Source organism: Uloborus diversus, chromosome 4, assembly GCF_026930045.1.
Source record: "Uloborus diversus isolate 005 chromosome 4, Udiv.v.3.1, whole genome shotgun sequence".
In the NCBI taxonomy this organism is placed as follows: domain Eukaryota; kingdom Metazoa; phylum Arthropoda; class Arachnida; order Araneae; family Uloboridae; genus Uloborus; species Uloborus diversus.
In genome coordinates this window covers 168,553,918-168,698,096 of record NC_072734.1, presented here as the reverse complement: position 1 = coordinate 168,698,096, position 144,179 = coordinate 168,553,918, and the positions used below count along the sequence as shown (strand labels likewise).

At 34.0% G+C, this 144,179-nt stretch overlaps 3 protein-coding genes across 3 annotated transcripts; 1 reads left to right on the top strand and 2 right to left on the bottom strand.

Moving 5' to 3' along the window:
* Positions 1 to 3,096: 3,096 nt before the first annotated feature.
* On the bottom strand, positions 3,097 to 5,991 carry LOC129220977 (histone deacetylase 6-like). The gene has a single exon (XM_054855413.1). The coding sequence runs from the start codon at positions 5,989 to 5,991 to the stop codon at positions 3,097 to 3,099; it is 2,895 nt and encodes a 964-aa protein (XP_054711388.1).
* A 10,742-nt stretch (positions 5,992 to 16,733) lies between these two features.
* Positions 16,734 to 27,767, bottom strand: LOC129221420 (zinc finger protein 430-like). Its single transcript, XM_054855906.1, has 2 exons — positions 27,668 to 27,767; positions 16,734 to 17,815 (listed from the first exon to the last, which is right to left on the bottom strand). Exon 2 carries the CDS (start codon positions 17,783 to 17,785, stop codon positions 17,150 to 17,152), a length of 636 nt encoding a protein of 211 aa, XP_054711881.1. The 5' UTR covers positions 17,786 to 17,815; positions 27,668 to 27,767; the 3' UTR covers positions 16,734 to 17,149.
* Positions 27,768 to 60,267: 32,500 nt separating this feature from the next.
* LOC129220529 (rab GTPase-binding effector protein 1-like) lies at positions 60,268 to 97,726 on the top strand. Its single transcript, XM_054854956.1, is given in 20 exon segments — positions 60,268 to 60,354; positions 60,934 to 61,134; positions 65,360 to 65,477; positions 69,851 to 69,986; positions 70,389 to 70,601; positions 71,529 to 71,664; positions 72,964 to 73,145; positions 73,147 to 73,216; positions 77,363 to 77,499; positions 78,158 to 78,380; positions 79,753 to 79,877; positions 81,737 to 81,958; positions 82,543 to 82,641; positions 85,394 to 85,432; positions 85,538 to 85,639; positions 87,691 to 87,880; positions 89,032 to 89,186; positions 90,336 to 90,452; positions 94,509 to 94,619; positions 97,559 to 97,726. Coding segments are annotated over 20 exon segments (2,793 nt in total). The 5' UTR covers positions 60,268 to 60,305.
* Positions 97,727 to 144,179: the final 46,453 nt, after the last annotated feature.

The window sequence follows — 144,179 nt, the reverse complement described above, 5'->3', positions numbered from 1 at the left end:
GTATAGAACTAATGGTCATTTTTAAGCTGAACATATATTTTTTACGTTATTAATTTTTTTTCCTAACCTCGATATTTCCGGCATGCCAGAAAGGACCAGGCAAGTGTTATTGAAAATCTGGTGACCCCTGAATTTTGTGGCATGTCGGATAATGCGGGATAATATGATATATTGAACTCAAAATCCAGGTTTCTCCAGCTTTTCAGAGCAGCAAGAATCAACATTTTATGACAGAATAGTAAGTGTGACACAATCCTGACTCCAAAATTGCTTCAAGAGAGCTAGATTGATAGGCAGAAGGGATTGTGACTCGTAAATAAAGAGAAATTTCCAATCACTGTCAGATTACAACAAAAGAACATTGAGAATTTTCAAGATGCTTTAAACATCTAAGGATTCAGTGGCGGATTTACCACATCACAAATGTTGCAAATGCCCCATAGCATTGGGGTCCCGAAGGGGATCCAAAAAGGCACATGAACAACATTTTCAGGACTTTTCCGTTAAAGGTACATCACTTAGTGCATTTTTAATTTTTGGCGATTTCAATTTATTTATTGCTATTGCAAACTTCGATTTCTAAATGCTGGTTGCTATATACTTGTAGACCCAGTAGCAAAAGTTCTTTCAGCACTCTGTGAAACCAGATTAAAAAAACCAAAAACAATCTACATGAAAGCCGACTTCGTTAAGAAATAAAGTAAAATATAAAGCAGTACTGAAAAATGCTTAAAAATAAGATGCTAAACTTTGAGACAGATAGCACATGTGGATTAGTATCCCATCAAATACGGTACAAATCCTCGCTCACTAAAATTCAAGATTTTTTTCCTTTCAAAATTTTAGGTTCTTTTCTGTCCCCTACTAAGAAATAATCTGAAGACATTTTCAAGAATCCGTGACATATGTCAGGCTGTCTCTGCTACCAAACTTGTAGATACAGTAGAGTCTCAATGATCCTAGGTTATTGGGGGTCACCTCAGATTACTGTAAACTCGGACTATCCGGAAAATTCTTTCAGATTAAAAATGTACACTATTCGAATGACATAAGGAGGAGCACCTTCTACTGCCTTGTAAAAAGCAAAGGAACTATTGTCTTCAAAAAAATTTATCACTCAAATCTCAACATTAATTTCCTCTTAATTGTGTCTAAACGAATTTTAACTTAAGTTTTTCTCGATATTCGTATAAGTGCAAGGCAACCAAAATGTGCATTTTGGCTGTGATCAAATCCATTTTGACGAGTTTTGTCATGATGACTGTATCAATGTGCGTGCATGGATTTGTATGTAACACAAAAATGGTTAGCTGAAGTAAGGTTTAAATACCGTATATGCAACTCACGTAGAGTCAAGTTGTGCACCTCCTTTTTTGATTGCAATCGGATATTCCAAAAGGAATGTTAAAATGTTCTTTGTCGCAAATCAAATTCAATTTTATGTATCTAGATCTTATGTCCGAGGCATCTCTTCTTGCAGTCTATGAATATTTCGTGCCACCTACGGAGTGTTGTTGAAACCAACCTCTTAATGTATTTTTATTATTTACTATGCGTATTAAATAAGTTTTACAGTAGCAAGCTATTTCTGTTTTCAGATTTTAATAAAAATCAAATTCTTAGCTACTAAAAAAATTTATTTAAAATATAAATAAAGCACCGCGGATTAAGCGGAATCTTAAACTTTCAAGACTTGGATTTTCGAGACTCTACTGTATTAAGATAAATAAATACCTTTGTGCTGAATAGTAAAGTCAGAACAAACAACGTAAGTAGAAGCACAAATTTGTAAATTACAGCAGACACGTGTTTCGGCGTTACAGGGAACGCCTATTTCAATGCAAAAAATAATGAGCTTATGGATGAAAAGACATCCGACGCTTTTGTCGGATGTCTTATCATCCATAAGCTCATTATTTTTTGCATTGAAATAGGCGTTCCCTGTAACGCCGAAACACGTGTCTGCTGTAATTTACAAATTTGTGCTTCTACTTACGTTGTTTGTTCTGACTTTTCTACTGTATTACTTTAAGCAATTTTTCCATTGTCAAGGTATAAAGTAAACAAGTCCCCAAACCAATTGACATACCTTTAATGGAAAAGTACTCCTTTTTCCATAGTTTGGGTTCATCGCTAGAGGGCCCATTAAAATGCATTGCGAGGAGCCTGTAAATGAACCACTGTATGGATGCAGTGATATTGGATAACTGTTGGGCACACTCTACTGAGAATATCCAATAGAAGGTAAGTAGTAAAAGCAAGTGATTGCAGTGACTTGGAAGAAAAAACGTCATAAAACACTGACACTTGTTCTGAAGAATCTTCAATAATATTTTGAACCAATGGGAAACAGTAATGATGAAACAGTCAAGTATTTAAGTGTTTTACAAAGACATTTAAATGAAGCAATGCTTTGTGATGTTTAACTTTAGATTTGTTACTTTCCACCAAAGATCACCAAGAGCAATTTACACCTACATTACTTGAATTTACCATTTTAAAGTTTTGGCACTAAACTTGATTTTGAATTTAACGAGCATTTTTTTGCATCCAAAGCTTCCTGTTTAATGCAGGCCCTACAGTAATTTCATAAATATTAAATGAACAATATTGAATGTAAAATTGAATGATATTCTGTTAGGAAGTAAAAAAGAAAAATTAAATAAATAAATAAATAAATTTCAAATTTTAAATGTAACAATCAATACAAAATTAAACTGAAAAATATATACAAACAGAAAAACTTAAAAATGTATACCACATTATTTTTAAAATGAGCAAACAACGTTGCTAGTGTCATATAATAATACACTAAAAATATCTTCTGAAAGAAATTACATATTTAAATTTCTGATGCAAATAAATAATTTTAATGAGCTTGAGAACAACTTCTTAAACAGCATTTAACTCAATATGAAATGAAACTATTAAAAGCAATCTTCAACCATATCTGCAGCATAACATTTAATAAATTACGTCCCTAAACTCATGATTGACACAAAAAATAGTTTACAAATAATTCATTCCTATAAATATTTCTTATATCAGTTTTTTCCATCACAATTAATGAAAGTACAATAAGTGAACCAGAGTAATTTATGCAAATTTTTTGTGGCAAGCATGTTCTTTGATAGGCACAAGAACGTTGTTATGAATGTACGCATCACAGGCATAGCACCAAACAGACAAATCTGAATAGCTCAGGGTAAGATAATGTTGCATGTCCATGCCATGCTGAAGCATGTGCTGATTTATAAATCTCCCACAATATACCTGATAACAATGTAGACACACCCAATTTTCGGTAGGATCGTTGCAAGCTTGGCATGGCGAATAAGGGTTTAATCCCTCAGCAGGTATTTGCTGCAGCAGTTCCAAGTGAGGGCAATATTCAAGTGGTGTGACACAATAGAATGTTTCTCCGCCAGATATTCCTACAGCTCCATCACAATCATTCATGCTAAAGCTGCCAGATTCTTCTCGTCTAGGGATGGCTACTGGGTCACTGGTTCTCAAGGGCTTATTACGATTGAAATCGTTAAAATTAATATCCTCCGACATGCTCATGCTAGTCACATCAGGCACTTCCACATCAAATTTCAAACTCTTCCAGTACTTCTTGTGAGTTTTCACTACGCTTTGTATTGTTTTCATTGCATTCAGTGTGGGTTTCATTGGTTTGTGAGGCATAGGGAATTCATTCAGCAAGGAGCCGATACAATAAATAGCCGCATCAGATGTGTTTGGTATGTTGTAACCGCCTTCTAAGGCCAAAACAATTTTGCCGTTGCATAACCCACTCAGCAATTTTGTCATGATGCCAAAACATGGCGGAGTGACGAAACAGCCTCCCAAAGGATCGTCGTGAATGGCGTCGAAACCTGCCGAAACCAGGACAAAATCAGGACTGAATTCGTAAGCAACAGGAAGGACTATGTGAAAGAAAGCTGCTAGATAATCCCCGTCACCGGCAACGTAGCTGAAAGGTATATTTATATTGTATCCTTCTCCTTGGCCATGTCCGACAGCGGTATGATCCGCTTCTGGAGATCCGGGGAAAAAATCCCCATCGTACAAATGCAAAGATACGTATAAAACATTACCGTCTTCATAAAAAATACGCTGTGTGCCATTCCCGTGATGTATATCCCAATCCAATATGAGAATTTTCTGCATATTATGATGAGTTTGAAGATATCTGGCAGCAACGGCAACATTGTTGAAAATACAGAAGCCGCATGCTGTTTTGGCATCGGCATGATGACCTGGGGGTCTAATTAATGCAAATCCATTCACACATGCCCTCTGCGCAACAGCATCAACAGCTTGCAGCAAGCTTCCACAAGCAGATGTTGCCGACTCGTACGTTTCGTGACAGATATAGACCGAATCTAGCTCAGTTTCTACTTTTGCAATGTCTCTGTACGACATAGTTGATGTAGACTTGATATAATTAATATAATTAATGTCATGGACTAATGCAAGCTCGGCTTCGGAAGCTACACGAGATTCAAGTAACAGGCACTTAGATAAAAGCCCACTGGCATGCAACTTTTCATAAATTTTTATAACGCGGTCGGCTTTCTCTGGATGGTTCTTTTCCCTCTTGTTAACATGCTGATTGATCTTAGGGTCGAATATCAAGCAAGTTCGGTGAGAAGGAACGGACAGGTCAGTCTTCATAATCAAATTCTGAATTTCGGAGGTGAACATGTTTACGACGTTAGGATCCTGAACAGGATAATATCCCTGGGTGGGAAAAGTGACCAAGCCAGCAAGTGGATTTCCAGCATATTTAGGGCAGACGACATGTTTGACGCTGTCATCATCATCGTAAGAGCTATCGTAAACATTTTGGATTCTGATGCTCTCCCAGAAAGGTCTGTGCACCGATATCACATTTAAAATAGTTTCTAGGCAGCTTTCAGAAATGTCGGAGCATTTGGGGATGGGAGGACATGGATACCCCAACAAGCCTCTCAAAGTCAATGCGACGCTTTCTGAGAGCGACGGTAAACAATATCCACCTTCTAAAATAACACAGATCCGCCCATTAGCCAGACTAGATACTGAATTCAAAAAGTGAGGATATGTCTGAGGAGTCACTGTCATTTCTCCTTCTGGACAACCAATGGCTGCATCAAAACCAGCTGATATGATAACCAACTCTGGACAAAATTCATATGCAATAGGTAATAGGACATTGTTGAATATTGATAAATATTCTGCGCTGCCTTGTTTAGTAGCATTTAATGGTACATTAATATTGAAGCCAGGAGCTATATTGCTGCCAGTAAAATCAAAGTTGGATTCTCGTAAATGTGGCCAAAATTCCCCATGTTCATATCTATGTATGGAAAAGTAAAGAACTCTAGGATCATCATAGAAACTTTGCTGTGTGGCTTGACCATGGTGTACATCCCAGTCAATAATCAATATTTTCTTTACATCAAATTCCTTCAGAGCATATTTTGCTGCAATAGCGACATTATTAAAAAAGCAGAACCCACACGCTTGCTGCTCCATGGCATGATGTCCCGGTGGCCTCACAACTGCTAAGCCGTTCCTTACAGTGCCTTTCAACACGTTTGAAACCAATTCAATTGCTGAACCAGCGGCCAACAAAGCAGCATCGTATGTTTTGGGGTGAAAGTAGACAGAATCGTATTTAGATGATAGTTTTTCTAGCTCAGACACACTATTTAAGGTTTTGGAATTCTTAATTTCATCGATGTAGTTCTTTGAGTGGTTCAAACACAACTCGTCTTCAGTTGCACATCGAGAAGGTAATATGTGGCAATTTTCTATTAGATTATATTCTTTACATCTTTGCAACGATAGCATGTAACGTTCCGGCCTCTCAATATGCGCCGGATCCCACAAACATGAATGTTCGATCATTCGGTCATCGTATACGAGGCCGGTTTTCCGGCTCGAGTCAATTAACCCCTGAACTGACAGCTTTGATAAAGCATCAGAAATATCCGACATATTTTTTTGTTATGAATTTTCAAGTTTGATCGCTTCGAAATAATTAAAAACTCAATTCAGATCTAAGTGACATAAGAAGAGAACTCGTGATAAAAACACTGCACGTGTTTTGCACGAAATTTAAGCGGTGTTGAGGTTTCTTAATTTTACGAATATTAATGGAAAATATCATATGTATCAATCTCTCAAACTATATTTGCTTGCAACTCCCTCCATACACAGCCGATAAGAAAGCAGAAAGAGAAAGTAAACAACAATAACAGAACTTTGTGAAACGGTTACAGTCTTTTTGTTAAGCTGCGTTCGGAAACAGTTCACCGGTTACACGAGTAGGATGTGAATCAGTAGGAGGTGAGGTTCAGTAGACTTAACATTTTGAAAATTTCCAAACCGGCGAGGGGGGGCAAAGGGTATATACTCAATACAAAGTACATCGAAATTAATCATAAACCACTCCCACTTACATGCATATGCATTAGTTTCTCAGTACCGAGTTCTGACATCATGACTTAACTTACAACGTAGAAATAAAACCGTATTCGCAACTCCAGAGCTCGAATACGTTACCTTGTGGTGATTAACATTACTGAAGAAAAAGGAAAAACATTCCATTCCACGTGTTTTTTTTTTTTTTTTAATTTCAGAAGAATAGGAAAGAAAGTTTCCCACAAACACGATGAAAAATTACTGTCATTCACTAAGCGTCAAAGCAAGTTATAAGTTACAACATTTGTTTATTTTACCTTTTTCATCCGCCATTAGACAGTGACTGCAGCGCCCCCCTATAGTTTATTGGAGTACAATATCCTTCCCTTTTCACCAGCCCCTGTCTGGCAGCCATGCATGCCGGCTGCTCAAACAACTGTTTGCCCCATTTCTTCATCTCAAAAGTGGAGATGTTGCGCCTGCGCTGCTAGATAGTAAAAATAGTCAACGATTTTGCAGCTCAATGCCAGAGTAGACATTTTTCAGTGGGGGGGGGGGGGGGAGTTGAGAGACCTTTTCATCTCATTTGTTGAGCATCGGGGTATTTGCGAGGCGAGAGCCGACATCCTTTTGGGCGAGGGTAGCCATCCCCCCAAGAGCAGGAAAGCACCCCCTAGAAATTGGGAGCCCCCCTCATCAGTAAAGAATTCCCCTTAAAACCTTCCCCCCTTAAAAATTTCAATTGTGCAGCCTGAGGGAGGCAGGCTCGTCATCACAGACGGATTTCAACTATCAAAGGGACCTCTGCCCCTCAAACTATGAAGGACTGCGTGACAGGCGCCTTACCTTCAGAAGACAACACAATAGATGGTGGTTCCATCTATGGACAGTTCGAGAATTTAGAACCAGACCAGGAGCCGGATAACTTTCTGGTCTGGCACCCACAGAGGTATCGTTTCACTTGGAGGACATTGTGACCACGAGATATTTAACGTCGCCCAGTCACCATTAATGACGACGGTGGATCTTCGACCAGCGAGGATCGAACCCGAGATTCTCCGGCCCCAAGTGCCTTACCGATCAGAAGGTAGGAGCCAATTACCACCACGGCCCCACAGACGGATTTAGGCCGATAATTTTGAGGGTGCAACAATAACAGCGATCTGGGGGGGGGGGATTCCCGGAATAACAAGGCAGTGGCGAAATCAGAAAATAATTTTAGGGCGGGGCGAACTTTTAAGTCTAAAAAACGCGATATAAACCATATTTAGTAACATTAAGGGATCGGCAATTCGTAACATTTCAAACTGCAGAAAAAGTCTTAAACGAAAGTCGATGTTGTTAGAAGCAAAAAGTGAATCCAGCTTCTGGTTTGGAAGGGGATTCCCGCCCCAGATAAAATGTGCAATCAGGTCCGTGTCCAGGATTTCATAAAGGGAGGGGTTGAAACATTTTGCCTTTTACGTTGCCAAAGGAAAACTAACTACGCGTGTTGAATAGTTCATTTTAGTTCGATAACTAGGCTTTTTTTTTAATACGTTTTGAGTTTTTTTTAATGAAATCTAATTTGTACAGTTGAACATTTTGTAAAAGCACACATATTTCTTTTATGCCACTTAATGCTAGTTTCTTTCTTTCTTTTTTTTTCTTTTGTTTTTCCATCAAATAACATTGAACAGGAATTTAATGAAAATAAAAATTTTATTTAAAAGAAACTGCTGTTTCGCATAGAAACACTTTTCTAATGTGTGAAACGACTAATTAATCCAACACTAAAGGCGTACCATAAAAAAAAAACTAACAGTAAGCAAAGTAACCATTTTCCCTGCCCCTAAGTTTTTTTTTTTTTTTTTGGGGGGGGGGGGGGGGGGAATGCTACGTCATTGTCTAATATTCTTTTAAATAATTTTCCCCTGCATGCTTACAGCATTGCCGGACTCTTCAGCCATTCCTACGTCGTTAATTTTTTCAAGTACTTAGAAGCGAAGGGGCTTGGGAATCCTACAATTGAGGAAAATGCTAATTTTTAAACATGGGGAAATATTAAAGAGGGTAAATACTGTATCAGAGTTTAACTCTAAAATTAATTAAAACTTAAAATACATTTTGGAAAATCGTTTAATGATTCATTGATTTTTTTTCTTTCAATGGGAGGGGTTAAACCCCTAAAACCCTCCCCTTAGACACGGCTCTGTGTGCAATAGTAGTTTTGAAAACGCAGTTTTACAGTTCTTGGTGATATTTCAGGGAAAAGAAAGGTACGTGGGGCTCCAAAGCTATTTTTAGAAATTTAAGTCTTATAAATGTGATTATAGTCCATATTTACAGTTTGGGTTAAAAATGAGACTCATGGGACTGTCTCCAATCGATTTTTTGAAAAAAAAAAAAGAAAAAAATACGCGTACCCAACTAAACACTCCCCAAACACTACCTCTGTAATTTTTCATAATTGAAGTTCCAAAAACGCTATGTTGGACAATTTTTGATACTGTTACCGGACGGGATGTTCCGGAGCCCTCCCATTGGAAAATTTCGAAATTGAAGTCCTAAAAATGAAGTTCTTATACAATACTCCATGGTATTAAAAAAAGGATTTCAAAGGCTACTATCCCAAAAGATTCTCCCACTCAAGCACTACAAACTATAGTTTTCAAAACCAAATTATTGACAATCTTTAATGATATTAGAGAAAGGGGGTCGGAGGCCCTTGTTCGAATATTTTCCAAAATTAAAGTCTTAAACACATGAGTATAAGACCATATTTGGTAACGTTAGGAACACTGCAGTTTCTCAAAATTGAAGCTCCAAAAACGCAATTTTAAACGATTTTCGATGTTTTTTTTAGGAGATTGGATGAATTTTCTTGGAAACTTGGCGAAAGTGAAGCAGAAGAAACGAAATTTGAGATACTCTGTAAGAACTTTAGCTAGAGAGAGGGCTTCGGAGAAGAAAAAATTTTGAGAACTAATAGAAAAAATTAAAACGAAATAGAAAAAAAATGAAAAAAAAGAAGGGGGGGGGGAGGGGGAGATATGAAAGAAAAGAGGGACTGTGTGATGAAGGGAGGGGGAGGCACATAATTCACCGCTAATAATCTGAAGCTGTTGAAAAATTTAAATGTCAATATTCCTCTTTTTGAAAGAGAAATTAAGGTTTTTTTCCCCCAACATTCTTTTTTTTTTCCCTTAAAATAACTGCGTTTTCTCAAAATGAGATCTTTTCTTCTCTTCAATAATAAAGAGTATTTTTTTCAAAACATCAACTCAGCATTTTGTGGGGAAGGTCACCAGTATTGTGCCCCCCCCCCCCCGAATGCACCACTGCAGCAAAATGTCCGGGAGTCCTCCTTCAAAACGTTTTGAAAATTTACCTTAAAAATGTTAGTTTTTAGTTGATTTCGGAGTAGACTTTATTGATTTTTTTTTTTTTGGACTTAATCAACCCATAGCTGTTTCAAAATAGAAGAATTGGCATTGATATACGAATAAATACCCAATTACAGAACATGCAATTATTCTATACCAATAACACAGCACTGAGCAATAAATTGTTTGAGAAATTTCTTTATTTGAATGAAATTATGACTTTTTTTTTTTTCAATCGGATAAAATTCCTTTAATTGTTAGTATGAGCACAGTTACATTTTATCGCACTAGCAACGTGTGATACACTGGATTCATTAAATTTACTAGTTAGCAGCTTTGACTGTCTCCCCCCCCCCCCAACTGCGTTTCTGGGTGAAATATACTAAATTATTTTCAAAACCCAACCAAAAATTTTGGGGGGTGCGACGCACCCCGTAAATCCGCTTATGCCCGTCATATTAACCCACACTGAGTTTCAAAAAAAAAAAAAAATGTAAATGCATTTTGGTGTTTTTTCTCTTTAAGGGCACTATAAGTATTATACTCTCCTTCTCCGGAAAACTTTGAAATGACGGCCTGATGCTGGGGGTGGAGGGCTACCCTGTAGCATGCATTTTTAGTTTTTTTTTTTTGAAAATTCCAATTTGAAATCCAAATGTGACGAAAGTTGTGGTCCCATGGGACCACAACTTTCGTCACATTTCAAATTTTCATTCAATTTGAAAGCTAGTGGCAGGAAATAAAGGCCACTTTTTTTGCAATTGTTGTTTTAAAATGTAGAATCTCCAGTTTTATGACGGAAGCTACAGAAATGCATATGTACAACAGAATAAACATGCCAAAAAAAAGGGGTCCCAAATATCTTCCGAAGGAGATAGGCGCCATCTAAGTTTAGGGTCTGAAGTTTCAAATGATCATAAAAATCGGTTGGTCGATTCGTTTGCGGTTCTTACTAAAAGTATTATTTTTATCAATATTTTCTTGAAAATAAATTTTGAAAATATAGTTTAAAGAATGCCGATAAAGGGCGCCTTAGACTTTGGAGTAGCGAACAACTATTTTTTACCGCTATTTTTGAATCTCATTAAATATTTTCGAATGCTTGGACTTGAACTTAAATTTTCAGCCCAAAATCAGAATTATGGGGAGTGATTAAGTTGCGCAAATTGAACTGTGTTCGGAAGTTGAAATACACTGTCACAAAAAAAAAAAAAAAAAACACATTCACCCAGAAGGAAACGAGCGATCTTCATGAAACTTAAAATGCTTACGGCTTATGAGAAGATAAGGAAATGATTACAAATTCAGAAATAAAGATTGTTTTATTAAGAAGCTATGACGCAATTTCGGTTACTAAACCGTTAGTAGTTTTGTCTCATCTTGCAGCTATACAAGACGAAACACGGCGTGCTATGGAGTGAAATAGGTTACCTATGACCAATGGGACTAAATCCGGATTCATCGTTGAAGATAATACACCTTCTTTCTTTCACAATCCAGCTAATCAAGTACAGCGAAAATCCAATCTATCACAATGGGCGCCGGTTCGAGATGCTAGCGTCTTCCAGTCTACTCCGCATTATTTTTCTTGATACCATCAGTGTCTTGGAAGGTGTTAAACGGCATGGAACTAATATTAACGATTTTGTTAATACGGTAGAGGGCGCTCTTATGCTGTGCGATCTTCACACTCACTTCTGTTTTTAGAATGCCTTAACCGACCGCAATGGAGTAATTAATTTTCGCCTATACTAAGCTACTACCATATCGCTCCGACCGAAGTGGCTTAAGATACTCCCGTACAAACAACCTGCTTTTCTGAGATCTACTGGAGCTGTGTGATGAGGATAAGTTTTAAACCAGAAGATAATTAAGTCAAACCATCGAACCGTTTATAAAAATCGCAGAAACAAAACCAGAACCATTTTGTCGAGATCCAGAAACATGAAGATCGCTCATTTCCGATTGTAACCATGTTGCTTGCAATTCATTTTCCTTCTTTTTAAAACGCTTAACGTTCTTGATCTTTTTATTTTTTTTCTTTAAGGAAAGTAGAGAGTTTACTCAACTGAATGCTTTTTTACTTCAAGTAGGAGGTCAACTTGAGCTCTAGAATAGAAACTTAAATAAAACTGAATCGCATTGTCAACTGTTTGTAGAATGTCACAATACAGAAAGTGACACAACAGATAAATCTTGAAAACATCTCAAATAATGCAGCTATGTTGAACATTTAGCAACTAACTGAAAGCATGGGTGTAGACACAAGGAGACAGGAAGGGGCAACTGCTCCTCCCTAGAATAACCTCCGGTTTCCACGGTCTTTCCAAATGTCACCAAGATAATTTAAAATTGCAATTTTAGGTCGAAAAATTTCTGGAGAGCCACATAATCCCTTTTTCTGCCCTCATCTGACCAGAAAATGTTTCTTTAGGGAAGGAGGAAGACTATAACTTCATAAAATTTCGAGGACCGCACTGGGGGGCAGGGCAATTAAAATTCCCTATCTGGTTGCGTCTATGCTTGCCTCCCCCTAATGGCAATCCTAGCTATGCCCATGCTGGCAAAGTTTGGTGAATTTTGCGACTACTAGTAATCTAAATTGCCTCAAAAAAGTAGAAAATTAAAGTAGGGAACATTCTCCAAACATCCCCTTTAAAAAACTATGTTCATAATTTTAAAAGATATTACGAAACCAAATTCATAACCTCCACATGATGCCCAATGGCTTCTATCTAATATTACAACATTAAAAAGTAATATGCATGAAACTATACTGCTGTGTGAAATAACTAGAAAGTTTTCATTTTTGTCATGTATTGTCCTTTAGCTTTATTGTAGAAGCTTATTTCTTTGTTTTCCTGTAAAAAATAAAGCAAAAAAAAAAAAAAAAAAAAATTGCTTCCCTATTGTTAGTATGGAATGAAAAAATGAATTCTTTTCAAACATCTCAATAACTCTGCAGATACTGCATTTAACCTTCCCACAGAAGCACAAAGGTTACAAGGAATCCTTTTTCAATGCAAAATCAGTGAGCTTACAGAGATAAATAAGACATCTGAGAAAAGAAACAAGGCAGAATAAAAAAGAAAAATTAATTTGAATTTTGTCATCTTGAAATCAAATTATGTTTTTCGCAATCATGAGTGTGTGTGTGTGTGTGTATGTATGTAGGCGTGTGGGGGGGGGGTATGTGTGTTTGTGTGTAGGGGTATGTGTGCCTAAGCATGTGTGTTTGTGTCTGTGTGCAGGCATGAATGTGTGGGTAGTTGTGTGTGTGTAGGTGTTTGTCTGTGTGTGTGTGCATGCGTGTAGTTGTGTATGTATGCGCATAGGCGGATTTAGGACTGAGTTCCTGGGGCGGGGGGGGGGGGCAGGAATTTTTTCAGCAACATTTTTATTGCCCCCCTCTCCCTCACTCTCATGTTTTTGTCTTTTTCCTGTGATGCATAAGTCCATACTTTACTTTTTTGTGTGTCGTTTTCATTAATGTGTGTTTTCATGCTGTCCTTTTTGAATTGACCTTAACATAGGGAGCCGGTATCAAGAGAGTGATGCAGGGCTCCCTTTTAAGTGGGAAATAGAATATCTCCAATTTTAGGGGGCCGGGGGTTTCTCCTCCGCAGGAAATTTTGTAAAATGGATATAAAATTCTTCATTTTGAAGCCTTTTAGAGGTTAATTAGATAGACATAGAAATTGATAACTAGATTATACAGTTGTACAGTTTAGTTCAAACTTTGTAAGAAACAGCCATTTTAAGTTTGAAAGAAAAAATAAACTATAGATTTCTCATTACAACAACCTTTTTTTAATTATAAGTAGAGTGCAGAAAACGAAAAGGAATAGAGGCAGTGTATCATTTTTTTTTCCTGGCTAAAAAGATTAACAATCTGCAGTAGAAGTAATTGGAACCCATTTTACTTCGAAATTTTCAAAGTCTTATCTAATTATTTTCAAGGACTCTAGAATAAGTAAAATAAATAAAATTATTTAACGCACTTCATTTGTACTTTCCAGTCTCTGATATTTTAGTACTTGATTTTAAATTTTTTACCGTCCTGTTCTAACTTTGAAAAATAGCTATTTTAAATTTAAAAGAGAAAAGTAACCATAGATTTCTCATGACAGCAACTTTTCTTCATTTGCAAGTGGGGCAGAAAACGAAAAGAAATAGAAGTAGTGTATTGTGTGTTTTTTTTCCGTGCTAAACAGATAGACAATATGCAGAAGAAGTAAGATAAAAGCAATCAATACAAAAAAATTTCCAAATTACTGCATTCGGGATTGAATAACTAGCAAGATATGAAACATATGAGTCACAAAAATTTATTTCAAATAATGTTACAAATGTGAGAACCATGATTTTTACATTTTTAATATAGGATGTGGCAAGGAGCTGAATTTGACATATTTTGGCATTCCTCCCCCTCTACCTTTTGTTAGACATTTTAAAATTTAAGGTTTGTAGTCACACCTTTTGAAATATTCAAGGTTTTCAGGCACTTAAAAATGAAATTAGTTTTTTCAAGCAATTTCTATTTTTTAAGGAACGAATCATGAATTTTTTTTTGGAAGTTAGGGACCCACTTCAAAGCAGGGGCCCTAAGCAATAGCTTGTTCATCTTATAGGCAAATTTGGCCCTGTTTGTAATTCACTCTTACTTGCAAATTTTTGCTTGATTTTTTGTAATTTTTACGAAAATTCATCAGTTTTTACGGTTAAAGGATTTTTACGATTTTACCAATCGTTGTTAGGTTTTCATAGACTTTTATAAAATTTCAGCAAAATTTTCGAAAACTTTTGATGACTCAATTATTTAGATTTTAATAAGGGCAAGGACTAACTCACTTAGACTTAGATGATTATGACTAACCTTACTTTTTAAACAGTATTTATAAAGTAAGTAAAACTGTACTCTCCTTTCAAGTAAAAAGATTCATTTAATCAGAACACTCAGATAACTGAAATTTATTCAGTTTGCGATACTATTTATTCTCTCTCTCTCTCTTAAAAAAGAGAGAGACATGGAAAAAAAAAACTATGCTTTTTAGAATTTCTTAAAGGGCCAATTAATCTACTAAGAACATAAATATTATGCACAAATATACTTGAAATGTGGTCACAAATCATAACGAGTAGATCGTTCTGTTAGCGAGAATGGGGACGGGGAGAGTTTCCCCCCCTTTGCTTTGGGTTCTAATTTGTCAAAATAATCGTCAATTATTATAAGTGTTGCAGATTAATGTAAAGCTCGTTTAGCCTATATTTTCATTCATATACTTGCCCAAATGGTTTTCAGTCCAAAATAGTGAATTTAGACACGTTTTTAGCACCCCAGTGACAGCTGTTTTATTTGTATTGAATGTTCGTTTTTTTTTTCCTTTTCTTTTCTCCCATCAGAAAAGGACATTCGCTTTTCTCTTCATTTTCATTAAACTATTCAAAAAAGAAAAAGTCATGATTTTTTTTGTTTTAAGATTTTGGAAGATATGTTGTTACTATATAAAGTCCTTCCAAAACTGGGGGGCATTGCCCCCTATGCCCCCCCCCCTTATAAATCCACCCATACCCTTCCGAAATATTCAAAAAGAAAAAAAATATTTTTAAATTTTTGGAAGATGTGTTGCTACTATATAAAGTCCTCCCAAAACTAGGAGGGGCATTGCCCCCCTCTGCGCCCCCCATAAATCCGCCCATGCACATGTGTGTAGGATATGGATGCAACATGGAGGCGGTTTTCGCTGTAGGAGCAGCTTCGTGAGGAGCAGGTCGACGGTGATGCTGCAGAGGGTGGCGGGGGGAAAATAAAATCATAGGAATTCAAAACAGTCAAATGTAAACAATAAGCAATCGTGATTGCTCAATAAACAGTTTAAAAGGTAAAAATAGCAGATTCACCAAACAACCAATGGGAAAATAACAAACCATTAAAAAACAAATAGGTTCATGTTTCGCATTGAAAAGTGGATTCTTTGAAACCTCAATACAAACAAGTGTCTGCTGTCCTCCAAATTTGCATTTTAACGTTGCAATATAATCTTTTACTAAATCTCATATCCAGCTATTCACATAACAATTGGTAAAGAGTTTCAAAGTATCACTTATATAGAAAAGTTTCATGTAGATTCAAAATAATTTACTTGAAATGTACATATTCTGCTAACACAATAAAAAGGGCATTTTGAAAATAAATTTATAGTACTTACATACATTTTTTATATTTACACACTAAGAAATAATATAAATTCATAACTACATTTCATTTAGGAACAGAAGTACAACAGACTTTCTTTTGTCTTATCCAAAGAAAAACTTTTCACAGCAACAGATAAAGAAAAAAACAATAAGTAAAATAATAACAGTGAGTATATGGCAGTACATAATAAAAAAAATAATAATAACAATTCATCTCGACCCTCTTGCATGCTATTCTTGGTCTGGGCAAATGCATTATCCATGCATTTTGAGTTGAAAATCATGAATACATATAAATTATCTCAATTACAGTATTTCTAATACAGTAAAACCTGTGAAGTTGACTGTTCTTTCTCAAGAGCCAAATTACTTAATATTTTACAACGAAGGAAAATTTTTAAAACATGACCACCTAGCTTGATAACCTGTCGATGTTAACCACTAATATACACCCAATTTGTGTATGAGTATTGTAAAATCCCTATGTGAGCTGATCACTTGATTATTTTTTTGGAAATTCATTATATTTTTAGGAATTATTTATACAGAATAAGAAACTTTTCAGAACTAATAAGATATGCATAATTTGTATGGTACTGGTAAATAATCTCTAACTATATCTTAGATAATTATTAAACAATATATTTAATTACTTTTAAAGTAATGTTTAAAACTAAAATAAATAAAAAATTTTAATTGTCAAAAAAAAAAAAAAAAAAGCATGGTGTAAAAAAGACTGCAATACTGAAAAAAAAAAAGAAAACTCTACCTACTAAAAGCTAACCACCTGTCTAATTTGAACTTTCAAGTTGCACTGTAAGAAGTTGACTTCACAGGTTTCATTATATATGCATTCTTTAGTGAAACTAATCTTGCTTGATGTCAAATGAAAACTGTACTTGGAACTAATTATGCTGGCTTAAACAAAATAATCGATTTAATGCATTTTTCTGTAACAAAATAATTATCTTATTAAAAAGCTGTTGATTATTAATGGCTTTCTTTGTACACTTATAATAATAAAACACTATAAATAAATAAAAATATGAATCTGATTTAATAATGTGTAATTTGCCAAAGTAGAAAAGTAATGATTTAGACATAATTATAACTAATTTCAAAATACAAAGTATTTTTTATCAAAGGAATTAAATAGTAATCATTCTGAGCTACGTATCTGCGGGTCTCAAATGTGTCACAACTGGACGACTGACATTTTTTTCCATTCCAATAGGAATGACAGAATGTTCAGGCTTACCACTGCTGTCCGAGACAACTGTATGTTCTTTATGAACTACCATGTGCTTCTTCAGATTACTGAGCTGATTAAATCCTTTCCCACAAACATTACAAAAAAATGGGCAATTATTGTTATGTATCACTAAATGTTTTCTCAAATTACTAATTTGGTTGAATTTTCTTTTACAAGTGCTGCATTCATAGGGGCATTCGCCGGTGTGTATGATGTTATGCCGTTTCAAAGCAGCCTTAGTCTTAAAAGCTTTATCGCAGTTATTACAAGCATAAGGCCGCACACTGGAATGAACGTACATGTGTCTCCTCATGGTCCCACTTTGCTCGAACTGCTTATTGCATATACTGCAGGAAAATGGCTTAGATGGCGACTTTTCTCCAGTTGTGGTTTCATCGGAAATAGCAACATCAATGTAGCTGTATCTATACCCACATGCTGTGCAATCATACTGGAGATCTTCAATATGGACAAAAGTCCTGCTTTCAAAATTTTGAACAGGTTGTAACTCACTTCCACAAGTAGGACATAGAATTTCAACTGCAATGGACATTACTGGACCACAAAGCTCTCACAATAATACCTGTAAAACAAAATATTCAATGTTTAGCAATGTGGTAAACTGCATTTAGCATAAAAATTTAAATCCAGTACAATTTCAATAAATCTATTTTATAATTAATCCTAGAATTCTCCTTTGCACGATATGAGAGGAGTTCAAATCTTAAATTATCTTAAAGCATATGATAACAAAACAACAGTTTTGTAGCTTTTTGTACACAGAGTTAATTTCTAAGTCTGGAAAGTTTCAATCCAAAACTGGATGAAATGTTCTCAATTGATGCTGAAACACATGAGCTATATTAGTTTTTCTAAAAACTTTTCCACCAAACGTTTGTTGAGACATCTTGAACTAAGATACAACTTCAAGGATATGGTTCAGATTTATCTTCACAAACTATTAGGGTCATTCTCAGAAAAATCAGGACTTAGTGTTTCTGGTTTTTACTATAAAGAATAAAAGTTTAGAAAATAATTCAAGTGAATTAAACACTCCAATACAACTGATGGAATATATTGAAGTTGCTAAATGAGAAAAAAATATTTTATTTATTGTATAAATTTTGGTTACAGAATGTGATTTATCACATTCGTGGCCTGTAACCACTTATCTTTTTTTTTTTCTTCCATATTTTATATTTCATGCACCAAACAAGAAATTAGCCATTTAAGCTACATTTTTATATTTTCGGTCAACAGGGTTCATATTCAATTTCAGAAATAAAATGGAGGAGTTTTGAAGGAGTAAAATGAGGTTTTGAAGGAGTACTAATAGGCTATCATTAAATAATGCCACAATTTTTTTAAACATATTTGACCCCCTCCTCCCTTTATCACAAAGTGTCACACTTTACCTAACTCGTCCTCTTGTTACATGTCATTTTGTTTAACATACTGTTACAATAACTGTGTGATGTCACTTTTTGTCACCCTCTCTCTTCCCCTTGTCTCAACTTCATGAGCCCGTCTTCCCCTCAAGGCATGACATCACTTGTGGATGACCTTTTTTACAATATCAAACTGCAATTTACTAAACAATTGTTTTTTAATACAATCACTGAACATTGTACATCTACTTACGTAGTTTTAAGTATTTAAATAATAATTAGACAACCTGACTCTAGCTGCTGAAAGTGTGATGGAGGGAAAAACAATAATCATAAAACTTGAAAAAATACACAAGCACCATTTAAGCTTGTTTTACTTCACTTATGAAATGTTTGAGTCTTCTAATAAAATGTTCACCTTCAACTTTTAGGACTTAACTACGATCAATTTGTAAATCACATCTTTATGAAAAAAACATAAATGCACAAAATCACTACATTAAAATGGCCCTTGTGACGAAGTTAGTTGTCAATCAGAGTATTGTAAGTTACTTCATAGAGGAAGATTATGTAGTCTTGAACTAAAAAAGAAGGAGTTTTGAAGGAGTTAAAACCAAAATGAAGGAGTTTGAAGGGCCCTTCAAAAAAATTTCCTAAATGAAGGAGTATTGGAGGAGTTTTGAAGGAGCGTACAAACCCTGATCAAGTACACATTTAGTGCACACTTCTCAAAAATTTAGTTAAACTTAATTTTCATATTTATTTAATTGCAAGCTTAATGCTTGTAACCAGAGAAATAGTCACATCTGTGGGCAGAAAAGAAAATGCCAATAAATTCTTCCATGTTGCGGCACCAAACTGTATTGGTTGAAGGATCAACTCTCAAGAAGCCATTTTGTTTAGTGGGACAGAAACAGAAGCTTGCTTTGAGATTTCTGTGACTTTATTCAATGTTTGCGTACTTGATTTAGAAAAAGTAAAGATCAACTCATCACATCTGTGGCTCATAAAGATTTAAAATAACCAGGTAAGATATTACAATAATTCAGCAAATTGATAATAATAAATGTAAAATATTTTTTTCCAAGTTTCAAGTCAAAACTTCAAAAGCACATGTTCTTAAATGTAGAAAATGGTTATTTTTATCACATCCGTAAACATCATATCTGTGGACACAGTTTGTCAATGGATGTGGCACTAACAATGTAATTTTAAAAACAAATATTTTAAAAATTAAAATATTTGCTCGCATGGGCACCCATATTCAAAACTTTAAGGGGGAGGGGGAGGGGGCTCAGATATTTTCCCCGTGGTTTAGCAGGAAAAAATTCCCCATGGAAACCAATTTCAATACAGATTAAATTTATTAAAACTTGAAAATTTTAATTTATTCATTAATGACGGATGAGATGAATAAATGTTTTTACATTTTTGCAAAGAAAAAGTACTAACAGCAAAGAAGTTTTAATTTCTAGGGGGGAGGAAAGGCTTGAGCCAAACTTGCCCCCCCTCCCCTTATGGGCACCCTTGTTTGCTCGCTTGATCTGAATCACTACAATAGCATTATTATTTTAGGATAGATCTAACTCAATCTTAAATACTTTACATATTAGGAGAAATTTTATTTTTTTTTAAATCTGCAGCAAATTTCCTTCTTTTTCTGAAAATGACCCTGAAGATGACTGATGAAACTTAAATGAATTAGGTCGGTTCAGGCTGGCTTATTTAGAAACGAAGAATAATATTAGTTTAACGGAAAGGTTAATTATAAAAGGGAAAAAAAAGTGACATCAAATACAATTAGATAATTCATAAGTACCTAAACAATGAAAACTCAATGTAGTAAAAAAAAGGCACATAAATCCTGCCTGCCATAAAGTATTTTTAGATTGATAAAATGCTTAAAGATTATTGTTTTAGTTATTTTTGGAAACTGGATTGAACAGTTTTTATATCCATTTCTATTTACACACAGTACCTATTAGTTGAAAGGAAAATTTATAAATTTATTTTAATTAAATTTATTAATTTAATTTTTAATTAACTTGATTAGTATGATGTGCCAATTATGGTTAAAGTATTTTATCAGCATGAGGAAATCTTATGAGTTTATATACTCACTGTATTTGATAATAATGTCAGTACATGAAATACACCGCCAGCTCAGTCAATTCCAGCCGAAGATTGCAGTTTTGTTTTTGGCAGAGGCGTAACTTGGCCTCCTGAAGTGGGGGGGGGGGGGGGGACTTTTTTTTCCCAAGAGAAATTTGATTCATATTCTGCCATCCAACTAAAATAATGCAAAATAGTTGTGCTTAGGTTTTGTAATCCTAAAGTACAGATTCCTTTTTCTAAGTTGCGTTGGCTTTAATTCACGAATAACTTCATGAATTAGAAAGTTCAAGGAATTCTAAGTACTTTGGAAATGATTTTTTTTTTTCTTCAGAAGTTGTTTTCCATGATCCTCAGAATGAAGAATCTGTACAGTGTACACACCCTGTAATAAGTGACCTATTCCCTGAACCAAACTGATATTCTATTTCAGAGGCGCAACCAGAAAAAAAGTTTTTAGGGAAGAGGGCACATTGAAAATGAGAAGAAAAATGTAGATCTGATAAGATATGCTTGATTCAGGCAAAAATTTTGCAGTATTTGAGCTTTAAAAACCCAATTTTAGACTTCTTCACTGATGCTAATGGGACAAAAGGTACAGGGGTCTCAGTGGAATTTCTAGAAATTGAAGCCTTAAAAGCGTGATTATAGGCCATATTTGTCGATGTCATGATAACGGATGGAGCTCAAGGTCTGTTCCCGATTGATTTTTTTTATAGGTCGAAATTAATCCCTCCTCCCCCCTGCGTTCGACATAGGTTCTGAAGCTCTTACCTGGTAAAATTTTTTAAATTATGGTGTTAAAAACTAAAGCAATGTTTTATATTCTGCGGCTATCACTTAAAATTTTTGAAAATGTAGTTTAAAAAACCTAATTACTTATGATATTGGAGGAGGACGGTATAGGGACCCTTGGTCGAATATTTTCTGAAATTCAAATTTTAAAACCGAGATTGTAAGGTCATATTTTTTAATATTATGGCCAGTAATTATTTGAAATTAAAGCTTCAAAATGAAATTTTAAGCGATTTTCGATGTTGTTCAGTAACTTTGGGCTTTCCCCTGGAAAATTCGCAAAATTGAAGATCTGAAACATAAAATTCAGATGCTACATAATGCTTCCGGTGTGTCTGTGTGTGTAGGGGGGGGGGGGGACTTCGGAGGAGCAGCATTTTGACCGTGTTTTATTTTTAGATTGAAAAAAAAAAAAAGACGAAATGCTGTGGTGCAGTTTAAAAACATATAAACTATAGGTTGAAATTACTGATTGGTGGTTGAAGACAAGGATACAACTTTTGCATATAATTCATAACAACTGCATTGGTAATATACAAATTACACTTTATTACAGGGGCGTAGCTAAGGGGGGGGTTTTGGGGACAAAACCCCCCCCCCCCCGAAAAGTTAGTCTCAAAAAAAAAAGAGAAAAAGAAGAGAGAAGAAAAAGAAAAAAAAAGAAGAAAAGGAAAAAATTCCAAGCGATTATACATATATATATATATATATATATATATATATATATATATATATATATATATATATATATATATATATATATATATATATATAAAAGAAGTAACCCCCCCCGAAAGTCGGGTCTAGCTACGCCACTGCTTTATTATCGTTTGAAAATAAAATATAGATCATTTGACAAACAATTTAAAACAATCATTTGCTTAAAAATTAGGGAGGAAAAATAATAACTCTGCTCATGGCTCAAAAAACTTAGGGGAGCACTTGCCCCATATAACGCCCCCCCCCCCTCTTAGTTTACGCCAATGGTCCTCGGCTAGAATCGACTGAGTGGGCATCGGTATTTTTGCTTTAGCCCTGGCTATAGGCAGGGGCGGACTGGGGAGGAAATTCGGCCCTGGCTGTTGTCAAATCAACCGGCCCTTGACGGGGGGGGGGGGGGGGGGGGGGTACTGCAGGGAATCTGAAAAACTTGCATTCTTATGCGAGTAAATACCGTAAATAAGCTTTGCAATAGCAATTTTGCAATTTTACGATTATAATTTACAAAATTTTATTAATTATATCATTATATGCCTAACATTAACTGCTGGATCAAAAGAAAATTTATTCTTTTCATGTTGTGTTCCTTTAAATTGATTAAACATGAGAAGGATAACATATTTTAAGAAAAGAAAGGCTTCTCTTCCTCTTCTTTTTTTTTTTTTTTTGGTTTTTTTTTTGAACCATTTTAAAGTATGCAATTAAATTTAAAACAAATGATTAAAAAGCATTATGAACAAAATAAAGAAATATTAAATGCATAGTTATCAAAGAGAATAACATTATTTTTTTTTTCTCAGTTATTACATAAAGTCCACCTCTGTGAAGATTTTTTGCCATTTAGACTTTCCAGATGTACTTTGCAAGAATTATTAGCTGTTTAAGAATATTTATTTATTCTCTCCTTTTGCTTACTCAATGCAAATTTTATCAGAAAACAACAAAAACCACGTTCACTTATATATAAAAGCATTTGTTTTTAAAACCAAGGAGGGCGGGGGGGGGGGGGGGGGGTAATTGCTCTCTCCCCGACCCCCCTAAATGACGGACCTAGTTGCAGTGATATCCACGTTATTTCAACTCTGCACGCCCCTGGAGAAGGGTCCTAGATACATGTTATTATTATTTATGTAGTATCTAAAATAAATCAATGTTACATGAAAAAAAAATGTTGAAGTAGCATGCTTTTTAAGTTTCAATTAACAATAACCAGTGGTAAAAGCAGTAGAGAACAATGATGTACATGCTTTTGATGTATCAACTATAACTCATATCAGTGTGCAATATTTTCAAAGAGTTTTTACATCACATATTTTCCCGAAAAAAATATTTAATCTTCTAACGGAAGTAAAATATAACAAACTAAAGATTAAACTTGTTTTTTAAAATTTACACTATAACACTCTCAAATTTGAATAACCCTGCAAACGACGTGTATTTAAATAGTACGAACATATATTAATAATTTCTGCTGATCTGTAAGAGAATATTTACAGTATATTGTATTGGCTCGAATATGAAATGACTTTGACTTTTTAATTAGAAACTTAAGTAGAAAGACTTTTTTATAAGCCTTCAGCTCTCTATCTTGATTGCTGCTTTTTATAATAATGAGAAAAAAAGTTTTTGTGTTAAGTATACGAGGACTACAAGCTACAAGGCGGCTTTTTCAGTACAAAAGAGTAAGCTTAATCTCATCAAAAACAACCCTGCTGTAAAAATTTCCCCGCCAAGAAAACCTTTAACTTTTCCGCACAAAAAAGAAAGCCTGCATCCTAAACCCAAAAACCCTCAGCCATAAAAAGTTATGATATCTAGTTTGCCCGCCAAGTATCTGCCAAACTATCATCCTCCCTCTTCTCCTTTTTCATCACAGCTACTTCCATTAGAACCTCCTCCCACATTCAACTCCTCAGAAATATGGATAGATCTTTTAAATTGTTTATCTTGTTTGGCGGGAAACTTTTTGCTCACCAAGCAACCACTTAACTTAAGCTTTGAAAGAATTAAGAACCAGAAGCAAACCGCAGGGAGAACGTGAACTGAAAAATAGACTTTAAAAATAACTGATTTCTAACTTTATTGACGTTGATGTTTTAAGCATAGTTAAAATATTGTATGGGAGAAAAAAATATTTTGAAACTTAGTTGAAAACTTCTTATTTGATTTTAACTCACTTTGTCTTTAAATAAAAAACTCTTACATTTTCTAAAGAAAAATTCGGTAGCCTTCGGACCTACAAATTGAATCTGCTTTATTTTTCTTTTTCTTCAAGAATGAGAAAAATTGAAATATTCAACAAATTTGTATTACATCGTTAAAATTGTAAAAACAAATGCCTTACCTGCTAAATTGTTGGGATTCGTTTTCGCAGTCTTCGGCACTCTTTCGAAATACAGCTCGAAATGTTTCTTTTTTTTTTTTTGCATATCTTAAAATTCATTTAAAGTCATACATGATGAAGTAAAAAATATCCTGAGAATGAAATAAAAAAAAGCAAAACTAGCAGAAAAAAGTAAGTAGTATGAGCTAAAAGTTATTTAGATCAGAGAATGATTCTGAGACCTAACCTCTCTCTTCACAACACGCAAAAAAGACCGCCAAATTTATCGGCAGTTGATGAATTCCATTGGAACAGTAACGATTTTCCCCTAGGCTAGAGGGAAAAAAATCAGGGCCTGGGAAAAGACACATTGTCGACAGCTTTATGACGTTTAATTGTAGAAAAAGGATAGTTTGGCATTTCCGCTGTTTTGTATTGGTGTGTACTTCCCACAGTTCTGCTCCTAAGGCCCTGTGCTATATTCCCCTTCTGAGAGTGAGATTCTTAGATAAGATTAACTAGTACTGGTCGCTTTAAAATGAGTATTTTGACAAAAAACCATCGTAAAAAGAAGATATCTTGTACTTCAGATGAATCGAAGGGAATTGGAAAAAGGGGATTTTTATTGCTTTTATTGATTCAAGTGAACGTCAAGTTAAATAAGAAAAAGTAAGTTACGCGACGACCTCACTCCATTCCTGTTGTTTCTTATTTATTACCGTTTTCTTTCTTGTCAAGAGGAACGTCTCTTCGATTAACACCATGTCCCCGCAAGAAAGTGAAAGTTTTAAGTGCTCGATTGTACAAACGACTACCCGTGAAAAGCGGCTGTGAAAATGCCCTGAAGCGAAGCAGTAGAGGTCTCACACAGATGTGAAAGAAATTTTTTTCTTTGAAAGAAAGAGATTTTTTTTTTTTGATTTCCAACACTAAAAAGAGGTTCTAGTTTTATTTAAATTGTAAGTTGCATTTACTTTTTAAAAATAAAACAAATGCTAAATCAACCCCCAGAGTAAATGACATGAAATATCCCCCCCCCCCACACACACAACCTTTACTCAAATAGCAGCAAAAAAAATAAAATAAACGCAAAGGTTGTCATAAAACTCATTAAAAAAATATAAAACTATACATCGTACAAACACACACATAATACACATATATGTATGAAGATGTGTTTATAAGGAGACCCCGGCCACGGCCGCGGGAGTCGAGGCGGACCCCTCCCTTCATGAAACTTGTAAAATTTCTACTGCTTGAACTCCAAACTAGGTCCCTTTGTTTCCGCAGGATCGGCAAGAGGCTATGTCAGCCTAGTCGTAAATCAGAGATCCGGCCCTAGAAAGGGTCCGGATCGGAATGGAAGTAGTATAAGTTTGATAAGTTTTCTGGGGTCCCAGTGGTCAAACTGACAAAGAGCGCGCTTTGGCTCTCGGCGGCCCTGTGTTTCCGACTTGGCCGACATGGTCTCTAGTCGACCCCTACCTCGGCCCCACGAAAAGTTTTTAGGTCCACAGACTTAGATAAAATGAAAAACTTTCTGCAAACACAAATCCTATTTGGAAAATTTTCTGCAAATAATTATTTTGCCTGACTCACCTTGAATAAAAAATTTAATTTGTATTCAAATATGAAAGAGACAAAAAAAAAAAAAAGCTTTAAATCATTTATTTTTTTCTACAATAACATATATAGTTAGTTCTTACTTTTCACCAACTGAAGAAAACTGCCAAAACCATTATTTTTTTTTACACATGTGCTTCAAAAGGCTTTTGGAGAAAGACTTTAACAGAAATAAACTCTGGGATTTTCTTAAAAATTCCATTAAAAAAAATTAAATCAACGTTAGCAGTTTGAAAAGTTTTTTTCTGCAGAGCCAAAAATTTTCTGCGAACGCAGTTCGCGCGTTCGTCTATATTATGCAAGATTGTAGGTCCACCACAATGCTCTAAAACCTTTCTCCGAGTTACCACCGGTAGCCCTTTGGGGCCGTAGCCCGAAAGTTTCGCACCTGTTCGGCGGCCCTCGGAGGGACCGGCCCTTCTGGCATTTGCCCAGATGCCCACATAGCCAGTCCGCCCCTGGCTATAGGGCAATAACTTACTGAATAATGTCAGTATTTGACAGGTGATTACCATTTTCCTCACGTTTTTGATGTTTTCATCCGATTTTTCAGTATTCACTATGTCATGTCAAAAATCTAACAATGGGCCAAATATATAGCTTCTTGGCACGCGCTTTTTGCCCTAATCGAATATTCGATGATAGCACGGAATGCCTCCAAAAATTCCTTACATTTCAAATTTGTTACACAATCATAATCAATGACAAAAGAAATCTCTTTATCAATGCTTCAGCTGTGAGCTATAAATTCCTAGAAAGTTGTAAGCTCATAAAATTAGGAGAAATTGGAATTAATTTCAAAGTTGGAGTTTTGTTTTCATGTGCGAAAAATTCTAGTTGGAGAAATTTGATGAATGAAAATGAATTTCGCAGAGATTCCAGCGAATATTGACTCAAAATAGTTTAACTTCCTGTTGCAACAAAATTATGAACTTACAACACACGAACGAAATTTAACAAGCAAATCTTACAACACATTTTTTTTTTTTTTTTCAAATTCGCTGATGATTAAAAAACAATTTGAATTCGATCGAAGAAAATAGGTAAAAAATATTTTCAGGTGTCTAAATATCAATCTATTTAGTTTTTTTCCTAGCTCCCCTAGAATTCAAAAATTATCACAATTTTCGAGCTTTGTGAACTTTAAATTATTGGCTACCGAACTTACGATTTTTAAAAAAAAAATTTTTAAGCAACTTTTTTAACACTACTTATGACCATGCAAAAGCATCAAGATAAGTTTATATACTTACCATGCTTAAAACTGAAAAGATATTTTATCATTCCAGTTATTTAAACTTCTTTCATACTTGTCAAAAATTCAACACACATGGATAAGATAGGAGGAGTAACAATTTGGCGCATCTTAGACATCTTTTGGAAATAATATGCTAAATTATATCGCTTGAAATACCGTACATGCAAATAGACAGCAATTTTGTAAACTATTTTTTAAAACATAAACAAACATTACCATAAAGTTAGATTTCCCACCAGCCTTTAAAAGATTTCTTCTTCTAGCTTCTCAAGCTGTTAATATAACTTTCTCTTCTTCTCGGAACAAACATGGACGCAGAAGGAAACAAACGTAAACGAAGCAAAAGCCAAGATAGCTGTAGGCATGTTATGCATGACATCGTTGGTGCATGGGGCTTGACGCTAGTCGATTATATTCCGAAGTTAAAATTCAAATCACAAAAAAGGGCACAATAAAAACATTTTTAACCGACTATGAATATTTAGTGTTGAATTCAGAAAAAATGAGCAAGTTTTTGCATCTGATTTTTGTGTATCTTTTCGCTAAGCAGAAGGGCTCCCTAAAGTGGAATATTTAAACAGTAAACCTAAATAATAGTCGGATCTCGATAACTCGAAGCGTATAACTCGACTATTCCTTTATCACAAAGTTTTCCTTGGATCCCAAACTCTTGAAACAGTTGTGAAAACTTCCCATAACTCGAACTACCAATAACTCTAAACGTTTTAGGCGGTCCCTTGGGACTTCGAGTTATCGAAAGTTGCCTTGCCTTATAAGGTTATTTTGCTTGTTAGTTTTATTATATTAAAAGGATTGGGTACTTGCAGTGATTATCAGTAGTTTAAAAGTCGAAAGTAAGAAGATGTAGACCAGACTTTTTAAAAATACTGAATGATGCAGCATAACATTTGTGGCGTACGTCAGACGTCAGAGAGCACAAATCCTAACTTTCTTCCCGAACCTTGAGGTCCTTTTGATTCAGTGGTTAAAGCACTCAGTTAGCAACACAAAGGTCCGTGGTTCAAATTCCGACCCGGACAATCCTCCACATCGTCCACCGTCCACGTAATGATGACCCGTACGCCACACATTTAACGAAATGTGAATAAATTTAGGTTTATTAATTGAAGATAACAGGGCTAAAAGTCTGCCTTCTTCATCTTTTTTGAGTTGGCTTACATCTGCCTCTTGTGACATGCTGGGTATATTCGAAAAAAAAAAAAAAAAAAAAAAAAAAAAAAAAAAAAAAGCTGCCGGTTTACTTGGAATCGCACAACTCCGTAGGCGGTTGGTGCACCAAAAAAAAAAAAAAAAAAAGAAAAGAACAATCACGAGTGTGTGTGTGCATTGGCGGCTGGTGCACCAAAAAAGTGGGTTCTCAAAAGTAATGCGGGTGGGGAGGAGGGGGAATTAGGTGGGCAGTTCCTTAAAAACTAACTTTTTCATATGGAAATTGAGTATACTGTAGGATTTCAACGTCATTAAGGATTAAATGTCTCAAAAAATTGGAGACAGAGCCTCAAAATAGGAATGGATGGTCGTCACAGTACTCACACTCTCTTTCTTCCAACTCAAAGTTCCACTTGAATTTTTATGAAATAAAATCATGAGAAAAATATTTAAAGCGCGCTTATTTCGTATATTCTTCCTTCTTTAAACACGTGAACCGATCAACACTCATTTTCCAATCGATCGTTAAATTCGAACTTAGAAAAGTAGGAACCCTTTACTTTCGAACGTGAGGTGACGGCGGTTACCCCCTCCCCCCCTCACGTACGAATCACCTATGCGCGTATGTGTATTATGAACACAATCATCCAGGAGGATCGGATTCTGATGGAGTGGTGGACAGTACCGCTGTCAAGGGAAAACAATAAGCAATTTGTGATTCCTCAAAAGAAAAGGGAGGAGGGGTCAAATAAACTGCAGAGAGGGAAGGGAGATTAGGTGGACGGTGTCCCTAAAGCCAATTCTTTTTTTAAAGACTGGAAAGCTGAATATTAATTTCTTCTTTCTCTGGTTTTTACTGGGAAAGTAGGCTAAAAAAGCTTGAAAGAAAGCTTAATGCATCTTGAAAATATTGCGAGAAAAAAAAAATAAAATAATACATATATATGTGTGTATATATATCTAATTTGAATTCTGACACTTTGAATTCGAATTATGTTTTTCGCAGTCACGAGTTGCGACAGGATCCTACTCATTGGAGGCAATTGTTTCTAGAAACGGCTCATGTCCTCCCAAGCCTGCCCCTCCTCCTGGGTGGTTACGTGTGTGCATGTGTGTAAGGACTTGTTTGTGTGTAGACGTGTGTGTATGTAGGAGTGTGTGTATGCAGGACATGGACGCCACCGCCTAGGAGGAAGGGATTCCGGTGGGCAGTGCTGCTAGTGGAGGATAGGATCAGAGGAGCAGCTCCGTCCTCCGGTAGATGGCGGTGCTGCAGAGGCCCCTGGTCCATTCTGAAAAAGGAACCGGACATCAAGGACGATCAAATAAAAGCAATAAGCAATCGTGATTGCTCAAAAAAAATAAAATAATAAAAAAGGAACCGGATATCAAGGACGGTCAAATAAAAGCAATAAGCAATCGTGATTGTTCAAAAAATAAATAAATGAATAAATAAAAATAATAATAATAATAATAATGATAATTAAATAAATATCGAAAAATTAAAAATTAGAAAGTAGGGTATTGAGATTGGGAAAATTGTCTGTCGATCTGTCTGTCTGTCCCCCCCCCCCCCCTTGAGTGAGTAGTCCGATTCGAACAAATTTTTTTTGGTCGAAAGATCTCGGCGAAAATACCTGATTCCTATATTTCACTTTTTGATCTGAACTATTTTTCGTTCAATTTTGAACAGTTCAAGGAAACTTAACATTAGCGCCTACGAGGAAATTCAAGGCAATCCCGAACTGGAGGCAAATTTGCTTCAAACAAACTTTGTGGGAAAAAGCTTTTGATGGAAAACATGTACATAAAATATCTTTTTGAGTTGAACAATTTTCCGCTCAATTTTGAACAGTTCAAATGCCTTAACATTATAGCGCCTACGGGAAAACTGAAAGTCAATGCCAATTCCGCACTTGAAGGCGGATTTACTTCAAACAAATTTTGTTAGAAATAGCTCCAGACGACAAACTTCCGACTCCGAGTATTTTGGGGCACCTGACTCCGGCCCCTGTGCCCGAAAATTTGTCGGACTCCGACTCTGAATTCGTAGCTTTGGCAAAAATTTATACACGGAAGAAAATGACTGACTCCGACTGTTGGATATTCGACTCCGACTCTGACTCCTTTATCCCGAAATAAGTCCAACTCCGACTCCGCAAATATTGGCAGAGTTGCGGACTCTAAGGGAAATGGCCGATTCCAACTCCGAGTCTTTGAATTTATTACTTTCGACCCCCCGAATCTGACTCTTTTATCCCAAAATGAGATTGCCTCCGACACTGACTCCACAGCTATGGTATTTACTGTGGAATAATTATTGTTAATATGATTTGTTTTTATTTTCACTCTAAAGTTTTAATTTATGTATTCAGTTTTTGGCGGAGAAAATCGGAGTCCTTTATGTTTCTACTTAAAAATATGCGCAGTACGATTTTTTTTTCGACAATGAAAATTATTTCTTTAGTTGACATTTTGTTGTTTATATTTCTTTTTGAAATTTTATTAATTCATTTTTAAAATTACTTCTTGGCAACGGGGGAAAAACAAACGATTTTTTTTTTTTTTGATATGATGTATTTATTTTTTTGAGTTTATTACACTCCTGTTTGTGAAAATTGCAACACCACGAAGGACTTATGCGAGTGAGCTGAAAATTGCAGGAAATGTAAAGTAGGGCATGATATGCAAATAATTAGAATTGCAGACGGGTAGCGCATGCGTATGCTGAGCAGCGCCCTCTGAACGGCGGATCGAACCAAATATAAATAGACGGCTGTAGCGAGGCGTGTATGATTATCGGTGGTTATATGCTAGAGTAAACGTTAACTAAATCTTTACTCTTCCTCTTCGACGAAACAAAGCGAAATTTAAGTAAATTGTGCAGTTTAAACGAGGCAGAATCGTCAGTCTTCGTGAAGCTGGATTGTCTTACCGTGCGGTAGCCGCTCGTGTGCAGCGTAACAGCAGCACAATCATGCGTGTTTGGAAGCAGTGGACGGACGAGGGTCGGACAGCTCGCGGAAATCCGGGAGTGGACCCGAAAATGTGACGTCAGCTCGCGATGACAGACACCTGGTGCGTATGGCGCTGACGGACCGTACAGCTTCTTCCAGACGATTGACAGCACAGTGGTCAACAGCTACAGGTGTTTCATTGTGTGCTTCATCAATTCGAAGACGTCTGCTGCAGCGTGGGCTGCGCGCAAGGATTCCTTTATACGGGATTCCTCTCACGCAAAACCATCGCTGCCTGCGGCTACAAAGGGCCAATGTGCATAGGAGCTGGCGTGCTGATGGGCAGCAGGTCGTCTTTTCTGACGAATCCCGCTTCAATTTGTGACACCATGATGGCCGAATTCGTGTCAGGCGATATGCCGGTGAACGGCACATTCCGGAGTGCATTATCGAAAGCCACAGTGGACGAACACCATGAGTTATGGTTTGGGGTGCCATCGCATATCATGGACGATCACAATTGCTACGAATTATGGGCAATTTGAACAGTATCCGATACATAAACGAAATTTTACAGCCCCAAGCTATTCCTTTCCTGCAAGCATTTCCAGCGGCTGTATTCCAGCAGGATAATGCCCGTTCACATGTCGCCAGGACTGTCAATCCTACCTTGATTCGCAGCAGGTACAACTTCTTCCTTAGCCTGCATATTTCCGGATATGTCACCGATTGAACATGTGTGGGATTTCGTTGAGAGGCGTCTCGCTCGTGATCCTCGTCCTGTTGCTTCGACAGACGACCTTTTATTGCGCACCACGAACAGTATGGAATACTCTTCCGCAGGCAGATATTCAAACTTTGTTTCACTCCATGCCGAGTCGTGTAGCAGCTCTTATTGCGGCGCGTGGTGGCCACACAAAATACTAATTTCTATCTCTTTTAATTGTTTGTTTGGTATGAAAATGTAATCATTTAGTACCATTACCCCTCAACTGTATATTAAATTTTCAACTATAATGCTTCCTTCATTGGTGTTGCAATTTTCACAAACAGGAGTGTAATTTTAACTCTTTTTTTTTTTTTTTTTGAAAGCGGCTAAAGATTTTTTATTTTTTTTTAAATGGAATATAATGTATTTGCTGCTTTGTTTAAAAGGTACTGCTACTTTATTTGTTCGTTTATTTATTTTTACGCATCTAATTCTTTAGATGAGCAAGGCATATTTCATTTCTAGAAATCGACTTTAAATATTTTTAAAAATATGGTATAAATAGTTTGCAGTTTTAGCTAATTTTGAGAATTTTGATCAGATACTAGAGAGTCGATATTGGTATACGGGAAAGTAGGCTCGTTTAATTCTGGACACAGCTTCTTGTTTCTAATTTATATGGTCTTAAAAATGTATTCTAGACAATCTTTGCTAATGCTAGGGTGGAAAAACGACCTGGAGGGCGCTTTCCTCGACCATTTTTCGAAATTGAAACTTGAAAACCACAATTTTTATGTTTTCTCCAATACGTTAATTGTTCGGGTTTTGGGGTTTTTCCTCGAAATTTTTTCAAAATTGTTGTTTAAAAACGCAGTTTTAGACGATATTCGGTGATGTTAAGGAGAAAAGAAATCCAGAGGCCTCCTCCCGGAATTTTTTCGAAATTGGAGTACCAAAAACAATTTCATTCGACATTTAATGATGTTAGGGGTGAGTTTTCGGGAACTTTACCCCAGTACTTCTTCGAAGTTTAAGGCCTTGAACGAAATTTAAGACTATTCTAAATTATATTGGCGAGGGGGAGGGGGGGGGGGTGGAAGCTCATTCATAAAATTTTCGAAGTTAATTGTTAAAACGGAAATTTAGACGCTCTTTGGTGATGTTACTGGGACGAGAGATTCGGACGAGAGGTCTTCAGCAATTTTCCGATATTAAAATTCCAGAATCGCAATTTTAGATAACTAGTTAACCCACGCGAAGCATTTGCTCTCAAATGGGGAATTTTCTGATTCCAATGTAACCTCGAGATGCTATAGACTGAAACAATGCGTAGTGAAGCAGCAAAATAAATTGAAACTTACGCTTCTACAAAGTTAAACTGCGATTTATCCTGTTAAAATCAATGTTTTTTCTCCTGATTTTAACAACAACAGATACTGCCCGCCTCTGGTTGGTTGAGCTCTGTTGGCCGGCGGATTAAACAATTCCATTTGCTGAAATAGGGGTGAGGAAAAATGGCTGAAGGTCGAAAGGCTTGATGGTAGCCCAACACTGAGCGGAAAATTCCTCTTACTGTTTGCTCTCCCTTGAAAGAAATGAACTTGCTCAAGGTCACAGCTCAACTTCTCTGAGGCAAACAGTATACATCTTAGGATTCTATACCTCAGAGACAGAGGAACGTAAGTCACATTATGATAATATTACAGTAGAGAGGAAAAACTTTTTTCTCTGCAAATTGATGGGACACGCGCTCTTTTCACTGATAAAAAATTGAAAGATATTTATGTGTAAGAAAATACATTCATGGCTCAATGCGAATAGGCTTTTACATAAGATGCACTAATAAACAGAAAATCGCAATTTTCGGACTTACGTCCTTCTGGTTCTGAGGTACAGAAATCTGCTATGAGTATAATTTTGCATATTAATGGAAAATTCTGCTGAAGAAAAACATACTGAAACGATATTTTGCGACCAAGATTTGAACATCCTTTCCCTCATTAGCACAGTGCTTTATCCAATCGAGACAGTGTGTCTTCCTCTCGGTTGCTATTCATTGAAGTAATGACTGATTTAGAAAAAAAAGAAAAAAAAGAAAATGAAAAAGAAAGAAAGAAAGAAAAAAAGCAGTTTTTTTGACAAAAATAACCAAGCAGTTTTTACACCATGGATTTTTTTTTCGTCATTAGCAGATATGATAAGCTTCAAAACGATGGGGTAAATCATGGAATTTGATAAATGAATAAATTAAATCTCCTGTAGCGACAGAACAACAGGCTAGAGAAATATTATATAAGATGTTCAATGATGTTATCAGGGTGTTTGGAGACTCTTCCCGGAAATATTATCAGAATTTATGTTCTAAACGGGAAGTCTTTGGAGATATTAGAGGTACGAAAAATTTGGGACCTTCAGAATTTTCCCAAAGTCCTAAAAACGGAATTTTAGACGATCTTTAATGATGGGGCAGGCTGTTTTTCGAGGGTTTGGGCTGGGGCGCACTCCTAGAAGTTTTTTGAAATCGAAGTTCTTAAGTAATTGTAAGCCGTTTTTGATGGCGATCAGAGAGAGGTAAGGAGACTTTTTCAAAATCAAAGTTTCAAAATCGTTCTTCAATAGGCTCAGTTTGATGGCGTAAAATAAGGAGATAGAGTTTGGGATCTCTCTCCCTTCCCCCTTTTCTTTGGCAATGTCACTATCGTTTTTACTTGATTAAATTATTGATTAAAATGTTCTAAAAAAACTCTCCGCTAGTTTTTCTTTTCCAAAATTATTTGAGTGCTTTGGTTTTTCCATAATGAAATTTTCAATTTCCAGTCTTATATTTTTTATTTGTTTGACATACAAGCGTTTGCGGCCCCCGTCAAAAAAAAAAAAAAAAAAAAAACTGTCAACATTTTGAACTTATATGGTACTGTTCAGACTTATCTTAGTTTTTACACTTTCTTTTGTTTTAAATGTCATGTCTCCTGAATATCGATATAAAAATTTTGTTTATTTCGCCTTTTATATTTAAACACTTAAAACTAGTGGTGTGACTATAGTCGTGACATTTTTTAAATATTGCCTTATTCTGTTTCAACTTTTCCTCTATTGAAAACGTATTTCGGCGGCACATATATTTTTCTCTGTTTAACCGCGGTTTTCATAATGTTATTTCTTCACAAAAAAAAAAAAAGAAAAAAAAGAAAGGAAAAAAAAAACATTGAAATTTAAAAATGCCGGTAGCTCCTATGAAGTTATGTTTGTTTACCTATTCATTTTTTATTTGACTGACGCTTGTGATTTAAGTTTGTACTTAATATACACTAAACACATTCTTTTCGTTAAAAAATGTTCGAAAAGTTTGTTTCAGCGTCCCTCAGTTAGGTAAATCATAATGCAGAACCTTGGATGTTCCTAAATAGTACTGATTAAGATTGCATTTACTTTCACAATTTCGCAGAAAAAAAACCCTTTTTGACACCCTTATTCAATTTGTTCATTTATTATTTCTATTCAATGTTCTTAAAATATCGAAGGTTTCCTTTCTACTTTTTTTTTCATCACTAAAATGAAACGGGGGGGGGGGGGGGAGTAGCAAAACCCTTTTTTGCGACGGCCCGGGTGCTCCCCCCCCCCAAAAAAAAAATGTTTGGTCACTCTCCGGCTCCGCCAATGGTTGCTTCCGACGTTCTTAAAATATTTTTAATGAAAAAGTCATATCTAAAAAAATAACACATTTATAAGCGGTGAATGAGAGCAAATCCTATACTATTTCTGCACTGTTGATAAGAAGAAACTTGTTTTTCATAGGCAATCTGCAGTTGCATTTTTTGAGAATTTGATGCCAAAAAAATTGCAGAAAGTGAAACTGAATCCTCTTCATTTCCTTAATGTATTTAAAGATAGCCTAAAACGTTTTTTTTTAGACTTCAATGTCGAAATTTTTCCTGAGAAACCTCTTCAAATCTTCTCTATTTCCTTGAAGTCACGAAAAATGTTCGGAAATTGCACTTTTAAGTGTTCAATTTTGAAAAATTGAGGCGAGAGGCCGCCACGACCATCAGGGTCTCGAATGGTGTACGAAAATGTTTATGATAAATGTTATACAAAGTTCTGTAATAGACAAAGCCGCACCCAAAAATACATTTCGACGGGTTCTCAAGCATGTAAATCCACCGCTGCCAAACCCTCCAATATCCTCAGAGATAGTTTAAATTTGACTTCTATTTTGGAAAAAACTCGGGGGGTGACACTTGCTTTTCTTAAATGCAAATTTGAAATGAAATGAAAACATAAAAAACTAAGCATAATTTCACACACAAAAAGAATTACCGCATCCAAAGGTGCCCAGCAAGAGGGAGTCACGGGGGGCGGGTAGGGGGGGTATTTTCCTCTTTTTCTGGGGAGAGGCTCTTGCTTGATGGGAGGGTCTTCGCGATATTTAAGGCGGTACACCCTTGCTGTTAGGAGGGCACCCCTGACCGCATCAATAACGATCATTTCAGGAGGGGCCCGGGCCCAGTGGGCCCCCCTTGGCTGTGCACTGACCTTCCCCCTCAGATAAATTGTGGATGCGCCAGTGTTTATTAACCTTCTCTCTTTTTAGTTATTAATAATTTCTTTTATTTCTCTCCAAAAATTAGGTTAACCTATTTCGAGTTAGGGTCAGTGAAGCCATTTTAAAAGGAAACGAAAATGCGCTTAATGTGTCACTTAAAGGTGAATTTTGTTCACTAAATAGATTGTCATACATTTTAACTCAGGATTGTTAATTGAGGGAAAAGAAAAGTGAAAATAGTTAAAAAACGAGTCTTATTTTTATACAACGCTCTGCTGAATAGTAAAATTACAGCCATCATCAGGTCAATGGCTGGAAAGTGACGTCACAGGAAAATGTGCTTTCCCTTCAGTTCGCTTTCAGCCTTACGGTCAGTGTGTTCAGCCGAGTTTTGTTGAATTCTGAAGAGAATTTGTTATTTTTCCTTCGAAAATGAGTAATTGCTGCTACTCAGATCTTAATAGTAATGATAAGGCTATAGATTGACGTGCAGCTAATCAGTTTGTAACTTATCACTCGCAGATTAGATGAACTATTTTGATGAGAATAAATGAGAAATACTATTTTCATTATTTTTGCTGAATACACCTTGCAGGATATTGCAGGAGTTGCGCACCAAATTCTTTAGCAAGCCGGTGAGTAATCCAATTCAAATTTAATTAATACTTTCACGACAATGTTTTAATCGAGCACTATAATAAGATTTTTCTTATGAAATCATTTTTTGAGCATTTTTATTATACTTGGGGCCTGTTTGTCACGGAGTAATCTGAGGCCTGGTTTTCCTTATATCTCTGCAACTAGATCACTTAAAGACTTTCACTAAATGATTTGCTTCATCTTAAGGTACAACTTAGAGCTGAAAAATTAAAGTTCTAAAATAAAATAGTTATTTCGGTTAGGATGAAAAACAGCAAATTTCAAGTACTTTCTCCAATAAAAGTTTAAATATAAAACCTATTGTTACAAATTTTGCTGCCTTGCAACAGTAATGTTAAAAGCAATCATAATGAAAATTTTGAATCAAGGTTTCTCTGAAGCAAGTCTGAAATTAGCAAGCATAAATGCTAGAGAGGAACAAGGATTAAATTTTAGTGCCAATTGCTTAAAGTTTAGACACGTATATAGGTTTTTTTCCCCTTTTAGTACCGAGCATTTATGTATGGAAAAATAAGGTGAAGTTTCGTGAGGGTAAAGTTATTCTATTTCTGAAATACATTTACACTAAAAAGAATAAAATAACAGATTTTTTTAAAAAATACTAAGATCTTTTCATAATGCACTCAAAAGGACAAAATAACTTTTCTGGGTCAGAAAGGACAATTTAAGTATTCCTGTAGTTTACGAAAATTCCAAAAAAATGACACCACAAACGAAGAAAAGTGCGGTTCTAGTTATTACAAACCAAACTTTCCCAATAAAAAAAATATACATGTTTCAACACTCAAAGTTATGATTGAAAGTTTGACAATGATAAGAAATTCTCTTCATGACTATAGAGCCGCCGCACTTTTCTTCGTTTGTGGTGTCATTTTCTTAGAATTTTCGAAAACTACAGGAATACTTAAATTGTCCTTTCTGACCCAGAAAAGTTATTTTGGCTTTTTGAGTGCATTATGAAAAGTGCTTAGTATTTTTTAAAAAATTCTGGTATTTATTTTCCATTTCTAATTTTAATAAACGGCAGTTGTAACATTTTAATGTATTTATTCTATTTCATTGTCCGTCAGATAAAATGTGTTTGCTGATAGAATGATATGTGTAATGATTTAAACGTTCTCAGATAGTGGAATCTAGAAGTTAGAGCAATTTTTGTCGCTTTTGGTTTATCTACAACGAAAAGAGAAAGTTCAGCGTTATTTTTTAGTTTTTTTCATGCCTTTCTTTTATTTTCAACTTCAACCTATAACATGGATCAGTTACAGTGGCGGATCCAGACGAGGCTGCTAGGAGGGGCGAATGACTAATGGGGGGGGGGGGGGGGGAGTGACTAACTAAAATATTTTTTTAAGTTTGAAAACTGAAGCACACATTTTTTTTTTCATTATTTTTATCTTTACAATATTTGCAATTAAAAGAGTTTCATTGAATGTATGAGTGCTTTGAGTACAAAGAATGAAAAGTTAAAACATTATAAAAAAGGGGTGGGGGGGGGGGAGAGGAGGGGGATAAGTGCGGCAGGCTTCAACAGTGCAATTGTTGGTCATCTTTGGTGACATGAAGGGAAGAGTTGGGATTCAGTTACATTTCGATTTTGAAACTCCGAAATACTTTTTTAGAGGACCTTTAATAAAGCTTGGGAAAGGGCGGTTCGGCGGCTTTTCCCTATAAAAAAATTCGGAAATAAAGTCTTAAAGTGCAGTTGTGACACTAAGCGAAAGCATGGAGTTCAGAACTCTCCCCTTGAAATGCGTTGATATTGAAGTTCCAGAAACGCTATTTTAGATTTTTTTTTGTGATGTTAGGCAGAGAGAGAATATGTGGACCTCCTTCGGAGTTTTTTCGGAACTGGAGTCTTAAAAAACGTGATTATATAATCCGACTTTGCTAATGTTATGGGAAGAGATAGGTTCAAGGAATCTTCCTAGGCGATTTTTTGAAAATGAAGCTCCAAGAGCGGAAAATTTTAGATGATCTAACGATGACAAGAGGGAGATGGGATTCTTCCTTGGAAAATTTTTGGACTTCAAGTCCAAAACTCAACTGGAGGCGATTTTTTGATGATGGGGTGGTAGTGGGGGATCGGTGGTCTTCTCCCGGAAAAGGTTTGAATTTTCATACCTTCTAAGGTTTTCATACTTACTTACGTACCGTGTTTTCATACCTTACGATAACTGATCAGTGGCGGATCCATAGCCCCCCCCCCCCCCCGTGGATCCGCCACTGATCAGTTATCGTTGATAAAGGTTGAGCCTCGCAATAAGTATTCCCTCCCACTTCCCACACATGGAATTAAACACAGGAACGCTGAATGTAAAGAAAATACAGTATGGCTCTGGTAAGATGACTTTCGATGTGCGAAGGAGTAAAAGATTCCATTCTGAAAATAAATTGCTCATCGTTTACAAGCCCGTATTAGTAGTACAGTGGACTCTCTCTATCAGAATACACCCTAATGTGAACATTCCGACATTCTGAATACATTTTGATCGTACCGGCGAATACATATATCCATTACCAGGGGCGGACTGGCTGACTTTGGCCCAGTCGGCAAAAGAATATTTTGGCCCACTTCTGTAAATTAGTCGAGCAAAGACATTAAACTACTACTAGTTCCTATTTTTCTTTAAGTTCCTAAATCAAGATTTAAAGTTCTAAAATAGAAATTTGCGAAACGTAAAATATAGCTAACACTAACACATTTTTTATATGCCTAGAAAGGATACTTATGGTTATAAGCCTGAAAAGGCACATCTTTAGGCTTCTATACATAGGAAGGACACGAGGAAAGAGATGAGGAACCAGGTAAATCCCCTCGGATTTTTTTTTGAAATTGGTTGATCTATATAGCCCTAAGAAAAGAATCGGGGCACGGGGTTCTAGTTCTTTTCTAAGCGATATTTTCAAAGTTGATGTAAAAAAAGGCAATTTTACAATTTTCGGTAGCGTTAAAAGAGAAAGTAAACAAGGGGTTCCCCCACAATTTTGTTTTCTAAACTTTTTTTTTTTCAAAATTGAAATCTATTTTAGTCTATCTTTGTTTACACTAGAATGTCGGGGACTCTTCCCAGAAATTCTCCGAAATGGGATGTTTTAGAAATGCAATTTTAGGCTACCCTTAGTAAAATTAATGGAACAGCATAGGGGCTACAATAGCTCTACAAAAACGTTTAGAGTTTGAACTATTAAAAAACGCAAAACAAACTTTGGTCACGTTTGAGAGAAAAAGAGAGTTAGTGATCTCATTTGGAAGTATTTAAAAACTGAAGTATACTTGACCCAATTTTAAACTACATTTCGTTACTATAGGGAATCTGGAGACTCTCCTTCGAAATTTTCCGACGTTGAAATTTTAAAAATATAATCTTATAATATGTTTGGAAACATTGAAATGAAAAGAGAAAGGTTTCCCCCAAGATTTTTTAGAAGGGCACCGTGCCCTTCCGCTTTTAATCTAACCTTTGACCCCTGTCCTTGAAACGTCATTCTTTCGTTTCAATCATTTATCTACAAGAATCTGATTAGAATGTATCTGAATGTTTTTTGCAATATCTTTAAAACTAAACATCAAAAAGCTTTTTAATATTTTAAAAATAATTACTATCGAAAACACTTGGAACTTTGTATGTACCTAGTATACCAAAAAGTAAAAGAAGCACCTTTTTTATTCAACAAAACTTCTCTATCCTTTTATCCCTTTTATCTGAAAGCGCACTGCCCCTTTTCTGGTTTGAACACTAGCTCTCTCTGAGCATTTTTTTCTGAAACTGAAATCAATTTTTGGCTATAGTGCAAATAAAAGGGTTTACGAAGCTCTCCCATGAAATTTTCTATAAGTGAAATTCTAAGCTATCTTTAGTGACTTTAAGGGAATGCCTAGGGTTCGAAGACTTTGGCAATTTTTCGATATTTAAAGGGGTCCGGGAAACAAAATGTGTCAAATTTTGCATTTTTTTCCTATCATTTAAAAAACTTCTCCGTCTTTTTCTGCTTAAAAGGGCGTTTGATTCTTGTTTCTATCTTAATTAGAACGAAAGATATAATTGTTTTTGCTGCATTCTTTCATTATATTTAACTTTAAAACTTCAAACGCGTTTCTCTCCATGATGCAATTTCTCCCGATTTTTCGCATTCAAACTCATATGTCAAGAACTGATAAAGATAAAGTAATGAAATTTGGAGCATATCTTTTTCAAACAGTTTACTTTGATTTTTACACTGTGAATTAAAAAAAAATCATTACTTCAAAAAATATGATTTTTTTAAAAGTATCTTTGAATTTTTCGAAATTTTTCTTCAAATATTTTCTATTTTTATTGAATTAATATTCTTTAAATCGTCGAATAAAAATTAAAACTTAGATATTTGTGCATAGTTTTTTGAAAAAAATTTGAAAATTGATATAGAATATTTTGAGTTTTAGCAATTTAAAGCATTTTTTTTAGAAAACAATAACTACATTTAAATATATTTTTTTAATATTTATTTTATGATTTTGCGAATCAAATTGATGGTGAATCAGTGCAAAAAAATTTCAAAACTCTAAATAGTTTAATACTTTTTTTTTTTTTCAAAATGTGTCCCGGACCATTTTAAATCTGTAATACACAATTTCCTCCTTGGGCCTTGATGCAAAAACCGAGAACCAGGTAAGTACAGACTCACTCATTTTTGGTAAGACCAATAAATAACATTAGTGTCCGATCGAAAGGCTAATGTCTTTCCTACATTATTTACTACAAAGCAGAGGTCTAATCTTATATTTGTGAAACATTGTTGCACCAGTCGGAACAACCAATTTTCCGCACGTAAAAATGAATTTTTAAAAATGGAAAAGTTTGGGCATCAAAGTCCTCAATTGTAGACTTAATACTATCGTGACTTTAGAACTGCAAAGGGATCGCATACCTGAAATACCATAGGGACCCAGGGTTACCAACTACTCCGCTTTTTGCGGAGTTGCTGCGCAAAAATGGCGAAACTCCGCGGCTCCGCAAAGAAGTTCTTTTGCTTCGCATTTCCCTGCCGAATTTTTCCAGCTTAAATTTTGCTATTTCATCATAACAAACATGTAAATGAGGGAAATTAAAGATGCTTTTACTCAAAGTTTGAAATTGTGTATAAAGCTGTTTTATTAATTTGTAAATAATTATTTTCATACTAGTGCTTAAAATAATTGTTAAAGCTCTAAAAAAAAAAAAAAAAAAAAAAAAAAAAAAATCAGATAAGTGGTTTTAGTTAATTTTATTGACTTTTATACAAAATTCCGAACTGCCCCGCAAAATTTTTAATTACTCCTCAAAATCAGCACAGATACTCCTCAAATTGCTTCTCCAAGGTTGGCAACCCTGGGACCCCATTAAGTCTAAGTCTGGCCCTGATTACAACTAATGTTGCTCAATAAATAAATAAATAAATAAATAAATAAATAAAGAGAAAAAAAATCTTACCTCCCCCCCCCCCTTTTTTTGCCTCCCATGGAAGGCCTAAATCCGCCTATGTTCAGGAACTCGCCCTCCTAAGTTGAAATTTTGTTCTGTTTCTGATTCAGTTTATCGTAGTCGAGACTTGCTTTCCCGATGCGATTCTGAGATGAAAATACTTGTATAGCGATAAATTACATTAGACCAATGAAATCGATTGCCAACTGACAGCATTTAGTTGAATCTGCCGCAACCAGTGAATATCAGGCCAGGGACGTGTGCAGAAATTTTTCAGGCCCGTCACAAATGACTTTTACAGGCTCCCCTCCATTTTGTTTACCACTACGTTCCTACTGTATATTTTACCCCTCATTTAAAAAATCTCTGGCCTCCTTCAGGCTCGGAACCGGGCCAACAGATGTTCCTTCTCCCCCCCCCCCAACCTTGTGCATGCCGCTGCTCATGTATCAACACCCCAAAGCATGGCCCACACATTTATAGCAGGGCCGGGGCCGCTTTGTCTAGTGGTGCAGGCCAATTGTTGTTGATAGACGTACTAATATAAGATTTTTGAAAGATCTTTTTTCTTTCCGGGTCCTTTTCAGGCCACGTCGGACCCTAATTTCTCTGCCCCCTCCCGTTTTCTCAATGTGGGAGACATGGACTCCAGAGTTCTAAAAACTAGAAAGAAATTTGACAAAGAGAGGAAAGTATTCGCACCTGTGAACTTCGGCTATTTACTTTGGCCCGGGGCTAAAGATGAGAAAAAAATTAACCTGCTTCCAAACACTTTTTCCCATAGATTGAGCAAATTTAATTTTTTCTTCTATTATTACGCTTTAAAAAATGTTAGATGTAAATTAAATGGATTAAGTTCAATAAAAAACTGCTTAAAGTGGCCCACTCTGCCGTTGGTCCAGTTGGACTAGCCGACCTGGCCAGTCCACCCATGTCCATTACCCGTTCTCCCTCTGTGATGAAATCCCTCATAATCTGAACAATTTGTTTCGGTCCCATCATAGGCGGCTCGTAAGAAAATGGGGGGGGGGGGGAGGGCAGGGCCCGACTAACCTCTGAAGTTAAGGGAAGCTAAGTCTTATTTCTGGACCCCCTACTTTTTGTTTCCAGTACATATTTTCTAAAAATTCTACGAACATTGAAACAAAACTCACCAATGCTATACGGCCCTAGCAGACTTCCAATTAAAGTTAACCCTCCCCCAGACATATTGAACTTTTGTACATTACATATTTTTTGTACTTCCATTCGTTGCAGATGAGGGTGGTTAATTGTTTCAGATTTATCACTTCATAAAATTTGTCAAGTGTGCAGTGGCGTAGCTAGACCCGACTTTCGGGGGGGGGGGGGGTTACTTCTTTTATATATATATATATATATATATATATATATATATGTATGTATAATCGCTTGGAATTTTTTCCTTTTCTTCCTTTTTTTTTCTTTCTCTTCTCTCTTCTTCTTCTCTTTTTTTTTTTTTTTTTTTTTGAGACTAACTTTTCGGGGGGGTTTTGTCCCCAAACCCCCCCCCCTTAGCTACGCCCCTGCAAGTGTGATAAAAGTATATTGCAGCACGTTTGGGCAAATTCCACAGATGAAAATAGCCACATTTTATGAACTGTGTCCTGAATTTTTACAATTCTTCAAAATTTTTATTTAGCGAGTTCTAATGTTTGAATATTTAAAAAAAAAAACATTCAAAAGCAGGAACTGAAAATTTTAAGCCTTTTTTTTTTGGGCCCCCCTGTTAATTTGGAGGGGAAGCTCAAGCTTCCTGAACCTTTTGGATAATCAGGCCCTGGGTAAGGGAGGCAATTGTGGGAAAAAAGTGCAATTCTATGTCAATCCGGTGGTTCAGTGGTAGATTCATATTATCACGACTCAATGAAAACTTAACATCTTTATTGAAGACTATGTACATATTTACATATTGGTGATTAAACCAAATCATTTATTCTAAACAGCGAATTACTCGCTTCCACGGAGCTTGCGCTCGTGTTTCGAATTCTATTCCATCTCTTCCACTGTCAGTGTTGCCACTAAATTTTTCCATAATCTACTTTCTTAATTCAATAAGCGCTTGCAGCGCCCTCTATTGGAATAATAGACGGGAAGGAGCATAGAACTTAGGTTTCTCTACAGCAATTTCCCCTCATTTCCAACAGAGAAGGGGCCTTGTCCTTTCACTTTTCAAAGTTAAAAATTAATGATCTGTTGAAAAATGGTTTTTTATTGGATGGATTGATTCATTTCACAAAAGTAGAAACTAAAAATTCCAAACAAATGAACTTTTTTCATCTTATTTCGTGAGAGTGGAACTTCAAAAACGAAAGGGGAAAGTCTGCGGTTGCCATTCGTCCCGATTTTGATGTCATTTTCCATTTTTACAAGTTATTTAAGCAGTAGTATTAAAAACCAGTAATATAGCCCAATTTCACAAAAATAAATAATAAATAAATAAATAAATAAATAAATAAATAATAATAATAATAATAAACCAGCTTCAGGGGACATGCCTCCTACCCCGTACACTTCTGTCACCCCCCCCCCCTTTTTTTTCATACACCAGCCGCCGATTGGTTCTATGAATGTTCAGAATAGAGAGAATCTACTGAACCGAGGAATTAAGCTGAAATTTACTAAAGCTTTATCTAATAATGTTGCGGTAATTCTTATAACTAAATATTCAAACTGTTTGAAAGAATAAATTTTCCATAATTTTGTTAATAACTAAGTGGTGTTCCACAAATAATGTCACGCTTTGAAGGAGGGGGAGTAGAGGTTCTTGAAATTGGGAGTTTTTGACAAGGGGGAGGGACGGGGAAACAAGAAGTGTGACATAGCACTTTTTTTTATAATAATAATAAGCTATGAAAAACAATGTGACACGTGACTAGGGGAGCAAAGTGGGTTAAGTGAAGAGTGACACATGTTAACAAAGGAGGGAGGGAGTCAAATACGATGAAAAAAAAAGTATGACATCATTTATGAACAGCATCTAAGAGCTAGCTTCCTTATTACGCAGTTTAGAAGGTATTTCATTTTCAAAAATCGTGCTTATGGCGTTTTTCTTGTTATTACAGTAAGGTTGTATTAAACACTAGCTATATAGTAAATTCAAACATTTTAAAAAAGTAATGAAAATAATACAAAATATTTACAAGACTCGAAAATACAAATATTTTTTAGTAAAAAAACTAATTTGAAGCAAATACGGCAGCAATTAATAACGACTACAGCAAAACAACAAAATGATTTTTTTTTCTTGTAAGTAGTTGTAAAATGAGGAATACCTCTTCGAAAACTAAATGAGCCGCGTGTGACATGAAAATGAAAACGGTAAAATACTTTTCATTTTCATCTGCAGCCGAGTTCAAAATGAGCAATTGCCATTTCAAGTTTTGCGCCTCCATGTTGTATTTGATTCATTTCATATGCAACTTTTCAGAGCTTTTTAAAAAATATTTTCGATTAACATATGACCATTAAAACATTGAATTTGGGTGAAACACGTGACAAAGAATGGCTTGGTGACGGGACTCAATTTAGATAAAAAGTGCAGATACGATTTTTGTGCTTAGCAAGGCAGTATGGCAGTGCGGGATCTAGGGGGGAGGAAGCTATGGCTATTGTTCCGGGGGGCAACTTCTAGGAGGTGGCTTGTAGGATGTCTTTTCATCCATAAACCTCACATATTTTGAAAAAGGGGTTCCTTGCAATCATGAAACACGTGCATGCAGTAATCTGCAATTTTGCGCATAAACGCTGTTACTTCTTATTTTTAATGGGGTCGTTTCCGAAATTTTAAAAATTATTTTTTTCTGAAAATGCATGCTTAAAAATATAGAATTTAGCCGTTTTTTAAATAATTTAAAAAGTTTTTTATTTTAAAAAAATATTTAAATCGGTGCGCAGACCAAATTTTTTTTTAAACTTCCGCGCATGTCATCACAAATGATGAACTGGCATTCATTGTTTCCATTAGCGCAGATCGCAATATATAATTTGCTTCTCTATTCATAGGTAGTGGCAACGATATGGTTGATAGCAAGCTTACAGCACAATAATCCACTTTTGAATTATCATAACCTGGAAACGCGGTAGACAGCAAACGTAAATATTCAGCGCGCCAGTGGAATACGCGCCAACCATCGGCGCCCATATGGGGGAAGGGGGAGGGGTGCATGTGGGGGCTCAAACCCTCCTTAGAAATTAGAATTTCTTTGCTTTTAGCATTTTTTTCTTTGCAAAAATGTAGAAACATTTCTTCTCGAATAAGTTATAAAAAATGCCAAATTTTAAACACTCTAATCTGTAATGAAATCGGTTTTCATGGGGAAAATATCCTGCAAAACCATGGGGAAAAAATCTGAGCCCCAAACTTAAAATTTTGCATATGGGTGCCTATGACACTAACGTTCATCATTTGTGACGTCATAAAGACCACGAATGGTTGTCAAAATCGGACATTTAAAGAAAATAATTAAAAAATAACTCTTGGGAAAATGAAAGTATTTTCTGGGTCCATGTTTTTTTTTTTGCTTATTCTATCAACTTCAGTACTTTTGACTGAAGGAAACAACCGCACTAAGCGCTGCAACATGGAAAAAAGCGCGTTAAATGACATGGATGAGTTCAATAAAAAAAAAAAACTGTTTTTTTTTTTTTTTTTGCAAAATAAATGAATAAATAAACAAAATAATAAATATAAGAAAAAATAAATAAAATAAAATAAAATAAATAAAAAATAAAAAAAAAGTTTAAAAATTAATTTGAATTTTGACATCTGGAATTCAATTTATGTTTTTCGGAATCACGTGTGTGTTTGTGTCTGCGTGCAGGCACGAGTGTGTGTGTGTAGGTGTGTATGTATGCGTGTGTGTGTAGGACATAGACGCAACCTGGAGACTGTTTTCGCTAGAGGAGCAGCATCGTGAGGCCGGTCGACGGTGGTGCTGCAGAGGGAGGTGGGGGGAAAATAAAATCATATGAATTCAAAACAGTCAAATGAGAAGAATAAGCACTGTGATTGCTCAAAATAAATAAATAAATAAATAAATAAAATAAATAAATAAATAAATAAATAAATAAAATAAATAAATAAATAAAGATAAATTAATTTGAATTCTGGTCTTCTTGAATTCAAATTATGTTTTTTGCAATCACGTGTGTGTGTGTGTGTGTACGTAGGCGTGTGTGCTTGTGTCCAGGCATGAGTGTGTAAGTATGTGTGTGTGTATAGGCGTGTGTGTTTGTGCCTGTATGCATTCATGATTGTGTGTGTGCATGCGCAGGTGTGTATGTATGCGTGTGTGCTTGTGTCTGTATGCAGGCATGATTGTGTGCGTGTGTGCAGGTGCGTATGTATGCGTGTGTGCTTGTGTCTGTGTGCAGGCATGATTGTGTATGTGTGTGCAGGTGTGTATGTATGCGCGTGTGGTGTGTGTGTCTGTGTGTAGATGTGTGCGTGTGTGTAGGTGTGTGCGTGTGTATGTAGGTGTGTGCGTGTAGGTGTGTGAGTGTGGGTAGGTGTGTGTATGTATGGGTGTGTGTAAGATATAGACGCAACCTGGAGACGGTTTTTGCTAGAGGAGCAGCATCAGGAGGGTCCGGTCGACGGTGGTGCTGCAGAAGGAGGCGGAGGGAAAATAAAATCATAGGAATTCAAAACAGTCAAATGAGAATAATAAGCAATGTGATTGAAATCAATAAAAAATAAATAAGTAAACGAAAAAAAAAATCTTGCAAGTAACGTCGTATCTGATTATTTAATTTTTGAAATTTGTGTTGATCATCTCCATTTAAAAGACCCACTAACCGCCACCGTGTATGAAATACCCTCAACTGACTGTCACGAGCATAACGGGCGCTGCGTCATTCCATCCTAATGAGTTGCGGAAATTGGACATATGTTACGCAAACTCCAGTGCACTCGATGTCGATCGATGGCAGGTTTCCTGCTTCGAGATAATAAAATCTGCTTACTTATTTATATTCTTTTGTATTCGATAATTTAAACACAATCGCTTTTGAATGAGGGGAAGTTTTAGAAATCCTTCGCTTTAATAATCAATTTTTATTGAACTCTCAGCAGACATTATGGGAAGCCATTCAAACTAGAAATAAGTCAAGAAAAATCAAAAGAGTGAAAACGAGAGTGGAACCACTGGTCTAAAAATTTGTCCAACTACAGCTTCCTTGGATAAATCCAATGACAGATATTTTCACAGCGTTTGCATTACACACACTCACTCACACACATAAAAAAAAAAGAAAAACGAACAGTACTATTTCTTTGAATAAAAAAAAAGTTGTATGTGGCTGAACGATCTCCAGACGAATCAGTAGCACTAAAAAAATTGAAATGTGGTACAAAGTTTATGGGGATCTGCCCCTCGAAGCGATCTCTTTGAATTTGGATTTTGTGTAATTAATTTTTTAAGCTTAATTTTCACATTAAGTGTCTGGAAGAGGGGGTGAAAAACTGTCACACGTCTTTGCATTATGTATCAGTTGAAAGAACTTTTTGTTATGCACAAAATGAGGTTAATTTCAAGTTGCTCAGTACAGTCGAGTCCCGACTTACGCGAGGGATGCGTTCCAAGACTCCTTGCGTAAGTCGAAATTTCGCGTTGTGTAAAAATATAAGTATACCAATTTTTTAAAAGCATACTAAATTCTTTTAGACACTTATAAACACCCCTCAAACTGCTTTAAAACATTCCTTAACTATACACTAGTTTCTTAAATAAAGAACTGAAATTTTACTGTATTTAATAAATAAAAAATCTTTTATTCAACATGAAATATTTTAAGATGCACAAAATCAATGGGAGGGATAGACATAAAATAAAACAACACGTTACGCAAAGTTACTAATATTAAAATGCTGCACTGTACTGTACAGTAGATACAGTAATAATATTTATGAGTTACAAAATGAAGATAATGATTTTATGCTCCATGATCAGATCGTTATTCTTATCCAATGCATTTTTAAATAAGGTTGCTTCGCCTTTTCTTTTATATCGTTTCAATTTGGGGCAACAGCCCCTCTTATCTCTTTTATCCACAATACAAGAGCAGCTTCTATTTTAATGATATTTACTTTGCTAGACTGCTCTGCAAGCTTCAATATTGAAAGTAATCTAAGTTCTGAACTTTTACGGATATCTTTTTGTTTTGACTTTTAATTGTACGTATGGAAGATTCACTCATATTAATGTCGTGCTACCGTCAGTGTTTTGCAGTTGTTCAAGCATATCGAGAATCTTAACCTTTTTTTTAAATCAGAAACTTTCTTTTTCTTCCCATCTTCACAAACTTTAGATAAAGGTGCCACTGAGGTGCCAGAAATTTCATCAACTTTAATATTTAGAATGAAAAAAAACGAATAAATGAAAGATGCTGAGTGGTTTTTTGATGCACTAACAACGCGATGCGTAGATTAGTTTGGTGTGAGAATTTTCGCTGTCAGTGATGCTTAAAGGGATGTAATAACATTTACGAAATCAATATTTTGTAGCCAATAACGAAGCCGATAATTCCTTCCAAAAAAAAAAATCCTGTTGTGGACGAAAAATTCGCGTTAGCTCTAAAATTAGTTACTCGGGAAAAATTCGAGTTGTAGCCATATCGCGTAAGTCGAATCGCGTTGTAGCGAGAGTCGACTGTGCATCAAAACAGGAGGTTACAAGTTACAGTTACAAGCATTTCTAATTCAGAGAAAAACCTAAGTTAAACTCGGTCCACATTCAAGTTCTCCACACTCAACAGCTTCCTAGAACACCGTTTCTCATCCTTTTCTGACCCACGAACCTTTAAAAATTCTGCGGACCTGTGATTTCTTTTTTGAGTTATCACGAATTGCTTTTTGTTTTCACTTGACCGATGAATGACGATGTCGATCGAGTACAGCGAGATATATAACTACAATGATGCAGTCTTTACAAGATATTTAAACAGATTCGAATCAAAATTGTTCGTTTTCTTATTTTAGTTACCATAACCCTTTAGCATTAGCATAGGCGTGGGCATGGGGGTCACCAGGGTTACCGCGGTACCGCATTAGCACATAGAAATGAAAGTTAATACAAAAGTTGCTAAAATTTTACTTTTTTAAGTTCATTAATTTCTTACCTCATAGGATTTAAAAATGCTTTTTTTATTAACAATATTTGAAAATTTCCCTTAAACGAGCAAGTATTGGAGAGTGGAGCCTTTCCAAGCATAATACCTCCTGGTACAGTGGTACACCCCCATTTCTGAAACCCTGCGCATGCCTATGAAGCTTTGGAATACAACGATAATAATGATGGTGATGGAAGAGTTGTTGAAATTTCGGATGAAAATTCATGTTTCATTGGTATTCCTTTCAAAGAATACCAATTAATTCAATATCATATTTCATGTATTAAATTTGCGCAATTTTTGCATGTAAATAATATGTAATGTAAATAATATTATTTTTCCATGCACAATAGCGCAATACATGAAATTTGTAATATTATTTTTTAGTAGTAGTTTGAAATAATGATTATAAAAAAACACTTCATTAAAAATTATTTCCTGCACAATAATATATTTCCTGACAATCCAAAAAATATTTCCTAACCTTTCAGAAAATACCCACGTAATTGTTCAAGTTTTCGCTTCTGTCGGCACTCCCGGAGTGCCGTTTTCTTTCATTTCTTTTTTTTTTCTTTTTTCAAGCAATCTCGAATTGCTTATTATTAAAGTTTGACCGCTGAATGACGTCCGCGTCATTTGGTTTTTGCCCACGGGTCCTCTGCAGCACCACCGTCGACAAGACCCAGTAGTTGCTGCTCCTCCAGCGAGCACCGTCTCCACCAGCAGCACTGGACACCGGAATCCGCTCCTCCTGGGTGGTTGCGTCCATGTCCTATACACATACACATTCCTACATACACACCTACACCGCATGCTTATACAGACACAATCTACACAGACACACAACCCTACAAACTTGCACATACGCCTACGCGCACGCACACTGCCGACACACACACACAAGCCTACACACCCACGCACAATCACACGCACAAGCACATAAGCGGCAGGTGCACCAAAAAAATGGGGGAAGGGGAGTCAGAAGAAGAGGGGGAGGAAGGCAGTGCCCCTTAAGCTTTTTTTTTTTTTTTTTTGTAAAATTTGGCTATAACATCAGTCCACCTGGTTAAATGACCTCTAAAATGTGGCATAAGAAATAGGGACGAAAGACCACCGCAGAGTTCCCCCTTCCAGTTCGAAGTTCCATTCCTATGAAATAAAACGAGAAAAGTCCATTTATTTAGAATGTTTATTTTTTTTTCGTGAAATAAATCAATCCACTCTGTCAAAAACCATTTTTCAAGCAATCATTAATTTGTTTCTCTGAAAGATGAGGGGCCAAGGCCCCTTTACTTTTAGAAGTAAGGGGGCCGTTTCTCCCCTTGCCACTCTGCATAAGCCGCCTATGCACACACACACACTCATTCCGAAAATTGGAGAATTTATTCTTCAGCAGGGCCTAATTACTGAATAGGGCAACTAGGCCGTGGCCTAGAGGTCCCCCAAATGGTTAAAATTACTTCAGTCTGTGGCTAAAATTGTTTTCGTCTGTAGCTAATATCGGGAAGTTTGAATTCGGGGGGGGGGGGGGGGCTTAAAAAAGTATTTGCCCTAGGGCCCAAGGGCGTCCATATAGGGGGGCAAGGAGGGGGCTCGAGCCCCTCCCCCTTTGAAATTAGAACTTTCTTGCTTTTAGTACTTTTTTCTTTGCAAAAATGTAAAAACATTTCTTCGCCATCCAGAAATGAATAAATTATAAAAAATGTCAAATTTTAATGACTCTAATCTGTCCTGAAATCGGTTTCCACGGGGAAAATATTTGAGCCCCCCCCCCCTTGCAACTTTGCATATAGGCGCCCATGCTAGGACCCAGGATATCTTAACTGGGCCCTGCTCTTCAATGCGAGTTTTGAACATGGGGCTTCCGTAGCTCAGTGGCAGAAGCTTCATTTTCTCAGCCAAAGGTCATGGGTTCGATTCCCACCGGTACCCTGGGTGTTATTTCCTTCTCTTGTGTAGTGAGACATTACAGTAAGACATCCTACTGTTGCTTTGAGGTGACGATATATTTTTCACTTTCGAACTTTTGTTATTATTATTTTTTTTTTGAGATAAATAGCATTTTTTGCATAGGCAGCTCGTGAGGAGGGGGGGGGGGGCAAGGGAAGCGACTGCCCCTTTACTTTTAAAACTAAAAGAGCCTTACCCCCTCACTTTTCACAGTTAAAAACTAATGATCAATTGAAAAATTATTTTTTATAGGGTGGATTGATATATTTCAAGAAAGTAAAAAGTAAACATTCCAAATAAATTGACTTTCTCCTTTTATTCATAAAAATGGAACTTCGAATTGGAAGAAGAAAGTCTTCGGCGGCCACCCGTCTCGATTTTTGAGTCCATATACCACATGTTTTGGAGGTCATGGAATCTGTAAGGGGCCATTCCTTAATTACGTAAGGGTCCTGAGGGGCAGGGGAGTTACAAAAATCTCTACATACCCCCACACTTTGGGGGGACGGAGGGGTCAAACCCATTCCTACGTAATATTTTCCAAGTCGATATCTTATATCAGAAATCGCGCGAATAGATCATATTTCATTTGCTTCTGGTAGGTAAAAAAGTATTAGGATAAACTATTTTTTTATTTGTTTAACAAAGAATGAATAGTGCAAAATTAAATTAAAGAATCGCATGGCATGTATTAGTATCGCATAATAAATTTTCATATATGATTATATTATTATGTATTATTATCGCATCATATTTAGTATCGCTTCATATATTATATTGAAAAAGAAAATTTTTTGATTTTCGTCAAACTGGGAGTTTTAGTGTAACTGATCGTTTTCTAACAACATTTTGTTGTTTTGAAAAACGAAGTGGAATCTTACGTAAGGATAGGAGTGGGAGAGCTTTGAAAATTCTTACGGAACCTCTTACGTGGATAAGGGGTTGGGGTGGGGGACAAAAGTTGCCAAAATCATCCTTACGTAATCAATGAATGTGCCCTAACGTTGACAGCCTTGAATATAGCCCATTTTTTCGAAACAATAAATAAAATTAAAAAAAATAAATAAATAAATAAAAGGAAAGAAAAGAATAAGAAAAAACATTTTTAGGAGTCACGCCCCCTAACCTCACCCACTTCTTTTGAGCCCTACTTTTTCGGTGAACCAGCCGCCCACGTTTTTCTGTATTACAATTTTTTGATTGCACCTTTCATTGTAAATAGGCACATTTGTTAACGCATAGACTCCCCCCCCCTTGATAATTACTTCCTGTATTATGATATTATTTAAAAAGATATTAGATTTTTTTAGTGTACTCTATGTATGGAAAGAGGATAAAACTACACAGAGCATAGAAATTCCAAATGAAAACAACAACAGCGTATGATAGTTGATACAATAGTATTTCATTCCTTTTAGATAGTGAACCAAACGAATGATGTCACGACTCATATTCACTTTGCAGGGGGGGGGGGAGTCGATGTCGGGTGTCGGTAATATTTACAGAAAGTCTAAATTCCTATTTGAGAAAATTTCAAGAATGTGTTCAGATAAAAAGTTTAGCTTCGAACTCGGGTTTAAATGGAAGTGAGAGGTAACTTGAGTTGAACCTTTTAAATTTTTTTTTTTTTTTTTTTGTTCGAAAAGCCCGTCATTTCTAGTTTTTCCAAGGGGTCAAAGGTATGCCAACCATTTCAAAGATTTCCTAGGGGAAGGGGGACGGGTAGCAAATCTCGAAGTTTTACACGGAAAGAATATCAAAATGCACACATTATATGTTTTACAGATCCAGGAGGAAGCGATAAAGAAACCCCTCCGATAGCCCAAATGATAGGCCTGGTAAAAGGTTACACTTATACATAGGCGTCGGAAGCGGGGAGCTGGGGGAGCTTGAGCTCCCTCTATAATATTTCAGACCGGCTCAGCTCCCCCGGAAAAATTCTAACCGTATAGCTTTTTGCAGTACATTGTCTATCTCAAACCTGATTTCAAAAACGAGATCTACCTTTTTTAGGAGTTTCCACATAATAACCAACAAAGAAAGGGGAGAGATTGAGTGGTCAGTACGGTCAGTACATTTGTGTTTCCCTCTTTTCAAACCTCTCGATTCCCGGAAGAAAAAAAAGTATTAAAGACAAGTTATCTACATAGGGGTGTTTTCCGCCCTCTCCACTTTGAGCTCGTCTTTCGCAAGTGTATTACACATTACACTGTAGCTCAGTTTAATGTTCTTAGTTTTCCATGCCAATTGTATCTCACACTTCCACTAAAAAGAGATAATCGTGAGCCAGTTTTGTATTTAAATATGAAAGGTGCTCCAGACACGTATCAAAAAGAGGGTTTCTAAGGTAAAAAACATCTGACCTTCCGGACGCTATTTAAAGAATCTCCGAAGAATCCTTTTAAATTCGTTTATTAAAACAAACTTGCAAAATATGAAACGAAAGTTAAATTAAAATACTGAGTGGTCATATAATATTTTTTGTTTGTTGCAATTATCAAAAAAAAAAAAAAAAAAAAAAGAAAAGGAAAGAAAGAAAGGGGAAAAAAAAATATGCAGAGGAAGAAAAGAAAAAAGTCCAATTTACAAACAAATTTATTTAGCATTTTTATCCATCGTTTCTTTCTCTTTTTTATTTTTTTCATTTCTTCATAAAAAGTTCAGCCCCGATCAAAGAAAATTCTTTAGCGAGTTCTCAAAAGTTTAGCAATGTAGTTATAGAACAAAAAATAGTTCTAAACTAATTTTCGAGGGATTATGATCGTTTGTTTCGGGTGTTAAATTCCACGTTTCGATCAAAAGATACGATCAGATTGCGAAAATATCATTATTAGATGGTCTATCGAAAGCAAAAGTGATCTTCTGTCAGGGGACATAGACTAAAAGCCTGATATACATATTCTTCGAACAAATTTTTAAAATTCTATAAAAGTTATATTTATTATTTTTGATTGAAAATATTGTCAGAAGAAACAACCTAAATCAGTAACATACCCAGAAATTTCTTTTGCGGATACATATCATTGCTGTGATTAAAAAAAAAAAATCCAGAACTATTCCACGGTAGAAACTAAAAAAAAAAAAAAAAAACTTTTTATCCATTATTTTGTTATATTTAAACCATGAGGGATTAATTTTTTCATGAAGTTAAAAATTTGCAAAGATAAATATAATTTAAAGAATTCTAAGGTATATTAGGCATTTATAAGGTATTCTAAGGTAACAACACAGAAACAAAAATTCTCACTAATCAAAATCGGTAGTGAAATCTTCATTAGAATATTTATAAAAAAAAAAAAAAAAAAAAAAGAACTTTAATAATTGTAAACACTGTTACGATGTTAAAAACTGCGAGTTTATTGAAAACAAAAATTTTTTTGAACATTTAGACTTTATGAAGTTACATTTATTCTTATTTTTTTGTTTTCTCAAAATTAAGGGTTTTTTTTTTTTTTTTTGTCACAGATATGTTTTCATGCTAAAAAAAATGCATGTGGAAGAGAGCACTTGAGCACTCCTCAAAATGTTTGAGGTTCTGGGAAACTTTTCATATCCATTTTCACGATTAAAAACGTTCCTTTTCACTTATTATTGTTAGAAAAAAGCACCAACAATATTTCATAGTTTCTCTGAAGTACTTTTACTAACATTTATCTGCACTATACAACGAACGTTTTATTTTAACACATTTCAGGCGCACTGTTTCTCTTCTCCTCTGTTTCTAGTTCTCATAAAAGAAAGTCTTCTAAATGCTACGCTGCAGAAGCCCTCCCCTACCTCCTAAATTATTAAAAAGCGTTGCAATGTTCGTTTTTAGAGAGCGATGCCCTGAAAATTCGCGGAAGAGAACCCATAACTGAACACCTTGCCCTCTACAATATGATAGATTATATAATATTCCGTTCAATTTCAAAACATTGCTATGCCTCTAACATTAACAAATATGATCTATCTCGAATAATTTTCGGAGAGCGACACCCGAAACTCCTATCTGATATCAAAAAAGAAGGATGAAAATTCAGTTTTTAAAACTACAATTTCTAAAACTTTAAGGGGAAGGAATCTTTTCCAATAACCTCATTGAGGAACGCTCTCTAAGACTTCAATTTCTAAAAAAGTCCTGAGAGCCCTAGAACCTCCCCCTTTCCCTGACATCATTGAAGACTGTCTTCAATTGCGTTTTTGGAACTTCAATTTTGAAATATTGGGAAAGAGATGTAAATCGATTGAGGACAATCCTTGAGTCATATCATTTTCCCTAACGTCATAAATATGGTCTGAATTCGCGCTTTAAAGACATAAATTCCGAAAAATTTCCAGGGAGGGCATTCGAATATTTTCTCTCCTTAACATTACCAAAGACCGTCTAAACTACGTTTTTAGAACTAAGATTTCGGAAATTTTCCGGGGCTGAAGTCCCAGGACGCCCCTATTGATATTGTGCTCATCTTCGAGAACTGACCGATCCCCTTCCAAAAAAAAACCAGAAGTTTTATCACCTCATTCTCTCCATATACTATTGAGGCGGTGAGAAGCAAGAGGATGTACATGGCAAACTTAAAAATTTGGAGATAACCAGTACAAATAGTAGAGGAACCTTTCCTCTGTCTTGGAGTGAGAGATAATACTAGTAGCGCTGGTTGGTGCTGCTGTACAGCATGATTTAGAAAAAATATCAATGAAGGCTTACCTGAGACGTTATCTTTAAACGCGTTTTACTCAAAACTTGAAAATATCCACTTACATCCCTTTGTTTCTCACTGCCTCAATTTATATGTTAGATATGATTGAAAACATTACTGGGAAAGGGAGAGGAAGACGAAGGGATCGACAATCATTTCAAATAAGAAAATTTTTTTCAAGTGCTCCCCCCCCCCCCAGTAAGCAAAATATCTTGCCTCAGTATTGCATAAAGGTTGACATGCAAGAAAAATCATCTTGCATTAATACTGCCTCAATGTTGTTATGTTACTCCCTTTATGCTGTCAGCAGGCTGCCACAATATTGACTGACAAGGTGTATGCAGCATAATATCAGGAAAATATCAAGGTAGGCTGCTTTTGTAACATTGCATACGTATTGATATGACAGGATAATATCAAGATGTTGTCATGACAGCATGAAATCAAGGTCTAGGCAAGATGATCTTGCTTTTGTAATATTGCATACGTATTGATATGACAGGATAATATCAAGATGTTGTCATGACAGCATGAAATCAAGGTCTAGGCAAGATGATCTTCCTTTTGTAATATTGCATACGTATTGATATGACAGGAAAATGTCAGGATACATTGACATGACAGTATGAAATCAGCACGTTTGCAAGGTGTTTTATCCATTTATTTATTCGTATTATTTTCACTTCAAACTCGAGAATTAAATTTCATTCTTTAATTATTTCTGTTATTCTTCAAGATAGTTTTCTAGCCTGAGAATATTTTCTTAAAGCTGACATCTGATCGGAAATTCATATAAAGATATTAATAGTACTCGCAATTTAATTTTAAAAATGAAAGTTTCTTCGTTTTGCGTAATACTTGACTTATTTTTTTAAATTCATGCTTCTAATTGTATTATAAAGACATAAAATGCCTAGTTAGGAATAATTGCGGAAGTTTTTATGGCACATTTAAGAGTAAAGGTAGCAAAATAATAAATAAATAAATAAATACAATAAAGTACATTTTCAAATGGATGTCAGCATTGAAAATATCCCATGGACAAAACATATGAATTTATCTTAAAGAATAACATAAATACCATTGAATAAAATTAATCTTACGTGAGATTGAAGTGATAATACGAAATTCTTGGCTTCATGCCCTTTGTTTCGAAGTCTAGGGACGAAAAAAGTTATTTTCGGCCATTTCTAACATTGATCGCACATCGTCTGCGATATGACTTGTTTAGTACTATATTAATAAACAAATGCAGTTATCAGTCATTCATAAGTTTTTTCTAAAACAATACTATTCCACACTAATAACTAAGCAACCAACTTAACGAAGCCTAAAAGAATGCAACGCCACGTGCAACACCTCTGAACCGATTGAGGTCAAAGCAGGAAGAATGTGCCAGCAATGCGAGGGACGGTGGGTAGACAGAACTGTGCGCATGCGCATGCGCAAGTATCAACGAAGGTCCACCTGTTCTATTGTGTACTAATTATCTTGACGGCGACAGCATGAAATCAATATCATCTTGACGGCGACAACATGTACGCAATGTTGTTATTGTAAGGTAATATCAATATTGATTTTTTAAGATGAATGCAATGTTGCATACGTGTTGTTATTGTAATATTGCTTTTTAATCTTTATGCAAGCTTTATGCAGTATGAAACACGTCAATATTGACGCCGTCAGTATAATATCAAGATCTGTCAAGGTTGATGCAAGAAATTTTGCTAGTAGGGCCCCTCCCACGCCAAAAAAAAAAAAAAAAAAATCTGGTGGCGCTACTGCTTTTGTGCCTTGGATCCCTATCATGAGCCCCAGCTCCCCCTACGTTTATATACTTCCTACGCCTCTGCACTTATACTCCACAGGTGCCCAAGAAGAGGAAGGCTATGGCGTAGCCTCTTTTTTTTTATATTTTAAATTTATTATTTATTTATTTTTTGTGTGGGGGGGATCAATTTTTCGAGCTCTTCACTGAATTTGAGAGAAAGGTTCACCCTTGCTCTTGTGGGTGGATCGGGGGGGGGGGGGAGACACCCCTGCATACTCTATGCATATTATCAGCAACAACCAAGCTTAAATATGTGTAGATGCACTGTTTTCTCAAAGCACAGGGAGAGTTTCTCTCGTAACCCCCCCCCCCCCCAAAGTGACAGATCTGGTTAGAAAATATTTTTTTATAATTTGCACTCAGACTACGGAGAAACGTCATTTCTTAACGGGCATTAACGTGATTTAAATAAGGAAGTTCATTCGGGTAGAAAATAGCAACTTTAAGCTGTTTTAGGATACTGAATTAAAATTTAAAATATTCTGAATTTTTTGAAAATTTTCAAAATTTTCCTTGTAAATTCCCGAGCAAAAGTGTTTTTTTTAACCAAAGCGGGGGGCGGGGGGGGGGGGATTATATCATTCCAAAATAACAAAACTGCATATGGCAACATCACTACAGATACGTCTGCTACATTGATTGAAAAAGAGAATTTGGCAACAGTTATCTACTGCCGTATTATGGACTTGGTTCTGTTTGTATTTGAAATGATTAATGGATAGTATACTTTAGGTTAAATTGGACGAATGTGTAAATAATTCTACACAAAAGCGTTACGATAATGATGGAAACTCCAGAATCGATTACGAGAGTATACGAAAACGCCGATCGTATGTGCATTTTGTTACTATATTTTCATTGTTATTACTAGTTGTGTAATTCTGAATTTCGAGCATAAGTTCAACATTTTCTTCGGTCTTTCAATATTAATTCCATTGAAGGGGAAATTGAGCTCAAACCCCTCCCAAATGTTATCCTGATTTATGCCGTAAACTGTTGAAGAAGTTTGCACTTCTGCTTTTACAGTTTTTTTTTCATGTATGTCCTTTAAAAACAAGACTCTCAGCTTTTACTTTAAAACACCTTCATTTTTTGAACTGCCAATATAAATAACTGTCTTTATTTTTCCATAAAAGTGATTAAATATGTGGAATAATTCATATTAGACTTGATTTCTTTATCGTTCTGCTATCTATCGTTCAATTATCTAATTCAATCAATACTAATTAAGAAAAGGTATTGCCACACGTATTTATTTGCAATATTTATCCTCAAATACCTTTTCGTAGCTGAATTATTCTTATTTTTTATTTAACTGCTAATGAAGAGTTGTTTTAAATGTAGTGTTAAGTTACTTTATAAATTTTGAAACCTTTGTCTCATTAGTGTGTTGATCAATTATTTTTAAGATATTTTGCAAGTGAATGAACTTTCTGGAGAGGAAACTGAAGAAATAAAGCGACTGAATGCGGAACTGAGAAGGCTTCAAACGGAATTAGATGAATATCGTTCATTAGTCACAGTTGCCGAATGTGAGAAAGAAAATGTTTATGAAACGGAACAAAGAAAACATGAAGAAGAACGTGCTTCATTTGAAAGGATAATGCAAGGTAATTTAAACTAGAGATGGAACGAAGTTCCGACCACTTCGGCAATGCTTCATCCTGACCGAATCATCAGACTTAGATAAAATGAAAAGCTTTCTACGAACACAAATCCTAACTGGAAAATTTTCTGCAAATAATTATTTTGCCTAACTGACCCTTGAATAAAAAATTAAATTTATATTCAAATATGAAAGAGACAAAAAAAAAAGTACTATAAATCATTTAATTTTTATTTTTTATTTTTACAATAACATATAGTTTGTGTTTATTTTTCACCAACTGAAGAAAACTGCCAAAACCATTATTTTTGTTACACATGTGCTTTAAAAGGCTTTTGGAGAAAGGTTTTAACAGAAATAAACTCTGGGATTTTCTTAAAAATTCCCTTTATAATTTTTTTTTTTTTTTAAATCAATGTTAGCAGTTTGAAAAAAAATTTCTGCAGAGCCAAAAATTTTCTGCGAACGACGTTCGCACGTTCATCTATATTATGCAAGACTGCAAATCATGAGGTGTGATTTGGCCACTTCAGCCTTAATAATTTGTTTGGAATGCTCATTTTATTATTATAAGTATTGTATGTAAAACATTGTCCTACACGTTATACGCAATTGCACCACACAATAGAGCATAGTATAGAATTATATTTAAGTAAAAAGTCTGTGTGTAACAAACCCTTAGAACCACAAACTATCCAATAGTTAACAGTGTATTCTGTTTAACTTGAGAGTTGCTAAGAGATAAATAAGTGACATTATATTATATTTAGTTAATAATTATATGAACATAACTTTAGTTGCTTCAAAATGAAGCTATTACAGTCTGTTGCATTCTTTAAAAAATTCTAGCTTAGAAATTTACTAAGAAATAGCATCCATTTTAATATCTTATGGGACAGTTGTGCCAGTAATGAGCATCCTTAAGGACTTTCTTTTGAAATTATGTAAATAGTTATAGGTATAAAATTTGAGTTTAAAAAAAAAATACATTAGTCCCCTGACAAATTTCAACCCATTTCATAGTCATCGATCAAGATTATTGACTCATGATTTCAAAACACCCTAAGAGTAATCGAAAGGCAAATAAATGCTGAGTTTTTATTATTTATTTTCATAAACCAAAATATGAGGAGAGTGTCCATGCTTTGCACATCCACTTTTGATTTAAATTCCAAATATTTATTCTTCAGATAATTAAAGTCATATGCAAAATGAACACTGCTGTATGACCAAAAGAGAAAAGTAAAAGGTATCAAGTTTTAATTTCATTTGTTACTTTAAAGAAAATTTCTTTTTCAAATAATAAGTTTCAAAATTAAACATATTAAATGTTAAAAAAATTTACTGAATGAGATAGGCTGGTTAAAAAAAGAATCGTAAAAAAATAAATTAATTAGAGAAATTTATTTAAAGGAGCGATAGCCATCTAAAAATGTTGTATGAGACTAGGAATATCAAAATGGGTAGAGTGTAGTATCATATTCAGAGGTCGAAATTAGCATCAGCTACTTAGGTGCCATTGGCAACCAATATTTTTTTCTTAGGTGCCGTTATGCTTTACTTGGTTGCAATTTGCAAATGCGTTCAATAACATGCTGAAATTTATACTAAACCATAATATGCATGAAAACAAGCTGATATATATGTACAATGCATTAAAATAATGCATTTTGGAATCACCTGCTAAGTTTATACAAGTTTCATAATTACTATTAACTTAATTTAGTGACATAAAACCAAAAAAAAAAAAAAAAAAAAACAAATTCTAGATTTTAAAAGTATTAAAAATATTGACAAGATCCAAATAGATTGCAATCTCGAACACGATACGCAATTTTCCACTAAGTACAAGTTTAGTGTTGGAATGATTTCGAAAATAAATTTATTCATTAAAAAGAAAAACAAACGCAGAAAATAAGTTAATCTGAAGTGGCATGCGACTAATTGTCAAAAAATATTAATATATTTACAAGATGCAAAAGGATTGAAAGGTCAAAAGCGAGAATACACTTCCCGCAAAGCACGTGCTCATTGTCCGCATGTTTTGAAAAAAATAATATATTATAAATTAAAATAAAAAAGAAAATAAGGTAACCTAAAGGTAGCATATGTAAAAATAACTTCTAGATTTTAAAAGTATTAAAACATTGACAAGATGCAAAAGGATTGCAATCTCGAACACGATACGCAATTTTCCACTAAGTAAAAACAGTTTAGTGTTGGAATGATTTTGAAATTTTTTTATTCATTTAAAAGAAAATCAAACGCAGAAAATAAGTTAATCTGAGTGTCATGCGACTAATTGTCAAAATATTAATATATTTACTTACAAGATGCAAAAGGATTGAAAGGTCCAAAACGAGAATAAATTTCTCACAAAGCACGTGCTCATTGTCCGCATGTTTTGAAAAAATAATATATTATAAATTAAGATAAAAAAGAAAATAAGCTAACCTAAAGGTAGCATATGTAAAAATAACTTATAGATTTTAAAAGTATTAAAACATTGACAAGATGCAAAAGGATTGCAATCTCGAACACGATACGCAATTTTCCTCAAAGTAAAAGTTTAGTGTTGGAATGATTTCGAAAATAAATTTATTCATCAAAAAGAAAAACAAACGCAGAAAACAAGTTAATCTGAAGTGGCATGTGTCCAATTGCCAAATAATATTAATATATTTACAAGATTCAAAAGGATTGAAAGGTCAAAAGCGAAAATAAACTTCCGGCAAAGCACGTGTTCATTGTCCGCATGTATTGAAAAAATAATATGTTATAAATTAAAATAAAAAAGAAAAAAAGCTAACCTAATCGTAGCATATGTAAAAATAACTTCTATATTTTAAAAGTATTATAATATCGGCAAGATGCAAAAGGATTGCAATATCAAACACCGGAACTATTATTCCGAGAAGAACGTGTTCAGTATTGAAAATTGCATTTATGATGTGTTTTGAAACACAATTAAGCGCAATTTAATAAATATCTTTCTTTACAGACTTCACATACCATCAGGTCTTCACCCTTTCTTTCCAACCACGGAAACTGCTTTTGCCACTTGATGAAAGTTGCAGCGTTGACACTTTTCCGTGTACATTTATAAGTCGTATCTACTTCGTCATTATTTGTTTCTATTTCGACTTCATCGGCAATCCTTGGCCGTTTATTTCCGCTAGTATTTAGTGGCGTAAAATATGACTTTAAGTTACGTTTACTCATATTTTCAACAAATAAAAAATGATGGTAGCGATGATTAAAAAAAAAAGAAAGAAAAAAAGATGAGCGAAATCCTGTGGGAAAAAAAGGAATCCTCGTGCTCGCCGTGCGTTCATGTTACGACGGGGGGTCGAACTTGAAACATGAAAAAGATCAGACTATCTGCTCAAACAACCCTCAGATGAGTCCGGTTTTGGAGGGGTGGGGCGATCGGGGGTAAACAACACTAAGGGAACAAAGGGGAGAAAAGATTACTCCAGAAAGAGGAGGAATGGAGGGGTGTGCTTGCAATGACACTGGCTTCTACAGTTCGCGGGCGAAGGTGGGGGGGGGGGGATTGTTCAAGCTTTTCCGACTGAAAGCGATACTTCCAGGAAATTTTCCGCGATCGCAACGCACGCAGATGTTTTTGGAGACAAATCTTCGGAAAGTGAAAGCTTAGTAGGGGGGAAAGCTAGGCGTCACAGTGACGACTACGTTTCAAATCGCGGTCGTCAAAATGAAATTTACAGTTGCAAAATACGACTAACGACCGCTAATTTCGAGCACTGATCATATTATATACAGTTACTATACATTCAATTCTAAAACGTTCAAGATGTACAGCAGCTGAAGCTTTGACCATTAGTTGGCTAAAGCTTTAGTACTTGGCGCGGCGACCAAACTGTGCTTTGTGCCATCTCTAATTTAAAGTTTAGTTAAATGATAGATTCAAGAAAAGGGAATTAAACTATATCTTGGCATTTTTTTCCAGCAAACTTTTAAGTTATGGCTACTTTTATTATTTCATGTGTTATATCTTGACTTCATGTGGCCACATGCATCTTAAGTTGGTGTTTTACGAAGCGTTTAATTGAGGTGCATGTTATTCCACCTGTAATACAAAAGTTGGACAAGTGGTTGGTCAAATTTTAAGTATACATTTTGCACTTATTTTTGAGATTAATAATATTTGTATTTTATGTGATCTGTTTCAATTCAGTCAGAATGTTTTTTTTTTAAATCAACAGAAGCAGTCCAAGAAGCTGTGAGGAGTACATCTAGTCAATTTGAGAAAAAGCTTAGCCAAATTCAAAAAGTGAATGAAAAATTGGAAGCGGAATTGCAAGAACTAAAGAATCGTGAAAAGTTTGTATAAGTTCATAATTTGATTTGTGTTTTTTAAAGTTTCATGCCACTGCTGTTCTTTAAGTTTTGTTAATTTTTACTTCCTTGTATACAAAGTAAAGACTTTTATTTGCAAAAAAATTCCCAACCAAATTTATACTCAAAGTTTGATTTAAATTATCCCTAATGATTTTTTACTTGCATCATGTCTGTTAGAATTTATGTACGTACAACTTCATGTTCAACCAAAGAATCCATTTTGACTATCACAAAGCCTATTTTGATGAGCTCCATTGTTATAAATAGTTGTGTGTAGATGCATCCATCGTTTGAAATTAATACTGGTCCCAGACCAGTACAATCTGCCTCAGATCACCATAAAAAAATAATCAGTTGCCTGCTAAACCACTAACCTATTTTTAATCACACTTGGCTGGCAAAAATTCAAAAGCATTAGCCAAGATGATGTTTGTCTTTAAATAATTTGGCAAATAGCTTTATATACAGGCCTGGATCAATAACTTTTGGCTCCCCCTGCAACAAAATCTGTAGGGCCCCTCACCAGGTGCCAGCAGTGTGTATTTGCAACGCTAATGTGTCTTAGTACTATTTTTTTTCAATTTCTTGGGTTGTTGAACCCCTTAAGAATGTGGACCCCAAGCACTGTGGGGACGCAGATCTGAGCCCGTTTATATAATTTTAAATCGCACATCCACATTTTGCTCAATATTCATCATACTGGGGGGGGAGGGGGGCAGGAATATCTTCTTAACGTCTTAAAATGAAGTAAAAATGGTCAAATTATATTCTTATTTTTGGTTTCCTACTTTAAGGGTGACCAAATGAAATAGGTTATTAGACTGTGTGCTTTGCTGTTTAAGATACCATATATAAATGTTTATTGCTAATCTTTAAGAAGCAAAAAGTTTCGAGTCTTGAAACATTAAGTGTACGAAAAAATCCTCATCAGTAGAAAAATGTCTTATGTTTGTTTATTTGTATCACGTTGTTTAAAATTAATGTTTACCATTTTGAACTATTCCTAGTCAATTAATAGTCTTCAATAAATATCAGTGAATCTTTTAAAGCTATCTACCCCATTGCTCATTACAGCCTCTTTGGTGCCTACTTAAAAAAAGCACTAAAGTAGCAATTTTCCTAATTTTTATGAAATTAACATATTTGTTAAAACATGCAAACTTACGTAATGTTTAGTTTTTATGTAATACTTAGTTATGTAATAATATTAACATATACATAAAAACAAAATTTTTACCATGGAGTGACATCAATAAAAACTTAAACAATGTAACAATAAAATTTTTTTAAGTTAAATTTATTGAATGATGGAGAATAAGAAAAATTTTTTTTGCAGCAATGCATAAAAGTTATATTGTGAAATTTTAATATGGTATTCAATGCGCATCAGGGTTTAAGTTGGGTTCAAAAGTTCTTTAGCATAAAAGCTAAAATTGAGGGGAAAATGTTAGCAAAATGGTAAAATGTTATACATTTTCATACATTTATATATGTTCTCAGTGTGTTTCATCTCCAGTTGAAAATACAATTCATATTTCATCTGTGACATCTTTGAAAAAAAAAAAAGTACAACAGCTATTTTTTAAAAACATAAAATAAAAAAAGAAAACACGATTGGTGTTTAGAACGTTGCAGTCCAATCGTTGCACCAATCGTGTTTTCTTCCTCCTAATAAAGCAGGGTATTGGGGAGACATAATGCTGCATAAGAGTAATAGTTATTGAACTTAATTGTAGTTGAAACAATTTAGCTAAGATTTAAAAAAGATTAAGTTGATTATCGTCATTTATGCTTCCTCTCTAGGATCATACATTTCTTTTTTTTTTAAATTTATTTTTTATTTGAGCAAAAAAGCGAAAATGCATTGCTTTATTTTCGCAATTCAGATAGTGTTTTTGCATTATGCGAAAAATGCGACCGTAGCGGAAACCCTGATGCGCATAGATTAAAAAATGTTTCATTGTCGTCAAATACTTTATTAGTAAGCTGCTTATCATGAGAACTTAAGCTTTCATATGCCATCACCAATTTTGATGCAGTTTGTAGTCCAAGCTTGTTTCTAACTTTGCTTTGTATCATGACAAAATTTGAAAAAATAAGTTAAGTACTTGCTGATGAGGCTACGCAATGAAAAAGTTGATATGCAGAATTGAAAATACTTTTTAAATCACTATCTCTTCGCTAGTTTCCACTATTCTGCTGGTGACATCATGTTTTTGATTGCCTCCACAGGGGGTTCGTACAAGGAACAATTGCCTCCTCACTTCCAAAAGGATCGGAGCATCACCCCCCTCTCTTTTATGAGTTAAATTAACAATAGATAGAAAAATGTGTTTTTACTGGTTAAGATAATTTATTTCACTAAAATAAAAACTAAAAATTCCAGATAAATACACTTTTCTCATATTATTTCTCATGAATGGAACTTTTATTAGGTTCATTCAATAAAGAAGGAGACAGGCGATAAAACTGATTTTATTCGATACTCTACAACAATTCTGACCAAAGTTCTTTTTTTGCATTGACTGTTGTGGTCTAGTGTTGCCGTGCAACAGAATGACAGCCCGTGAAAGTTTACGTGGACCTTGCACAGCTAATGGAGTAAAAGAACTTTTTGGGCATTTAAGTGAGAAATCTTGAACTACCCCTTTTATAGTCCAGAACTATCCCCATGTGATCCCCTATCTTTGGGGAACTCAAGAAGGCATTCCAGGGACAATGACTTCATTTGGACGATGAAGTAAAAAAGTGCATGCATGATTGGTGCCAGCAGCAGCAGCCATGACTTTTTTGAGTACAGAACTATGCGACTAATTTTCCAGTGGGATAAGTGTTTAAACAATTTTGGTCAGAATTTTTGATGAATATCGAATAAAATCAGTTTTATAGCTTCTGTCTCTTCATTTATTGATTGACCTTAATAATTCGAAGGGGGGAGTCTACGGTGGTCACCTGTCCTGATTGTCCAGCCACAATCTACTTTTTTTAGAGGTCACTTAACAGGTTATGTGAAAATCCAATAACATAAATTTCCATTTTACGAAAAAGAGAGGGGGGGACTTTCAAGGGCGCCCCCCCAACCCCTATGCCTCTTTTGACCACCCACTTTTTCGGAGCAACACTGCCTCAGAAAAATATGAATATACTTTGATTGCTGGAAATGCAGATTTTTTTAATAGAAAATGTAACAAGCATTGGCAAGATTTTTTTTATCAATGTCATTCAGCCATGCCTTGCTATTTTTTCTTGGTAAGTCCTTCCCCCATGTCTTTCTGATGCAACATAATGATGCAATGTGAGCTGGGGTGGTACAGCCATCATATCTTTTCAGTAGAAACTTGCTATGAATTTTAAGTTCTTCAGCTTTCAAAGCATCAAAAATTCATTGTTTAGGTATGCAATAGGTGAGAAATTTTTTTGTAGCACATCCAATGAAATACTGACAGGTTTCAAAAGAGAAATTCAATGTTTCCCTTCTTTGTGTAACCCAATATTATTAATTATGTTCTTTATTTGTATCTATTTTGTCTTCAAATTCATTGATAATTTTCAAAAAAATATTTGTATTTTATGCATTTCTCTTAAGCATTTATTGTGACTGTTCCATTGATTTTAATTTCTGTTATTGTAATATATGATAATGTAATCAGACAATAGCTCTTCCCCTTTGTTGAATTTTATTCCTTTTAAGTGAAATATAATCTAAAATTAGTCACATCAATGTATAATTTACAATTTTTTTGGTTCATTAGAGTCTGAAGCATACATTCATTCTATTTTTATTAAATGATTAACTGACAATAGATAAAGTATACGATTTATATACTAATTTTATGACATCATAAGAATAAATTTATGCATCAAATGCATGCCAAATTAGTTCATTTTCATTTCGTCCAAATTTGTCCATTAAAAGTGGACGAAATAGCACCCCTCTTCAAGGCATTGTTCAACCCTTCTCAATAACAGTGGCATAGATTGAGAAAATATTAATGCACTTAATGTTCCCACTAGAAAATTCCAAAAAATATTTTTATTCTCAAAACAATACTTATTTTCGATAAGATTTTCCCATTTCAAACAAAATCAATTTTGAAGTTACAATTTTGGCATAATGTTGAGTTATTTTCTTCATGTTTAGTGGAAAACTTAACATTGTTTTATCATCATAATGTAATGACATAATAATAATTTAAAATTGCTTGCTTTTGTTTCAGTGATCATAATTTGAAAAAATATTTTACTTATATAATTGAATATGGAAAATATATATATATATATATATATATATATATATATACATGAACATGTGTGTAAATTTTCGTATTATTCTAAAGTTGAGGTTTTTTTTCCAGGGTTGATTTATCTCGAGAAGGTGTTTTAGCAACAGTAACTAAGTCTTTAAAGAGAGTTGGAAATTTAGGTGCTCCTCTTCCTTTTACTTCAAGTACGGGTGAATCTAAGGAAAATTTAGAAGAAAGTATGAGAAAGGTAATGCATATATAAAGTGGAGTAGAAGCATTTATTTTTTACTTCAAAAAATACATCTTAAATTCTTAAAAGACAAATTTTAAATTCCTTTTTGCTTAGTAATTTGATGTGCTTCATTTTGATGATTTTCCTTCTGATGAATAACAGTTAAAATGATTATTTTATGTTTTAGTTTATGTTTTAGTTTGTGTTTGAAGTGTTCTTAATTGTAGCAATTTGTTTAACCAAATGAATCTTTTATTTTCATATCAATTAAATGTATGGGGCAAATAATCTACTAAGTTAACTGTGGCGCTAAGTTAACTGCAGTAGGGCTTTTGTTTTCTCATCGGAACCAGTTCTTCTGTTAACTAAATTATATATTAAAAGCAAATATGTATTTAATGTAGAAAACAATTTTAGGCTCAGGAAGAAACGGAAATGTTACGAAGCTTAGTTGTCCCTCTGGAGGAAGAGATCAAGGCATTGAAGGACAAATTGCGCACAACAGATGAGCAATTGAGGTTATATGAAACAGCTTTTGCGGATTTAGTAAAAGGTTTAGGATCTGATTCCTTAGCCGAGATGATAAAAGGAAAAGGACCGGCAGAAGTGGTTGAGCACTTGGATGAAAAAGTAATTACTGTTTAATGTTTATTTTCATTCTGAATGCAGAGCTGCAAACTGCAAACTTGTATGATTTTCCCACACACTTTACGAATTTTAATTAAATTGTACGATTGTATGGAAGATAGCTCATTTCATATAAATTTTGAATCTTAGTTGAAAGTAAAAATATCTAATTTCGCTACCTTTTGTGCTACATGATGGCTTTAACAGTTTCATGCTTCTAACACATGACCATTCCTGCTAATTTGTATGCATTACCTGTTAAAAATGAGTGTAACATGTTGTTTTGACCCTTTTTTTTGTTGTCACTTTTATATTGAAGTCGACGTTTTACTTAATTTTTACCATTAAGTAAACCGGTGCTTGATACATTCTGATTTTACAGTTATTTATCAAAACCTGCACAGAAATTGTGCTTCCAAAACCTGTACATTCATTGCTATTTTTTAAATTGCAATTTTCACAATGATCTGCATATTTAAATGGATATTTATTACTCGTTTTGAAGGCTCTTTTTCTAGTAAAACATATTGTAAATGGTCTATTAGCAACCCAAGTCTCTCCTAGACAGACCCATGATTTATATCCTTAATAAATAAAAAATAACTCTTCGTTTTTTGAAAATTAAAAGTCTTTAAATGTATCATTTCTTAAATTATTCAATGATTATTTAATGTTTTTTTAAAAATTAAAAGTTCAACATTTATCTCAAAGAGTTCATTTCAACTTCAGTGTAGGATAGATCTTCAAAAAGGAAAGTTGAATAATCAAATTTCACTGTATAAGCAAGCATTTTGTTTTCTTTTTGAAATGTTCATGTTAATATGATTTGCAATTTAGCTGCTATTTTGAATTCCTCTATAAAGTTACACAATTTATACATATTGTGAGTGGAATGTTTAAAAGTTTCATTAGCTTTTTTTCTTTTTAAAGCTTACTACACTAAGTCAAGTACTTCAGGCTGAAAAAGCTTCTAGAAGTGATTTAGAAATGTATGTTGCTGTGTTAAATACTCAAAAAGCTGTGATGCATGAAGATATGGACAAGATAAAGTTGGAATTTCAGGAAAGTAAGAAATTGTGACGCATTATATTAATTTATAACCAAATATAAATTAATTTACCTCTTTTTTTTAAATCTGTAGTTTAATAGTATTATCTGCACTGTAGCTGAATATGCCACCAAAACAACTAAACAATAATGTAACAACTAACGAAATAATAGAAATATAAAGGCAACTGTCAACAGAAAATTCATTACTTAGGCTTTTTCTATATGCTCCCTGGCCTCCCAATACCTACCGGATAAACAGTTACTTGATAATGCAGCAAAAAGTGCTGTGTATTTAGTATTAGATCTTCTCCACAAATAAAGCAGTTTGACTTTCAAGAATATCAAATTTGAAAAGATAATTGGCTACAGAGTCGTATCCTGTGGCAAGTCTAAATAAGGCAACTATTGGTCTCAAAGGCTCTCATAGGGAGGAGGGGGGGGGGGAGCAAGTGGTGGCTTGAGCCTCCTCCCCCCCCTTAGAAATTAGAACTTCCTTGCTTTTAGTATTTTTTTCTTTGCAAAGATGTAAAAACATTTTGCTTCCAGCTGTTAATGAATAAGTTACTAAAAATGTCAAATTTTAATAACTGTAATCTGCACTGAAATCAGTTTCCATGGGGAAAAACCTTGGGGAAAATATCTGAGCCCCCCTCACAATTTTGCATATGGGCACCCATGCTTGGTCTTCTTGTTGTTGTAGGAACAGAAGTAATTGCATTTTTCCATTCTTTATTTTCAATTTTGCTTAGTTTTCTCCCTTCATATTGCAAATCTACCTTTCTCTTTATGATTTTTGATATTGAATAGAAAGGTATTTTGTTATGTAGCGTTTGTATTACTTTTAGTTCCTTATTTTTGCTAATTGGGCAGCCGCATCATTTTCTAGAATTTCACAATGGGCCAGGATTTATTGTTGTCTATCTTCTTTTTGCTCTCTTTCATTTGTTTCAGGTTTTTCCTACTGTCTGCAATTTTCCTTTTTTTTTTTTTTTGGGGGGGGGGGGGGTTCTTAAAGGAAGTTATTACTTAAATAGCAGAATTAGAATCTGATTGCTGAATAGCTAAATATTTATTACACATGCAAATATTTTTTACTCTTCTGTTCCAGAACTTATGTTAGTAAGGTTTTTAATGTTTTGAATTTTTTTTACTGTTTTTGATTTTGAAATTACTTTTACCTTTTGCTTTGTATTGGATCTTTCTATAAATTGTTTTTCCTTCATTTTACCGTAGGATTTTTAAAATAAAAATATTGTTTTGTATCATAAATTTTAAATTAAAAGAGCCATATTTTTATTGATTGTTCCTTAATTAGTTTGTCAGTTGCTTGAAAAAGAAAAGAAGGAACATGCTCAGCTGAAAAGAACATGGCAGATGGCAAATGATCAGTTTTTAGAAGCACAGCGACTGCAAATCATGGACATGAGAAGAATGCAAAGTGTTTTAACATCAGAACAACAGAGACAGATTGCTGAGATTAAGAAGAAAGATGAACAAAAAATTAGAGCTTGAAAGGCAAGTCAAAAGATCTGAAAAGAAGGAAATTGAAGAAACTAAAGTGAGTGAAGGTATGAAATTTCATTTTAATACTTATTTTGTTTATTTTTACACTTATTTGAAGGGGGGGGGGGAGTGTGGAAATGTATTAAGTTCACTTTTTAAAGTATTTCTGGTGTTATATATGAAAAAACAAACTAAAAAATTCTTTAAAAAAAATGTAGCCTTTTTTTTTTAAAAGCATGTTAAGTGTATTTGTTATTCTAAGATTTAAAAAATGCTAGTTTATGTATAAAAAACAATAATGCAAAGAAAATCATAGTTAAATCTAATTAAAAGCTGGCACTTGTTGAATTAAGCTAATATCAGTGCTGTAATACATTAATAGTTCACAAAGTGAAAAAGTGAACCTTTTGCCAGACTTTTATGATATGCGAGTTTTTTGTCAGTGCTTAAAAGAACTTTCGCAAACTGAAGAAGAACCTCAGATATACTATTTTCAAAATTGTTAACTGTTTTTAACTCACTTATATTAATGTTGTTATTTTCATTTAAGCTGAAACTTTTTTTTTTGAAGGGGGGGGGGGGGGAGAGTCCTTTTGTCAGGCTTTTTTTTGAAGGTTGTTAATTTCTATTCAAAGCTGTTGTTTATTTCTATTTGGAAAAATTGAAAAATTTGAGACTTCAAACACAAAAGAATTCACATTGACTTATAATCTTTACGTTCTAATGTTTTTTCTTTAAATATCTTTTTAATGTGATCACACATGAAAACAACTTACTTTGATAAAAGCACGGAGCTCTATGACAAGTTAATTCTTTTGTGCATCAAGTATTATTTGATGTTTTCCCTACAAGAACTTAATTCTTACACATAAGTAAATTATTAATAACATTCATTAGTAAACATATTTAAGTTTATATGACCATTTATTGAGTGTATATCAACCAAACCTATAAATGGACATCAAAAGCTAAGAAAAAAGCAATTTTCATTTTCTGTCGTAATATTTGAAATTTATTTAAAAATAAAAATGAGGAAAATTAAGTTACTGTCACAAATTTTTTTTTGACAATTAACGAAAATTACATCCTATCTAAAATTATTTGTCCAATGATTGATTTAACCAAGATGGATAATTGTTTGCGTTTTGAAAGAGATCATCTGTTGCTTCTGTTTGTTAATGTTTCATCTCTGTTGCAGGGTTGGCAAGTTTTTGCCAGAGGCAGAAAAAACCATGGAAAAAACCACGGTTTTTACCGCCCGGCAAAAATAGGTTTTTGCCATTTTTTGCCAAAGTGGCAAAAATAGATTTTGTGTTAACAACTTACGGACAGTTTTTTTTCCTTTTATATAAAAGTAAAAGCATGAAAAGATTTTGATAAAAGGCTTTGCCATTTTCTGTAGAGTGAGCTAGTATCACTAAAAAGTAGAGTAAATATAGAATGCACATATTGATCAGCTTTTTTTTCTTCTTTCTAAATTCTTCTCTTGGCTATCCATTTTCCCAGTAAGTGAGAAAAAATGCATTGTTTCTTTAGTGAGGAAAAGTTAATATTTTTCTATATTCAAGTAAATATTCTGTTATTAATTAATAACTTAAAAATCTTAGTGGGATAAAAAAAGTGATTGATTAAATATATATATATATATATATATATATATATATATATATATATATATATATAATTAGAATTCAGTTTTTTTATTAATTTACTAAGCTTAAGTAAACATTCTTTGTTTTAGCATTGAAGGAATTGGCTCATTCTGAAAAAAATTGTTTTAGCAAACATTTAAAATCTTAAGTTTTGCAATCCCAACATTTGTTTTTTATTTATTTTTCACCTTATAAATTAGAATTAACATGGAGAGACATAACTAAAATATTAAAGTGCATTATTTATATTGTATTGTCACTATTTCTTGATTAACACTATAATGCTACTTTATTTGCATTTAGGTTTTTGCCATTTTTTCCATGGTTTTTTCCACTGGCCCGGCAAAAAGGTATTTTTTGCAGGGCAAAAAACCCTACCCTGAGAAGAAGTAAATATGGGAATGGATTGCATACATTCCCCAAAGCAGAATACTACTTAATTTGCGACGTACGTCGCAGAACAGGTGCCTAAACTGCAGAAAAAATTCTGTTCAAATGCGAGAGGAAAACTCAAACAAATTCTCTGCAGAAATTCCACAGATTTCTGTGAAATTCTTTCTGCAGAAACTGCTGTTTTTCTGAAAATATCTTCCAACTTAAGATAGAATTTTGTACAAATTCTGCAAATTTCTTTAAATTAGAAGAAAATCTAAAATTATAGGAAATTACAACAATTTAGCGGAAAGCTTGCGAAAAATATTGAACTTGAAAAGTTATCTGCAGGAACTTTAGCTTTACTTTAAGCTTAAAGAAATCTGAAGAGTTAGTGCAAAATTCTATATTGAGTTAGAAGATATTTGTAGAAAATCGGCAGTTTCTGCTGATTTTCTGCAGAAATTTCATGTTCCAAATCTCAAAAGATTCTGATTTTTCTAGCGTTTTTGCTTCATCTTTTAAAGAAAATGTAACTGAAAAAGCCTTTTTTATTTGTAAAAATTAAAATTTTCCAATTTCCCCGAAAAATCTGCATTAAAAAAGATAAGCACCTAAAGCTCTAGACCAGGGGTCTCCACCCTTTTTAACTCAAGGGCCACCTTGAAATTTTTTGGACACAAGACAAACCAAAAAACTCAGCAATATTATTTCAGTTTAGATGGTTTCATTAGGGCTACCTTGCCCCCCAATACACCCACGATTTTTTTTGAATAAACGCTCAGTAGCATGAACTTAGCCAGAAATTACTCAGAGAGGAGCAAGGCAATGCACAACAGGATAGAGGTTTTTATCCTTTTTGTGCATTGACTACCCCCTCAGATCCGCCATACACATCAGCCTCACGTCAGCCATATTGCTTCAGTTTCCAATTAAATAAAACTTTAAAAAAAAAAAAAAAAATTAGTGATTTACAAAATGAAATTGAGATGCATGCAAATTTTCCTTAAGAAGAAGAGTTAGATACCAAAAGTCCTTAAAAACTTTGGCTGTCTTTAAATTAGAAGAAAGACGGAGGTGGGGGTGATATCTCCCGAATGCGGGTCAGTTTTGGCCCCCGGGCCTTAAGTTGGAGAGCCTTGCTCTAGACTAGGTATTCTTAATAGTAGCCACTGGCTATCAAAGTCTTGAAAAATGGTACCACTTTTGCACTTTTGGTAACCATTTTTTAAATAAAGTATGTATACAGTGCAAAAAGTAAAAAACCTATTCGCTATTAGTAATATTAACAACAAATTAAAATACATACGAAAACAACAGACAGAATTTCACTGGATATGTTTTTTAATTTAAAGATATAAGCATACAACAAAAATAAACATTTTACAAATTTTCAAATACAGTCCAAATGTAGGCAATATATAATTAAATGAAGGCAAATTTGAGAACTCATACATTCTTTGATTTATTTACTAGTTAAAGAATTTCTGTCACCTAGCATGATGTTTTTTCTGGGAATTTACACTTTTAAGAGGTTATAAACACAAAGATGAACCCTTTACGATAAAAAAAAAAAAATTGCTATCATAAAAGCAGTCCATTTTTAAATATGAGTAGATGTAAAAATATGAGGATTCATTGTTTTTATTACTGTAATTGAAAATACTCTGTCTAAAATGAACAAACTCTTTTTTTTTTTAAATTTTATATTATCACCTTAGAGCAACAGTAAGGTATGTAATCTTAGAAACAGCTGTAAGATATCCTACTGTTGTTCTATGGAGACATTGTGTACAAAATCTAGATAATGCTTACTAGAGACTCGAGAGAAGCTTGCCACTTTTGGCAACTGGAACTTGATTCTTTGGTAGCCATTTTCATTGAAATGGTCACCCGTTGATAAGTGGCGACCTCTAATCTAGAGCTTTCCAAACATTTTATATAGAGCTTCACAGGTATTTACATTTTGTAACAGTGCTAATGTAAACGCATTTATTATAGCACTGATTGCCGCCATATTTACTGTTGTATGGTTTTAGCATGTAAATACATAAGCAAATAAACTAAGAGAGGTGTCAGCATATCCTGTTTGTTTTAAACTTAATTAAATGCATCTAATCCCTTAAAGCATACTGCAAGACATTTTCTCTAGAAATTGAAAGGATTTTAAAACCGGAATCTTTATAGGTAAACGAAGACTACCTCCCTTTTCAAGGCCATCTTCAGCTAAGCTCATTAAAAGTTCACCTGTGTCCAATCATAAGCTTCTCTCAAGCAGTAGCAAGTTGAGTGATGAATTGGATGTCCCTATTAATGTTTCTGCTGTAAGTGAAAAGTCATTTTCCTTCTGTTTTCTCTTTGCAATATACAAGGGTGGATTTAGGGAAGGGTCAAAGGGTCAGCTGACCCCCCTGTGATGGTACACTTTTTTAAAGGAGTACAAGCACGCATAATAAGGCGAAACTGCTGTTTAGTTCTTTTTTATAATGCTAACTCCAAAACGTGTGTCTAAAATATTTTGCATACTTCTTTTAGTGTTGTTGTAGAAAATTTTAATGTAGCAAAAATTAGACCTTTTTTTGTGTTCATTGAAAATATTTAGTATAAAAAATATGTAATTCTATTACTTGAAAAAATTTGTAATTTAAATATGAACAGCATACTATGCAATTAATAAATAGTTATTTATATTCTTCACAACAATAGTTTTTATTACAATACATATGTAGGTAATTTAATGGAATGTCATAAAAAATATTAATTGATGTGCAATATATCCTATATTTGGAAGAAGGTTCACATCATGCTTTGTTTTTGTTCTCTTTACTGACAACTGAAATTTGACTTTCCAAACAAAAATTTCTGGATCCACCCCTGGCAGTATATAATTTTTTTAAATAAAATTCTTTTTTAAGAAACATATACATGTTAATGGTTTGTGTATGTAGTTTCATGCATATTCTTTTTCTTTTGTTTTTTCAGAGAGCTAGAAGCATACCAGCAAATCTGAATCTGGCAAATAATGATGCATTTAATGAGAAACGATCATTGTCTAGTTCTGCTCTGAATGGAATGGCAAAAAGTTCAGGTCAAACTTCTCCTTTGCTTCCCATCAACTCTCCACCTGTCAAAGAAGCACAAATGACCCCATCCACGCCAAAAAAATTACATAGTCTCACACAAGATCAACTCAAAGCACTTTCTGGTATGTTTGTTTTGAAAAATATTTTTATTCGATTTAGTTTTTTTTTTTTTTTTCATTTTTCTAATAATTTTTATTGTAATTTGTTATTATTCTCTTAATTTTAAGGACGTCTAGAAATGTACTCAGACCCAGTTGTATTGTCTTCAGTTACGGTTTCAACTTGGTTAACAGCATCAAATTTTACATGGGTAAAAACAAAACTATGCCATTTTGTAAACAATGAACTTGAATGATGATTTATTTCTTAAATTTTTGGTGGAAGGACTATAAAATGAACTTGTTAAACTCTCATACTGTGATATTCCTTATGTTGTTTTTCCAGGGCCAATCCAGCTCAACAAGGAAGGGGAGGGGAGACAGTCCCAGGGGAGCATGGATGTTAGGTCACTGTTACTTCCCTAAGTTTTCCTTTTTCGGCAAATTTTGTCTGACAATTCGGCAAAAATACCATCATTCTGCAAAAATTGGAACTCTATTCCGCAAAATTACCATCATCTGGCGATATTTTGGAGTTCCATTTTGCAAAATGGAATTCCATTCAGCGAAATTTGGAGTTCCTTTTGGCAGATTGACAGTTCCTCCCCTCCCAAAAATTTAAGTTTCGGGGCACCCCTTGTCAAGTTCATCATTTGGGCAATTAGGGAACTGGTCTATTTCTCCTTTTTCCTCCAAGAGTTTGGAAGCAATGTAATTCTAAAGTGATAGCGACTTGACATCAATAACTTTCAGTTTTCAATGAGTTCCCAAAGATGTATAACCTTTTTTAACTCAGTGATAAAGTTACTACAGTGAAACCCCTCCTAACGGACACCCCTCAAAGACGGACACCCCTCTTATGTGGACAATTTTTAATTTCCCAGTTCCAATGCAAATAACATTATTAAACCCCTGTCCTGCGGACACCTCTATATTGCGGACAAAAAAATTTGTCCCGTTAGTGTCCGCATTAGAGGGATTTTACTGTATAGCCGAACTCATTGATAAATTTAGAAATTGAAGCACCATTAATTTAAGTTTTTTTTTTTATTTTAAATATATTTACTTTGGGAGAGGAAGGGGTTGCTGCTCTCCCTTGCTCCTCTCTGGATACGTCCATAGTGTTATTAAAATTTCTTGGCATATTTTCGCGTGTTAAAAATTCTGTGTTTTGAACTTCAGAAAGTTATTTGAAACTGCTACTTCGCTTAAAGTTAGTTAAATTATGATGCTGCATATCCTAAAAGAGATTTATCAGTTTTCTCTGAATTTCTTTGGTTGTAAACCATTTCAGATTGGGAATGTAATTGTTACTTAGGTTGAGAAATAGCTTACTAATCTGTGCTTGCATTTTTATTTTGTGATTATGCATTTACATTTTTTTGTTTTATTGTAGATTTGACCCCTGAACTGGAAGTAAGAAAGTCACTTTTAGATAATGCTCGTGCAGAAGAAGAAAGTTTTTCCTTAGTTGGTAAAAGATTAGTTAGTGAAAATGAGTGGCAGCTACTGGAAGAAGAGGTTTGCATTGTTTTTAAACTTTAAAGAAGATTTTTAGTTTATTTTCTCATAAATGTTCAGGAGAATGAAAATAATGGAAATAAATAAAGTTCATCAAATTAGACTTATATCTGGTTAAGGTATAGCTGAAATTGAATATGTCAAATCAAGGCATTGCAAATTCAAAAGTGTGCTTACGGAAAGGGAATATGTAGATATTTCTACCAGTCTGTTGATATGAACGAAACAATTTCTTTACCAGTAATCTTTATAGTGAAACCTTAGTCTCAAGTTTCATTTAAAAAAAAAAGGAAATCAAAATGTTTTTTTTCTAAAAAAAACTTTATCAGAAACACATTTTGCCTTTGAAAATTTCTTAAAACATTTTTTTTTAAATTGATTTATTTTAGAACAGTTAAAAAACATTTAACATGAGTTTATGGATTGAGTTGGATTAAATTTTATATTGCAAGTTCTCAGTTGCAGAGTAAATATGTTCTTAGTTTTTTTTTTTAATTGAAGGGGAAGGTGGTTGATATAGGCTTAACATTGGCAGACAAATTTTCAGAGCAGTTATTTGTTGATTTTATCATCATTTCAAAGAAGAGAGGTTGAAATCAATTTTATTTTGTTTCAAGAATTTTTTGTTTGTAGTTTTTTCTAATATTTTTGTTGTTTGACTGTAATTAAAAATAAAGAAATTCATTTTCTATAAAATAAATTAAAAAAAAAATGCAATTTTTATTTTTACTACAGCAGGGCTGATTGTATTTCGGTACTGACTTTGCCTTTTAGCTTGGCAGCTGTAATTTTTTTTTCCTTACTTCAAATTTTTCTTGATTTTGTGGTTATTTATTAATAAAACTCATCTTGTAGACATGTTAAAATGCAATTCTAAGGTTACCTTACTTTAAGAAATTCTTTTCTTTGCTGACTTTATATTTTCGATTTTTTACTTTGAAAAATGCTATCTTTGCATCCAACAAGTTGAATTGTTCATTTTTCTCTTTCATGCATTGAATTTCCACCATGTATCAAAGTATAATCTTGCAGAGAATTTTGATTGATAGAAGCGAGTGTAATTTTATTCTTATTACTCCGAAAACATTAAATCTATTTTTTATACAAAACTCTATTTCTAATTTATTTGAGAATTGCATTAGATGAAAGTTGATTATTAAAAAAGAATTAATATTTAAAATTCATTGTTTATTACTTTTATCATTATACTGGATTAACACTAATCCAGACATAGACTACAATCATCATAGTTTCATTATATATATATAACAATGAAAGTCTTGTTAAACAGCCAGTTTTACGAAATGTTCACCAAAAAATGCTTGCATTTATTGAATATATTAAAAGCTTCATCAGAACCACTTTTGCTAACTGAAGTCTAGGACGTAATGTTTGAAGCGCCTCTAGCATTTCAATTTTCAATGTCATGGAAGTTATTTAGATTTTCACTGTAAGCTTGGCTGATTTATTAATGAAAAACAAAAGCAAGTTCTTTGTTTGTTCTAAAATTCATAAGTTTTTCCGTAGGTTTGTGCACCCTTTAACCTCAACTTACGGACTTGTGGGTTTTCTAGTGACAATCACTGAGCTTTCTTTTTCTCCTGACTTTAATGGCCGGACTAATTTTGTGAAACAAATGGTCTAAAGTCAAACAAAATGTCTACTATGGCCAAAAAAAATTTCTATACATAGAGATTTTTTTGGTATATGAAAAAGGTTTTTTTTTACGTAATGAACATGCAGATTTACTAAGAATTCAATAAATAAAAAGTTTTTATGTGTGGAAGTTCGATATAATTAAGTTTGACTGTAACAACATAATACAGATATAACTACAAATGTATTACTTATTATTCTAGTTGCGACGAGCTCGTGAGAAGCTAGGTCAGCCGTGTGAAATGTGTTGCAATTATGAGCTACAACTACAACAGGTGCAAAGAATGGAAGTGGAGCAAAGACTTAAAGCTTCTGCTACCGAACAAACTTTAGAAGAATATAAGAAGGATTTGCACAAAGAGCAAGAATATCGGCAAGAAATGGAAGAAAAGTTCAATGAAATTGCTAAAGAATGTGAGCAAAAGGTACTCATAGATGTTACTTAAGAAACATTTATCAAACGTTTTCCATGATTTGTGTGCTATCTTTTTAAATGCCAATGTTCCCAAGTGGGAACATTAAATAACAAAATTGTTGAAAAGAAAAAGTTTTGCTTTTGAAGATTAAAAAAAAAATTCTATCAATTACCATAAGTTGACTTGATCTTTTGAAAGAAAAATTCTTTCACTTTTATAATTTCTGTTTCTCCCAAAAATTTTCAAAAGCACCAATTTTTGTCAACTTTCATGGAGATTGATAAAAAAAAAGCCTAGTGCTTATGAAATTTCAAAATGGTTATAAATAAAGATCATGTTGATGAACAAACATGATAGATAAAAATGTGCATCAGAAATATATTTTCTGTAAGTTATCAAACTTTGGTATTTTCAATTGGGAACATTGGCGTAATTCAGTAAACAAAAAATGATGGAATTTGTGTTTGACTATGTTGCTCCTCTATTTTTTTGCAATGAATTTTCAACTTCTGTTGTAAGTTTTCAGCTTAAATTTTTGCAATTATTTTTTATTAGGTACATGTATGTTTGTAATCAGTGGAATTAACTTTTAGGTTAGTGAGTTATTTAAAGTGCAGGAAGATTTAGAGAAAACTTTCGGCCATCTGAAGAGCAACCAAGAGAATTGTCGTATGGAATTAAATGAATTTCAGGTATGAAATAAACTTACATAATATACTTACTCTTATTTAACATTTTATTCACTTCTATCTACATACCTTTAGCATTTGGGTTTGGTACATATTTTTTTCTTCTAATGACAATCTTTCACTTCATAAGAAGATAAAGGTTGTTATCACAACTTAAAATAAATTCTTTAAGTTCCAGATAATGTAAAAGTTTCTAATTTTCATTTTGGAAAATTTAATATAGTCAATTTACAATAACTTGAATCTAAAGGAACCGACGAAAAACTTTGACTTATCGTAAGTTCGACTTACCGCTAGTTTCTATTTTCGACACTTTAATATTAAAAACCATCGAATATTTTAATCAATATGTACATATAACAGACAAAATTACAGAACCTAAGCACAATATGTACAGTTTAATCAAAACTATTGAGAGGAAAAAAATCAAAAGCGTGGTTTTGATTTCGATACTGCTGAAACCACTTGAATAGAGCTGATTCTACTTCAGGAAAGGTGCACATCTTCATTAGTTTCCCATTCGGATTCGTGGATTCTACCGTTTTAGTTTCTCTTCTTCTTTTAATATCAGTGACAGAGTACTTGCTTAGACATCTTTAACAGTAAAGAAATCTCACTCTGTCTCTCAAGAACTTATTTGCAAATTATCAAACTGAAGAATGAAAAGGAATGTATCTTAACTGAGGTCAGCCTTTGAAAAAAGGTACAATCAGTTGACTTGACAGCTTAGCAGCAAATTCATAGTCCAGCAACATGTCAAAGAGTAAACAGCACATTACTACGAAAGAAAACAAGTTAACTCATTTCCGCACGTAACTCCTTTAACGCATATTGGCTGCTCAACTGGTGCTCTTCTTGCTTTAGAGATCTATTGTGCAGGAATTGCAAGTGAAGATTAAATGATTTTTCTCTCACAGTCACTTGTTTCTTTCTTTCTTTTTTTTTCTCATTCTTTTGAAATAAATTTCGAGCCATCTTGTTAAAACTTTGAGGTAAAGGAAGTTAACTTCGAAATATTCAGAATAATTAGCATGGTATTAAAGACAAAAAGGTTGGGACTTGATAAAAACTTCGAGTTATAGTAATATTCGAGTTATCAGACTTTGAGTTATCACAAATTGACTGTATTAAACTGTTCATTCACCTTATTTGTTTCTTTCTTTCTTTATAACCTTTGATTTGTTTGACTTTTTTCACGCAGTTATAAGATACTTGCTAACTAGTTAAAATCGTAATGAATAATATAATGTATGCATACACCAAATTATTTTATTGAAAGTAGTTTTTAAAGTGAAATAATGATTTTAGTGTTTTATTATCAAACACGTGGAGCAGTATTATAAATTTAGCTAACTGCACATTCTTATATGTTCAGTTTTTAAGTTTTAAAAATTTTAAGTTCAGAAAAATTTATTTTTGAAGTACAAAAAATTTTATTTTTGAAGCACAAAAAATTTTATTTTTGAAGTATAGTTGATTTTTAAAGTGCAATTCCATTTTATCTGACATTTCAATTGCTGCACAAAACACCAAGGATGCCAAATGCATTGAATCCTTGTTTCATTGCTTGAACTTTATGATGAACATGGAGTCTACTAGTATATAATGCAATTTAATTTTGAACATTTACAACAATATTTAATTAAAATTTTCTAGCTCAATAATTTATATATCTGGTGAGATAAGTCCAGTTCTGTATTTGCTGGGTAATGCCTTTTCCATGAAATATTTGGTTTGTTATTGAAAAGGTATTGAAATGTAAAGTAAATTGGTTTGAAACAACCTTTTTTTACCAGGAAATGGCGAAGTGAAAAGGAAGGGTTATGATTTTTGCAGTCTATGTTTGTTTGTATTTATGTATGTTCCACTATAGTGCCTGAAATATTCATCCGATTTGTTGAACAAGATGTCAATTGATGTGTTATTATGGCCCCGAGTAACAGTCGACATTTTAACCGACTTCAACAATAAGAGGAGATGATTTTTTTGATTTTAGCAGTTTTTGTATTTACTTCTAAGCTATATCCGATTTTTATGAATAAGGTGTCAATCAATTTGTTATTATGGCCGGAGTTACATAGGCTACATTTTAACCGACTTCAACAACAGAAGGAGTCAATTTTACCTTGTAAATCTCGATTTTAACCGTTTTTTTCCTCCATGAAAGGACTTTTCCATTAGTGGGCTTTTTCTTCAAACCCACGAAAAGAGCTTTTATGTCCGGCTTTTGAATTAAAGCAGGCATAAGTTAACCTAAACATCTTCTTTTGACCTGACAAAAATTAATCAACCATGACATCTATCCTGTGAAATGGTGCATTCACCCAAGTATGATTTTTCTACTACACAGCACCAGATATCTTTACTAATAATAAAGCTGAAAGTCTCTCTGTGTGAATGTCCGGATCTCTCTCTGTCAGGATCTCTGTGACGCGCATAGCGCCTAGACCGTTCGGCTGCTTTTCATGAAAATATTTACCAAACAAATGATCTCAACATGGACGAATAAATTAGAAATTATCATAACGTGGAACCGTAACATGTGAAAGCAAATGAATATAGCACATTGGTGAGAAATTCATCATCCATTATTTGTAAGTATACAGGCGAACCAAATGAACTTTTCATTTTCTACTACGAGCAAAGCCATGCGGGTACCACTAATATCTACATGAAACTGTAATAATTTCTGTCTAGTTTATGCATATTGTTTCACTGAGTATTTCTAATCTTTTTATTTCCTTTTCCTATTTAGGCACAAGTTACTTCTGAAAGAGATTCTTTAAAGCATGAGGTATGAACAGGAATATGTTTTAAAATTTATTCTTTAAGGTACAAGAAATAGCTCGATTTTCTTATTTCATTAATTTGTAGCACTGAAAGAATTTTATCTCTTTAGTTGGAGAAATTGCAGCAAGAAAATAGTCTTTTGTTAGGAAAACATATAGCTCAAGCTCAACAAATGCAAAATGAAATTATTAATTTACCAAGCTCTGCACAGGTAAGAAATGAGTCTTCTATGGAGTTACTTAAAGTTTTTAGAACATGAAATTTGGTACTTTCAGTTGATTGCATAAGGTATTGATGTTGAGAATAAAAACAGAATTTTTTTTTTATAGAAGTACAAATTTTTTTTTGATAAATTCACCCCCCCCCCCCCGTTTCATTTCACTTTTGCAAATGTGTCTTGAATTATTTTTTGCAATCTTCTATTTTGTTTTTTGTATTTCGTCATAGTTGAGGCTTTAACAAAGTAGTGTAAAGAGATTTTATTGAAGTTAATCAAAACTTTTTGTGCTTTTCCTTTAAAATTTAATTTTTAGTGCTTAACTCAGTTTGGTTGTCAATGCCTCAATTCTAATCTATGTATAATTTGCTTTTTGATTGTTACCAAAAGAGGTTCATGATGTTTTATGACTTTAAATTGCATACAGTCTGTGTGTTTTACTTGTTTAAAATGAGTTATTGGTTTATCTCTACTAACAAATGATTGTATATGTTAACAATGTAAAATTTTGATTTCTGAATTTTATTTATTGCTCTCGAAAAATTCTTTAAGAAATTTCAAAACTTTGTTCCTTTGGTTTAAATTACAAACCATAGCTTGAAATGAATTGACTTTTTTTTATAAAAAATTGGTTCTCAATTAAATGTTGACAAAAATGTTATACAGTAAACTCCTGGTTATCCTCAGTCGAGTCATCCGTAGGTTTTTTTTCACATTTTTAAGAATTAAATTTTTTAACTGTGGTGATTTACTGAACATAGAAAAATGCACCCAATTTTACATTGCAAGTGAAAAATCTACTTTTAGACATTCTTATTTATTTCTTCTCCTTTCTTTCCACAATATCAAAATTCCAAAGACACCAAAACTAGACTAGTTGAGACCTGATTTGAACTCCTGCAGTCTTTAAGTGGATTAGACCAAATGCTCAATAAAAATTCCCTTCTTTCGCCCACGTGATTTTTGGTCCAACCTCACTTATTCCAGGAAGGCCCTAAAATTCCGGCTCTATTCCAGGAAAACAGTCAGTAGCATTCTGCTTTGGATTGATATTATAACGAATCCCTTATCTCTGTCTGCAAAATTTTCTATGCACCAATGACGGGTTTCAGGTAGAAGTCATGACGTCAATCCAAAGCGCAGTGCTACCGATTTCCGTTTGAAATAGGGGTTTTAATTAGTGTTGTTGAACTTTGCAGTAATGAGCGTAAAAAGAAAAAGATAAGTTGAAGCTTATCCATTTTTTTTGTAAAAATTTAAGATAGGTATTAATATTATAGTCATGTTTTTTAAACTTATTATCATGGTATTGTTCGTAGTTAGCTTTTACGTATATTTTTTACATTCAATGTTCTAGTTTTTAGTTATAATTTAACCTTTTATTCAGATTATCCACGGTTACTGTGCCACCCTATTCCGTTGATACATGGGCGCCCATATGCAAAATTGTAGGGGGAGGGGCTCAGATATTTTAATCACGGTTTAGCTGGATATTTTCCCCATGGAAACCGATTTCTGGACAGATTAGAGTCATTAAAATTTGACATTTTTAATAACTTATTCATTAACGGCTGGAGAAGAAATGTTTTTACATTTTTGCAAAGAAAAAAGTACTAAAACAAGGAAGTTCTAATTTCAAAGGGGGGGGGGGCTCAAACCCCCCTTGCTCCCCTATATGGACGCCCTTGCGCTGATAATCAGAAGTTTACTATACAAGATTTTGTTTGAGAGATATTAAAATCTTGTTTAATGAGTTTTATGTTTGATTATATTAACTTGAATAAAAATGTTTATTACATTCTGAATTTTATGAAAACATTGTTATAATTTTAGTGTCACTTAACATCCTCAAATTCCCGCATGTGAAACATGTAAGCATATAATATTAAATGCTTTTGACGTGTCTCTGTTATAGCAACAGAGATGCTAGTGTATCTACATGTTTTGAAAATCAGTTTATTAACTACTTTTTCCCTTATAATTAAAAAGAATAATTTCTTTCTCCTTTGTCATTACTGGTATTTTGGTTCTTTCTTTTTGTCTAGGAATTAGAATTTTATTGCCTTCAAAAGTTAGAAGATCTTATTACTATAAAAGCAGCTAAGGAAGATTTAGAAGAGTCCTTAAAAAGTGAGATTCAAATGTTAAGGAATCAGTTGACTTCTGAACAAACGGCCAAGGAAAAGTTAGAAGAAACTTTTACTCAAGAATTAGATAGTCTTAGGTGTCAAATTGGTATGTTTCTGTATCATTGGTTGCTATGATATTACTGGCATAAACTTTTTTTGTAAAATTTCTATTGTTGTTAAAATGTAAAATATTGATTAAAATATATATTTATGGGCCATGCATTTATATTCTCAGTACATTTAAAATAAAAAAAAAGAAAGAAGAGTGGAATAAAAATATTACTTTTACTACATTAGTTTAACTTTTTATCAAAATCAAAAATCTGTTTAAAAAAAAATGCGGACAGATTTCTCTCCTTCAATTTAAAGTATATTTTCTTTGGGTTCATTTAGATAAAAATTGGGTCCATTTATAGATATTTAGGTCCATTTAAGAAAACATTACCGAAAATTTCAACATGACTGACGCAAAACTTATCATATGATTTCCCAAAGGACCGTTTTTGAAAGTTAAAACTCTTATGGCGATTATTGAATTAAACTGCGGATAGGTTAAACAATGAAGTTTCAAAAAACACGGTTAAAAATTTGAGGATTTTATCTATGCACAGAGAAAATTTAAAATTTTTTTTTCCAAAAATACTTTTGAATATTTTTGCAATTTTATTTCATCTCTTTTAAATAAACACTAACAAATTTAATTCTGATAGTCTGTTGTAATTTTGTATTGTCTGTCAGTTATTTACAGATATTTATTACATGAAAATTCTGACAAAGGCTTAATTTGCCTTGTACTAAATGTTAGATAGTAGTTGTGCATTGCAAACTGCAGTTTAAAAAAAAAGGAAAAAAAAATGACTATAGCATTTAAATTGAATTATAATGCTATTAATGTGGAAGTGGCAGCAAATTCCAATAGAATTAAATGAATAGGAATATCTAACCTATTAAATGACTTGTTTTATTCAATAAGACGATGACATCAAACATCACCACCCGTGTTTCATATCATTTAGTGTTTTTTTGCCTTTTGTCAGATTTCAGTTTTTTAAACTTTTTTTTTTGTTTTAAGTTTTTTCATTACTCTAAGCACTGTGTTACTTGCCTTCTGAGTCTTGGATTGATGTCATACATTTCTGTTCTGTATGACGTGGAGTGCAACATTTTTGTTGTCTAATTGGTCTTTTCTTTCTCTAATTGATGATTCTGTGCAAATTTTATTTATTGTTGATTGTTATGTTGATTTTTTTTAAATAGAAATTTTAGAAACTGTGAAACAAGAGCTTGAAGTACAGCGAATGCAAAATAGTGAAAGAGAACAACGGCTGCTATCTTTAAAAGATATATTGAGAGAAAAGGAAGAAAAAATTTCTGAACTTCAATCTCAGTTAGAAAGTCTAATGACTGCAAAGGTATTTATTGCTTTATTTTGAGTTTCTCTGTGGATATATCATTTTATCTATAGCTTCTTTTTCAGTTTGTATTTTTTGAATTAGTCATACTTTTGACATTCTAAAAGTTGAAAACGAATGCAGTATGACTCTTCTTTCAAGCTTACTCATACTTAATTGTACAACAATTTTGGAAATTGAAAGAAATAATTGAAGTTTATAAAAGCAAATTGTGATTTTTTTTATTGGATAAAATAAAAAAATTAAAAAAAAATTAGAATTTATTATAGAACTGGTTAGAATAGTAAAAAAAAAAAAATAAGTTTCTACTTTTGCATTAAGAGTTTAATTGTTACAAATAATAGCTTTTCTGATGTTAAATAATATAGATTAGATTTTGCTTGTAAAAAGTTATCTTTAAGTTAAATTGGTTGGTAGATTAGAAAGGGAATGTTTATAATTTAGTTTGACATTGTATTGTGCTGCATTTTTGACAAAAATTCAGTAGAAACCAGGAAAAAATAAGAACTCAATTTATGACTTCATAAATTATAAAACATAAATAAATAAATAAATAATTGAAGTGAAAATTTTTAGTGCTAATTTAAAACGATGTTTATAAACTTTTTAAACAACTATTTAAACCATTAATATGTTTGGTTATTTACAATTATTAATATATCTTGCTTCATCCTAAATTTACTAATTTTTAAAAACAGTTTTTTTTTAAATTATATTTTAAATTCTTCTGTAAAAAAAGTTGTTAGCTACCATCATTTGCATGGTAAGTAATTTGATAGATATACATGATAAGTATTTGATTGAAATCAATTTAGATTTCTGCATTCAACTTTAATTATCAACAGGCTCAAATTTCAAAAAACGAGTTAATATTCTAGCACCATGTGCCTGACAAATATCAGTAATGTTGACTGTATTTAATAAGTCAAATAAAATGCCTGTTAGCAGCATCTAGAGACTTGCATTTTCTATAGAGATGCATTCTTTAAATAGTATGAAATAGGAATTTTTTTTTTGCATTAAAATGTAAGTATTGGGTTGTTTATATTTAAATAATACCAAATGAGATTGATCTATTTTTCATGTGAATTTCGGGTTGTGCTGACTTTATTTCTAAAATTATAAAAGCAAGTAATTTCTATTTCTCAGCAAAAATTAGATGAGGAGGTACATGAGTTGAAATCCAAAGTTCAGGGCCTTCAGTCTGATTTAGACAACAGCGAAGCAGTTCAGAGAGACTTTGTAAAGCTGTCTCAGTCTCTTCAGGCAAGTAGTTTTTGTGATGTGGGTGGAAACGTCTTTCTATCTGTTGGGTATGCATGCAAATGCACTTTTCTGCTCTCTCCGGGCATTTTTGCTCTTCTGAATTTGCCTATTTTTCTAACGCATCATTTTTTCTGTGGGTTTTGCTTTTAAACAAAAGTCTTACTTTTCTATTCGCATGAATTTATTGAATTTCATTGTTTGAAGTAGTGGTGCACTTATTTTGTTTTCAAAGTAAAAGTTTTCTTCTTTTTGTTCTTAGTTAAAGTGAAATATCTGCTGTGTATAACAAGAAAATGTGATTATTTGAAAATGTCTTTCCCCCAGTAATTAGTCCATAAATTTTAAAACAAGCCGTTAGAAAAAGGTGGTTAGTAACTTTGAACTTCCCTTGAAAATGTGCAAGATAACCAATTATAAAAAAAAAATCCAGTTATAAGATAAACCAGTAGCGGATTTTAGGGGAGGCACAGGGGGCACGTGCCCCCCCAAAAGATTAATTAATTTCACTATTTTATTTATTACTTTTTAACTGACCTTTCCTTTGCACTTTTTTTACGTAGCCTAATTAAAAAGAACACAAAACACACACACACAGCATGTTTTGAATAAAAGCATTTTTGTTTGTTGAAGAAATATTACTGGAGTCAGAGGCCCAGAGTTGCAGAATACATTTAACTCATTGGCTTCAAATTCAAGAGACCGCATTATCGGGATTCGTCCATTAATTTTTCTTTGATGGAATCAATAATTAACATTTTTTTTGAAAATGTGTAGGCGCACCTAAAAGAGTCATTTTGATCTAGGAACCTATTTGCGAAGTAATAGATTTCTTTTTCAGGTAATAAAAGATGCAAAATGAAAGAAATCATGTGGTACTTTCTTAGAAAAACCATGATTTTTAATAGAAACGGCATGTAGTATCAACATGTTATCTCAACTGTATCATGGCTTTAAGAACAAATCAGCAATTGTTTTGAAATTCACACAGAAATAGTTTCTGAATTCGTCAGTGAAACATATATGTTATGAAGTTATGATTGAATTAATTTTAAAAAACTCAAGAGAGGTATGGGTTTATTTAATAACCTTGCCCTCGTGTTATAATCATTATGACAATGTTCCTAGGTAAAGCCGCTCATTGTCTAGCATCTTGGTAACATTATATTGGATTTAGTATTTAAATGGCTTGAAACGTTAAAGATGTATTCCGTCCACATTCAAACTATATTAGTGCATAATATTCATGTAGTACTTAGAAGTAGATTCATTGACCTTAAGGAATCCTAAAAAAATAAATAAATAAATAAATAAATAAAAAAACATGCACATTTAAAAATAGTCGTCGAAACTTTGTTATGAAACATCGAAGGTGGGGAGGGGGGGGGATATCCAATTTTCCGTGCCCCCTCCAAAAAATTTTTCTGTATCCGCCCCTGAGGTAAACCCACACCAGTAGTGGCTAGTGCTTAATAGTACTTCAGTAGTAGCCACTGTAGTGTCTGAGGTGTTAAAATGTTGACCATTTCATAACAAAACATTTATTAGGTTCACAATATCAGACAACACATTCTACACACTAAACAAACATCAACATTTAGAAATAAAAGCCGAGCCATGGACATTTTCTAGATCGCCAAACAAACAAAAAGTCTCATAAAGGCCTTCTCCGTGGATCATGGCGATCCTTCCTCCAACTCCATTCTCTCCTCTCCACTATAAGAAAAGTTCTCCTTGCCAAGTTGGCAACAGTTCTTGGCGAAGATGCTAAACCACTTCAAGATTTATAATTGAAAAAATAGGATTCCAGGCTTCCCAATGGATTCAAATGTGCAGGAGGTAGTTTGATGCACTTTTGAATCCATTGGAAGACCTGGAATCTTATTTTTTCAAATATAAACCTTGAAGTGGCCACTACTGGTGTGTTTACCTTATGAGTATAATTCGTAGTACACTTTCTTGAATTTTATGATTGCAAATAATTCATTTGTTAAACGTTGAACTCGGAAAATGTATTTCTGCTAGTTTTTGTGAAGTAAAATTTTTTCATCATTATAAAACTTCTTAGATATCTTTCAAACTATGAATTAAATATTATCCAATAATGTCAATTGGTAATTTTGAGGATGATTCAATAATAGAAGATAGAATGCTTTAGTAGTGTTATTGCTCTGTGTGTAAGTGACAATCAGTATATTTAGCGAGAATGCATTTTGAAATTAGGTTTAGAAAAGCTGAATCTAACATTTTTAGTTTTTAGGTCACTAAAAGGAAATTATTTGCATGTCTTTCTCTCTGACTGCATGTATTATCTTTTTATGAATTTCATATTAGTGTTATCTTATTTGGAACTTTTTCATTGTTCATTAAATGCATGCTATTTGTTTTCTGTATTCTCATTATTATACAGTTTTATTGATCAAAGTATATTTCTAATTCAACATTCTAATCACAATTGAATTAAACCATTGTCAGAAATATTGCCTTTAAAATTGTATATTCCCTTTTGATAGTTACCTTGAATCCTTTTTTACTTCCTTTTACAAAAAAAGAAGTATTGTAATCGCGAAAAAATTTTCGCTCAAAAATCTACCTTAATATCCATTTTGCTCACCCCGAATGAATATTGAGTTTCTTTCCACCCATCCACACATGCATATATACCTAAGAACATATAGACAGCCAAAATATCCATTTTGACGATTCCCGAGTTAATTAAAACGAGTTTTCTCATGACGTCTGTATGTAAGAATGTATGTGTGTACGTGCATCGCATAACTCAAGAACAGTCTGTCCTTGAAAGTTGAAATTTGGTACGTAGACTCCTAGTGAGGTCTAGTTGTGCACCTCCCTTTTTGTTTGCATTCAAGTGTTTCCAATGGTGTCTTTTGCACCTTTTTGGGGGGAAATCATTGTTAATTTTGATGCAAACTCAAGTAGTGTTATAATTTGGCCGACACTTGGCGATATATCGCCAGTCTTTTGGTCATCAACTTTGCGACAAATTTGGCGATTTTTTTTTTTTTAAATTTTTTCAATTTGGCCACTGTTGGTGATATTTAGAGAGTTAATTATTGAATCACATTAAAATTGCCAATAATGGAGACATAACATTAAATTGGTGTAAAAGGAAGTCATGTGATGCACACATCAGCTCGTATTTATTGAAAGCAAATGGGCTGTTTGAAGAAGCTTTTTGCTTTTATTTTTTCCTTGTGGTTCCTTTCACTTCCATTCGCTTGAGTTTGAGGGAAGAATTCCTCGTAACTTCAAAACATGTACGTGCAATTTTCATTGCAAAAGTTTGTCGTATAGGTGTAGATTTTGTTTAACGAAACAGTCTGTAAAAAGCTATGTGTTCGCAATCCATTTTGTGTTGCATTGAGCTCGGAATATTTTTAGTTTTTTAAAGAGATAAATTGAATCCTTCTTTTCAATAGTACTTTACTTTTTTTTTTAAATTTAATTGTATCTGCATATTATCTCAAAAAAAAAAAAAAAAAAAGAAAGAAAAAAAGGTAACGTCAAAGAAATTGTGAAAGGATGTCTGTGGCAGGACTGCGTCCAGAAGACCCTATAGCATCTACAGCCTTAAAATTTTGTACAAAATTACTTTGAAACCCTGAGGTTTTTTATTATAAACTTTGACTTAGTTTTTTTGAATTAATTTTTCAAGCTAAAATTTCACTTAAATTGCCTATTGAAGTGCTGAAAAATTCCCCACACCCCTTAACATTCTCTGTTGTTTGAGAGATTTTTTTTTCTGCATCAAAGAAAGCTTATTCTAATTTTTGCAATTAATCAAAACAGCAGGTATAAGGGTTTCTATTTTAGTGAACAGTCCTAGGCTCAACTCAATTAATGCCTGGAGCTAAAGAGCAAAATATGGTACTAAAGACCATGAATTCGAAATTGACTGAGGAGGAAGCTGCACTCCCTATTGAAAAAAAAAGGGAATTTCTCCCCAAAATATTTATACACATTTTTGAGTTAAAATTTTCCATTCTTTTTGATTCATTAAAATTGAATTTCAAGTAATTAAACAAATGCTTTTTAAAGATGGAACTAGAGAAACTTCGTTCATCTGAAATTGAGGTGCGGTGGCAGCATGAAGAAGATGTCTCAAAGTGCAATTCTTGTGGAAAACAGTTCCAAAGCCGTAAAGAAAAGGTAAGTTTTTGAATCAGTGGAGCATATTCTACTGTTTGTTAATCAAAACTTTTCATCCATTTCTCGGAAAGTCAATTCCAACATTTGTGTTGTAATAACCTCAGTGAAGGCAATCTTTTCTCCAGAAACTTCATATGCTACCTTTTCTTTGATTAGACCACATCAGTTATATTCAGAGCTGCCAACTGCTACGAAAAAATCGTAGTTTCTATGAATTACAGCTTTAAACTACGACGCTACGAAAGCAGGTCCAAAAACTACGATTTTTAAATTTAAAATCCCAAACATACACACAAAAAGAAAAAAACAGCATGAAAACTAAACTGGTAATTTCAGAAAATCAAACTTCTACAATTGTGCTAACGGTCTCTGTGCAACAAGCATCGCTCTTTGAAAGTTGCATGGTGTAAAGATGGATCGGTTTTTAGATCACGACGCTGATCCTGTCATTGAACCTTCGGCTAAAAAGCGGAAAAACTGGAAAAGATTCCATGAAGAATATAATTTTTTTAAAATTCCGTATTAATATTTTCTGTATCATACTTGAAAGTTGTTAAGTATCATTGTTTTTGTACTTTATACTGTTGAAAATTCATCACTGTTTGAATCGGCGGCACCGGTCACGCCCCCCCCCCCCACTGCAAAATGCTGCTAAGATTTTGGATTTTCAAAAGTTGGCAGCTCTGCTTATATTTATTCTAATATGACTGCTGTAATTTTAGCCAAATGTTTATTGTTGTTGTCTTGGGTCAGCTAGGCTGGCAGTTCGTAGCTTCACTTTTCAAACTGTACCGTAAATTGGTTTGAAGTTACCTGTTTAGATCATATGGACTGTTGTAAATTCCAGAAAAATATTCACAGATGGTTTAGATGAAACTTCACAAACATACTGTGTGTCTATAAAGTCTTTCACGGACAGAAAAATTCAATAATTATTTAAAAGGAAAAAAAAGGAGGATTGGAATATAATTATTTTTAATTTGAATTCTTATCTTAAAAATTTTTTTTCATTACATTAATACACAGGTTCCCAAACTCCAGACCTCTGCAGACCCCTCTGAAAAAATTACAAACTTTGCGGACCCCCACCCCTTCCCGGAGCATGCAAAAAAAAAAAATGATTTGACACAGTTAAATCTATTTCTTTCTAATATATTTTTGCGCTTTTTTTTCCCTTTCAATTTATTTATTCATTGTTCTATATATTTTTCAGAACTCTTACCCGGTTTTCATTTCTTACATTATTATTTTGAGTCATGGAAGTAAAATTCTATTTGAAACTCAATAAAGAATAAAAATGTAATCACTAAATTTCTACAAGTTTACTAAAAAAATGAACTTTGCTTTATGTAAACAAAACACTGTTAGCCTAGTTTAAGTGTGTTACGTCATGCACACAAAATTAATTGATGTGTTGAGTTCCAGGGGGGGGGGGGGGGGAAAGACTGCTGCGTCCTTCATGTGCTTAAGCAAGAACTTTTTTATTCCTCATAAATGTGCTTTGTTTTTGAACTAAAATACTATTACTCGTCCTTCAATCTCAATCTATGGATGCCTCAGTTGCCTAATCAGTTAACTCCACTTTTTGAAATGATCCTCATTTCTGCTTAAATAGTGCTTAATCAATGCTTAGAATGTGAATTTATATTAAACTTTAGGTTCGGTACATTTCTGATCCTGCGATGGCAGAAAATGTAACACGAGGGCCAATATACTCCTATGGATAACGCCATCTTCTTCATCACTTTTCTCTACTTTTTGTATTATTGAGTTAATCGATTTGGCAAGTGAAGCGTACATATAACGCTTTAGCTGTATAGCACCGCAGACCCTCTGGCATGGACTTGCGAACCCCCGGGGGTCCACGGACCACAGTTTGGAAAACTCTGCATTAATAAACCTCTACCTTACACCTTTTGTAGTTGTGAGAAGATTTAGTCAATTTTCAACTTTAGGCCAAGCACTAGCAAAGCTAAAATTTACCTCCTAGGAGAGAGAAGGGGGTAAATATGAGCTGCTCATAATAGTGCTTATATGGTTATAAACTTTCATAATAGAATTGACAATATGTGTTAAACCGAAGGTTCTGCAGGCTTAACCCTCTAATTCCCACTTGCAGCACCCCTAGGAGTTTTATTTCCATAGATGCGAATTTAAGTATTTTAAGCTAGTTAATATTGTACCAATGGGGGGGGGGGGTAGGCACACCAGGGAGATAAGGATCAAACAATTAAAGAAAATAAAAATGTTTTATTCTTAAATTGTTTTTGTGTTATAGATTTTCTTTGTTAGTGCAAGACTTGACAAACACCCTGCATATCTTAGATGTGATAGATAATTCATAATTTTTACACAATTAAGTAATGGAAGTGACATTTCTTGAACATTAACTCGATTGTACTGCAGCATGTTCGAGAAATATCTTTACCATGCAAATTGATTTCATTGATGCTGCGATTTTTTTTCTCATATTTCTTGCATGATTTTTTTCAGCATTTTATATTTAAAAAATTGAACTTTGGTATATATTGCAAGGATTTTAGGTAATTCTTACCATTGCTATCAAGCAATTTTCTTTTGTTTGTTGACTGGGAATTCTTTATTTTACAGTTAAAGCAAGGGCAAGGGGGCAAAGAGGGGGGGGGGGGGCTCGAGCCCCCCTTTAGAAATTAGGACTTCCTTGCTTTCAGTACTTTTTTATTTGCAAAAATCTAAAAACATTTGTTTTCCAGTCATTAATGAATAAGTAATTAACAATGTCAAATTTTAATGACTCTAATCTGTCCTGAAATCTGTTTCCATAGGGAAAATATCCTGCTAAACCATGATTAAAATATCTGAGCCCCCCCCCCTTACAATTTTCATATGGGCGCCTATGAGTTGAAGTATGTGTACACTAGCCGGCATAAATTGTAACTGTGTTGAATTTCGTTTTTCAGAACCATTGTAAGCACTGTGGGAAGATATTTTGCCTTGACTGTTCTTCTAAAACTGTAAATAGTGGACCTAAACAAAGGCCTTTTAAAGTCTGCAATGTGTGCCATACACTGCTAGATGAAAAAACTGCACCATATTTTAGCAGTGAACCTCCACAAACTCCTAGTTAAAAAGAAGACATAAAATTGTTTAGTTCCATTGTTATAATTAATGTATATCTTTCCCTTTAAAGAAGGGGAAAAGTTACTTGGAATAGCACTTTCTTGCTATTTATCCACAAATGCTATGCATTTGTACCAAAAGAAGAGTGAAAAATTTCATTTGACACCACAAAGCTTATAATTGAGACTATTTACATACTTAATCCTCAGCAGTACCTGTTTGAACAAGAAGAATCGTCGTAAAGATCTTCAAAGAAGTTTATGTTTGTTTACTGTGGACTGTATGGTTGAGAATTGATACTGTGATGGTAGATTTATTTGCCTCTCCATTGTCAGCTCGCTCAGTTTATGAGCAAAAACTAGTCGTAAAGGATTTGCATTATTGTTATTGTTAGAATATTGTCTAAATCTCTCTTGTTTATTTTTGCCTCTAAGTAGAGGCATTTAAATTATTATCGTTTGTTTTACTAGTTTTTCATATAATTTATTTATTGTTTACTGACACAGTTTTAGGTCTTTTTTTAAATTGAAATTGCATTGATTAACAGAAGTGTGATTGCATTTATTATTCATTGCCTTTTAATGACAATTTTTATAAAAACAAAGAGGAAGTATTTCAATAATGAAAAATTTATAATTATGGTTAAACATTTTTCTTTAAATAAGAATGTCTTAAATATTTTAAATTCTGTTTTAGGCATTGATCTATATTCATTCTACAATTATTATGAGAAATTTTAAACAAAGTTTACTGTTTTTCAATTTTGCGCTACTTAGAATATATAAAATTGTTTCTAATGAGACTTTATTACTTCTATCTTTTCTATTTTAAATCAAATTGCTTACATTCTTTTACATTTATACTAATGATATATTATGTTAAGATTTTAATGATTCGCTCAAATTATAAAAACTTAATACAGCTGCTATTATTTCAGCTGTTTGAATCTGAAAACTTTTTAAAGGTAGAAATTTTAAAATACCAGATAGGAGTAATTTTATCAGTAAAAATTTATTTAACAATAGCAATAGTATTGCAAAATATATTTAAGTTCATTTAAAAGTTTGTAATTTATAAAATTTTCAGGCATGATAAATTATTATTTGTTAAAGAAAATGTTTCATTTAGTTGATGTTAATAATATTATTCTAATGCCAGCTTATTTTAAATGCAAGTAATAATAACAAAAATATGATATATATTTAGCAAAAAACTATCAAAAATACTGCTGTGATTTACTGGTTATCACAAAACTATGTTAATGTGCTTAAAAATAGCTAAAAATACAAGTCAACGAAGTTGTGATAATAAGGAGGTTTGGTGTTTATTCATTATAATTCAAGTATTTTAGATTATGAGGAAATATCACGATTGTCTCCAAATTAAATTTTTACATCATTTTATTTATAATATTTATGAACTATCAGAAATAAATCACTTTTGATATGCCTGTGAATAGCCACGATTCAAGGGAGTCAAAATCGGAGTAACTGAAATCTAGCCCGCCCCCCACAGCTGGCTACTGGGCTTGTATTCTCCCTACTTCATTTTTGTTTCTTTTCCAATGTTTTATTTGAAAAGAAACTGAATTTTAAAGCTTTTTTCCATAATTACTCTCAAAATATAGTACACGTGTAGTTTATATATATGATATAACATTTGTAATGAATAAAACATTCAAGTATAAAATGAAATGTTCATTGAATAAACAAAAGTCAACAATTATTATCTCCACCCAGTACATAGCAATAGGCAGCATGTCCCAGAAATATCTTTACCATTCTAAACTTCAATAACAAAGGTACTAACTGGAGAAATGAAGTTTGTTGCAAAAGAAATGAAACATGTTTTTTCCAATATTAATTGTCTGAAGAAGAGAGTGCTAGTCAATTGAGCTAAGAAGTTAAAACGCTAACTGCATGGGAAAAAGCCTTGTGTTTGTTGCGGTTAGCCCAAAGAAAATCATCCATAAGAATGCAAAGAAATTTTCAACTCTGAAGATCCACCAAGTGTGATGAATCTCTGTGGTACATCTGCTGGAAATTTTTTTGTAAGGTTTATAAGGTGATTTTTGTCTGGTTAACCATAGTACACACTGAGTTTTTCTCCTGTGCCATCGCCCATTTTTTTCTGAGGGTATACTCCCAGTAATTCTTTATGCACAACATGTGCATGCAATTATAAGGAGTTCAAATGGCATTGATTTATTAAGTATTAAGAAATATAAAAAAATAAGGTTTCTTGTGGGTAAATGTGATTAACATAAATATATAATTTTTTTGCTTTAGGGAAATTTAAAAATGCAATGATAGAATCTGAAGCATAAATGAAAATTTTTTGAAGCTTGAGGGTATACGCTATAATTCTAAAAAACCCTGTATACAGTGTATATGAAGACGGTGTTCCCAAAGGGAATATACGGTGTATATTCCCTTTGGGAACACCCCTGCTAACAACTAGCACCCTCTATCTACTCCAGGTAATTATTACCAAATATATATACACACACACACACAGAGGATTTTGCATTTTGATGCAAAAACTATGGATTTCACTTCACCTATTAGTATTTTTATTATTAATACCTAGAATGGTAAAGATATATAGTACACCTGTACCCTATCTAGTACACCCTGTAGTTTAATTATCCATAAAACCAAAATCGTATTTCTATATTTGCAATAAAAATTGCAAATTAAAACTGCTGATCAAACTAAAAATTTAATTAAGTGAATAGAAATCATAAGCTGTGAAGAATTTGCAATAATATCCATAAGTTTTTTAAGCATTTCTTTTGTTAGGTATTTAGACATGAAAGCTTTGAAATTATCTCTGAAATGTATACTATAAATATTCTATATTTATTGATTGCAGGAAAAAAGTGATTATTTTTTGGTGATGAGGGACCTTTTTTAGGCCAGTATATAATTTGATTAATGCAATAAAATATGCTTTTAAACAGTACATAATTTGTGATATAACAATAAAAAATTAAAATATCAATTTAAAATAAATGTTTCTCCAAAATATTGAAACTAAGAGTATCAAAACAGATTAAATGGACAGAAATTATTATTTCTCAGACTGTGCGAATTTTGTTAGTGTTGTGCTTCTTTATTCCAAATCTTAAATGCATTCCTTAAAAATACTTTCTTAGAAATTATTTTTCCTCTTTTTAATCAATTGATACACAAAATCATCAAATAATATTGAATTATTCTTGTGATTGAATAAATATAATTAAAGGGAAAAAAATCACACACACACACACACATTCAGTGTTATACTTCTTAACAATGACTATTGACGAATCATCATTATGGTGCATTTGGTTCTTGTATATTCATTAATAAAATTTTATAGGTGAAACTATTTTCTATTTTAATTGTGATCACTATGTATGTTTATAATTTTTGAACCTCAAGGCCAGACTAATGTATTTCAAAATAGATTCCTAATGTGTCCAAAAATGGCGATTCTCCGTTTGTTAGTGCACTGCATATAGAATTTTATTCCCACTTTGAGTCATAACAGCAAAATTATATAGAAAAATCCTTTATAATTATTTATCAATGTTCTAAGAACGCGAGTGGCAACCTGTTTATACACCAAACGCTTTCACACTCTTTTGCAAAGTAGTGATAATGTGATTATTAGGGTGGTTCAAAAAAAAAAAAAAAAAATTTGAGGTAAAGTCGAGGCCACCCTCTGTTTTTTTAGACAAGCTAATAGTATTATGTTGTAAAAGTTTTAGCTTACTCAAGTTTGAAAGGGGATGCTCGAAATGAGCCCTTAATTTAACATTAACCGCAGTATGGAAAATGCCATAAGTTTTGAAATATTTAATTTCCTCAGCTATGTTTTTGTAAATATTTTTTTTTTCAATGTATATGCATATAACTAGTGTATATTATAATATGTAGCATTGTTTTTTCAGTTCAATGTATTTTTTAACCCCCCCTCCCCATAGGTATGAAGTTTTGGGGGAGGGGGTTGAGCACCCTCTTTCAGTTGAAATAGGAAGTTAAAATTCTTCCAGCATATTACTATCCACAAGTCTAGAAATATTGAGGGGTGGCTCTTAATCTAGGAAAAACTTTTTTGTACATGTATTTTTGAACTGCCCTAGTGATTATGTTAGTCTGGCTTTAAGGCACAAATTTGACCTTTTAGTAAACTTGACCTAATAATGTGAATACTAATGTTTTCATTATGGAGTACTGAGCTTACTTCTTAATATTGGTTTTTAAATGATTTTAAGCATTCATGCTTTTTTGGGAGCTCACCTTATGTTCATTGAGCATCTTTTAAATAACATTAACTTAAAATTTATTTGCCCAGTGGTTTTAAAAGTGTTTTTATTTTGTCACACTTAGCAATGAAGCATGCTGTTGGACAATTTCAATCCAATGTTACCCTTTTTCGACCCAATGATCTGGGCCACATGCAGCCCTTGTGTCACAGGTTTAGCTTTATAGTCCATACTCTATGGTTGTTTCATTTCACTGTAGTGACTTTTTCAGATTTATCTACTTGCCTTTTGCCTTCGATTACCCTGCAGCTATTCAGGTTAGGATTTTGATACCATACATTCTTATGTTATTCTGCTTCGATTTTCGGATTTTTAGATTTTTCTTATAAGTTTGTGCACAAATTTGAACTGCTCTGTATGAAAGTAATTTTTTCAGGACTAAAAATGTTTTTGTGTTTCAATTTATTTATTATTGAATTTTATGCATTAGTGCTTTGGGACTGTCGGTAAATGACGTCATGCCTTTTTCCAATTATTTTGGCCCCCTTCCCTCTTTTTGTCACAAAATTTCACCTAACCCCCTTCCCCCTTTTGTCACATGTAACGCTATTTTTCTCGAACATATTGTTGTATTAGAAAAAAAAACTTTTTGTCAAATTTCATGTTACCCCCCCCCCCCCCCACCTTGTCAAGAACTCATAATTTAACGAACCCCTCTTCCTCCTCAGAGTGAGTAAGACCTCATTTGTCAGCCCCATTCGGTTATTTTAGGCTTGAAAAGGACTTATTTTAAAGCACATTTTTTCATTTTAGGTTATGAAGTTACTTCTTTTTCGTAATGTATTAGAAAATGATTCTGATCCATTTCTAAAGGATTTTCTTTGTTTTTTTTACAATATCCATTTAATTACTGTTACACTAAATTTTATATTCCTGTAGTTTCCTAAAATTCCATATACTGGTATACTTTTAATTTATGATTTTTTAACTTGTGACTTTTTCAAATTTTTTATGAAAAATTGGTGAAACAGTTATTTAAACAAACTGCAACAAACAAATGATTTTAAAAGCAGCAAGCAAGCGTAGTTGAAAAAGTGAAGGAGCAAGCACTTGGCTTTAAAACCATGTGTGATTTCCTGCTAGAGAGTTTCAATAAACAAAAATAAATAAATAAACAAATGAAATAAAAAAAAATAATTTGAATTTTGACATCTTGAATTCAAATTATGTTTTTCACAATCGCGAGTGTGTGTATATACGCGTGTGTGTTTGTGTGTGGAGTATGTGTGTTTGTGTGTGGGGGGTATGTGTGTTTGTGTTAGGGGGTATGCGTCTGTGTGTGTAAGCATGTGTGGTTCCTATCTGTGACCAGGTAAAAGAGGTATCTCCTCTACTCCTAATGACGGCGGGCGCGCCATCCGAATGAAGTCTGTGTGCAGGCATGAATGTGTGGGTAGTTGTGCAGTGGCGTAGCTAGACCCGACTTTCGGGGGGGGTTACTTCTTTTATATATATATATATATATATATATATATATATATATATATATATATATATATATATATATAGATATATATATATATAATATATATATAGATATATATATAATATATATATATATATATATATATATATATATATATATATAATATATATAATAATATATATATATATATAATATATGTATATAATATATATATATGTATAATCGCTTTATATATATGTATAATCGCTTGGAATTTTTTCCTTTTCTTTTTTTTTCTTTCTCTTCTCTCTTCTTTTTCTCTTTTTTTTTTTGAGACTAACTTTTCGGGGAGGGTTTTGTCCCCAAAACCCCCCCCCCTTAGCTACGCCCCTGTAGTTGTGTGTGTATGTGTAGGTGTTTGTATGTATGCATGTGTGTGTGTAGGTGTATGTGTGTTTGTGTTTGTGTGTGCGTGAGTGTGTGTAGTTGTGTATGTGTGCGCGTGTGTGTGTAGTTGTGTATGTATGCTCGTTTGTGTAGCATATGGATGCAACCTGGAGACGGCTTTCCGCTATAGGAGCAGCATCGTGAGGAGACCGGTCGATGGTGATGGTGCGGAGGGGTGGAGGCGGGAAAATAAAGTGATAGGACATCAAAACACTCAAGTGGGAGAACAATTAAGCAATCGTGATTGCTCAAAAATTAAATCTTTCTCATCTCACACTATCAAAAAAAGTGTGTGTAGTGCTGCATACAGTGATTGTAAAATGATAGGAATTATTCATATGAATGCTTTTTGGGCAATTCCACGGGTAACTGACTGACATTTTAAAAGCAAAACCATATGCATTTTGTCACATTCCTCACAAAATATTCATGTGTTAAAAAAAATCTTTTTCCTCTCTTTTAATTGTTCTTTTTAAGCTAAATTTAAAGGTATAGCTAAATTCTCAAAATAACTTTTGATCATTTTTAAAAAAAATAATTAAAAATATTGTAACTGCCTGACCTGCTGGTTGCATTAATGTCAGTCAAATACCATTTTTTTTTTTTAAACCATCCAAAGACTATTTTGGGAATTCAATTGCATTATTAAATTCAACTTGGAAAGTAAATCAGGTAAAAAGATTTTGGAACTAATGTATTTTTTGCTTGAAAAGTAACAAAATGCATATGGTTTTGCTTAAAAAATGTCAGTCCAGTTACTCGTGGAATTACCCTTTTATAATTTTCACATATAAGTGAAATATTTTTGGTTTTAACTAAAAATTTTTTGATGATTGCCATAATTTGTAAAAGGATGTTCAAAATGGCCAGCATAATTAATACATATGATTTAATTAATACTTTCTATAATGTGTTTAATGTATCATTAATAATTTATACTCCTCCATTAGCATATCCCATTTTTTTTCCTTTTCGTTAAAAGTGCTTACTACATTTTTTTCTCGCTTAAGGTTCAGAGTGTGAGTTATGAAAAATTGTAGAAGAGGGTATGGAGAAATTTTTCTTTTGTCTGTTTTTGACCATGCTTCTGCTTTGACTGTATTCTATATGCTTAATAGCACTTTTCAGGGTGTAATTCAGTTTCTTCCCGATTTAACTATGCATTACAGTACAGTGAAACCTGTGTATAACGATACTGTCTATAACAGTAAACATGTCTATAACAGGGTTGGCCGTATTGAACCCAATGGGTTTTTTTTGAAAAAACCCATTTAAAAAAACCCATTATTTAGCCACTTTTGAGTTTTTTAAAATTTTCTGAGCAGTTTTTAAAAAAAATAATTAATTCAAATGCTTTCACAATTTAAACTTCTTTTTTATTTGTTCTTCATCATAGACAATGGACATAAAAAATGAATTTTTGAACTTGAACAGTATTCTTAACTCTTAACGGCATTAATAAGTACTTCAAAGATTTTAAATAAAATATTTAACTTTTTTCTTTATCTTGACTAACTCCTGTCCACATCTGATTTTCTCAATATTTGTAGATTGTACAGAGGAAACTACTCTAGCTAAAAGGCTTTCATGTGAATTATTTTCTTCAAACCAACACATCACTAATCTTGAATAAACAAGGTATATTTTTTAGAAATTAACAGGTTTTACAAACAGTCAAGCGAAAACGGAATAGGATGCACAGTATTTTCATTATCTTACGAAAAAGTTCAATATATTTCTTACTCTGTACACAGAAATAAAAAAAACGGGCAACATAAAAATTCAAAGAAATGTCTTGATTAAGGTGTAATTCAGTAAAAAGGGATTTAAACTACTTGAGGTTCTGCAGTAGTTTTGCATAACAAAATGAAATACAATAAAGTAAAATGCAAAAAAAAAAAAAAAAAAAAAAAAAAAAAATGTAATTAAAAACGAACAAACAAACAATAGATTTTATCACTCAAGAAGTAACTGTGCCTTAACTGTTGGTAATCATGGAAACTAAAAAATCTGAAACTTCACTATTTCTTGGGTTTCGTCGTCTTTTATACTTTTTTTTTCAGAAAAACGCTGAATTTTCCAGCTTCTTTTACCCCAAGACAATATTTGTGCTTTGTCCATATTCTTATGCTACAAGCACCCCACATTTTCTCTAAAAAAGACAAAAAAAACCCACATTTCTTTTTAAAAACCCAGCTTTAGTTGGGTTTTTTGGGTTTTATTTAAAAAACCCTGGGTCCATGGGCTTTTTAAAAAAAAAACCCGGATTTTTGCCCAACCCTGGTCTATAACGTTATTTCCCTTGGTTCCAGGAAAATTTCAGCATGAATAATCAAACTGTCTATAACGATGTTTTTTTTTATGCCCCAACTGTATCGTTGTAGACAGGTTTTACTGCGTTATGTTTTTTTTTGCAAATTAATTTTCAAAGTAATTTGTTTATGCATTTTATTATTTTTTAAACTTTATGAATTCTGTTCTTCAAAACAACAAGACCCAATGTCAAAAATATTACTTTTATAGAAAGTGATCATAGAGTTCCTAATTATCTTTTGGTTCTCTCTCACTTTTAAAAATTTGTTATAATCTTATGCTACATTAAGACTGTACATAAAATTTTAATTAATTCTTCATATACTTCACGGAACCAAAGTATAGTTTAGTTATTTTTGCAATGAGTTAATCATGAAAATGTTTTAAAACGTTGGTGAATGTGCTTACCATAAATCAATACTAGGTCACCGCATTACATTAGGAGTTGTTGCGCCGACAAGTTTGCTATTTCATGGACGTATTTCTATCATAATTTGGTCAAAATCTGACATTGGTTGTTTTTGCTCCATGGCACAGAATTATAGTCTTTCAAAAAATACGTTAGCAGAAAATTCTCAAGGTGATTTTAAAATTTGAAGACATGTTTGGAAGCATATTTCTGAACTTTTCCATTAATTAACACATTTGAATGTGTAGTATTGTATTTTCTTGTTTACATTTAAAATGTTTTAGAAATTATTGTTGAGCTTATGGAACAAATGTATAAAGTCTTTGTCTTGAGACTAACTGTGGAATCTTGAAATATTTGCCTGTAAAAATGAAAAAAATTTTCATTCCAGTTTTCTCTTTCCTTTTTCTTTTCTTAGATAAAAAAATGTATATATATTATGTAAAATAAAGACTTTTATAAAATATTTGTGTTTATGTTCTTAACTCTGAACATCATACGAATTAGTGGTGCTACTTCGATATTTTTACCATTAGTGTTAGAGGGTCGATGCTTTTTCTAATGTTGATATTTTGCATTTTCAGTTCATGTGCTGAATGAATCTTATACAATACTATTTACTGTGCTATAATCTTATACAATACTATTACTTATACTATTTACTGTGCTACATTTTTAATAAGGTGTACTCTATTCAAAAGTTCAAAAAGTAATTTTTTAAAATTAACTCATTGGCGGTTGTGTTACTTTTGAAAAACACATTACTGGAGTTACTTTTTTGACGATTGAATTCTTTTCCATTTAAAAAAATATAAAAACTTCAGAAAGAGCATTGTTGAAAACACGGGTTAATTTATTTTCTCTTCTTAATTTTGACTTGTTTTCTCTCTTAAAAAAATAATTTTAAAAGATTCTGTCATTGTTATCATATTCGCTGGTGACGTCACAAGTGAACAAGACGCTACGGTTACCAGAACGAGAACCAATTTTCAGGGCATTACCAATCTTCGCCAAATGAATATTTTGTTTTAACTAGCAGTATTTTTGTTCTGCTAATAATTTCTTGCAGGGAAAAATACCAAAAGATGATAACTTGCCAGAAAAGACTACCACGCGCTGCGATTCAAGATAGTTTTTACCACTTGTGGTGTCAACAATAAAACGTTTTGCTTTAGAAATATGACATTAAAAAAGATATTAATAAAAAACTAAATGTTGGGAAAATAAAAGTATGTTCTGCCTCCATATTATTGGTTTTGCTTATTCTATCAATTTCAGTTACTAAAAGTAGTACGTTTGACTGAAGGAAACACCCCATACTTTTAAAAAGCGTGAATGTTTGTTGGATATTGTAGAATGCTGTGACAATAAATTGAGTCAAGTTCATGAAGGGTTACTGTGTTGTTTTTCATTTCTTTTGTTGAATGAGTTTTACTGTTCTGAACATTGAAGTAGTTTTCTTGAATGGGTACTAAGTCTTTTTTTTTTTCAAACAATCATTGTTTTTGTAAATGAAGGGAAGAACGTCCGTATTTGGAATGTAGTAAATTAAGCAATCACTTTTTAGTGATGAGTTACTTATATTTTCCTATTGGCAAAATCATGCCAGTTCTTTTAACATTCCTCCTACCTACTACCCTAGTTGATGCTCCAAATCGCCACGTGATGAACAAGAATGCTTAATGTAAACAAAAAGATTATTCTGCTGTGTTCCAAGATATTTAATTTAAATCAAAATGTTTTAATGATACTTATTTTCATGGCATTATGAGTTATGGTATATTTCATGATATTCTATTTGATTTCAAGTAATCTTTGTGCAATTTGTACCAAGAATAGGGCTTTAAGAATTTATTACACAAAGGATATAAACAAAATAATTTATTTACAGCATATTTACACTCTTGAAGACACTTGTAGAAAATATAAAAATCTCAGCTCACACATCTTGAAAGTGAATGCAATACATTGAAACGAAAAATTTCTGACAGAATCATACTTGTATTAGTATGAATATTTTAAATTATTTATAATTACTGTATATAACATTATGCCTTTCAACAAGGTATGCTCCATCAAAAATTTCTTGACATTATAAAGCTCTCTTTATACTGCTATGTTCTGAAGCATTACTATGCAACATCTTTTAAACTTCAGAAATAGTTCAATTTATTCTCTTAATGCAATGATATTATATTGAGTACTTAATTTGTTGCATTTCATACTTAATGCGTACATTGTAGTCTTATATAATACATTAAATCTCCACCTCATTCTTTTTATTTGAAATTATACTCATTTTCCAGCTTTACATATTTCTTAAATTGTGCATCATACTGCTTAAATGATATTGAATCTAAGATTACATATTATTTTAATTTGTTTTAAGTCCTCTTTGAAAACTTAAAAAAAAAATAAATAAATAAAAAAAATAACAGAGATCTTTTTTTTTTTTGATGTAAATAATCAATTGAATACTGAATCTTAACATTTAATGCGTATATATTGTTACAATTAAGATTTTATAATCAGTCGCATACTTCATCATAACAATCTACAACAAACAGTTTGTAAAACCATCTGTTCCGCTTATATCAGTATTTATCTTATCTTTAAATGTACTGCTTTATTGAAAATAAAATCTAATTATTATATCTTCTGTTTCCCGCATTTTCCTAGGCAGTTTATTGTACTTATTTATTTATTTATTTTTTGTTGCATCCCATGATGCTCTTGTAACTTGATGCTTCATGTTTCCATGTCTCTGATGAACTTCCCTTTCGAAGAAGAAGGAGGAATATTGGAAGGAGGTGTTAGATTTAAAAAAGGAATTGATCTGAGACGACTTTTTTTTTTTTTTTTTTTTGTGGTGTGGGGGTTTAAACATTATGACACTAAAAATTGCTTAAAGCAAATAATATAAAAACAACAAATAAATTTCATTCGATTTGTTGCTTAGGAAAATGACACACTTAGATCCGATTCAATGCATTTGAGTTTCTTTAAACAGAGATCCGACCGTACGAACGAATAAATTATATTTTAAGCCACTCCCTAAACTAGTGATCTACAAACTATGTTCCATGTTTTTTTTTTTTGAGGGACTTTGTTGGTCAAAATAAAAACTTGGAAAAACAAAAGTTTTAAGTGATTACCCTAAACTGTTGAATAAGCATGCAATGATCAAAATGAATTTGAACATGATATTTGACTGCAAATTCGATCAGTTTGTGTTAACAAATACGAGCACACCTCGGTCACCATGTATAAATGCAAAGATATATGACACCTGAAGCACGAGTTAAATCTATTTTACACCAATTTCAAGTTCTGAATAAAAAATATAAGATATTGATCTACTTCAAGTATTATTTTGAGAAACATTTTTCCTTAGGGTGAGATTAGAGTCTCTGAAAACACTTTTTGGAACTCCCTGAAAACACCTCAAACTTTCTTTAAGGGTTTCCCGATTAGATAAAATTTGAAGACCACTGATCTAAACATTTGAAATAAATTTGATATCATCTGATTGTGAATTAAGTTTGATTTGTTGTGTGGCTACCTTTTTTGCGGATCATTCTCTCTGCTTTGAATTCGGCTTCTTTTTCAAGGGCAGCATATCGGGTAGCTTCATTGGAGGGAATGCGTTCCTCAACATCACGCGATTCTTCAGAGGTATGACTTACTTCTTCATCGCTTCCTTTCCTAATGACTGCTGCTTGCGTGGGTTTTCTTTTACCATTTGTTGATGTCACCACAGGATGTCTTTTTTGAGTTCTGAATTCGGCTGCTTTTTCAAGGGCTTTGTAGTAAGACTGTGAGTCGTGATCAATAGGTTTTGAACCCTCATTTGATTGCAGTTCCTTTGACTCAATTGAACTCCTGTGGTCTTGCTTTAGTGCTTGCTGACGCAATGGATAATGTTTATGTTCTAAGTTATCCTCCAAAACTAATTTTTGTCGTACGATTGGTTTGACCAACGTTGGTTTTATGTGAATTTGCTGCTCATATTCTCGATGAGATGTATCTTGAAGAGGTTTTCTATATCCGCTTAAAGACTCCGTGTTTGTTCCATGACCTAGTCTGTCTTTGTTTTTCAAAAATCCTGTGCTCTTTTTGAAATCTTGTATTTGCTTGATGAAAAGAGATGATGGATAAATGATTTTCTCGATTTTATGCTTGGTCGGTTGGTGATTTTTCAGTTCAAATGTATTTTTTCCAGTATCTTCCTGTGCTGTGCTTCGATCGTTGCATCGCGATTGACTTCCATCTGAGAGGTCTTGAGCGGTCGATTTTGGAAATTGTGGATACAAATTTCGGTACAGATCTGGAATAATTTTCATTGGACCATTTTTGCCCAATTGGATCTCTGGAGGTAAATTGTTTCGGTTGTGTTCCAGAGATTCTTCGCAATCGGCACTTAAATCAGTTTCTATCTTGATAGTTTTGTATTTATCATTTGAATGTTTTCTTGGATGATTGAATGTGTCTTCTATTTTACCATGTAGTACTGCAGGCCTCTTAGTGATTTCTACTATCAGCCTTTGTCCGGAATTTTCATATTTTGGTAAAGATTTTACTGGAATAATATAGTAAGGTTTTGCTTTTCTTGAACTTGACGATTGCTCTTTTTGCCTCAAGTGTATATTCTCTTTGTTTACTATTTTCTGTATTGGATATCTTTGTGGCACATAAATTTCCTCTTGATGTGGTTGATATTCATTATTGCCATGGTCCATTTGCTCGTTGAAATTATCGAAAGCTTTATTTGGTAAGTATCGCCCCGAATTCTGCAGGTGGACTACATTTGTTTTAGGCAAAAGTGGAATAATGATTACTTTATTTGTGTTCCTTCCATCAGACTCTTGTAATCTTGTACTGTATTCGTTTGCATAGGTATTCTTTGGAATTTTGTCTCTTGAAAAATATTTCATTGGCACCGTTGGAATGAAATCATTTTGTTCATTTATCGAATGTAGGGAACTAGCAGGCTTGTAGTTCACGTCTTCATGATTGATGTTTTCTGCAAGTTTCTGACTCGTGAATTGTTTATCTATTACAACTGGATTTACTCTTCCCTTTGATATAGGGACCATTTTTATTGTGTACTGCTTTGGATTTTTGTTTATTTGATCCTCATTTTGATAATTTTTATGCTCTTGGTGATCTTTTTCACGCGTAATTACAGGATACCTTTTCACGTGCTCCTTATTTTTAGCAATGTAATGTGGTTTAGCTAGTGGTTTGACTATGAACTTTTGTTTGCCTTGTAAATGTTCGTTGTCTATAGTTGTAATATCTCCATTTCCGTCATCAGAGTTTGGTTTCATCACCAGTGTCTCATGATTGTTTTGAGAAAGAACCTTAGTCAACCATGATTGGTGAGGTGCATTTTCCAACGTATGTTTTTCAGCCGGCTTGTTTGAAAATTCATAGGTCGCAGGATTTTCAGTTATATAGTTTGGCTCTGTTTTTGTCATATGCTGAGGCGTTTCTAGCACTAGTTCGTTGCCTTTATATTGTAAGACTTGATGTTCTTTACTTCTGTCTAAGTTTTGATCATCTTTTTTATTAGGCAAGATTTTCGGCTTTAATTTATAAACGCGAATGTTTTTGAAATTTTTATCATTGTTTTGTAATATTTCTTCGACGTTTTTACCGATATTCTCAATTCCTGTCTTAATATTTGCAATTCTCAAATTGATCTTTTGAACTGGAAACTTATCGTTTAGAACGTAGTCTTTGTTTTTTTCTGGCGGACTGCGAATTGTAACTGGATTTTCAGTACGATAACCATAATTAAATTCTTTTTCTGCTGCGTCGATCTGAGTTAGCTCTTTGGGTGGATAAGTATATCTTGGATTCACTGGATTTGTTGCTGTCTCAGGGACATCCCTTTGCGTTTGCCCCTCCGTCTGATAAGTAACTCCATTTGGGATTGTCTTGTATTCTTTAGAATGATAAGGTATACTTATATTGATGGGCTTCCTAATTTCTGTCACATCATAGTGCTGTTTATATTTAGAGCTTCTGTGATTGCTGCCATATGGTAACAACTCTAATTTACCACTTGTTGTGTTAAATATATTAACTTTTTGATTTTCGGAATGATAATTTGACCTCCCGTTCATTTTTTCATTTTTCCTTGTTGGTATAGTTTTGCTAACACTTTCGGTGCTTTCAGATGTGTCTTGATCATCCTCAACGTAAACTTTTTGTGAAGATTTATGTTTTTTGTTGTAAAAATTCTTGGAACTATTGCTATTTTTTCCTGGACGTTTGCGGGAATTTTTCTCAGTGTAATTAGCATCACTCTCAGTTACTTTTTGTTTTCCAGAGTTTGCATTAACGAAATAATCAAAAGCATCTGTTGGTGCACTTGAGTTTTCTTCTTCCAAATATGAAGCATGCGATTCTTTGTCATCATCGCTTTCAGCAAAGCTTCTCACATCTTCAGGCGTCGTTCTCAGCTCATCCTCCAGTATTTTTTTCAGCACTTTAGGATCCCAGCTGCTTTTTACTTCCAAATATTTGGGATTATTTTTACTTCTTTTTTCTTGCTGCGGTGATTCTCTTGTGTTATACAAGTGCAAAAATTGTGGCTCTTTAGATCCTGTCCGTGAGTGGACGTGGTCTTTATTTTCGTCAAGTTTGTAAAGTTTTGGGTTTTTCCTTTCTTCAACTTCCTTCTTTACTATCAAGTCATCTTCCTGATTGGTATTTTTAGCTGTAGGTTTGTAATATCTAAAGTTGTCATTGTTGAAAGTTGGAAACTTCGGAAGCCAAGAGACTTTTCTGGGACGTTTCTCCTCGATTTCTTCTTCATGATCAGGCTTCGGGAATTCGTCCACGACTTCAGATCTGCCGTCTGTCCGTTTTGATTTTTGCCGCGACTGGTAGTCATATTCACTCAGTTGTACAGCCGGTTGATAAATGTGCTCATTTATGTCATAAAAAGATTCTGATTTTTCGCATTTTACATTACTATGCCAATCGCAAACTAGCAACTGCTGGTTAAACACCGTCGTGTTTGGACACAGGAAGGAATGCTTTTCTCCAGTCTGTTGACACATGTGGAAAACCTGAAAGTATGAAATCAAAAATTAACTACATGATTAGCTTATCATGGTCATCAACAAAAGAAATTAATTACTCATTTTGGTGAAAAAAAGGCTTTTAAACTATAGGAATTTTTTCTAGTTTTGTCACAAAAAATTTGGTAAATGTACAAGATTTTTCAATTGAGCACCATCCTTCAGAAACTGATCTTTGAACCTTAAGGTGCTCACTTACCCGAGCTCACCTTACACAATTAGTAAGTTAATCTTGCATAAGTTATCAATTTAACAGCCTTATTCACGATAATATAATAATGAAATTATAAAATTTTGACAGCTTGCTACTCCAGTGAACAAAAATAAGCCGGTACTCTTCCAAATAATTGGTAGAAACTGTGTGTCAATAATCACTCAAAATATTTTTGTGAGTGGAAAAGGATCGCTCTGCGTTCTCTGAGGCAACTGGGCAGCATTTGAATTTGCGAGCTACAAGGAAGCATTTTACGTCCTATGAATAAAATTAACAATTGGACACAATAGTATGTGTCATTGCTTAAAATGCTTTCAAAATTTCTTAAAGTTTCCGCGGGAATAGTTCTGACAGTCTGAAGTTCATTTGGTTAATTTCGATCATCAATTGAAAAAATTCAGCCAACGAGAAACCGTGAGTTTCAAGATTTTTATTACTTGCAGGTTGTTGGAAAAATAGTATAAGTCTCGGTTATGTATACATATTTTTTTTTTTACATTAGAATCCCTAAATGCTCGCTTGAATTGATAAACTGCCGTAACCTCTGCTATGTGCTTTATGGAAGTCACTTACTATGGCTTTGAGGGCCTTAAAGTTTAAAGACTATCTTTCAAGGTTGGTATCTTCGACTACGCCCCCCCCCCCCCCAAAAAAAAAACATGGCAAATGTAGCGGAAGTAAGCATCATCATTATGATCAGGTCAAGGCTAACCTGGCAACGTAGATAATTGTGTAGTCAAGATCTTCATAAACTTTACATTGTTGACAAGCAAGGTTTGCTCGAACTATAGATGTGAGAAAATATGCAGTGACCAAATGGGCTAAATACGAAAAAGCATATGCGCAGTGGCGGATTTTCGAATTTTCCGAGGCGGGCCAAATAGCGAAACTGCTGCCAATACCCATCTTCCTTCAAGTTTTCATATCAAGTTTTAAAAAAAAAAAAACCCTCACTGAATTCAGGAGAATTTGCCGCCCTCCAAAAGTTTTCTCCCAAGGCAAAGATCCGGCACTGTCTATGCAAATGCAATAAACCCTACAAATAAGATTTGAAAGTATGTTTATCGTTTGCAATAATATATTCTGCCGATGCTTCCTTATTCAATCTGTCTTTAGCTTTCAAAAGCACCGCCGTCTTAACACCATTTCGCAACATAGTAAAATTAGTCTTCCAATCATTTAATTGTTGTTTATTTTTACCAAAATCTTTGCATTCCTTGGCGCTCCAGGTAATGTTTTGCCTTGTCATGTATGGCATGCATGCCGCGTAGTTGCCCCACCTGTCGCTAGGCAATACTTAAGTTACATTTTCCATTAGTATTTTCATTCCATTTCTGAAAGTTTCGCTTACTCTTCCTTTCCTACTGCCCTCAAGGTAAAAAAAATATCCATATTGCTCGGTTAAAAAGCACGAACTTTGTGCCGAACCGAAAATGAATCTTTAAAAAAGAGAAAACGGGCTTAAGTTTCCATGGGATTACAGATTCTAATCCTTTCGGTCTGGCGGCTTAAATTAACGGAGCGTGAACAAGATGCTCCAGGGATGCAATCGAAAGGCACGTCGGATGAACAGGTTGGAGAGGGAAGAGTGACTCTAATAGAGCTTAACCTGGTTTTGGAACTCCATTTTACAGAGCTCAAATTGATTTGAACAAGGGCTCAGACGAATATGATAGTGATAAAATGCTTTTTAAGTCTAGAAAGTGATTGGCATTGCACCGTAAATTAGTTGCGAATTTTTAATAAAAGTTTTCCGCATAAATGATTTAGAATGCTTTCCCTTATTTTAGACGTAATTATTTTTGAATGATGACTGGTATTTTGATAATTTTATGTCTTTTTTGAATGAACTTTATTTATTACGAAGAAAAATATAGTTTATTTTCGAGTAAAGATGGGCTTTCCATGTCTTAGCGTTCGAAAGCATGCACTTAAAGCTGTTTCGCAATTTTTATGATTCAATTTAGAGAATGGGAGTGGCATTTGGTTTTTCCGTAATTGCCTCAAATCTTTCCAGAAAGCATGAAAAATCGGCAAATGTCTACAGACAGTTCATTTTTTAAAAGATCGTCCGCAAAAGACGCCTTATTAAATACTTTTATAAAGATTAGCTTGAAAAACATAACTATTGTTTAATTTTTTTGCTCAAAAGTTTTCTCTTCGCTGTTTCATAAGTAACATAAGTTGATATGTTTGCTACATCTGTGACGCATCTTGAGCATATTTCGGGGAAAAAAAAGAAATAGTGAGCATTTTTTTTGTCAGGAATTTTTCGATTTAATTTTAAGGGGATATTTTTTAAGGTTTTTTACTAAAACCTTAAAAAATATCATTTTTCATTTTTTTAAAAATCAAAATATTCAAAGCAAGAGCTTTCAAGTGACACCGATTTCACGTTTCAATGTAGATTAAAAGTAACATTAATGGCTCAGAAATGTTTTAAAAAGTACGCACAATTTTACTTTCAAACGCGATTTTCTCAAAACATCAATTTTAACAACTCATGTTCCTTTTTTTAAAAAAACTACTTTGCATAATACTTTGAAATTTTCGCTACATTTTATTCATAACCTCATAAATATACTGAAGTAAAATTTTTGCTTCAAGACTTGCACTTTTTCCTAAACAGCTACTTTTATGGTCAGAAACGGTTTCGTTTTTCAATTAAAGAGTGGCTATTGCTTGGTTAAAACTTAATAAATTATGAAAAAACATAATTGATTTAAAACCTCTCTTCGATATCTCATGAAAACATTGAATATTTTATCATTAAAATTTTTTTAGAAAAAGGTACATACACAATTTTAGCCATTTAGCATTACGCGTATACGGGGTATCCACTTTACTTAAGTACACTCTATACACTGCAGCGAAATAAAAGGAAACTATTTAGTTATTAGATTAGAAATTTAAAAAAAAAATCAAATATATTTGAATAAAAATTCAATGTTTTCATTAAAAAATCATAATTAATTTAGCTTATAACCTGGTAAACAATTGGGGACTAATGAGCCACCCTAGAATTTTCTTTTGCAGAGAACAAAATTCTCTCATGCATTAGAAATTTTGCCTATGGATGAAAACAAGACATTAAAAAAAAATCAGCAAAATTAGACATGAAACTTCCGTGCAATCAAGAAACTCTAAGTGTGCTTAAAAAACAGTTATATGTCATACTTTTCTGCTTATTTTTGCTTTATTGATGTCTCATTACTTTGATTTGCTGTTTTTTGCAAATTATTCTGACTTTATTTAAATGAGTTTTGCTATTCGTGAAACAAATCATATTTATAGTTTTTAGTCATAGTTCTTTTATGCGACTATGTCCCTGAATTAACTAAGCAAAGCTTTATAGATCTTGAATCTTCAGAAATAAGAAATATTTTCGTTGGATTAAAATTTTCCACAACACAAAAGTACTGTAAGTACTTAGTGACATATCAAGAAAGGGGTCAGTCATTATAATGGGAGATTTTAATTTTCCAGGAATTGATTGGAATAATTTTTACCATAGTAATAGAAGAGAAGAGGAATTTTTGAATGTAATTGGTGACTGTTTTTTAGATCAAATTGTAACTCAGGGTACTCGACAGGACGTGATTTTGGATCTAGTTTTCTGTGATATGGAATGTTCTGTTCAGGGGTTATGTGTAGGGGAACACATTGGAGACAGTGACCACAAGAGCATTAGGTTTGGGATTAAATTTGACACGCACAAAGTAGAGAATTTTTAGGTTTGTGCCCAATTTCAGAAATACTGATTTTGTGGCACTTAGGCAGAGTCTGAAAGTAGTTTTTTCTTCTGGATTGGTCAATAGCGATGTGAATCTTCAGTGGGCAGAGTTTAAGGAAAAGCTAGCGAAAACGGTTGGGGATTATGTTTCTTTTAGGAGAAAGGGTGTCAACACTAAAATTTGGCCTATGTGGTTCTCCAGGGAAACTAAAGACGCTCTAAATTACAAGCAAGCTGCTTTTCACAGGTTTAGAGAAACTGGTCACAGTGCAGATAGGCTCCAATATTCTAAGGCAAGGCGTAAATTTAAGTATTTGGTACGGATTCAGAAAAGAGAGTTGGAGAAAAGACTGGCAGATAACATAAACAGGAATCCCAAGAGGTTTTTTGCATATGCTAATTCGGGGAAAGTTCGAAATAGTCATATTGGGCCACTGGTTGATGAGCACGGAATTTTAATTCAGGACGATAGTGATATTGCTAATGTTCTTAATAACTTTTTTTCGAGTGTTTTTAACGATAACTGTATCTCAACAGTTGACACCAACAAGACACAAGCTATAGTACAGCTTGAGGACTTTGTATTTTCCAGGGATGATGTTTTACTTCATTTGAAAAAAAAATAAAGAGACTAAGGCTCCGGGACCTGATAATATTTATCCAAAAATTTTAGTTGAATGTGCGGAGGAATTAACAGATGTAATCGTAAATATTTTCAATGCTTCTTATAACTCGGGGACAGTGCCAGAGGACTGGAAGCTGGCTAACATTACACCGCTCTTCAAGAAAGGGTCTAAAGGGAGTGCGGGAAATTATAGACCTGTGAGTCTAACTTCGGTGGTTTGCAAAATTTTTGAAACATTGATAAAAATTAAGATAGTTAATTTTCTAGAGACTAATAATCTATTGACTAGTTTTCAGTACGGCTTCAGGAAAGGTAAATCTTGTGCAACTAATTTATTACATTTCTATGACAAAGTTACCATGGCTTTGGACAATAAGAAGCCTGTAGATGTTGTTTACATTGATTTTCAAAAAGCTTTCGATAAGGTACCGCATGCTGCTCTACTTAGCAAATTAGCTGATATAGGAATAGGAGGGAAAACTTTCATTTGGGTAAAAAACTGGCTGACCGGAAGGAAACAAAGGGTAGTTGTAAGGGGAAATTATTCTAATTGGAGTGAGGTTTTAAGTGGGGTTCCTCAAGGATCAGTGTTAGGGCCTGTTTTGTTCATTGTTTTTATGAAAGATATTCACAAAAATATTTCTGGGAACATGAATTGTTTTGCTGATGATGTCAGAGTTATGGGGACTGTAGAAAATGAAGAACAAGCAAAACAGCTGCAAGAGGATCTGGATCATATTACGGAGTGGGCTGATAAATGGGGTATGGTTGTTTACGTTGGGAAATGCCAAGTGCTACATTTAGGACATGGAAATAAGTGTACAAGTTATTATTTGCAAGGTTCAGTCATGAGTCAGGCAGACAAAGTTACTGATCTGGGGGTCTTAATAAGTCAGGATTTAAAGTTTAGCCAACAGTGCAGCATTGCTAGTAACAAGGCCAATAAGATGCTTGGGTTTATCAATAGATCTATTTCAAACAAATCTAAAGACGTTCTTCTGCCCTTATATAGAAGTTTGGTAAGACCTCATTTGGAGTATGCTGTTCAGTTTTGGTCTCCTTATCTTAAGAAAGACATTAATGTATTGGAAAGGGTTCAAAGGCGAGCTACAAGGCTAATAAATGGACTTTCTCACTTAGACTATGATTCCAGGCTTAGAAGGCTAAAAATGTACAGTCTTGAGCAAAGAAGAGACCGAGGGGACATGATTCAGTTGTTTAAATTTATTAAAATGAAAGATGTTACGGGGCTGAAGTTTAGCACTGAAAACAGGACAAGGGGTCATTGTTTTAAGCTATTTAAATCTCAGGCTAATATGGATGTTAGGAAAAATTATTATTTTAGCAGGGTAGTGGAACCTTGGAACAGTTTACCGGAAGAGGTGGTAATGAGCAAGGGAGTAGATAGTTTTAAGAGGGCCATTGATCTTCACTGGGGATTGTAAATTGACTAGGACCAGTCTAGCTGGGCCCAGAGCCTGTTGCTGGTCGTCACTTTTGTATTTGTATTTGTATTTGTAAATAACTATAAATTAGTTTTAGTAACTATTTTGTTTTTAAGAAATCTTAAAAGCTTTCTTATGAACCTTATGCACTTACTTGACATCCAGCTTCTGTATCTGCATAATATCCAGGTCGCTTTTTACCTTTGCAAGTGAAATCCGTTTTTGGTATGGAACTGTATGTTGGATAGTTATCCTCTTCTTCGTGGAATTCGTTTATCCATTCATTTCTACCAAAATCGAAAGAATAGCCATTTTGGACCCCACGATTTTCCTCAATATCTTCGTTTTGGAATCTGTTTTCATCTGAAGTGTACGAAGGAATAAATTCAGCTTGTCTCTCGTCATCAAAGTGGTCGTTCGAATGATGGCTGTTATCCAAGTATTCATTTGCATCTTCTGGGTATATCCACTCATTGTCTTTACGCTCAATCCCTAATTTGGCATTTGTTTCATTTTGACGTTCTCCAAAAAAGTTATTTTTGTGGAAGAACATTTTCACGTCTGCTGATGCTGGATTTTCAGATGACGGAAAATGGTCTGCATTCATTGAGGTTTTATCTTTAGTATTTTTTATATCTACTTGTGGATTTCGTGTGCTCGAATTTAGTTGTTCTCCAGAGTTTCTCGTTTCTAATACGTCCTTATCGGTTTTAATCAATGCCTTGTTTGACTGTTTAGGGACACTAAAATCAGAAAATGGCTGTGTAACTGCCAATTCTGAAGACGAACTTGATTTCAAATTAGTGGAAAAATTTGTTTTCTCTATACCAATCTGTTTGGGCTTTTCTAAAGTATAACTTTTATGCATATTTCCATTCGTTCTCATTTGAGGTTTAAATTGGTGTTGAACTTCAGATTTATTTTTTATGTTTGTTTTCGGAGTTTGATACGTTTGGAATGACTGAAAACGTCTTTGAGGTTCCTTGTATTTGTCAAACAAAAAATATGAATTTCTTGCTTGAAACTCATGTTCTAATTTCTGTTTTTCTTGAGCTTCTGACGGTCTTAAGAAATAGTCTTTTCGAATTACTGCATCACTTTTTACATTTGTTTTAATATTCTGACTAGTCAAGGTTCCATCTGAATTAGAAAATTTTTTCTTCTCATTCTGTTTTACGTCAAATTCCTGATTTTTTTTGTCGAATTTATTTCGAGCTTGGACAGGAGTTGGAGAAACATAGACGACTACTTTCGTCTGGTTGATATTGACTGGATGACCAATTCGCTTTAGAAAATCCGCCTTTGTAGTATCGTCTTTTGGTGTGTAATTCGTTTGCACTTCAACTTCATCCATTTTGAAGTGAGATTTTACGTATGATTCAGTATTATTGATTGCTGATCTCTTCTTTCGAGAGTTCCTTGGTGGACTTTCATTTTCAAAATCATCGTCAGCTGAAAAAGAATTTGAATCTTCATGAGGCTCGTATTTTGAATATTGATCGTCATTTTCGCTTTCTACAGCGCCGAAATTCCCACGACCATTGTCGAAATCTCGATAATTTAGCTCCTCAAAATCTTCTCCGAACAATCCCTCGTCATTCGTCCCTGAATTCTTTGTTATATCTAAAAATGCTTCTACAACAGCTTTAGTGTCGTCATCAGTCCATCTTAGTGTCATTTCTGAAACATGTCCATCTACGGGAGGAACTTCTCCACCATTTAAATCAAAATTACTCAAGCCCAGATTCCCCATTCTGTTATACATGTGCATGAAATAGCCTCCACTGTCTAACTTATGAGGAGCTGTAACAATTTCTTCAAAATCATGACTTTCTACATTTTTTTGTTTTGGAACGGCATTTCTTTTCGGTACATCGGGTGCGAAGAAAAATGGCTCGCTTCCATCTTCTGAATTAGAGAAGCTCTTACTTACAACGAACTTTTTGTTATTGTTGCTAGTAATTTCTGGTTGTTTATGTCCTTCTGTGTAATCATATTCTGCTTGATGTCGATTAGTTTCAGGTCTATAATTATGAAATTCTTCCTTCACATGATTTAGTTTATTGTGTACATTTTTTCGTTTTGGAACAGTATTTCTTTTCGGTACAGCAGGTGCGAAGAAAAATGGCTCGTTACCATCTTCTGAATTGGAGAAACTCTTACTTACAACGAACTTTTTGTTATTGTTGCTAGTAATTTCTGGTTGTTTATGTCCTTCTGTGTAATCATATTCTGCTTGATGTTGATTAGTTTCAGGTCTATAATTATGAAATTCTTCCTTTGCATGATTTAGTTTATTGTTTCTTGCATTCTTTTTGCTGACGGTTGGGTGCCAAACTGTTTTTTTGTGTTTCTTTAGTTGTTTCCGCTTTACTAATGTGGTTGAAGGCTGATTTTTGACGACCGGTTCCTGACCATTCTTTTCTTCATTAAACAATGAAGTCATGGGATTCAGAAATTCTAAATGATCATTTATGTCTTCATTTTTCTTTTTTTCTGAATCTTCCCACTGTTCAGCATTTTCATCGCGAAAATCAGACTCTTGTTGTTGCTTTTTATGTTCTCGGTTGAAGTACATTGATTCTTTCTTTGCATAGAATGCATCTTTGGCATAAGATGCTTTTTTAAATGCTTCTTTTTCTGTTTGTGAAGGCTGATTATTTTTATTTACAGGTTTTCTCACTTTCGCATGATGAATCACTTTCGGTAAATCCTTTCTGCTTACGCTGTTTTTTCCCATGTAATTAAAACTAACCAGCTGTGGGTCACTACCTGAGCTCTTTTCCCCAGAACCGTACTTGGAAGCCCATTCCGGTGTCTCATTCTCTTCTTGAGGCTGTTCATGATCTTTCATTAGTTTTTCTCCAATATTTCTTAAGAAAGTCAAGAAATAATTTTCGTTTTTCATAGTGTTTGCATTTTTTGCTCTTTCCATCGGCTGAATGTTTTTGTCCACTTCCTGATTAGCATTCTGAGTATTTTCTTTTTTATGTAAATGATCTTGTTGTATTTTTTCTGTATGACTCTTTAATAGTTTTTCTTTGTTTGCACCGCCAGAAAATGCTTTAGCTTTGACGTTAAAATTAGAATTGGCTTTCTGTTCACCGAATTTCTCATTAGCTTCGTCTTTGCTAGTATTGTTTTTTGCAAATTGTTGTCTAACCCTTACCACTTTCTTTCTTTTCAAGCGCTTATTTGGTGTTTTTCCGCTGTCGTTTTCTGGTTTAACTTCTTGCTTTTTCGCATTTTCTTCGGAGTCATTTTTTACATTACTAGGAAAATCTACTTCTTTTTTGGCCTCTGACTTAGTGAGTGCAGGCTTAATGGTTCCAGTCTTCTTCAAAAACTGAGAATTTTGTGCTTTAGATTTTAAACCGTTATCATTTCTGAATTTCTTTTTGTTAACTCTGGAATGAGGAATTTCTCTTATCCTGAAGGATTCGTATTGGGAAATATTGAACTCTGTATCTGAATCAGATGACTCATCGGTGTCTGTAAAGAAAAAAAATAGTGAAGTTACTTTTCAAATTGTTGTGGTGTTACATAAAAAACTATAATCAGAGAACAATATGTCGGACACTTATTCGGGTCAACTTCAAGGTGAATTGTTTATCTTGAGGAGTATAACTCTTAAATATCAAACAGTTAGTAAAAAAAACGGACCAAAGAAGGACATAGTTACTTCTTGTTGACTCATTTTTATGATTCCTCGTTCTCAATATCTTAATGACTGTCTTAATGTACCTGGCTTGAATTTCAGTTCCAACTATAAGACATTAAGGAGTTCTTAGTTAGAGTAAGAGCCATGCCAAATATTTAGATTGCATTAACTAAAAATAGGCTTGCCAGACGTCCTGGTTTGACCGGAACAGTCCCGGTTTTCTGGTGTCCGGTTGGTTTACTTCATGTCTCGGTAAAAGATGAATTTGATTACAGATGACCAAAAGTGTCTAAAACTAATTATCTTAATTATCTGGGGTAATTACTTTGTCATTTGTAAAATTAACTTGAAAAATAAATATCGGATCAGCTTGTGAGGATTTTTACAACAAGATTGTGACCAAAAAAGACTTTCTAAAAAAGGTCTTGCCAATGAAAAGTATATGTAAGTACAGTTCGATTTTTTTCCTCATTCAAAGTGTTTCTTCTTACTAAAATTACTTGTAAATATTTACATGCAAGAAGTAAAATTTTTAAATTTATCTGCTTGTGTCATTTCTAGTTACCCTTGTTTTAGGTTTATAATTAGTAACCATTTACTCCTAGCATTGAGAATGAACTGCACTGTAAAATACTCTAAAAGCCAACCAGGGGTGTGTGCCATTTTGAATACTCGCGACGCTGGGGGGGGGGGGATGGGGAAGGAAGTGAGGCATTCTGGTGTCCTGGCTGAACATTATAGAAATCTGGCAAACCTACCTAAAAACAAGTATTTTCGTAGATAGTGCGATTTGGCATTGAACTGCCGAAAAAACTTCGAGAAAAAAATCACTTAACTCCCCCTCCCCCAAAAAAAGAAAAAAAAAATCGTTGAAGTTTTACCAGAACATGATTATTTAGCTTTGCTCGAGATTAAAAGCAGAAAAAATACGCTTCTTTTCTAAACATAAAGCCAAATTTCCACTGTCTTGAATGAATACAGCAGGAGCAGGGTTTTTTTTAAAGATGTTATTGGTACTTAACATAATCTTTTCTTGAATTTACAACGAATGTCAATATTAGTTAAAATCAATATACTTAAAAAAATAATTTAATAGTCTGAAATTTCAACTTTCAACATCACAACAATTTTCCATATTTTTAAAAGGAGAAACAAATTCTTCCTTGGATTTATTTTAGTTTTTATATTACCAGATATGTAAATACAACTCTTTTTATTTACGTAGAAATGAAAAAGAATGAGTTAGCTATTAGTGGTGTTGGATTATATTTTGAAGAACAATGCTAATCATTCTTATTAGTTCCTTATTAGTGCCTCAAAACCTTATTTCCATTGTTAGCCTTTTCTTTCCTCTACTAGGAAAAATTGCCCAAATATTCGTGATATAACATCATGTATTACTAGTTTAATCCTATAATTCTGTGAAGTTGCTACACGAATTGTCTCGTATTGCGCTGCACAGCGTTCGAAATGATTTTTGTTGTGTTTATTTCGCAGCAAAACTCGTCAATTGGATTTTAAAGAATTCAACTTCTTGTTTGTGTTCTACAGAATTTTGGAAATGAATTATATATATATATATATATATAAAGCATGTTTCAGCAATCTTTAAACTGTTTTATCATTAAACGTACACACTTAGTGAGCCTGAAATTTGGCATTATAGCTGAAGAAATAAAAAATATTGAAACATCAATGGATAAGTTTCTATTTGTTTGTGATAAATTTAAGTTCAAAAGAGGGTTACGAGGATAATAAATTGACTTTCTAATTTAGATTATGATTCCAGGCTTAGAATGCTTGAATGTATAGTCTTGAGAAAAAGGAAAATAAAAGGGAACATGATCCATTAATTTAAGTTTATAAAAATGGTGGATAGTCTATCGCTTGCAAAAAATAAACGCTAAGACAAAGAAAACGAGCTGATGTGTGCCTCACATGACTTCCTTTTACTCCATTTTAATGTCATTTTCCCATTATTGGCAATTTTAATGTGATTCAATAGTTTAATCTCTAAATATTAAAAACGATGGCCAAATTAAAACCAGATAAAAAAAAATCGCCAAATTTTCCGCCAAGTTGGCGACAAAACTTGGCGACCAAAAGACTGGCGATATATCGCCAAGTGTCCGCCAAATTGTAACACCACTTAAGTTTGCATTGATATTAACAATGATTTCCCCCCAAAAAGGTGCAAAAGACCCCCTTAGGAACATCCGAAAGCAACCAAAAGGGGAGGTGCACAACTAGACCCCACTACGAGTCTATGTACCAAATTTCAACTTTCTAGGACATACCATTTTTGAGTTATGCGAGATACATACGCACATACGCACATACACACATACGCACATACATACAGACGTCACGAGAAAAGTCGTTGTAATTACCTCGGTGATGGTCAAAATGGATATTTCGCGTGTCTATACATTCTTAGGCACTTTTCCGCATGTGGTCGAATCGAAAAAAAAACTCAACATTCATTTGGGGGTGAGCAAAATGGAAATTAAGGGCGATTTTTGAGTGAAAATTTTTTCGCGAATACAATACTTCCTTTTTTGTAAAAGGAAGTAAAAAGAAGAAACAAAATGACTAATTTAAAATACTATGTTTTGCTGCAAAAAATAGACAGTGTCCATGTCGTATGATTACCTTGAGTACTCGTTTGGCTTGGATAGCTCGTGGTAATATTAAATTCCTAGTGCATTTTTGCATCGAAGAGAGCCCAGGTGTCTCCATCTAGTTGGAAAACGGAGCGTCAAAATTCTTTTGGTCTAAGCATCCGCTGATAGTGGTGCCATGTGAAAAAAAGGAAGCTATATCGGGGGATAGCACATTCGGTCTGAAAAAGGTTGTGCCTCTAATGCAGCCCCATTAGAAAAAAAAAAAAGGTTTTGCTGGAAAAGCCTCAAAATGCTTGTTAAACAATAATTATATATTTATTCGTTTATTTAAATTTACATAAGTAATACTCTCAGGCTTGCTTTTGAGATTAAAAAAATCGGCTTATTTCATAAACCTATTTTATTGTATAAAAATATGAAGTTCACCGCATGAAATAATAGTGTAACGGATTCGGTGCGACTTCCACTTTTTTGAAAGGATGACACAGTTCTTGATAAAAACACAGGAAATTTATTTACACTATGTACAGGAAATATCGTCAACAACTGCTAAATTATTCATCAGCAACTAAGCAATTATCACACAACACCGTAAACTCAACGTTTACACACGTATTTACTTCCAAATACGAAAACAACACAGCGAAATGCCTCGCAATAAACAGAGCAAAAATGCTCTCAGTTCGAAATATCAATCGAAACTAACTGTTTATCCATCGCTAACGGCTTATATAGACACCGAAAAGAAATTTCTCAAATATTCCACACGCTTCTGTAAAGTAGTAGACCGTTATCAAATTTTATCAATGAACAAAAAGGAAATAGGGGTCGTATACTTTAGCCATATGAAAAGGGGTTGTATATTCATTACGGGAAACTATTTACAGGTTACGTTACTACATTAATTACTATTTACAGGATTTGTAACATTGCCCCCTTCCCAAGGACTGCACGTCCCGGGCAGTACAATCCCCAGAAAGGGTGCCAAACTTCTATCACAAGTTTACAAATATACACATTAATTAATAACTAACAGATACAGAAAACACAATAATAACAAGAAATATTACTAAACATTACAAGCAAAAATTATCTACAACTTTTATGTTATCAACCATGGTTGTTTACGTAATACTCATGAACTATGGCCATAGTATGGGGCTAACCGATCATAATGTACAACCCTAGGTTTTGCATTAGGTGATTTTTGGATCCTCACTACGACGTCATTTAGTCGGTTAAGGACTTTGTAGGGTCCATCCCAATGCGACTGCAATTTGGGTGACAGACCTTTCCGTCGGATGGGATTCCATAACCAAACCTTGTCGCCTTCATTGAATTCATGTCCAGTAGACCTTGTGTCGTATCGGGTCTTCATCTTCTCCGCCGCGATGTTGATTCGCTCTCGTGCGAAGTTATGAACGTCTTCCAACCGGGCCTGGAGATCCTGGATGTACTCCTCAGGCGATGAAGGCGCATCCAGAGGACGACCGAAGACGAGATCACAAGGTAGCCGAAGCTCTCGTCCGAAGAGCATCTGAGATGGGGCATATCCGGTAGTTTCGTGGACAGCACTGCGGTAGGCCAGCAGGAACAAAGGTAGCTTCTTGTCCCAATCCTGTTGATTTCTGGATACCATAAGCGAGAGATTATTCAGGATTGTGCGGTTAAATCTCTCCACCATGCCGTCCGATTGTGGGTGTAGTGGTGTTGTCCTAGTTTTCTCAATTCCGAAAATTTGACATAGGTCCTTAAACACAGCAGAGATGAAATTCCTCCCTTGATCGGAATGAATCTGCAAAGGTGTTCCATATCTCGAGATCCAATGTTGAACTAGAGTCTCTGCTACGGTGGTAGCCTCTTGATCTGGAATGGGATATGCTTCCGGCCATTTGGTGAAGTAGTCGATGGAAACAAGAATGTATTTGTTCCCATCAGCAGTTCTTGGTAGAGGACCCAGGATGTCGATCCCAATTCGTTCGAAAGCAGCTCCAACGTTGTACAGATGTAGCTTCCCTCTGCTTCTCTTCTTCGGTCCTTTACGAGCAGCACAGGCGTCACAAGAATGGCACAACTTCTCCACGTCATCCTTCGCCTTGCTCCAGAAGAAGCGCTCCCGAACTTTATTGAGGGTTTTCAAGACACCAAAATGTCCTCCAGTCGCACTACTATGTATTTCTTTCAGAACATCTGAAATCCTTGATCGGGGAAGTAGTAACTGCCACCTAGATGTTTTGCCGTCGTCAGATTCCCATTTTCGGTGTAGCACGCCGTTCCGTAAATGGAGCGAGTTCCATAAAGCCCAGTATCTTTTTGTTGCAGGACTGAAGATGGAAACGTCCTGCCAGCTAGGTCGCCGACTGTCACTTTCCATGAACTCCAAAATTGGTTTTATGTCGGGGTCTTCAAGTTGATCTTTTCGAACTTGGTCGTCACTCCATGGATCAGGTTCTGATGATATTGGAGTCACTGTCACCTGATAGGCGGTAGGGCTAGTCGTTCCATACTGTTTCTCGATTCGGGAACAATAATTGCAGTTCTCAGGACAGGGTCTCCTTGATAAAGCGTCTGCATTACCGTGAGACAACCCTTTTCGGTGCTTGATCTCCATGTCATATTCCTGGAGCCGCTGTATCCATCTGGCTATCTGGCCTTCCGGATTCCTGAAGTTCAAAAGCCAAGTTAACGAGGCATGATCTGTCCGAAGCAGAAATTTTCGGCCGTAGAGGTAATGATGGAAGTGTTCTACAGCTTTCACTATGGCCAGTAACTCCTTTCTGGTGACGCAGTAATTTCGCTCCGACTTTGATAAGCATTTGCTCCAGTAAGCGATGACATGTTCATTGCCGTCAATTTCTTGGGATAAAACAGCTCCAATTCCCTCGTTGCTCGCATCAGTGTCCAGGATGAAGGATTTTTCAGGCTGAGGATAGGCGAGGATAGGCGTTGATGTTAAAGCCTCCTTCAGTCGTAGAAATGCATCTTCGCATTCTTTGGACCATTCAAACTTTTGCTTGCTCTCCGTCAGCTTATGCAAAGGTCGTGCAATGTTGGAAAAACCCTTCACAAACTTCCTGTAGTACGTGCAGAGCCCCAGGAAACTTCGCAACTGATGGATGTTTTCGGGACGACTCCAACTCCTGACCGCAGATACCTTCTCTGGATCGGTTTGTACACCCTCAGAAGAGATGATGTGACCAAGGTAGTTCACTTCCCGGCGGAACAAATTACATTTGGACGGGCTTAACTTCAGATTGGCTTCCTTAAGCTTTTGCAGCACCTTCCTAAGATTTGCCAGATGTTCTTCGAAACTGCGTCCCACGATGATGATATCGTCTAAGTAGACCAGACAGGATTCGTAGGAAAGTCCTCTTAACACTGTCTCCATAAGACGCTCGAATGTAGCTGGTGCATTGCAGAGGCCGAAGGGCATCACTTTAAACTGCCATAAGCCTTGTCCAGTTGTAAACGCTGTCTTTTCTCGGTCATCAGGGTGTATCTCAACCTGCCAGTAGCCGCTCTTCAAGTCCAGGGTCGAAAACCACTTGTGTCCGGAAAGAGTGTCCAAGGTGTCGTCTATCCGTGGAAGAGGGTAACTGTCTTTCTTGGTGATTTCATTCAGCCGTCGGTAATCTACACAAAATCTGGTGGAGCCATCTTTCTTTCGGACCAAGACGATGGGAGAGGCCCAAGGACTGGATGAGGGTTCGATTACATCATTCTCCCTCATCTCTTTCAGGAGGGTCTCAACCTCTTCCTTCTTGGCGAAAGGTAGTCGTCTTGGATGCTGTTTAATAGGGGGGTGTTCTCCAGTGTAGATCCTATGCTGCGTTAAATTCGTCCGGCCCACATCCTCCGATGTAGATGAAAACAGATGCTTGAAGTCGTCCACCAATTGTTCCGCAGCAGTTCTTTGATCATTCGATAACGGCGCACTCCCAATTAACTTCGATGTCAAGGACTCGGAAGACACAGTCTCAGGGGAATTGATTCTTCTAATGATGCAGTTTACTGGAGTACAAGTTGCCAACACTTCACCTTTTCGGATATTCCTTGGCCTTTCACTCACGTTGGCGACTCTCACAGGAATTACATCCTTAGAAAGGTCCACAAGCGTAGATGCTACCAGCACTCCTTTTAGGCTATTGCTTAGGTTAGGGTATTCAATGAGTCCAAATCGAAAACTATTGCTTTCTTCAAGGGAGCCAGGTATTAAGGATTCTGACCTTGAGGGAATCGATAAATCTGTTTGGGCTATTATTTGATGAGCGGATTTTACATCACTTTCTGCAGGGAAAACGGCTATGTCTTCTCTCATCGAGTGCAGCTCATTAGTCTTGAAGTCGAGAGTGAAGTCATATTTCTTCAAAAAGTCCAATCCGAGGATGAAGGTGTCCGTGATATTAGCGACGAATGCCGTATGATGGTAGGTGGCATTCCCAAACACTATTTCCAAGTCCACTTTACCGTCAATCTCGATTTTGTCACCTGTCACAGTCTGGAGACTAACGCGTGGCGATGTCCACAGCAGTTTCAATCCAAATTCCCGAGCCACATCTGTCCTAATGATTGTCACATTGGCTCCAGTGTCGACAATCAGTCTGCAGGGGTTCCCATTTACATGTGCGTAAATGAAAAGTCCGTCACTGCCACTACTAGAAGAGGAAATCTGCAGAGCTCTGGTGGTGGTGATTTCCTTCCCTCGCGTAGCTTGGCGAGCCGGACAACTCCTTCGCAGGTGTCCTTCACTACCGCATTTCCAGCACTTCTGCTCTTGTTTCTTTTGGGCTGTTATGCTGCTCAGATGTCTTGCCAAGTCACCGAGTTGTCTTTTAAGTTCAGCGAGGTGGGACGACCTGGAGTCAGACTCATCAGCTTCCTGAGTCCGGATTAGATGGCGATCCACACGGGTTGCTTCTTGGGCGGCCTCGTATCTCATCGCATACACAACAGCAGAATTCAGGTCTTTGACATCCGCCATCCGCAGAGCTTTCTGGATTTCCGGATCTCGAACCCCGTCGATGTAGTAGTTGAGTGCCAGGTTGTCTCGAACATCCGCAGGACAGTCGCAAAAAGCAAGATGAGACAATCTCTCGACGTCCGCCGCTAGCTCTTGCAGGGTTTCCCCGGTTTTCTGGAAACGGGACTTCAACTGGAGTCGGCTGAAATCTTTCTGGCACTTCTCACCGAAGCGAAGCTCCAACGCAGATGTGAGGGCGGCGAAATCCAGGCGCTGGCTGTCCGGAAGGGTCTGGAGAATGTCCGCTGCGTCACCTCTCAGGGATGCTGCAAGATGACAGGCCTTGGTAGCAGAGTCCCATCCGTTCGCTTCCGCCACTATCATGAATTGGGTCTTGTACACCTGCCACGAACTTTTCCCATCAAATGTGGCCAGTTTAATGGACGGTCGAGCAACAGATGTGGGAGCGCCAAACTGTACAGAGCTGCTTTCCGCGGTCGCCAATCTCCTTTCCACGTCCTTAATTATTTCTTCCTTAAATGAAGTCAATTTCTTGTCTTCTTCTTCCAACTTATTTTCCACATTGGCGATACGCTCTTCCACCGTATCAAATTTTTCTTCCAGAGCATCGACTTTATCTCCCATGGCGGTTAGTTGATTCTCCATCATGGTTTTCATCGACGTTAGGTCACTCTTTATTTCATCCTGACTTGTAGTAATTTTAGCAGTTAAATCACTATTTAACTGTTCTTGGTTCGTCGCCAGTTCATTTTTCAATTGTACTTGATTTGCAGTCAATTCATTTTTTAATTGTTCTTGATTAGCCGCCAAACTTTCGGTCAAGTCACTTTTCACAGCATTAATTGCTTCCAGAAGTTGTTTTAATTGGTCATCCATTGCGCGAGTAATCACCATAAAAACGAAGTCTATAAATTCAAACAGTCTTTATGAAAAAAAAAAAAATGTCCAAAGTCACTCTTACTCCAAGAAAGTCCAGAAGAAGCCCCACGTTGGGCGCCAAATTGTAACGGATTCGGTGCGACTTCCACTTTCTTGAAAGGATGACACAGTTCTTGATAAAAACACAGGAAATTTATTTACACTATGTACAGGAAATATCGTCAACAACTGCTAAATTATTCATCAGCAATTAAGCAATTATCACACAACACCGTAAACTCAACGTTTACACACGTATTTACTTCCAAATACGAAAACAACACAGCGAAATGCCTCGCAATAAACAGAGCAAAAATGCTCTCAGTTCGAAATATCAATCGAAACTAACTGTTTATCCATCGCTAACGGCTTATATAGACACCGAAAAGAAATTTCTCAAATATTCCACACGCTTCTGTAAAGTAGTAGACCGTTATCAAATTTTATCAATGAACAAAAAGGAAATAGGGGTCGTATACTTTAGCCATATGAAAAGGGGTTGTATATTCATTACGGGAAACTATTTACAGGTTACGTTACTACATTAATTACTATTTACAGGATTTGTAACAATAGTTTAAATACTTTGATAAATACCTTTCAAGTCAAAACTATCAGACAGTGAGTCTTTATGCAGATTTGAGGTATCTGTTCCAAGTCGTTTATGGAATGTCGAGGAATGGAGTGACGTCAGATGACTCGAATCTTTTCTTGACTGAATGGGAACAATATTTCGGTAATTGTTCGTAGCATAGTCCTGAGTCGGAGCACTAAGTAGATTTGGATTATTTCTCAAACTCTTGTCTGCTTCCTTGCTTTCAACTTGATCTGTAATGGCACTTGGATTTCTGGCACTGATTCTCGATGATTCGAAATACATAACATTGTTACTACTCAGTTTTTGACTCTGAAATAGAATGAACAGAAATATCAAGGAAGTAACTATTTTAGATAAAATGAAAGCTATAATAGAATTTGAGTTTGTTATTATTATATGTAATATTTTATGAATCCAATTTCGACATATTTGTATTATGATTCTTAAAAGGTAAGATCCTCTAGTTTATCAAATTTTCTTCTGCAAAAATAGTTTATTATTTATTTTAAATGATATTCAGGTGCAAAATTATACATTAATAATATAATACAGCCAAGTATCTATACTAGGGACAGTTTTGAACTTTTACCATCGTAGTATTTTCATCATATGTTTTTATTTGAACAAAATATTCTATTTTATGGAATAGCCTTAGTGTCTTCACCTCTGGATAAGATATAGATATGTTGCTACAAAAAAAAAAAAAAAATCATTGATCTAAGTTGGGGATCCCCGTCCCTAACTTGTGGCACTTAACATTTTGACTATGCAACAATTGATAATAAATTGGGACACCTATTATCATTTTAAAGAAGTTTATTCTACACCTAAATAAAACAATATTAGATAGAAATAATAGTCTTGTAGACTTTGACAGATTTCAGAATATATACTTGTCCCTAAAAAAATGGATCGACTCCCCAACCTTCTTTATTCTTTTGAATGTAATACAGTGAAACCTCCGAATAGCGGACAGTCAAGGGACTAGAAGTTTTGTCCGTTATTGGGAGGTGCCCGCTATTAGGAGGAACTACTTAATTTACCTTTTTCAAAATGGGCTGTTGTTCCCTTTGTAGAACACAATCCAAACAATTGCGAAAGGTTTACTACATTTTACGTCAAGAGTAATTAATCTGTTTTTTCTTAATAAAGGTATACTTACAGCACACACTTGTCTTAAAAAGCATTTAATCAATTAAAGTAATCAGTTAAAACAGTTTGACATCCTTTTTTTGCATTACAAGCCTGTTTCTCAATATAAATATTTAAATCATTTACCTTAGGAAGTCCTTCAGTGTCCCTTTTGCTCAGGAAAAAGTTTTTCAATTCTTTACTGTATTTCAGTGCTTCCGAAAATTCTCTAATTGTGCAAACTTTTTATGGTTAATTTATTTATTTTATCTCGAGTATCACTATTGCATGATTGACAGTTGGCAATATGACCTTGAATATGGACAAATCTTTTTCATGTCTAAAAATTAAACAACCCAACGAAGCAACGGCGCCATAAAGCCGACTACTACCGGCGCCGGTCTGCTCAATTGCATCTCCCGAGAGCCCCAGTTAGAAAAAGCACCCAGTTTCCTCTTTTTCATCTTAACTTTTAAATAGTTATTGTGTACAAAATTCATTAAAATCTTCTTTTTCATTTTTTGCTGCCCGCAAAAAGTACCATGTCTTTTAGTTTTTTTTTCTACCCCCAACTTTTAATCCCCAATCGCTGCCTCTGCCCATTACCACCCTTTTAACTCCAAGAAACAGTGATAAGGAAATTATGGGGGGGGGGGGGGTGAAATATCAGTTGTGGAGGATGAAAAGCTTTGTAATGCAAGTAGTTACTAAGATATTCTGTGAAAAGAAGAAAAAAAAAAAAAAAAAAAAAAAAACGAAAGTGCTACGATAGCAAGGGAATTTTTTTGTGAAATAACTGTCGGTTATTCGGAGTGTCCGCTATTCTGAGTGAATTACATGGAATGGCCTATATTGAGGGCAAGGACGGATACAAGGGAGGGGCGATGGGGGCGATCGCCCCTCCCTTGAGAGAGCCTGCACCAGAAATTTTTCCGAATTGAATCTCTAAAACGCAAGTGTAGGCCATGTTTTATGACGTTAGGAATAATGCTCAAATCTTCCGCCCGAAAACTTTTCGGAATTTAAAGTTTTAAAATGGCAATTTTAAACGATTTTTGGCTATGTAAGAAGGAAGCATTTGGAGACATTCCCTCGGGCATTCCACAAAATTTAAGTCTTAAAGACGCGATTTTAGATATCTCTGGTAGTGTTAGGTGAAATAATGGGTTCAGTAACTTTCCTCAGGTAATTTTTCGAAACTGAAGTTTCAAAAAACTCAGTTTTAGAATACCTCTTTCGATGGAAAAGGTAAGCAGGTGGATTTGTCTACCTCCTTGGCTAAGTCTTTATGTTTTAGATGTTTTAGATAGAAATGTTAATGCAGTCCCCCCTCCCGCCCCTAAACATGTGTAATTAGATACGTAGTAAAGAAAAAGAAAAAAAAAAATCAACCGCCCCCTCCTTGAAACATTTCTGGATCCGCCCTTGATTGAGGGACTGGGACTTGCAATAATATCCGTTAATTAGAGGTGTCCGTTATTCGGGAGTGTCCGTTAAGGGAGGTTTCACTGTATTTCCGTGTTCGCCTTTATATTTGAAAGCTTAAAAGTATTTGGTAAGCCCAAATAATTCCTCATGCAGCTGATTCTTAGTTATCTATGATCCTCATTTCAATAACCTTTTTGACAAACTCCTTTTAATACCCATTTTAACTCCATCATTGTAAGTGAAATTCTCGGCAAATAAATCGAGAGATTCATTTTCATTAGTAGAACTACTATTTTAAATAATTTGGAAAAACGTCTTTTGTTCACCGGCAGATCCTGATTTTTTTACCAATGACGAATTTCACGTCCTGTAACAATATGACACTGTTATTATCATCACAATAGTCATTATTTAAAAAAGAATTTCAGCAATATTTTTTCTTCAATGCAATCAAATTATTTACTCAATATTCTTCGTAGGCACGTTTTCTGTCTTTGTAACAGTTAACAGCACCAAATTGCAAATTACTGCAGACACGTGTTTAAGTGGAGTGAAGAACGCATTTTTAAATGTAAAAGAAATGTGCTCATAGATGAAAAGACATTCGGCAAATTTGATGGCTTTTGAGGTTTTGTTGAATATCTTTTCAGTCGAAAGTTCATTTTTTTTTTTTTGCGTTGAAGAAGGCGTTTCTCAGAACAGCGAAACACGTGTCTGCAGTAATCTGCAATTTTGTACAACTAAACGCTGTTATTTTTTTTCATTTCAAGCATTAATGTATTTATTCAATTTTTAATGCATACTTTGCCCAGATAGCCAAAGTTATTTCCATATTTACAAATCACATATTTTGTTGAAATTTTCAAAATAATTAAACTTACCCATGGAACTGAAGCATCAAAGTTTCTCACATAGCCTCAAAATTTAATAGATTTTTTTCCCATGTAACACCATTTACTTCTTACTCGTTTAATACTGAAAGGTGTACAAGAACCCTAACAAAATGGGGATGAGCGATGGGGGCGATCGCCTCTTCCTTGAGGGAACCTGCACCGGCAATTTTTCTAAATTAAAGTCATAAAATGCAAGTGAAGAACCTTATCGATGATGTTAAGAGAAGGGATAGGGTTCGAATCTCCCGATGTTTGGAATCCTCCCGAGAATTTTGCAAAATGTAAGTCAGAAGAAGGGATTTTATCCATCTCAGTTACTATCCTCTGGTAATTTTTCGAAGTGAAGTTTAAAATAAAAAAGCAATTTTAGACGACCTCAAATGATGTTGAGGGGGGGGGGGACAAATGTTCCTCTGCAATATTACGAAGTTGAAGTTCTGAAATGCAATATTAGAATACCTCTTTCCGAAAAGGAAAGGAACATTTTCGGGAAACTTCCTTGCTTAAATCTCTATACTTTAGTTGTTTCACATAAAAATCCTGTGGTCCCCCCCTCCCCTCGCAAATTAGATACGCAGTAAGAGTTAGTTAAAAAATTAACCGCCCACTCCTTAAAAACTTTCTTGATCCGTACTTGTGTCTCAAGTAGGGTAACTTGACTTTACGTATTGCTCAGAAACGTTGATTTTATCTAGTTAATAGAGTGCTTGTGGTACAAGGAAACCAAATGATGAAGGGAAGTAGGTTGTACTGATATAAAAGTCAACTTACATAGGAATCGCAGACTGCAACGGTTAGAAAACCTGTAAAAGTTACAAGTATTAACATTTTCATCACATTGTTAGCAGGAACATTCTTCCCAACAAAAACAGTGACTGAGAAAGGAATAAAGTCATAGTTACCGAGAAATTGCAATAATTTATATCTTTTTATTGTCATCCTGGTTCACCTGGAAGAGAAGAAGATCGATGAAAATTTTTGCTATATATATGACAGTAATGCATACGAAATGTGAAAGTTAAAGAAGTAATTCCGTATGAAATGGTTCTAGTTATTAGCCAGTAGTGGTTCCATAATATCAAGACGTTTCTAACAGGTATCATCTTTGCTTTAAAAACGAGCTTATGTGTGCATCACATGACTTCCTTTTACCCCAATTTAATGTCATTTCCCCATTACTGGCAATTTTAATGTGATTCAATAGTTTACTCTCTAAATATCACCAACAGTGGCCAAATTGAAATCAGATTTAAAAAAAAAAAAAAAAAAAAAAAAAATCGCCAAATACGCACATGCGTACATACAGACGTCACGAGAAAACTCGTTGCAACTAACTCGGGAATCGTCAAAATAGATATTTCGCGTGTTTATACGTTCTTAGGCACTTATCCACGTGTGGTCGAGTCGAAAAAAAAAAAACTCATCATTCATTCCGGGGTGAGTAGAATGGAAATTAAGGTCGATTTTTGAGTGAAAATTTTTTCGCGAATACAATACTTCTTTTTTTGTAAAAGGAAGTAAAAAATGAAAATGAAAATCAATAAACTATAATTATATCAACCACTATGATTATATTAACCAGATATCAACAGGTAATGCGTTAGTGAACACTGATCCTTTTGCTATTGAAATAGCTGTAAAGTTCACAAAAAGAAATTCACCGAAGAATAAATGAAAAAATTGTGAAACATAATCAGAAAAAAAAAATATCGCTTTTGATGATTTAAAAACTATTTTAGTAGGGAATATCTCCATGAGTCTCACTCCTTGCAACAATTGTTTATGGTTTTGAACTTGTCATCTTTTTAGCCGCACAAATGATTATTAACGGTTAACATAATGCTCTCATCAAAAATAATGACTTTAAAGCGGTCGAAAACTAAAAAACTTAAAAAAAAAAATAAAAATAAAAATGGCTCCCGCTATCTCCAAAAGTGGTGAGTGATAGCGGAAAACGGGGCTCATATTTTGATTCAGGGGGTCAATTTACAAGTTAATCAGAAATAATGGTGCTAGAAACCTTTTGAGTCTTCTTTTTTGGCCACGAAGTGCAATTGGATATTACATGTTTTTTGCCGGGGGGAAAAAAAGCGGCAGCCAAATTCGATTTTTCTCCAAAAAAAAAAAAAAAAAAAAAAAAAAAAAAAAAATCCAATCCTTCTAACACAATCCATTTGCATTCGCGCCCAAAATAAGATGCAACTAATGAAATGATAATCCAATTTTTATCTTTGAAGAGAACTAATAGGAATATATATCCCAAGGTGAATGAAATCAATTTTCTGTTCCCACGATGGCAGCATAACTAAGAGAAAAGATGTTTATTCTAAAAAGCTTTAATGCGAACTAAATCGGTAATGTTCCAGAACTACTTTTAAATAATCACGTCAGATAGCATGATTCATTCAAAATCTGTTGCATTTTGTCGTGTGATCACAGCGTTTTGCGCTGACTTTGTTTTTTATTGTTCACGAAAGATGCAAAAATTATAGAGTTAAAAATCATTGTTTCCATTGGTGTTCCACTTACTTACCGTTCAAAAGTTTTGAATGAAGCTTATTTGAGCTACATGAATGTAGTTATTGATTAGCAGAGAGTTGCATTTTTGTTGCGTTTTACTGTAAGATCCACGAATCTGCTGCTTCTAGGTTAAGTATTATTTTGATACTATTTAGGTTTGATCATCATTAAAAGATTACTGATGAATGATATAGCGTGGTTAGAATATGGTAAAGCTCTGAATCGTAGCTTCCAATTCTTTAGAACACTTCGAAGCACGCTTTTTGAAACAGTTTTCAAAACACTCCTGAGAACACTTTTCAGAACGTTTCTTTGGTTTAGCAGACTTTTTTAACACCTTTGGGAACACATTTGAAAGCATTTTTTGAACAATGACATAATATTTCCTTTCAGAACACTTTGCAGCACACTTTTACATCACTTATTCAACACTCCTTTGATTATACCAGTAGTTTTTGCTGTTCATTTTGAAGCAGTCTTGCAGGGCAGCTGTCAACCACCGCCGGTAAATGGACGATCTGCTACCAGGGAAGGCCATTCGTTTTGATGGATTTCGCGACAACAACCAACAGCAATTCATTGCTAATAATAAAAGAAAGATCAACCGCCCGCCCTGTCTAGTGGTCAGAGGAGTCTGACTGCGATGGGAAGGTCCCGGGTTTGAATCTCGGCTCGGGCGTGGATGTACTTTCTCTCTCCTGTTCTTGTCCTTTCTTTGGGTGAATGTGTTGTTGTGTTTACCCCAAATGACGGTACAGTTGGAAAAGTGAAGCAGTGCACCCCATATTGCCAGCCTAGCTGGCACAAGACAGCAACGAAAGAGCTAAAAAATATAAATCCACAAAAATCAAAATCCGAAAAAGCGATAAAAGTATGAAAGAGCAAATGATGGAAGAAGAATTAAATTTTGATGTTAGGTCATCCGCAACCAACATCAATTCACTTATTTTTTCAAGAACTTCAATAATATGCAGTAAATCTGACCTAGTTAGGGCCGGGGGGGGGGAGGAATTCGAACAATCAAATCATTCGGATTTCAGGACATATGTTGCTTTTTATATGTATTGTACACAGCAGCAGTTAGAACGTGGTTAAAATGGATTATCAGTGTTACACAAAAGAGACAAATTCTTTTCGGTGTGAAATACTGCTTGTTTAGTCACAGCACAAGCTCGTTTAACCGGACTAATTGAGACTGAAGGCAATCTGGATCGAAACTCCAGATCATCCGAGTAGTAATGGATAAGAAGGATAGCAAATCCTGAAATAAGCAGATTGACCCTTCATTATTGAAAATATAACCATATTTTGCAGCAAAATTACACGAAATTGTTTAAAAGAAGTTACAAAATAGCAAACAATTATTCACATAATTTCTTAAGAAAGAATTGTGTCGACTGAATAAACTTTAGTAAATCTAAAGCAGTATCACTATGCTGCCGTGTGCAGGTAAACGGCAGTATGTGCAGAAATCAGTTTTTGAGATTTTTGAAGAAATGTCTGGTGGATTCAATACTAACAATAGGAAAATGTTGAAATTAGACGTTTTTTTCGCGGCGTTTTTTCAGCGGATACCAAATAAGCGAGCATGTACAATAAAGTTAACGTACAATAGATGGCAAAAATGCAAAAAAATGAAACATGAAAAATTTGCAATTACTGCCCTTTGCCTGCACACTACAGTATAGTTCAGCTGCGGTGTTGTTTGTTAGATTACCAAAATTTACTATACAATCTATGCAAGTGCTGTACATTCAAACGAAATAAAAAGCGAGTGCGTTATTATTGATACGTTATCCCCATCATAATTTTAAATCATCTACGTATGCACAAGTTTTTTTAAAGGCTACAAATTTGATCCGGATAATCCGGAGATCCGGATAAACGAAGGCCGGATAAATGAGGGTCTACAGTAGTAATAAACATAGAATATAAACAGTACTTCAATGGAAGAAAAATCATCTTAATAAGTATACGACACTGTTCTGCTGTGCACAACTAGCCCTCGTTCAGCCATAATTTTATTCACAGTACACCCAAACCTCTTTTTATGCGGTGGATAGGGACCGTATAAAAAAAAATTGTTCGAAACTTCACCAGTAGCTTTAAAAAGTTGTCTTCGCAACACCGTAAAAATTTTTTTTTTTTATGCCGTGGATAGGGATCGCACAAAAAAAGTCTCACTAAAAAATAACCCTAAAACTTACAAAATTGTAATATTTATACGAAATCAAAATAAACTTAGTGGATAATTTTTGCCGAGTACTCGAACAAAATTTCCCGAATAAAATTTTTTTTTGGAGGTCACAGTGACTTCCCATCGGGGTGCCTATGTCGTCACTTGAAGATACAACCTCGCACTGGTTTAAAAAATAATTTCGTCAATTAAATCCCCCCTCCCCTCCAAAAAAAAAAAAAAAAAAAAATCGCTTAAAAAGGACCGCATAAAAAGAGGTTTGAGTGTATATGAATTTCATCCCGCTGTCATTCGGGTTACAGGGATTAAGATTAAAGATGTTTTACTGTGCTAACATTTTTGTAAATTGTTATTTCAAACATTAGTCCCAAGGCGTGAAGCAACGAAATTGAGAAAGCTTTGAGAAACAGAAAATAAAACAAATGAAGTAAAGAAGACAAATGGCTGGCTCTAAATAATGAAAATAAGTCTTAGCTCGAAAAGAAAAGTATTTTTACTTCTTACCCTTTGTTCTTTTATCACCTTCTCATGTCCGAACGCATATAAAAAATGCAGATGACGCTTTGAATCACCGAATATCATATCTCGACGTTAGTTCTGGAATGAGCTATGTTCTTTTCGAATAAGTTTGTTTGTGAAGCAGCAATCATCTGCAATTTGTTTAAATTCCACCCATTTCGCGAACGATTTCTGATATCAACAAAATATCGATTTCCGCAACCGTTTTTCTCTCAACAGCAACCTACTTTCTTCACGCCAGAGTATTTCGAGATGGAAATTTTCAATATTTAAAGCAATCATTCGAATTTGTGCAGGAAAATTCTGTGAGAATGTTTGATGACGAAGAAAATAACCAAGTGTGTTCCACTTGAAAGCAAATTTCAATCTAAAATAATGATCACACTTCGTCAACTTGTCACTCTGATGAAGAAAAAAGAAGAATAGAAAACTTCCTCGTTCTATAAGAAATACCAAACTAACGAAAAGTTGAAACAACTGTCCTAAGCATTTTCTCCATCACACTTGAGTGTCGATATTTCAAAAATTGTAATATATATATATATATATATATATATATATATATATATATATATATATATATATATATATATAAAATCATTATATTTGCAGTTTTTTCCCCCATCTCGTATGAAATTAATTTTTTTGCAGACGAGACAAAAAGATATTGTTTCTCTCATGGAATTAGTTTTGGGTCTGAGAGGTAAAAAGTGCTAAACACTTCACAATGCATTAAATGACTTATTTTCTAAAAAATTGTCAAAAATTGGGACCCGAAGTGCACAACGTCCACAAAAACTAGCCTTGTATAACCAAATTTATGTTTTTTGACCATACAGTTTTCCAGGGGTGCCCACAAGAGGGGATTATGGCGCAAGTTGCGCCATCAAAATGGGGGGGGGGGGGAATTTTAATTTTTTTTAAATTTATTTATTTAAATTCTTTCATTGATTGATTTTTAAATCGAATAATTTATTTTATTTTATTTTATTCTGTTCATATTTTATTTCATTTATTTATTAGTTGCTGTGTGTGTATGTTATTGGTGTAGCACAGAAATTTCTAATAAAATAACAATAATAAATAAATAAATAAATAAATAAATAAATAAATAAATAAATTTAAAAATAAATTAGTAAAAGTATTTTTTAAAAATAAATCAAATAAAAAAAGAAAGCAAAAAATAAAAAAGAGAAAGAGGGCTGAGATTTTTTTGGGGGGGGGGATTTGCGCCATTGAACTTGGGGGAATGGGCACCCCTGTAAGTTTTCCCGGAAAGCGCTACAAACAAACTCCTTATTTTACTATACGGGCTGACTGTTAAAAAAAAAAAACAAACTCCGTCATTGAAAAGAAAAAAAAAAAAAAAAAAACCTGTTGAATTAATTGGAATAATTCTGAAGAAATCAGTAGCGAGAAATGTGTTGAATCAGAGAAGGGAAACTAGGGAGACTTGACCCATGATGATTTTTAAGGATATTTAGAAAACATTTTAGTCATATTATTGGTTGACCAGTTACACAACAGTATTTTGCAGGGATAAGCCATTTCAGGATTGTCAGTGGTTTTCAAGAAATTCAGTGTTAAATGATACTGCACCTTAAAAGTAAAGCTTGAAGATTTTGGATTTTTTTAGACTTTAACCTCCAGTTTTGAGGGAAATGCATTTAAAAAGTATACATGCTTTAGTAACTTTTCTATATAGCTATACATTGATATACAGTAGTTTTATATAACTTTATCTAAGTAGCTAAAAATTTAAGGAAAACAAAAGAAATCGAACAAGGGAGCTTTGACCCAAGCTAAGTAGGGAAGCTTGACCCTAAGACTAATTTGATATTTTTGTTTAATTTGATGTTTTTTCAATGAATTTTTATTTTTGAATAAATAAAATATTGTCATTCAGACCTAATGATTTTATTTTATTCATGCAATGACTCTAATATTGTGAATATGAAGGCCTTATTTTTTTAAAAATGAATAACTATTAATATATACTATTTTAGTCTAAAAATTGCTTTTATTTGACAAATAACTAAAATACTAATAATCTTTGAGTCCAATGAGTTGCTACTTAGTAAAAACAACTGCAATATTGCTTAGGTCTGTTCTGACAAAGTTATTCGACTTCTGCTCGCCTGCTGATATTGAGTAAGATTAATTAAAAAAATATATATAGATATATAACACTTCATCTGAAGAGTAAAAATTTTGTATATTCACTTCAAGTATAGCTTATTTAAGTCAAAAAAAAAAAAAAAAATCAAACCAGCGTTTTTGATTTTAGTATCTAGGATTCTTCTTACGTCTATGAGGGGGTTATGTCTCCCTAAGTGTTGGGTCAAGTCGCCCTAGCTCTAGGGACAATTGACTCATTTGCAGACTTGATGAATGTGATTTTTTTGTACCGTTTCTACTTGGAATTATTCTATTATTTTTAGCCATAATAATGTGTAGAATGGCAAACTATTTTCGGAATTCCCTTACTTTAATGCTGCAAGTTGTGTGGATTTGTACGACGTTCAAACAAACAAGTAAACGAACGAATTTACCTAAATTTTAATTTATAGACGTAATTGTCTTGAAAGTGTTTTTATTTTACAATCAGAAATAATTATTGACCTCTAGATCATTAAAGCTTGCAGAACATAAAAGACCTTACTTTACCATCCTTACCTTGAGTTTAATTTTAGAGCAAACACTCAAGAAAAACATCACGCAAAAACAAGCAGTTACTAATTCACAAGCAGTTTTTACATAAAGTAATTATTTTAACTTTAAAAAAAATCCTATTTTAAAGCTCTAATAAATTTTAATCTCAAGCTCTGGAAATAGAGGGATACTTCAATTGAACTACAAGATCATGCTATGTGATACAAGAAATAAAGTATACTTTTATGCGGAATGGTTTATGACAAAATGGGGTTGTTTCCTTCATTCAAAAGTACTAATTTTGGTCACTAAAATTGATAGAATTAGCAAAAAAAAAAAAAA

Excerpts from the sequence above, each read along its gene's own strand:
- LOC129220977 (XM_054855413.1), bottom strand. The coding sequence starts at position 5,991 with ATGTCGGATATTTCTGATGCTTTATCAAAGCTGTCAGTTCAGGGGTTA.
- LOC129221420 (XM_054855906.1), bottom strand. The coding sequence starts at position 17,785 with ATGTCCATTGCAGTTGAAATTCTATGTCCTACTTGTGGAAGTGAGTTA.